This window comes from Oryx dammah, unplaced genomic scaffold (assembly GCF_014754425.2).
Source record: "Oryx dammah isolate SB20612 unplaced genomic scaffold, SCBI_Odam_1.1 HiC_scaffold_1, whole genome shotgun sequence".
NCBI classification, from domain to species: domain Eukaryota; kingdom Metazoa; phylum Chordata; class Mammalia; order Artiodactyla; family Bovidae; genus Oryx; species Oryx dammah.
In genome coordinates, this window is record NW_024070185.1 from 20,284,888 (window position 1) to 20,429,066 (window position 144,179).

At 40.4% G+C, this 144,179-nt stretch overlaps 1 protein-coding gene across 1 annotated transcript; it reads left to right on the top strand.

Annotated features, from left to right (window-relative positions):
• The first annotated feature begins 15,258 nt into the window (after positions 1-15,258).
• Positions 15,259-96,980, top strand: ELAVL2 (ELAV like RNA binding protein 2). Its single transcript, XM_040238216.1, has 7 exons — positions 15,259-15,827; positions 18,630-18,873; positions 55,697-55,800; positions 83,524-83,677; positions 86,878-87,103; positions 93,609-93,647; positions 94,206-96,980. The coding sequence occupies exons 1-7, from the start codon at positions 15,756-15,758 to the stop codon at positions 94,531-94,533; spliced, it is 1,167 nt and encodes a 388-aa protein (XP_040094150.1). The 5' UTR covers positions 15,259-15,755; the 3' UTR covers positions 94,534-96,980.
• The last annotated feature ends 47,199 nt before the right edge of the window (positions 96,981-144,179 follow it).

Here is a 144,179-nt window from a genome sequence, read left to right on the forward strand (position 1 = left end):
ATATACTTAGTTCTATATGGACAAGGTGGTTTTCAGTTAGTCCTAATCGGGGAGTATAACATGCCAAAATAAATCTCCTTTTAAGAGTGTTCTGAATGTAAGTGGCAGTCTTAATTAGGATGTATAAATACACAGAATTGGAGCCTTTTCTTGGGCCATGGCAATGTAGAATCTTAGTTCCCCAACCAGGGATCAAACATGCGCCCCATGCACTGGAATGCCAGTAAAGCTTCAGTCCTTTTTATGCTTAGTCCTTGGAATATTTCATAGATAATTAGGTCCAAGATTAAAAATGCTGAGTTTTGAGGAACACGATATATCAAAAGTAGTTAAGATGAATTCATTCCACTCTAGCCCATCCTTGGTGCATCTCTGTGCAGTACCTATGGTGACATTTTCGCATGTTTTATACTAGGGATATTCTTGTCATTTCTATTCTCCCACGCACTTGCCAATATTCTGGTCTTCTGAACCTCTCTGTCACCATAGTAGAAAAGCTGTGCACCCTTCAGTAAGTTTGACCTTTAGGCTGTGATGATCCAGCCTTTGGCAGCTCTTGCAGGGACCAGGACATGCAGGCCAAAGAGAAAAGCTGGTACTGGGAGAGAACAGTGGAGAACATGATCCATTTGAAGGGCAACCTGCTGACTCATAGCTCTGTGGGAATGTAGCCTTTGTTGCCAGTCTGTTTATTATTATTTTTTTTTAAAGAGAAGCCGGAAATCTATTAAATAAATGTGCAATTGTTAAAATGGTAAAGTTTTATACATTGAACACTACTAGTTAAAAAAGACATAAACCAAATAACATATATTTGCAGGTTAAGTCCACCTGCTGGTGTTCAACTGTGACTCTGACCTCAAGATCTTGAGCCTGACTGCTTGTTTCCGTCTATCTCTTGGCTTTCCTCGGAGAGGCATAAGCATGATTGTATGTGGTCATTATGAATATTTTTTTGGGTCCCTTTCCTTACAACGTTTAGATGTGATCCTGCTGCTGCTGCTAAGTCGCTTCGCTTCAGTTGTGTCTGACTCTGTGTGACCCCATAGAAGGCAGCCCACCAGGCTCCCCCATCCCTGGGATTCTCCAGGCAAGAGTACTGGAGTGGGTGGCCATTTCCTTCTCCAATCCATGAAAGTAGTGGAGTGGGGTGCCATTGCCTTCTCCCAGATGTGATCCTATAACCTGTCAATAACTTTGTGTATGAATTAAATGAAGTCCACAGTTGTCTTATATTTGTCATTTTGTTTACTATCATCTGACTCAGCCAGGTGAGAATTTGTGTAATACCTTAATTAGGAAAATTTTTGTCTGCCTACCCCAAGTTTTCTTCCTGTAAGTCACAAGCACTGTTAGTTACTGTTCGCCACGCCACTAGCGAAGGGGCTTCCCTGGTGGCTCAGAGGTTAAAGCGTCTGCCTCCAATGCAGGAGACCTGGGTTGGATCCCTGGGTCGGGAAGATCCCCTGGAGAAACAAATGGCAATCCACTCCAGTATTCTTGCCTGGAGAATCCCGTGGACGGAGAAGCCTAGTAGGTTACAGTCCACGAGGTCACAAAGAGTTGGACACAACTGAGTGACTTCACCTTCACGCCGCTAGTGTATGATGAACTGCAGACCACAAAGAACGCTAAAAGTGCCCTCCCCCCGGCTGTTGTCATTTGTTAGCCCTGTTGATTAGATCTTAGTTCATGTGTAGCCAGTTTTGACAGATAAACAAGAGGATTCATTTGTTTGCATTTTGGTCAGTTCCTAATGTAGGAGACCAGTCATTTTTAGTCGCAGCAAGTCAAGATATGGGTCATTTTCAGTCCGAACAAAGAGTACTACTGGTGAAATTGTATTGGTGAAATACTGCTGTGTCTTGGCCAGTGATGCATAGTAATTGTTCTTTCTTGATCTGATGGCAGTGAAACTCACTCTAATGAGTGTTCCAGCTCAGGGAAAGTTTTGTCCAGTCTTAATTTACTACTGCTGCTTCTACTTCATTGATTCCCTTCCTCTGTCCTTGCTCTTCTTGAAGAACAGAATGAAGAGTATCCTTTTTCCTCAACAGACTTCTAAGGCCTGCAGCCTCTGTTGTGAATCTTGGGCTTTAGCCTGAGACAAGATGGCTTTAAAAAGCATGCTTGAGTATAGAAAATCACATTTTGAAGCCATTCTACTTCCCTTATATTGATGATTCTCAACCAGAGATTGGCAATCAGAATCAAGTCAAGAAACTCTTTAAAATTTGTGTGAGAGTGTACTTGAGTAGATCTCCACTCTCTTTACAGAATGAGTGAAAATTTGGGTTTGGGGTTATAGTCTCAAGAATGGCTTGAGGATTTTGTTTGTTTGTTTTTAATCTATCTGTGAATAAAATAGTAGCTGATGGTAAAAATCTGTTTCCTTTTAGGCTGTTCTGAAATAGATTGCAATCATAATTGCTCTGGACTAGTATGTTACTTGTTACATAGTAGGTACTTTCTGAAAGTCTTGTATGAGGTAAAATACTGTGCCTTTACTGCCAAACAATTTAAGTGTTCAATCTGCTATAGTGAGAAAATTCTTGTAAAGAAACTTGTTCTTTATAGGGGATAAAAGTATGGCAGGAAGTGGGTACTGGGAAACTCTTAGTGGTCCTAAATCAGGAAAACTTTTCAACTTGTGCTTCTTTGTAACTTCATATTTTCCTAATGAGGCAGAAATCCAGTTTAATGTTTAATTGGGAAAGCTGTGTATAATCTCCTGTTATCCTTTAGCATTTTAAACACCGGGAAGCAAGATGCTTCATTTCTGCTCAAATATATGTCAGGCTCACATGTTTAAGTTAGCAGTGGTAGTTTCCATGGCAGCAGTGACTCTGCCCTTTTATCTTTTTCTTAGCACAATATTTAGCATAGGTTGTCCAGAGAGATTATTATTCCTGGCTGTGGGTTCTTAAAGACTTCTTGCGGAGCCTTTGACATTTCTGGGTGAAGATGTGGTCCAGAGAAGCTCCCCGAGGGGTGGAGCGTGAGCCTGTTTTGTGTACCCTTGCTTTCATAGCATCTTGCACAGTATACCTGTCACATCTGGTGAATAAGGGGCGTTCCTTTTCTGCCCTGGTGGTTTCTTCTGTACTCCCAGCTTCCTGAGACCTAGGCTAGGCTGGAAGAAAGATATTAACTCTCGATGTGGTTTTGGTTTTTTACTTTCATGGTGAAGCCTCCTTTTTTTAACTGTGGTGTGATGACAACGGACCACTCCTATAGTCCCCTCTTTTCCTTTCTGAGGCTTAACAACAAAGGCTTGTAGCTAGGAATTTTTTTTTTTTTTTTTTTTAAAGCTGATTCAACCTGATGCTTGAGCTCATAATAGAAGAATTAGTAGGTGTATATGGAAAGGGACGTGTGTGTTTGTTAGTGGTGGGGCATGACTACCTAGAATATGTCTGCCTTCCTTCCCCTTCATTGACAACCTGAGTTTGCTGCTCCAGATATATAGAGTTGCAATAGAAGGTTTCTTGCTTGGCAGGGAAAGTAAAAGCGCATGAAAAAAATCCCATAAATAAGTGGATTTTTTTTTTTTTTTTTTTTTTACTCATCACCTTGAATTGCACTTCCCTGCACTGATGTGCTTTCTTTTATGGGTCCTGTGCACTTTGATCGCAGAAGAGACTGAAGGTGAGTGTGGGCTAATACCTCAGAGGAGGAGTATCCGTCTCAGGTCTCAGCTTAGCTGCTCACAGAAGGCTTCCTGGAGGCATTGTGCCTCCTTTCATGTGCTGAGGATGTTTCTATTCCCAGGAGAGGAAAGGTAATGAGACTCTTGAGGGTGGAGAGAGGAGCATATCAGTGGGAAGCAGCCTGGATGTGGGAGGGACTGCTGGGAGATTGTCAGAACCTCGTATGTGACAGGGCATGGTGGGCATGGAGAGGTGGGCATGCTCCTGGAGAGGGAGGTGGGGACCAGCTCAAGTGCCGACGATGCCCCCTCTGCAGGCTGAGATGGTACTTTGTAGGCAATGTGGGGTCAGTGTGAAGGCCTGAGAAACAGAAATGGTCCTGGGATGCTGACTGTTTTTAGGTAGATCATAGTAGCAGTGGAATGGAGGATGAATTGGAGAAGAGACAAGCTCCGAAGCAGAGATCAGGTCGGAGGCTTCAGACACAGTCTCAGCACTGGTTACAAATCCTAGTTCTTCTATTTAATACCTGATTAGACTTACGAAATTCTGAAATCCATTTGTAAATAGAAGCTAATGTATACAGCTCATAGTGCACGAGATGACTAAGTGGGATTTTTGTCTGTAAAATATGTAGCTTCAAGCCTTTCCTAGACTAAGGAATAAATGCTACTTTTCCTTTCTTGCTTTTCCCTGTTTCAGTCATAGGATTCACTAAATTCTGCTTCAGGAGGTGGTCAGATCATTTTTCCTGTAGCAAAAGATCCCTAAATCCTTTGGAGGGTTTAAGAGGATGCCTTATTTATTTTTTATTTTAATTAAACATAAAGCCTAGTGTAGACTTGTATGTATGCTCAGTTGTTAAGTCGTGTCCAATTCTTTGAGACCTCGTGGACTGTAGCTCACTAGGCTCCTCTGTCCCTGGGATTCTCCAGGCAAGAATACTGCTTTGCCATTTCCTTCTCCAGGGGAGTCTTCCTGACCCAGGGATCAAACCCACGCCTTTCTGTCTTCTTGCATTAGCAGGCTTAGGAAATGTTTAAATTCAGGTCATTTTGAAAATCATAATAGGAGAAAGATGGTGGGAGGCCATGGTGTTGTGTGTGGAAGTGAATGGAACACTGATCTGTGAGTTGTAGAAACTGACAGCATGCAATACATCTCAGTGTGCAGATTGTCGATCTAGATTCTAGAGTACTGCTATGAATGAGATTCTGTTCCCATTCTGCCCTGTATTGTAAAAAACTCTGAATATGAGAAGATGCTTGTGTCATCCTTGGAATTCTTAGCTAAAGTGAGGTAGCACTTTCTAATCTTAAATAGTAAAATTCCAAGAGGCTGAGCAGCTGATGAGAAGACTAACTTAAGGAGAGTGGAGCCTGTATACTGCTTTGTGTGTGTGTATGGGCTGTACTCTTTAAGATAAAATAGACAAGGCTGTAATTCCGATGTGGAACGTTTAGGCTATTGGCACTGTATGTTCTGATGAACTGACAGTCATGACTGGGCAGTCTTCACACTGAGCTTTCTGTCCACCCGTGTTCCCTTTTCATGTTAAGAAGCTCCCAGTACAGCTCTGCACTCTGTTGCCCGTTTAAACATGAAAACAACTGCGCCATAACCTAAAAGACAGATAAGCGAGTTCTGTATGCCAACACTTGAAGATGCGTCTTCCTTTGCCCAGCAATCATGATAATAGCATTTGAAAATTTGTAACGTGCATGCACATATTATCTGTCTAAATTATATGCATATAATTAAGCTTTTATAGAAAACAAGCCCCTTTACTTCCTCTACCTCTTACCAGAGTAGAAATAATTCAAAAGCTAGATTAAAAAAATTTTTTTTCTTGTTAAAATATAGCATTTGATCGCATACGTGCCCCTCTTCCCCACTTCAAACCTATAGGAGATGCTTGTCTTCAACTTTGGAACTACATGTGTACATATGTAAACAGGTTCTGTAATTTATGCTCACACATTTGTTTCATTGTCCATTTATACAATAGGGGGACTTGCTCCAGTGCACTTTGAGATATCTTCAAGCGTTTATTTCAATGTGCTTAAACTTAGTGATAAGATAACTTGTGAAGTGGGAAGTCTGACAGCAGTTGAAGTTGACAGTCATTGGCAGGGAACCCAAGCACCTTAACTCCTTTTTGTGCTGGAGAGGTATCCAGGATCTGGGATTTTGTATTTGTGCCCACTGTGGATATAAGCAGGCAAGGGCTGAGGTTAAGAAAGACCTTACCTGACCTGTAATGTAGTGTATTAACTTTCTTTCTTTTCTTTTTTTAAACATTTGCGTTCGCTCTCTCTTTTTAATGAAAAGTATCACTTGAGTTAGGGCTTCCCTGGTGGCTCAGTGGTAAAGAATCCACCTGCCAGTGCAGGAGACATGGGTTCCTTGGGTCAGGAAAAATCCCTTGGAGAAGGAAATGGCAACCCCCTCCAGTATTTGTGTCTCGGAAGTCTCATTGATAGAGGAGCTTGGGCAGGATACATGGGGTTGCAAAAAGAGCTGGACACAACAAAGTGAATAAACGACGACAGTAGTCACTTAAGTTAGATTCATTTGTGAAGGTAATAGAAGTATGCACCACGGCCATGTGAAAAGAGCTTTGAGTCCTTTGTTCTCTGTGTCTGAAAGTGCACACTTTCCAGCATTTTAAATGTTGATCCCTGGAAAGGGCTGAATCCACCTGCTGAGAATTTTTTTTAAATTAATTTTTATTGGAATATAGTTGCTTTACAATGTTGTGTTTCTCCTGTACAGCAAAGTGAATCAGTTACAGGTATACATACATCCCCTCTTTTAGATTTCCTTCCTAAAGGTCACCACAGATCATTGAGTAGAATTCCCTGTGCAGGTTCTCATTAGTTATGTGTTTTGTACATAGTAGTGTTATATATAAACATTAACTCTTTTGTAGGCAGCAGATTCACCAGAAATTTACTTGTGACCCTCTCCTTTAGGCCCCCTCCCCCAATTGGAATGTCTAGAAGTGAAAATAACACTTCATCTGAATGCAGATTCTTGCCCCTTCCCAAAATGTAGTAAATAACCAGAAGCTTATGTACTTGTTTTTCCTAGCTGGGATGTAGCTTTTCAAGAACGCCATCTTTTGAGGAGGAGGGGAAGAGAAGATGGACCAAAGGAAATAAAGTATCTTTCTTAGTGTGAATCATGTCTTTTAAGATGCTCCAACTTTCTATGCTAAATAATTCATAGTGGTGTTGCTAAAACAAATGTAGCTATCTCTTGGGAGTCTCAGGACTTTTAACATCAACTGAAAAGAAAAATACATTGCATAGGTGAATACCAGTGAAGTGTTCTGCTTACCAAGAGAGGAAAGAAGCCGGCCCTCTGTGCTGACCAGGGTTTACGCTCCCACAAATTCTGCAGTGGACGGGGGAGAGCCCCTTGGTCTGTGCTCCGCAATGCATTAATGAATTACAAAATTTTATATGTCTAAAGGTAGTATCTCAAATTTTCAGTTTCTTTAAAGTTCAACAGAAATATTTGTAGCCTCCCAGCATTATGAAGAAAACATTCCTTGTTCTGTTGACATTTTATTTTGTTCACTTTAGTTTGGTATAAGCTACCAGGGGTTAAACACTTAACTATAGTTTTTGGTTTTCTGTGTGTACGTTCTGCCAGATGACACTTAAGAGTAAAATAACCTTAGTGGCCAGATGGAGTATTGTGGCCCTTTATAACACTTCTGAGCTAAACAACAATATTTGTGACTATAAACCTTCCTTGTCTTTTATATTCCCTTTAAGACTAGGCATACTTGCTCTTTTGGAGCTCGAATATGACAGTATTTTAGTGGCTGTATCCTACAGAGGAGCTATGTTTTTAACCTACCTAATGAAAACAGTCAACTACTGGGATTAATTTGAGGATTTCCAATCAGCCTTTCACAATTTGTACAACCCTGAGGGGGTTCCCCTTAGCTGTGACTTTTGCAGAAGAATGTGAATTTAATCCAATTTCTATGTTGATTACTATGTTAACTGTCTTAATTGAGCAATTCAAATTTATCTGCCTATACCAAACAAGAACCCTGCTACAAAACTGTGGGAGTAGTTGATTTTCTTCTTACTATGTTCAGTCCTATTTTAGGTTCTACAGCCAAATAATGGCGTAGAAATTAATAATGGCCACTGAGGTTGGAATGATTCATCACTAGATGGTAGTGTATTCTAGTCTGTAACCAAGATTAAACTAACCCCTGGCCTAACCTTGACTACTGTGGGGGGGGTGTGTGTGTGGGGTGTGTGTGTGTGTGTGTGTGTGTGTGTGTGTGTGTCCCTGTTGAAGAATATAGATTTTACAGATCAATTGCTGACATACTGAGAGTTGCATCTTTTGAGTTATTCTGGTTTTTATAAATTTTGCGTTTTTGCTCTTAAATGTTTCACTTGCAGAATTCTTTAAAGACTCCATAGATAAAGGAAATAACTCTTGATTTAATATTTTTAAACTCAGATTTTCAAATATTGGTTTTCTTTAAGGAGATCTCCTACTCCCAAAGTAAGATGCTGACTTTCTGTAGAAGCTAATCCTTTTCTTAATCATCATGTATTCTTAGTGGCCAGAAAGATGAATTGATTTGAATGTGAGCAGACGATGGCTCCCCACTCCAGTACTCTTGCCCGGAAAATGCCATGGACGGAGGAGCCTGGTGGGCTGCAGTCCATGGAGTCGCTAAGAGTTGGACATGATTGAGCATGTGGGCAAAGGGAAGGGATAAATATCTGCAGTAGTCCTTTTTAAGAATTTCATTCCAATACAAAAACATCTAATGTGTGCTTTCTTTTAATCAGTTTTTTCTCGGTGTTAGCCCTTTCACTTTTCACTTTCATGCATTGGAGAAGAAAATGGCAACCCACTCCAGTGTTCTTGCCTGGAGAATCCCAGGGACGGGGGAGCCTGGTGGGCTGCCATCTGTGGGGTCGCACAGAGTCGGACACGACTGAAGTGACTTACCAGTTAGAATCTAAAGCAGTTTCTTGATAATGGATTTAAATAGTTTGTTGTTGCTGTTCAGCCGCCTAGTCTCGTCCGACTGTTTGCGACTCCACGGACTGCAGTATGCCAGGCTTATCTGTCGCTCACCGTCTCCCGGAGTTTGCTCAGACTCCTGTCCATTGAATCGGTGATGCCATCCAGCCATCTCATTGTCTTTTTACTGATGTAATTAAATTAACACATTGATGACATGGTCCCTGCTGGGTTTTTCCACTTCTCCCCTGGCATCACCCTGATTGGAACCACTGTTGTCCTTCATCTTGGTCACTGCAGTTGTTTCTTGGTTGGTCTTCTTGTTTCCAGAGTTGCTGAGCTCTCCCACACAGACATACCCAGTTTATTTTCACAGTAGCCACCTTTTCTGCTCAAAACCTTTTCTATGGTTCACTTTCTTGTGGCAGCCTTTGATGAAGTTGAGGATGTACTGCCCCAAAGTATGTTACTTTGGCATATTAAATATCTTAAGCTGAAGGAGTTTGAGAAAATAGCAGAAGTAGAAAGGTCATTCTAACCTCCTCCCTCTCCTTTCTTCTCTGAAATAGGTGGTAAAATTCCCATGTGGAAAGAACCCTCCCTGTACTAAGAGGAAGGAAGACATTCTTAACATCAGTACAGTAACTTGGGGCCTGGAAATCTGAACAAGCATACTTTGTTAAACTAACCCTTATCTTGCTACTTTGGGCTTTCCTGGTAGCTTAGCTGGTAAAGAATCTGCCTGCAATGTAGGAGACCCCAGTTCAGTTACTGGGTCAGGAAGTCCCCCTGGAGAAAGGGATAAGCTACCCACTCCAGTATTCTTGGTCTTCTCTGGTGGCTCAGCCAGTAAAGAATCTGCCTGCAGTGTGGAGACCTGGCTTTAATACCTGGATGGGGAAGATCCCCTGGAGGAGGGCATGGTAACCACTCCAGTGTTCTTGCCTGGAGAATCTCCATGGACAGAGAGGAGCCTGGCGGGTCCCAGTCCATGGGGTCGCAAAGAGTCAGACGCAACTGAGCGACTAAGCACAGCACATCTTCCTAGTTTCATCCTTACCACTCACTACCCCCAACCCAAACCGCCTTGTCTGGTCAATTCTTTACACATCTATTGTTTCTTTATCTAAGAGAGGTATATAAACTTCTTGCTCAGATTACTTCTCTCTTGTGAAGGCTCCCATGTACATGTATAAATAAATTCAATAAAATTTGTATGCTCTTGTCCTATTAATTTGTCAGTCTAATTTGCAGACCCAGCCAGAACCCTAAGAGTGTTGAAGGAAACTTCTTCCTCCTCTACACCTCGAAGGTCCTATATGTCTGGCTTTCCACCTCTTAAACTCATCTCTCTCTAGCTTCCTTCTAGCTTCACCCTGGCTGGTCTCTGCCTGGTCTGTCTTCTAGATATCCCCATGGGGATATATATATTTGCTTATAAATCTGTAACAAACTAGCCATGAACTTGGTGCTTAAAACAACACGGATTTATTAGCTTGCAGTTCTGAAGGGCAGAATCCCGTGACGTGGGTCTCTTGGGCTACCATCAGGGTATTGGCAGGGCTGCATTCCATCTGGAGATGCTGGGGAGAATCTTTCCCCTTGCCTTTTTCAGCTTCTGGAGGCTGCCCACATTCCTTGGTTGATGGCTCCCTTCCATCTTCAAAGCCAGTGACTGTGGGTTGAGTCTTTTTCAGGTTGTATCACTCTGACACTAGCTCTCCAGCCTCCGTTTTCCATTCATGTGGACTCTTCTGATTACCCTGGGCCCAACTGATAATCCAGGATAATCTTCCCATCTCAGGGCCATCTGATGAGCAACCTTAATTCCATATGTATCTTAATTCCCTGTCATGTAACGTAGTCACATATTTCAGAGTTGAGGATGTGGGCATCTAAGGTGAGCTGATATTCTGCCCACCACAGGGTTGTTTACCTCTCTTCTAAATCTTACCTGAAGGCTCATCTCACTGAGACTTCCTGTCTAATACTGGAAACTGTCCATCCTTCATCTCCACACTCTCAGCCCTCTTACTCAGCTCTACATTTTCTTTTATTCCAAAGCACACTTATTTCCAGCTAATACATAGTTTTATACATGTGTGCACCTCCTATTGCAGATGTACACTCCAGGATATTTCTTCAGTGGAAGTTGTGAACTAATGTTTGTTGAATGAATGGGTGAATGAACAGAGGGTGAACCTTAAGCAAATCTTTTTCACAGGATCTTTGCTTTCGTGTTGCCCAGCATGGAAGCCTGATACGGACCTAGAATGAAGGGAGGAACTTGGGACCAACCCCTAAATTCATACTTTACTCTCTCACCTCAAAGCTTTTAATTCTGCCAGTTCTAGAACTACAAAACCTCAGAAATCAGAAAGACTGGCGTCAGAAGGACTCTGTGGGAGCCATAAAGGGCCAAGAGACAGAGAAATGTTCGCATTCGCTGCCAAAGAGCATTCCCCCTGTGAGGCCTGCAGCTGTCTGGGGCAGTGTCTCTGGCAGCTCTTGGACCCTTGTTGGCCCCAAGGCGAAAAATCTGAGCTCGACAAGGCCGAAGAATCCATGGAGCTGGAGGCAGCTAAAATGGTATGGGCGTGGGGCGGGGAGTTGACGGGGATTCCAGGATTGAGGATATCCCATGAAGTTTAAAGCTGCAAACCTTAATTCCTTTAGGAACCACATAGCAAAGTGAAGGGGTTTAGAGAAAACAAAGGAATGGCTTATTCTTGCCAACACGTCAGCACCATGATTTGAGTGCTTGGTTGACCCTTCTATTTTAATTCAGCAAAGCTGAAATGTATCCCCAAAATGCCATTTTAGTGATTTGAATGGGAAAGATAAAACATTCTGTAGGCATGGTGTTTGCTAGACAGATGACCCACCTTGCTGCCTACCCAGCTCTCATTTGTGAACTCTCATTATTCACTTCGCTGATTATTTCGAGAGCTTTAGCTCCTTGCCTTGAGTTCCTCAAAGGAACATGCCTTTTGGCTATGGCTGCTGCCTTTTTTTGTAGTGGGTTTTGCTCTTAAACTTTAGAGATACTGCTTCCATTCTCCTTGTGACTTGGCCTTTAGAGAGGTTTGATGTCCTCTGAGGAAAAGCTTTGTACTATCCACTCCAGTACTCTTGCCTGGAAAATCCCATGGATGGAGGAGCCTGGTAGGCTGCAGTCCATGGGGTTGCTAGAGTCGGACACGACTGAGCAACTTCACTTTCACTTTTCATTTTCATGCATTGGAGAAGGAAATGGCAACCCACTCCAGTATTCCTGCCTGGAGAATCCCAGGGACGGGGGAGCCTGGTGGGCTGCCGTCTGTGGGGTTGCACAGAGTCGGACACGACTGAAGTGACTTAGCAGCAGCAGCATACTGATGCTGCCCTGGTTCTGTGTTAGTTGAGAACCCTCTTCCTGTAAATGAGTATCCAAGGTCACTCCATCCAAGCCAGACCTTTTGAGTATGAGATACTTGTCCTTGTCCTTAGCTATGATTCTTTTTAGAGATCTTACCTTTTATGTTTGCTTGTTATGTTTTCTAGTCTCTATCAGTTAAAAAACCCTTTGAGATCTGCTTAATCCCGATGTATTTCTTAAGTACTTTTGAATTAAAAATTTTTTTTTTCACATCTACCTGTACTTCTGCTGGTCTTTTTGAAATTAGACCTGGGCTGCAGACGCCACAGCTTGGTGATGCTGTTGGCCAGGGACTCGGAGCACATTTGTACCATGTTTTTGGATTTGTCCTGATTTCTGGCTTTTTTGTAGTGGTCAGGTAGCCATAGCAGGCTCTTGAAATGACGGTATACAACTGATCACTCAAAAGATAGTTTCCTTTGTTGTGCCATTTAACAAGAATTTAGATTTTAATGGGTGAGGATGGCTAACGCAGTATGCCAAAAAAATGAAAATATGCTTTCATAATTATCTGTGGTTTTAGAGAGGTGATTGTCCTTTCATGCTCGAGTTTTTTTTTTTTTTTTTTTTCTAAAGGAACTGCTCTTGACCTTAAGTATATTTTTGATTGCTTAGTATGTACAAATCCCAGAGCTGGATATGGAATAGGTGTGACTTGGGGGCCTTCCTGGCAGATAGAACTGTACAGGCAAAGCCAGGAGAATGTATGGTCTTCAGTGTACCATGGCTGCATGGAGGACAAGGAGCAGTTCATATTTTTAGATGCTTGAACAAGTAGCCTGGTGAAAGCAGTTGTCAAGGATCTCAGATGTCCGTAGACTCTTAGTATTAGCAGTTTGCACTTTATTTGTTAGGCAGCGGAGAACTATTGAGAATTTAGGAAAGTCTGTTGGAAATGGTGTAATATGTGAATGAGGACAATGAGGGAAGTTTTGGGAGGCTGTAATTTGGTGGTCCAGATGAGAGATGAGGGCCCAGATCAGATGGTACATGTCTCAGTGGACTGGCTGGTGCAGATAGATAGTCCTCATGAGAATTGTGCAGTAGCCTTTTCTGTGACTTTAAACCACACAGATCTGATCCCTGAATCAAGTGGGTTCTAGGTCTTGGAAACCTTTTTTCCCCTAGCAGATGGTGTACTTAATGAGAATTCTCAGACTGTCTTGATTAGCTGTCTGTCTTGTTTGGTGGCTGTCTGAAGAAGGTTTGAAAATAGGAAAGAAGCTAATTAGTTTTCAGGAATTTTTTATTAGGAAGTTTGGAAAATAGGGACTTTGCTTTTTTTCTTCATATGACCAGGAAACTGTTAGTCCTAGCTGTGAGCAGTCAAACAGTAGCATCGGTTTCCCCAAATCCATTATTGTAAGAAACTTAAGATATTAAAGTATACAGAGGGCCATTTAAGTAAAAACCAGGGTGGGGGCAGGAATTCCATTTAAAAAGTCTTTTTGGAAATTTGGAAGTAAACTATTATGAATGAAAACATAAAGGCCACTTCTTCCCCTGCCCTCTACCCCACCCTTTAAAATCCATGTTCCCACCAAGTTGACACCTCATCATTATCTCTCAGAACCAGGGAAAGTTTAGAGTAGTCTAGATCGATCTATGCTCGTGTCTTTTCATAAATGATTTCATGAAGAATGACAGGAGAAACAGTAGTCTTAGTTGGCACAATTGATGTCAAAATTAAGAGGGGAACATACATTGAAACACTTTCTTTAAGCTTTAAAATTAATGGTTCTATGTTGCTGGAATATGGCCTTTTATTTTGCTTCCAAAGAGTTTCAGAGCCAGTAGAATCTATAAATAGTGCACAGCCTGGTTGTCTGTGGTAGACTGAGTAGAGCAGAATTGCCTGTCCTTAAGTGAAGGGGAAGTAGCTTTACATTTTTAGTAACTGAATTGTTGGCCAGCATAAAGGTAAGGGCCATGTGAGCAACTTATTTATAACTTCCCATAAAGGTATGTGTCTGCCTCAAGCAGAGAAACTGTCTGGGGTGCTTGAAATGTAAAAGTGCAGTAGAATCATTTTCCATACACAGCTTTCCTAGCTAGTTGGTGCAGTAAAGTGATTGTTCGCCTCCCTGGGGCTTTCAGAAAGAGGGGTGTCAATAGATTAGCTCATTAGTGTCCACTTCCTGTGGAATGGAAGGGATGAGGCCATTAAATTTGAATCTGTGGTTTTCTGTAGTGATGAATGTTTAGATATTAACTCCTCAGGGTATCGAGGACAGTACATTTAAGCTTGATTTAACCTGTTGGGTGTGGTCCTCCTAAATGGTCTACCCATGTAGTCTAACCACAATTAGATTCTTATCAAAATATCTGTACTTCATGGCTGTGAAAGCATCTTATTTTTTCACAGGTTCAGTTCAACTATAAGTAGTGCTTTTTGTTTTTGTAAAATAAAGAACATACAATCAGGCCCTGGTAACAGTGGGAGAAGGGAAGAAGAGTAAAACATTTTTATGGCATCCCGTAAAGAGTATGCTAAACCCTTTAGGTAGATGCCAGAAAATGGAATCCATCGTTACATGTTATAAATTTCATCACATATGTATCACGGGTAAATCATGTGCAGCCAGGTTTAACTTTAAGGATGAAATTTGTATAATCATAAATATGCAAGTAAAAGACCTTTTCAGCCCTCCTTTGTTGCTTATTTATTTTCATAGACTGAGTTTTTCTGACTATTATGTTGACCATTAAAGTAGCTGCATTTATGGCTAAAATGTAAACTTTGGTTTCTTTGCCAATTTTGTGACTCTGTTTAGTATTGGAGCAAGTTGTATTAAGTGGTAAATGGCCCATTAACCATATTGGAGTCCTCATAGCAGCACTCATTTCAAATTGTGCTGACTTTATAATTTACATATTAAAAAATGTTCACTTGATTTCGTTCAGGGACAAAGCTGACATCCTATATAAACAATACTCCAAACAATCCTGTTTATTGGTCCAATTATTTCAATTGAAAGATGCTGGTTTACTGCATCTTAGTATATGTGAAGGGAACTTCCCTGGTGGTTCAGATGGTAAAGCGTGAACAATTCTCAGCAAAACTGTTAGAGATCCTTTGACTGTAGTGGCAGAATAACCTCACAGGGTTTCAATTCACTTCTAATTTTAAGCTCCAGGATGAAGGATCATTTATAGTATAATGTAACAATGTGGGCAAATATAGCTTTTCTTAATGCCCTTCTGATATTTGGGGGGAAAGACTGTTTTTATGCAAGTCATTCACTAATGAATTACATGACTGCTTTTTCTCACTGTCAATATAATTTCATTCACATTTCCTCCCTTCTCCCACATCCTTAAGAGATAGGACAGCATGCAGTGTTTTGCTTCATTTTATTATGAAAAAAAATTTTTTTTAAGATGTGGTTTAAGGTAGTTCTTTAGGATAGATGCCAAGGTAACTAGTTAATACTGTTTTAAAATCAGGCTCTTAATTAAAAATGCTTAATTTGTGCAAGAAAACTACATGTTAAAATGAATTTGGAAAGATTAGATTGGAATTGCCTCAAATTCAATTAAGCCACACTGCATGGACGTGCTGGGAATATCAATACAATCACTGTAAATTTTGTACAAACTGATTTGTTGCATTATCTTGCTCATCTAACATACGGTACTTTTTGTGTCCATATTGCAGACGGCAACTCCAAACTAACATGGCAGTCAGACTGTGTGATGTGGCTTCTCTGCTTAGAAGTGGTTCGTGGGCAGCAGAGCCTTGGACCGGGGTCTGTGGGATTTTTCTTAAATTCTGTAGGCTACTTTTTTTTAGCATGTTGCAGGAGTGCTGAGGCCATACCAAACACTTGAACTTTTCATTTGGCGTACTAATTATTCTTACATTTAACCTATTGTGGTATGGCCATCATTAGGATGTAAAGCACATTGCAATTTTAGTGGTATATGTAGTATCAGAACCTGCTTTTGTATGTAACTTTTATTATCTTAATTAGGATTTAGTGCCGCCTCAAAAGAGTGACAAGCTTTTTTTAAAAACAAAAAACAAAAGTTTTGGTATGGTCTGAATACTAAGTTACCATAATTTTTTCATTCTGTTTACTATGTATTTTTTTGGTTACTAAATTTTGAAGTTATTTACAATTCCTGATGCTTAAAAAAATGTCAAAATTGTAAATCTGGCTGAAAATTATTTGCCCAGTAACTGTTGAAAGAGTTTGCATTCTGTGAACAGTTGTGTTGAGCCTATCAATGGAATATGCATTATTTGTAAAATATAGCACATTAGTATCATTTTATTCTGAGCAGATGGTCCTATAGCTGAGAGATGCTGTAATTTTCAGCGCACACAGCCTCCTGCAGCTGTTCACTTGAATGCTGGCTTAGGAGCTCATTCTTGCCACCTGAACATGGAAATAAATGTGCAGTTAAGTGAGGAGTGTTTGTTGTCCCTGCTCAATCCTGCTAATTTCAGTCAATGAACACTTTATATTTCACATGCCATCCCAGTGAGCTTTAGTCCGAATCTTGTATTTGGTTAGTCTCCACGTATGCCCTAAGTTTTTGATTAGTGATTTGTTTTAATTGGCCTTGACCACTCTCATCTTGCAGATCATTGTTTTCCTGACTGCTAGACAAAGGTTAATCTCACATACATTTTTCCTGTGGAAAGAGTGACCCTGGGCTAATATTCTATAAACTGGAACGGTTATGCTTTATTAGCAAATCTGAAACCTCCTTTCACAGTTTCAGATAAATTGGTTAATTATAATAAAATGCATATCTTGAATTGCTTCTGGTTTTTATTTTTTTTTCAGTACAGATTTCCAAGGTTTCCTTATTTCTCTTAACCTCCCTATTCTCTGAAAATACATACTTGAGAGAGGTAGTTTGTAGCTTGCAGAGTAAAGAACCCATTTCTTTTGAAAAGGAAATGAAGTTTTGGAAGGGGTTATAGTTGGTTTGACATTGCATAGACAGGCTGGATTTTTGTCTCCTGTTTTTTAACCCTGACAGCACGGCTCTTGTCCAGTCTGACCAGTCTCAATCTGTTCAGTTGACCAGTCTCAATCTACCCTGTGCTGCCTTCTTTTATAAACATCTCTTGGCAGTAGAGTTCTTCCTGTTTGCTTATCCATGGTTGTGCCCTTTTATTTTTCTTAGGCAATATGCTTTTTAAAAGACATTTTCCCCCTTTTTCTGGTAGCAGCCTTTGCCTCTACTTTGCTTTTTAAAAAAAAATTTTGAATTTTACCTCAAATTCTTTGCCTTTTATATGTTAAACCTTCCCTAAAACTAGCATCCTATCAATTCAGGATTGTCAGTTTTGTAGTTCTTTGTGGAACTGAAAGATGGATGGAATATGAAGGGTGATCCTTTCAGTGATGCTTGAATTTTTGGATTCCCCCACAATATTGGGTTCTAAAGTAGATTGTTTTTGGAAGACGGTTTTAGAGAATTTGGGGCTGTGGTTTGTAACTCTTGCTCAAAGAGCACAGAATTGGTTTCTAGGAAACTAGATCTAAATTTGCTTAGTAAGTGATTTTTAAAGTAGCTTGAACAATTTGAGGCCATTTTCCCCAACTCTACTGTTTATTCTGTATTTGGAGTTTATAGATTATAGATACCTTATCACTTGTGTTTTCAACAGGCTTAGGTGCTCAAATGACAATTCCTTGGGCTGGTCTGTTTGCAAAAATTGACATATTTGCATTGTTGTTTCGGTGCACTGCATAGGTTTTTTTGTTTTTGTTTTTACTTTAAAGTCAGAGTCAAGGCAAAATATCGCTTGGAATTGTTCGGGGGATTTTATTTTGATGCTGTAGATCAGCTGCCCTGTTGGTGATCTTTAGCTGCCAAGGTTGACAAGAATGGCTTGTTAGATTCACCAGGTACATTAAGTACTCAGTTTATTCCCCAAGTTACCCTGCAAACCCTAACATAAGACATTTGCTATTTTCTTGTTTCTTTCCAATGACAGAGGTATGAGATATTGTCAATTAAAAACATTTTCAATATGTAACCAAAACAGTACATGTTGACAAATTTATAATTTTTCAAAGTATTCTTGCTCCTTGATTTTAATTAATGGATGTCTGTCAGTTTCAGAATAAACTCCTAGGCTAACTAAATATCTCTGCAAAGTTAGGGTCCTTTTTTTTTTTTTTTTTTTAACTTTGTTTCTGGTAGCATGTTAAACACTTTTATTTTCTGGTATTTTTAGTCAGAATTTAATTCTATGCCCTTTGTTACTAAATTTCCCCCAACTCTGTGGACACAGCAGGTGAGTAAGGATTGTGAATAGACCCAGAATGGGGTTCTAGAGAATGTTAAAGGTGTAAATTGTGCTTTCGTGCATGTGTGGAATATGTATGTGAAAAGTACAGCTGTGATCTTAAATCGAATAGCTTAATGTGAAGTAAAAGTTAGCATAGGTGTTGTACTTTTTGAAGCTTTGTTGTAATTTCAGCAGGACGACTTATGTTTAGTGACAAGTGTTTAAATTTTTGGATGGAATCTCTAATAGTTTGTGAAATATGAATTCTGACATTTCTTGTTTTCTCTGTTTTTAGCAGGTAATTGCTGCCATGGAAACACAACTGTCTAATGGGCCAACTTGCAATAACACAGCCAACGGTCCAACCACCATAAACAACAACTGCTCGTCACCAGTTGACTCCGGGAACACAGAGGACAGCAAGACCAACTTAATAGTCAACTATCTTCCTCAGAACATGACACAGGAGGAGCTGAAGAGTCTGTTTGGGAGCATCGGTGAGATAGAGTCCTGTAAGCTTGTAAGAGACAAAATAACAGGTATGCAGTTTAGATAAGGTTCCTCACATGTAAATGATTATGTCTCAAGGTTCACTGCCTGTAAATCATTCAGTGCTAGAAGTTTACACATCTAGATTTTCTCTCTCTGTTTTCTGGCTACATCAGCAGTATGAAACTTTAAGTTTTAGATAGTTTTAAGTTTTCCTTTCAAAGCATACAATATTTTTTATGAGCAGTATATATTTAACTAGACTTTTATATAATCTGAACTATACAATAACATTTTTGAAAATGTTTCAAAGTTGTAGGTGTATCTGGAGCAGCAAGCATCATGTTAACCTTTAGTTTTGAGCTTGCATGGTTTAACATTTCAACAATGAAATAAGGGGAGAATTGTGTTTAGCAGAGGAAAATGACCTTAAAATGTCCTTTTCTTTAAGTCTCTGTAGTTCTGCTTATATATGACCAAGTAAATGGTAATACTGACATTGTCAGTGTATAAATATTTGTACAGATACAATTTGAGTATGGCAAGATCTTAGCTCCTATCTGTTAACAAGGAAAGGAAAAAGTGGTATATGAGTGCTCCTCTTAAAAGATAAGAATGAAAGGATGAGTAATTTGGCTTTTAATAATGACACATTTTGAATATTAGGTAGTAGAAAATCTCTTTAGTATTTTGGAGGATTTGACTATACTTTTAGAATAAAGCAAAACCTAAGTGTTCTTGGCCATAGATGGGTTGATAGAGGAGTTGTTTGCAGACACTGAAAACGGATGAAGTGCAGACAGACTCTGTAGTTTTTTTCATGTTAAATATGAGTGATGATGCATATCAAATGATTTATCACCAGAATATTAAACTAAATATTTGAAATAAGCAGTTTGAGAAGTTGGACCAAGAATTTGAATTGATCATGTGACCTTGGACATGTCAGCTGTTGGCCTCAGCTTCAGGTTTCCTTGGTAAAATGAACTAGAAGGCAGAGGAAGGGGTCCCTAGCTAATTTCTGGAGTCAACTGTGACTTTTTATGGGATGATACCTTTAGCTGTTCTTTTATCAAGAGAGAAGGGCTTATTGTCTCCAAAGTGACTTAGAGCTGTTAACCTGGGCTTGGCCTCGTGGTTGTATTTACCCGAGATGCAGACTGAGGTTCACAAAAAGAATTTATTCATTAAAATCAAGTAAAAACCAAGTAAGACTTATTTATCATCAGTCCATAATTATATTTTAACTAATTTTGCTCCTTGGATGTTCACCATTATAATCAGGAAGGTTTGTTTTTTGTTTTTGAATATTGATAATCAAATGGATAATATTTTTCCATCCGCCCAATCAGTGTGAGCAGTATACATAAAATGTTTTTTTTTTTTTTTAAAGTTATTGAAAAGTTGGGAAAGATAGAGAACAAAGACTTTTTGTTAACATGTGTCTGTCCTGATACTGAATTTTGTGTTTTTAGCAAAACAGCATCTTTTTATGTGTGCATTTTACACCCTCTTTGACATAAGTGTGATAAATGGCATTAAGGTTTTGATATAAATGATGAGATTTCTGGTTTGATTGCTTAGTTATCTTATTTAAAAAATGATGCTTGAATTAGTTGTAAAGGTCACGTTTTTTGTTATGACAGATGAAAGCAGTAAATAAATCATACATCTGGTCATTCAGTCAGGCACTGAATTAGGCATTTTCCCACAGGAAACATCTCACAGATTTTCATCTCTTACCTCTGGTCAGTCTTGAATTATCTTACTCTGTTAACCTTTTGCTAGATCTGTTATGTGGCAAAATTGGATAAATGTGATTTCTTTGTCTTCCTGCCCCTGGCTTCTCTGTCTTTATGTGGAGGATGGTGGTAATAGAACCACAGTGCATAGGTAATATGAAGTAGTACATGGTTAGATACTTAAGGGCTGCCAAAACTTGTTAATATTTGTTGTTCATTTCTTTCACTCCCGCACCCCTTGATCTTTTCATGGAGAGCTGGATAATGAAGGTTTCCATCCTAGTAAAATTTCTGTTTAAAGTCTCTCATAAGCAAACCGAGTACCCAAGAAAATGAATAGTAAGCACCAAACATCGAAAGTTGTTTTTGCTAAACTTAGTTCCATGAGATTTAGTCATAAATACTCCTCAAAACAAGTGTTCCACTAACAGACAAGTTTGAGAAAAACTGCACTCCATGGTGGACTACTTAAGAGCCATACTGTAGATCATTAACATATTAAAAATTATGTTAAAATCCTGCAGTAAAGAAACCAGCTTGATTTACAGTTCTACCCATCTTATTTAATCATAGCACCCCCTCCCCAGAGTTCTATCTCCATGACCCTACAATCCATTGAACGTGTTACTTTGGAAGTCATTTGCTAACTAGTTATCAGACCATCTGTAATTCTGCCATAAAACCTGTTCACATCAATAAAATATGAACATGTTTTATGAAATGAACATCCATGATAACGAACTATAAATTAATAAGTTGAGTAGACACATTAGAATATTAGGGACCTCTTCTATTAACCTTGTTTTGATTTGGACCGCTAACATCTTCTTCTTGGTATGGGTTAAATCAGCGTTCAGAAGGTTCTGACTCCTTTAGCTTCAAACATAGTTACTTTAGACTTTTTTGTTGTTGTATTACTCTGAGTTTCTTAGTTAATATTTGTATTGAACAAAATAGTACATAGATTTCTGAAACTGGGTTTAGAATTGTTACACTTGGCAAAGTGGGCATATCTTCTGAATAAGCTACTATTAACATATCTCTGAAAAGGTTTTGAAAGAATCTGTAGGGATTTGAACCCCACTCTGGTATTTAGCATTAGTCATCTTGAGCAGTTTTTCCATTTATGCTTTTACAGTCGGGGCAGAGTTTTTCAGTCACTCCAATTATCCAACTTACTCTATTTCCTGGGGAAGCTAGTGGGTCAGCTCCTGCTATCTGACTTTGTAGGAGCATTTAATTGATTGGGTTGTAAGAAAACTAGGATCACTCTGTGCGAAGAAAATTTAAATCCCCCTCCCTCCACTTTTCACTTGTGTTAAGTCTTTATTTAAATAATGCTAACATTAGGAATGAAACTAAGCCATGCCCATGGGGCCACCCAAGATGGGCGGGTCATGGTGGAGAGGTCTGACAGAATGTGGTCCACTGGAGAAGGGAATGGCAAACCACTTCAGTATTCTTGCCTTGAGGACCCCATGAACAGTATGAAAAGGCAAAATGATAGGATACTGAAAGAGGAACTCCCCAGGTCCGTAGGTGCCCAATATGCTACTGGAGATCGGTGGAGAAATAACTCCAGAAAGAATGAAGGGATGGAGCCAAAGCAAAAACAATACCCAGTTGTGGATGTGACTGGTGAGAGAAGCAAGGTCCAATGCTGTAAAGAGCAATATTGCATAGGAACCTGGGATGTCAGGTCCATGAATCAAGGCAAATTGGAAGTAGTCAAACAGGAAATGGCAAGAGTGAACGTCAACATTCTAGGAATCAGCAAACTAAAATGGACTGGAATGGGTGACTTTAACTCAGATGACCATTATATCTACTACTGTGGGCAGGAATCCCTTAGAACAAATGGAGTAGCGATAATGGTCAACAGAAGAGTCTGAAATGCAGTACTTGGATGCAGTCTTAAAAACGACAGAATGATCTCTGCAAACCATTCAATATCACAGTAATCCAAGTCTATGCCCCAACCAGTAACACTGAAGAAGCAGAAGTTGAACGGTTCTATGAAGACCTACAAGACCTTTTAGAACTAACACCCAAAAAAGATGTCCTTTTCATTATAGGGGACTGAAATGCAAAAGTAGGAAGTCAAGAAACACCTGGAGTAACAGGCAAATTTGGCCTTGGAATACAGAATGAAGCAGGGCAAAGGCTAATAGAGTTTTGCCAAGAGAATGCACACTGGTCATAGCAAACACCCTCTTCCAGCAACACAAGAGAAGACTCTACACATGGACATCACCAGGTGGTCAACACTGAAATCAGATTGCTTATATTCTCTGCAGCCAAAGATGGAGAAGCTCTATACAGTCAACAAAAACAAGACCAGGAGCTGACTGTGGCTCAGATCATGAACTCCTTATTGCCAAATTCAGACTTAAATTGAAGAAAGTAGGGAAAACCACTAGACCATTCAGGTATGACCTAAATGAAATCCCTTATGATTATACAGTGGAAGTGAGAAACAGATTTAAGGGCTTAGATCTGATAGATAGAGTGTCTGATGAACTATGGAATGAGGTTCATGACATTGTACAGGAGACAGGAATCAAGACCATCCCCATGGAAAAGAAATGTAAAAAAGCAAATTGGCTGTCTGGGAAGGCTGTACAAATAGCTGTGAAAAGAAGAGAAGCGAAAAGCAAAGGAGAAAAGGAAAGATACAAGCATCTGAATGCAGAGTTCCAGAGAATAGCAAGAAGAGATAAGAAAGCCTTCCTCAGCGATCAATGCAAAGAAATAGAGGAAAACAATAGAATGGGAAAGACTAGAGATCTCTTCAAGAAAATTAGAGACACCAAGGGAACATTACATGCAGAGATGTGCTCGAGAAAGGACAGAAATGGTATGGACCTAACAGAAGCAGAAGATATTAAGAAGAGGTGGCAAGAATATACAGAACTGTACAAAAAAGATTTTCACGACCCAGATAATCATGATGGTATGATCACTCACCTAGAGCCAGACATCCTGGAATGTGAAGTCAAGCGGGCCTTAGAAAGCATCACTACGAACAAAGCTAGTGGAGGTGATGGAATTCCAGTTGAGCTATTTCAGCTCCTGAAAGATGATGCTGTGAAAGTGTTGCACTCAATATGCCAGCAAATTTGGAAAACTCAGCAGTGGCCACAGGACTGGAAAAAGGTCAGTTTTCCTTCCAATCCCAAAGAAAGGCAATGCACTCATCTCACACGCTAGTAAAGTAATGCTCAAAATTCTCCAAGCCAGGCTTCAGCCATACGTGAACTGTGAACTTCCAGATGTTCAAGCTGGTTTTAGAAAAGGCAGAGGAACCAGAGATCAAATTGCCAACATCCACTGGATCATGGAAAAAGCAAGAGAGTTCCAGAAAAACATCTATTTCTGCTTTATTGACTATGCCAAAGCCTTTGACTGTGTGGATCACAATAAACTGTGGAAAATTCTGAAAGAGATGGGAATACCAGACCATCTGACCTGCCTCTTGAGAAATCTGTATGCAGGTCAGAAAGCAACAGTTCATGTAACAACAGACTGGTTGCAAATAGGAAAAGGAGTACGTCAAGGTTGTTTATTGTCACCCTGCTTATTTAACTTATATGCAGAGGACATCATGAGAAACGCTGGGCTGGAAGAAGCAAAAGCTGGAATCAAGATTGTGGGGAGAAATATCAATAACCTCAGATATGCAGACAACACCACCCTTATGGCAGAAAGTGAAGAGGAACTAAAAAGCCTCTTGATGAAAGTGAAAGAGGAGAGTATAAAAGTTGGCTTAAAGCTCAATATTCAGAAAACGAAGATCATGGCATCTGGTCCCATCACTCCATGGGAAATCTTGTCAGAATTTATTTTTTTGGGTTCCAAAATCACTGCAGATGGTGACTGCAGCCATGAAATTAAGACGCTTACTCCTTGGAAGAAAAGTTATCACCAACCTAGATAGCATATTGAAGAGCAGAGACATTACTTTACCAACAAAGGTCTGTCTAGTCAAGGCTATGGTTTTTCCAGTGGTCATATATGGATGTGAGAGTTGGACTGTGAAGAAAGCTGAGTGCCGAAGAATTGATGCTTTTGAATTGTGGTGTTGGAGAAGACTCTTGAGAGTCCCTTGGATTGCAAGGAGATCCAACCAATCCATTCTGAAGGAGATCAGCCCTGCGTGCTCTTTGGAAGGAATGATGCTAAAGCTGAAACTCCAGTACTTTGGCCACCTCATGAGAAGAGTTGACTCACTGGAAAAGACTCTGATGCTGGGAGGGATTGGGGGCAGAAGGGGAAGGGGACGACCCAGGATGAGATGGCTGGATGGCATCATGGACTCGATGGACCTGAGTCTGAGTGAACTCCAGGAGATGGTGATGGACAGGGAGGCCTGGTGTGCTGCGATTCATGGGGTCGCAAAGAGCCGGACACGACTGAGGAACTGAACTGAACTGAAAATTAGGAAACTCTATCTTAAGTACAAAATACCTAGTTAGGAAAGTGTGTGCCTCTTTCCTAAGTTCTAAAAGTGTATAATTTTTAGGTTGTGTCAGTGTTAGCAAATTAATCCACTGTTTTGAAAATATGAGGATTAGGGAACTACATTAAAAAACATCTTCAGTTTCGAGTACAGTAACGTTCTCACTCGTTGAGATTCTGTTTATCTTGTCGTTTGTCAGGCTCTTGCTCTGGGGTCATGCCAGCTCTATGCTTCATCCTGTTTCCTATCTATACGCATTAAATACGAGATGCTTCTGCTCTTTGTACAGCTTAGCTGACGTTGGTTGGTCCCTCTGAGTTCTCAAATGAACTTCAGAGTCCTTGACACCTGCTGATGCTGCATTCTAGAGGAGTGAAATGGATTTTATGATGCAAGGAATGAATAATAGAGCGTTGGAGTTGGAAACCCTCGAGGTGACCTTAGCCAACTCCCTCACTGACCAGACACGAGAGGCCTAGGTTTGCTGACATGTCGAGTTCAAGATTACACGTCCATTAAGTGGCAGATCAGGAACCCTAATTCTGGTTTTCTCATTCTTTCTGACAATGTCTCCTTGCCTTTTTGTTGGAGGGCCAGAACTCTTCAAAAACTAAGCACAGGGCCAGCAGTTGAATTTCTGTTGAAACATATAACTTCTCTAGGATCACACAGGGGCGTCATCTGGTGAGTGGTGAGTCTTCCACAAGAGGAGAATGGAAGATTTTTGAGGGTCAAGGACTGAGGGATACATAAAACTAACACGATCATCCATGCTTCTCTAGAAACGTTATAATCCCTGATTGTCAGTTTAGGTAGTCGAGCCCAGTGACTGCACGACCCAAGTCTGGCTGCACATCTTTACCTGAGGGAATTTTTAAAAATCAAGACTTTGGAAGTCTTGAAAATCTGTTGTCAGGAAGGCTCTCTCAGTGATTTGATGGGGCAGTCGATTCAGTATTTAAAGTCGGGTCAATAGAACACCTGCATTGGAATCAGTTGGGATGACTGTCAGAAGTGCAAATTCCAAGTGCCCTGTCCAGACCTGCTTAGGGAATCTGTCTACTCAGGGAGGGCTTGGAACGTGGGGATTATTTGGGAGTTACGGACTTCTTTTTCCTGAACATTTTGCAGGAGATGATAGAGCCAGGGATTTCCAGGTTTATCTTAATTCTGGCTGGAAGTGGGTAGGACAGGTGGGTGTAATTGCAATGCCCAACTGTATGGTAAACTTAAGTTTCAGATGCTGTTGCCTCTCCAACTTTTGAACTCTTGGGTTTCAGGACTAGAAACATTGAGTGTAGAAGTCACTGGGCTGTGTCTTTACTGAATACCCGACCTGTCCCTAGAAGAGTGAGTGAGTGAGTGAGTGAGTGAGTGAGTGAGTGAGTGTGTGTGTGTGTGTGTGTGTGTGTGTGTGTGTATGGATGTGTGCATGTGTGTTTCAGGACTAGAAACATTTGAGTGTAGAAGTCACTGGGCTGTGTCTTTACTGAATACCCGAGCTGTCCCTAGAAGAGAGAGAGAGAGAGAGAGAGAGAGAGAGAGAGAGAGAGAGTGTGTGTGTGTGCACGTGTGTGCACGTGTGTGCCTGTAAGTGTGTAATCGGTTTTTAAAACTCTAGGGTAGTTTGTTCTGTGGCTGTTAACTTCTCCTTCCAAAAGAGGAGATAAGAGAATTGTGTTGCTCTTTCACATCTTAATGTGATAGCATCACTCTTAACCTAGGAATTGTTGAGGTGGGTCCTGTGCTGGCCCCATAAGCTGCCAATTAGAAGCTTTCAGACAAAAAGAAAAAAGGCCAAAACAGACATAAAGAAATACAAATTACAGGGGCCCAGAAGAGGGGCTTTGCAGATGTAGATTATCTCTGGATAGGCAGTGCCTTGGATAGGAACACAGACCTCTTTTTTTTTTTCCCCGCTTCCTGAGATCCCATGTGGTGAAGTCTCATACAAAACATGAGGAATCTTAGCTAGGTTTAACTTATGCCTCTGTTGCTTCCTGAGAACTTGAAAGTTAGTTTTTAATGCTGGTTTATTTTATGAGGATTGTATGATTTTCAAACTTTATTTTGACAGCATGGTATTTTCCCCTCTTTTTAAAAGCAATCTTAGCTCCTCAGGATTGAAAAAGATAAGTGGTATTTTATTAGTCTGATGCATACCTTCAAATTTAATAGCTATTTTTTTAAACTGTAGTGAAGTCAGTCACCGTGAGCCCAAGGCTGTGACGAACATTAATTTGAGAAATGTGGTTTTGTGCATCAGTTGCAGTCTTTAGGTCAGCTGATAGTTGTAGGTATTCATAGTATCGCGAGGTTAAGAATCCTGATTCTTGCAGACAAGTGGTTGAAAAGAGCAGGGTGGTTGAGTGAGTTGGTGGGTGATGATAGTTTAGTAAATACCTCATTTTTGCGGACTCTGGGTGTATTTAGTTAGAAATTTGGCACAAAGGCTGGGCGTATGCCCAGGTGTTCAAAAAACAAGAAAACTTGGCAGCACAGGGTAAATGCGTTGCTGCCGAGTATATTAACTGTGGAATATAATACGTTTGAATATGTCCATCTTTAGATTTTAGTGGCTAAATTTGTATAAAATGAAATTCATATACGATAAGATGAAACTTATTTTTTCATGGTATCGAAACTGTCAATATGGTATTGAAGAAACTATCAGTATATCTTAAAATTACTTTTCTGTGTACCCTTGTTTCTTCCAAAGGTCATGACTAATCAGTCATTTCAAACATCTGATGTTACAAATTGAGCTTTTTATAAAGTTTCAGGGAAAAACTATAAAAGTTATTCTTTTAGTTTTCCTTTTTCCACTCAGACCTTTAACTTGGTGTTTTATAGAATAATTTTCAAAGTGTCAGTATTGATTATAGGATTTAAGAAACTAAATACATTGGTTTTTAAATTTTAATTTTTTAATTCATTGTCAGGGAGAAAAAACTTTTCCTGTACCCTCTTAATTTGCAAGCCCCCAATTAACGGAACCTAACAAAAGACAGGTTATACAGTGTTATATGTCCACTGTATCTCAATAAAATCAGGGAGAAAAGGGCTTACCAGAAGTGGCGATACTGTTTTTACTAATATTTCACATGCATTGGAAGTTCACAGAAAAGAAATGAAACAAAGAAGTAGCTAGTCTCTGGGGCTTGTATACCATTTTAATAAAGCGGAGGGGATTTGGGTTCTGAAGGTGGATAAACTGCAAGGAATGACCAAGAAAATATGTAGGGGGAAACTAATGGAAGATGAGAACGATTTTAGCAGGGTTATTTATGCAGCTTCATCTTGGTGCTGGTTCTCCGTCTCCATTGGTAAGAGGGGCTCTCCTTTTCCTGGTAGAGGAGAGGGGAACACTTTCACAAGGGAAGTTTATAACCTGTTTTTAGACAGAAAAGGTTAGGGGAGAGAAGAGTATCTGTTGATTCTTAATTGCCTTTAACTCAAAATAATCCTTGTGCCTATAAGTTTGGGGTGAGGGGACAGGGCATATTCTGACTCTTCACTGTGAAATAAGTTTAATTCTCAGTTAGCAAACTGGAACAGAAGTTTCTTCTGCTTGTCGTGTTGACTCTCTGCGACCCCGTGGCCTGCAGGACGCTAGGCTTCCCTGGCCTTCACTGTCTCCTGGACTTTGTTCAAACTCGTGTCCACTGAGTCGGTGATGCCATCCACCCGTCTCATCCTCTGTCACCCCCTTCTTCTCCTGCCTTCAGTCTTTCCCAGCATCAGGGTCTTTTCCAGTTTTGGCGTGTGGGGACAGGGCATGTTCTAACTCTCTTCATTATGAAATAAGACTAACTCTCAGTTAGCAAACTGAAACAGAAAAGTTTCTTCTTCTGATAGTCTGTGGTAATGAAGCCTTTAAATGACCAGTTTCTGAAAGGAAAAACATCTATTGTGAGGATAGGGACAAGTTTGAAAGAGAACCATTCTCAATTAATTGGTAAATTATCTGTATTTTTGTTTCTCTCTTTTCTTTTGATGGTGATCTTTGTATTGCTTTGTTTTATTCCATGAGGGGGGAAAAAAAAAATATGAAGTGTATTGTACCTCCCAAGAACAGGTTACCTAGTTTGAGGAGCTTCCCTGGTGGCTGAGATACAGTAAAGTCTGCCTGCAGGGTCAGAGACCTGGGTTCGATCTTTAGGTCAGGAAGATTCTCTGGAAATGGCAACCCACTCCAGTATTCTTTCCGGGAAAATCCCATGGACAGAGGAGCCTGGTGGGCTAACAGTCCATGGGGTCACAAAGAGTCAGACACAGTCGAGTGACGAACACTTTCACTTCCTTTCCCTTTACTGTGAACATGAGATTGAACCTGTTGGTTAAATAAAGTTGAGTTTTGACTTTATGCTTTTTTAGTCCTTGTTGCCCCTGAGACTTACCTGTTTTGCCAGTAGATTAGGAACATAGTGTTTTAGTGCCCTTGAGTTTTTCCCTTAATTAGTTTGATACAAAACACTAACTTTGTTAATGTATTCAGATTTAAGACTACAGTTGAAATTCTTATGTGAGCATTTTTTACATTAAATTATAGCAAGATGTGAACGCCCTTAGTGTTCTTCAGACTTTTCCATGGTGTTTCTTCTAGTTTTTGTCTACTTGTACTTTGGAAAAAGTATACATACACACATCTGTACATCAAGTGATGTAAAATGCAAACCATTTTCAGTTTTATTACTTAGTAGCTGTCATCATAATGATGGAAAATGTAGATGAGAAAAAAGATGGTGAACTAAATGGGAAAATATACAGAACAAATTCTGACCCAGGAATCCCTCCTCTTTTTTAATCTGTAGAATGTTAAAATCCTGTTTCTCAGGTATGCAGTTGATTTATCAATCTGTTTTTCCTTCGATGGTTTCTTTTCTGTTATACTACCTTATCTATTGCACCTGCCCTTGCTTTTTTAACTTTCTAAATTATGAGTACAGCAAAGTGTTTTTATTTTGCACCTGTTGAAGCATTTTAAGTATTTCTTGAACAGAATAGTTGATCATTGAAACTAAAGCTGTGCTTCAGAATATACCTCCTTCTTTTGCGCTTGTTTTAAGTTCTTGACTTTCACTTGAGTCCACCGCTGCTGCTGAATTTGAGAGCTGAGGAAAGCATGAGTGTCTTTTTACAACTAAAAGCACTAACTTTAAAAAATATTTTCTGACGTTTTACTTGTGATTATGTCTTTCGATCTGTCGGGCCTGTGCAGCGGCTCGGTTAGCATGTTTTACTTTAAAAAAAAAAAAAAAGTAGTAATTTTTTGGCTGTGCTGCAGGGCTTGTAGGATCTTAGTTCCCTGACCAGGGGTTGAACCTGGGCTGTGGAAGTGAAAGCCTCCCAACCACTGGACTGCCAGGGAATTCCTTAGCATGTTTTACTTATTAATGTATCTGGTTTTGCTTCTTAAAGTATCAGAATGTCAATATTTTGACATCATTGGATATCCCTTTATTGCTGATGGTATCTTCATACATTTTTTGAGGGACTTTAAGCTGCACTGGCAGCTCCTCCCAAGTATTATGAAGAGATGGAGTCTCATTTAAAACTACCTTTTTTTGTGATTTAACTACCCAGTAATCTCTTATCACCTTAGGTAATTGAAGGGACCTCTGCCCATCCCAGAGGGTCTTAGGCGCAGCCTCCCTTGCCCAGGGCAGTCCTGTGACTCAGCCTGGACCAGCCCTGAGCCAGAACACAGAGTAAGTCTGTTCAGCCAGAAGAACCGTTAGGGCTTTCCTGTCTTTCAGATCAGCTGTGATCCACTCCTAGCATGCTGTGCCCATGCTGACGAAGATGATTTCTTTGGAATCCAAACAGTAAATGTTGAATGTGGTTCCCTGAAGCCCAGAGCCCCTGGGGTAGGCTGAATGTGAAGAGGGTAGACAGCCATCTCAACCTCTTAGGGCTCAGGAGACTTCTTGGCCACTTCACAAGAAGAGGGGAGAAGGAAGGGGGGGTTTAGTTTAAACTCCGATGTTCCTTCGCATCTTTCCATGTAAAATGGACTTTGAATGCGGTGGTAACAGGATTTACCAAACCCCTATGTATACCAGCGTTGTTACTAGCTTAACTTGGGATCAAGTTGTTGGGATTAACAAAGAAATGAGACAAAATGCTATCTTCAACTCCCCTGCTAGGGAGATGGGCTAAGGAGCACAGGTTTTTGATGTTTTAGCCTAGAAAGAACATGTTGCATGTACGTTCAATTACAGGCCTAGCCATTTCCTTGTGGTGTTGTGTTGTTTGAATTATTTGACTCTGAACTTGTTTCTTCCAATAAAGTGCCTAGCACGTAAGGGCGCTCTCTCTCTCTCTCCCCAGTCCCTTATTCATTCAGTTAGAAGACAGTTGCAGATGTTTTTTTCCTCCGGGCAAACTGATTGGAAAAAAAAAAATCAAATAAATTAGTTGTCTTAGAATTCTTAGATTTTTCTCATGATGTGGAAAGTTTGCAAAACATTTTCTCTTCTTTGCTTTCTAGATGACTTGACCAACAGAATTGATTTTCTAGGGATGGGACAAAGTGGGCTAGGAAGTACCAGTTGGGACTTGGGAGCCCAGAAAGATGATTAATGATATTACACCAGCCTCTGTGAACTGGAGCACTGGAGTGTAGAGTTATTGCTCTGTGTGGTATTGTGTAACTGTTATTCAGAATGAATTAGCTTGACTTAAAATATGAAGGTACTCTCAGCCAAGCTTCCCCAGTGGACTGTTAACTGGCCTGGAAGGTCAGCAGGTTGTTAAATTGAGCCATGAGATATCAGATGGATGAAAACTGAGGCTTGTTTTCCCTGTTACTGATAGCTTCTTCCTTAAGATTAATACCCCTTTAATGTAAATCATAAATACCAGTACTATATATTCTGATTTTATCAAGTAAGATTTTGAAGAAGAGAAATGAAGAGATCTGTGTGTTTGGATGTTAAGAAGCCCAGTGTTCCTGTAGTGTTAGGAGATCAGAGGACTTAGGAAAAAAAAAATTGCTGTCCCTTGATTTTCTTTTGTTGAAATATTCATTGAAAATATTTAAAGCATTGCCTTATTGAGTCATCACAGACTCTACAGATTCCAGTTTGTGTAAACGGGGGGTGGTGATTTCCATGAGGGCATGGTTAACTTAGCAGATGCGATTTTACATCTTGTTTTCCTTTTTTTGTTCAATCCTTATGCATATTGTGAATTAGAGTTTATTTTTAGCTTTTAATGAGTTCTTTCCTCATCATTGTACTTTTTGTTGAATCTCTGTTTTCTACATAACGCTTTGATTTTGAAGGGGGAGTTTATATGGCTCACAAGTCCTGTATCTATCCCCAGTCTCCACTCCAGTTCAACTAGAATTTGTGTTTTTTCATTTGCAGTAATAGATCTGGTTATCTGTTACTTTGTAGAGTAAATGTGGAGAGGGCCTTGACTTTTCACCATCCCTTTGACCTTTGCGATTTATCCTGAGAGGCATAGCTGCTTGTAAACAGGTAAACCAGAATTATTTCATTGTATTCAAGGTCACTGGAGCCTGAGGGAGTAATTTTATTTCTTTATATTTTGATGCTTTACATTCAATCTTAAGGAGTCACTGGGTCATTAACACAGTAGCTTCCAAGATACTGTGTTCTGAATCCTTCTTCCTGATCCTGGTACTTGTCTCTGAGAGCTTTTTTCATACCACTAAAATGAGTTACAGTTTGCTTTCAGTCCACTTTAATAAAATGTACCTAAATAGGCTGGTTATGGTGTGTCAAATCAGTTGACTTCTCTCCTCCTGTAAAATAAAGGTGCTTTCCTAAATAATCTGAAGTCTTATCTAGCCCTGGGTTTCTGTGACCTTTCTCCTTTGTGAACAGAACGGCGAAGTTAACTCTTCAGCGTAGTGCCAAGGGATTCTGACATGTATGGTGTAGAATTGTTCTGCTTTTCAGGAAGAATGATTTGGGATCTAACATTTAAGCTCAAGATATTTAACTAGGTTTTGTTTTTTGTTTTTTTAAACTCTTAGTATTACTGGGCATTTATTTCAGAGGTGAATTCCCTTCTTTCATGTTATAATCAGGTTAAAATACAGAATTGTCAATATTGATTTGTTACTGTGTTTTTTGTTAATGTATTTCTTTTTGTAAGTGCTGGAAATTGGAAGTGGAAGTCTTTGCAGAAAGGCGTGATGGCGTATCATTGTTCAATGCATTAATGTCCCCCAGTTTCATATTTGGGGACATTAAAAACAGACCTAATGAGCTCTTAAAAATTGGAATATGAGATCTTCTGAGGTTAGGTTCCCTGGTCTTACTTGAGGTTTTAGTTTTCTGAGTGTTTACTGAAAACAACATACGTGGACATAGCCATTGGGGAAAGGAGGGCATCTCATATTCTTTCCTGGTTTCTAGGGCTGGACAGAGAGTTTTTAAGAGTCCCTTTCCCTTTCTGGTGGGGCAGTGGCAAGATACTGCCAATGAACTTAATTTAGTGTATACAGTTCTTAGGTAGTTTTGGTTAGGTGAAAACAAACATCTTAGAGGGAAAGTGAAAGGAAAGTGAAGTCGCTCAGTTGTGTCTGACTCTTTGTGACCCGGTGGACTGTAGCCCACCATGCTTCTCTGTCCATGGGATTTTCTAGGCAAGAGTACTGGAGTGGGTTGCCATTTCCTTCTCCAGAGGATCTTCCCGACCCAGGGATTGAACCCAGGTCTCCTGCATTGTAAGCGAGACGCTTTACTGTCTGAACCGGCTTATCTGCTTTTTAAGACCAAATTCTGCCATAGGTACAGGCATCAAGCTAGCTGACTCTAATTGACTGATAAATTATTTGCAAGCTTGATGGAAGTCCTGGTTCTCTGTTCTTTTTTGAGGTGCTTCCAACACACCTTTTATGAAATGTTCACTTGTGGCTGACAACATTCCAGGGGTGGACATCTGTGCCCTCTCTTTGCATCATGCAAAAAGAAATCCTTTTGAACAAAGGCTGAACCAGGACTATGTCATATTCAGGTTCTGTCCAGAAGGGTACAAGTGAAAGACCCCTTGGATTCTTGTGTCCTGTTGATACAAGACTAGATAGTGTCTCTAAACTAGTTTAACACATCTTGAATACCTTTAATCTTACTGATGAGACCGCCATTTCTAATGCTCAGTACACTAATTAACAAATAAGTAGCTTAGGGAACAAAAACGCTTTTTGACATTCACTATCGTAATTAGCAGAGAATTGGTTGTTGACTTAGATACAGATGGTAGATAGTCTTGTAACTAGGAACTTTTGGAGGTTTGTCCTTACTTTTGTTAGGACGAACGTATATAACATCACATTGATTCATGACAAATTAAAGAAAAATTTAACTGTGGTAAAATCTACATACCATAAAGTTGACCATGTTGGCCATTTTAAGTGTTTACCTCTGTGGCGTTAAATACATTCACAGTGTTGGGCAGCCATCAACACTGTTTCTAGAACGGGTTCATCATTCCGACCTGAAACTCTGTACCCATTAAACATAATCCCCACGCTATTTCCCTTAGCCCTTGGCAACCACTGTTGTACTTTTTATCCCTACGAATTTGTCTTTTCTGGGTAAAACAGTGAAATTGCTTGATATTTGTTATACAAAGGCTTCCCAGGTGGCGAAGTGGTAAAGAATCTGTCTACCAGTGCAGGAGACACAAGAGAGATGGGTTCGATCTCGGGGTTGGGAAGATCCCTTGGAGTAGGAAATGGCAACCCACTCCAGTATCCTTCCTGGAAAATCCCATGGGCAGAGGAGCCTGGCGGGCTATAGTGCGTGGGGGTCACAAAGAGTCAGACACAACCGAGCACACAAGCAGAACATTATACCAAAGTGTTTTGTTTTGTTTTTTTTTGGTCGTGTCATGCAGCATGTGGGATCTTACTTCCCTGACCAGGGATCAAACCCCTGCCCCTTGCATTGGAAGTGCAGTGTGTTGACCACTGAAACTCTTTAAGAAAGTCCCCCAAAGTGTTTTAAAAGTAAATTATAGCAATTGTTTTAAGAGATACTAAATTTTTGTCTTGGGCCATGGGCCTTTCTGCATTATTTTATTTCCTTTTATTTCAGTGTGCCTTCAGGCACCAACCCCTCCTTTTGAAATATTTTTTTTGTTTTCAAACTTGGTTCTTGCCACCTTCCCCGTAAAAGGAGTATCCAGGAAGAAAAGAGTGAATTTGTACACTATTTCAGCAGATTGCCTGCTACTTGAAGGGACTTTGCAGTGGTCCAGCCTGGTTCGGGCTTGTTTTCTTCTTTGGAAGTTGCCTCCAAGCCCCATGGCTTATCGGCAGGCCACCTGGAGGAAGGGGTGATGGCACACACAGAAGATTCAGGAAAGAGAACCAAAGCAGCTTTGCGCCCCAGCAGTCCTCCCTGCCTTCATACTCGTCTACTTCCCCTTCTGGAGAGGCATGCCATCCAGGGACAATCGCCTGCGCGAGGTCCTGGGACACAGGGCAGTGGCCTCAGACTTCTTTCTCTTGATCTTGCTTCATCCCCTCTTCTGCTGAGAACCTGAAGGCAGTCTTGGCAGAAAGCTGTTGCTCAATAGAAAGAGCCAAAGAGGAAAAGCAGAATTTCTCTCCTATAGTTCTAGCTTTATCTTCCATTTTTTCTTCTTCTCTAGCTCTCCTTTTGCCCATCCCATCCCACCTCCCCTAACACAAACAAAAAAACACACAGGCACCACCAAAAAAAAAAATCCAGCGAGGGAGATCCCTTTTTAGACCACTGGAAAAATTGTTGTAGTAAAGGAAGCCTTAAGCATCCTGCTGCACCTTTGGGAGACAGATGCTGATGTAGGTTGGATGTAGAGGCAGGTGGTCTGTGGCCTATTTCTGCCTTTACATTATTTCAAATTGTGTGTTGACTGAGTAGAGCAGTCTTCCTTTAAAATTTTAGGTCTCATTTCTTGGCCTCTTGCCTTCTCTTTTGGCATCTGCCAAATGCCTGCTTGGCTACAGGAACATCATTCCACACTTGGTGACTGTATTTATTTTCAAATGCTGGCTATTGACAAGAGCAATTCTACCAGTTGAGACTTAGCAGAAAGCTTCCCCTGTGGTGGAGGTGTTAATGATTTTTTAAAGATCATCCTTCTTATGGTTTAAGGGCTGAATTCCAGCTTCATACAGGCTTCTCCACACTGTGTCCTTTGTAGGAAGCTTCTGAAGGTCCCTCTTTGCCATGGGGAAGAGCGACTTCTGGAGCTGGAAGTTCTTGTCAGGTGTTGGTGGTGAAGGTGACTCAATGTTAGCAGCTTTTGTTAACTGAGAATATTGGCGCACAGGAGAACACCAGCCAGAGTTGAGTACTTGATTTCAAGGTGGTGGCTGTGTCTCTTAAGAGATCCTGCGTCACAACATACTCTGCTAATCTAACTTCTTACATTATTGGCACCTTATTTTTCAGGTGAGTTAGAGTTGGAGGGAACTGGTCATAGTTTGCAGAGGGGAATGAAGAATGCTCTGAACAGTAAATTGTTTTTGAGCTAGGGTTTAGAAGCAGTACTTCCTGGGTACTCCACATCAGGAGTGTGATTTGGAGAAGGTCTGGCTTACTAATGAGTTGTTGATTATTCCATTTGATGGTTGAATCTTTGAAGCAGTCTTTTATTTGAACAGAAATGAGAGAGATTTCTTTTCAGTTTGTATGGAGAAATCTATAACACTTCATGTATCCTAGAGGATTGTCTAACTTCATTATGATCGTTCCATATTGAGATATTCTCTACCTTCTCTCTGTCCCTATCTTAAGTATAGGCAAGGGGCCGGTGTGGGACCATAGCAAGATCAGTTGGGTATTTTCTCCCAGAACCTCAAGGAAGTGATGGAAGAATGAGATGGTGATGGTGGCCCTTCTCATTAGACACCCTGTGTCTGTCTTACCTCTGAGATGATGGCTCTTTTCACTGCTTAGCCCACTGGAGCCTGGTTCCTAGCTCCTCTTGATTCTAAAAATTTCTGTTACTCTTCCAATAAATTCCCTTTTGCTAGTTAGCTGAAGTCAGTTTATGTTACTTATAGAACTCTAGGGAAACAATTTTTGCTTAATTCTCATACTGTCTCTGTGTGTCAAAATTTTCTTTTCAATACACCCAAAAGTAAGCTTACCAATTTTTTGGAGGGGCGGAGCTGGTATCACTTTGACTCAGAAGAGTAACTTTTGTAATTGCTTAGAGGTCCTTGTTTTGAACTTGTCATCTTTCCACAGAGGGCTCTCAGAAAAGGTGCAGATTCTAGGCCTCACTTTCTAGGTAAAAACCTCATTTAGGCCAGAATGTTTTCCATTAGGAAGTTATTTGAATCAGAATGGGAGATTGAGCCCTTTTCTGGCTCAGGTCATAAGACATTTCCAGTTAGTTGGTTACCATTCACACCTGTATCATTCTAACCTGAACTTTCAGTTCTTTAACATAGCATGTGTGTTGAACTGGATTTTCTAAAGCATTTGTGATGTGAAAAATTAAACTGCTGTCTAGAGTCCTCAGATTGCTTCGTGGCGACAAAGCTGTTGTGATTTTTTATTTTGGTTTGTTTGGAACAGTTTTTACCTTTGAGTCTGAGGTTTGTTTAAGGACAATTTTTCACTTCCAAAAAAACCCAGTTACCCCTTTTTGTATAGTACTCTGCATTGGACTTCCCTGGTGGCTCAGACGGTAAAGCGTCTGTCTACAATGCAGGAGACCTGGGTTCCATCCCTGGGTCGGGAAGATCCGTTGGAGAAGGAAATGGCAATCCATTCCAGTACTATTGCCTGGAAAATCCCATGGAGAGAGGAGGCTGGTAGGCTACAGTCCATGGGGTCGCAAAGAGTTGGACACGACTGAACGACTTCACTTTCCTTTCCTTTCCTGCATTGCAAGTAATCCTCTAGGCTTTGCATCCTGACCGTTTTGCAGGGCAACAGTTTTCCCTCCTTTGAACCTGTTAAATTTGTCGTGTCTATAATAATTGAATGCCCAAGAGAACTGTTTACTCGCCCTGAGACTTTACTTTGAGGAAAACAAAGGCCATCGGTAAAGATGTTTGTCACTGTTTTGCGAGGTATGTATGAATGTGTATTTTATAAAGTCACTTGTCCCTGTCTTTCAAATAGTTGACTCGTATTGATCCACATTGTCGTTGTTGGAGGGAAACCAAAGTTCAAGTATAATTATGCAAAAGATCATAGGTGCAATGAAGCTAATTAATAATATTCCCTACTAAGTAACATCTTGTGCCTTCTCTCCCATTTCATTATGTTTTGTGGTCAGCCCTTTCCTCCTTGGGTATCGCCAAGAACTACCTGAAGAATGGCTGAGATGACCAGTAGTAATGGCATTCCTAGTGATGACTCAGTTGATCTTTCTGGGTGTTTCTTCTCTAGCTTTGAATCTTCAGAGGTCAGCGATGCTTGGTGGCTGCTGTTGTTTATAGCAGCTGATGAGAGTATAGACCTTATAGAAAAACCAGCTTACTTGTGAATGACCTCCATTTATTCCCTCTGCTTACTTAGTCATCATTTAGTTAAAACCCATTGGTGTCTAGTCTTGTGGGAATGTAGGTATGCTTAGAGGTGTTACATCTCTGTGTTCCGTGGTGTCAGTGGTATACATCGTCAGTATCAATTTGGTTTTTTTTTGAGCAGCTTTCAGTTCTCTTTGAAAAGATCAAACTCTAGTTTTTAATCTTTATTTTAGTATATTTCTAACTAATCATTGATGCAGAATCATAACTCTTGTTTGAAATAATATCCAATCAATTTTATGTCCTTACCTTGCAGCCTCTTAGGATATTTATGTAAGCTTAAAGAATTAGAATGGGATATCTGTTCAAGTAGCTTTAAGTGAAAACACAGCGTGAAGGTGAGAAGAAGGATGGTTTGGCCAGGATAGTACCAGGTTTTAGGAAATGATACAGAAAATCTTTGAATAACACCTTAATTAGGCTGTAGATTCTGTACTCTGAAAACAAAAATCCTGTGGGAATTATTAAAGTTTAACTTAGCTCCTGGTCCCTTGATTTGAATTTCCTTAGAAATTTTGCTTCACTTTTATTTTTTTTAATCCTAGATGAAAACGATAGAAAATTAAAATGAAAGAACACCTTAGCTTTGTAAAGAATGATGAAATCAAGGGCTGAGGCAGGAGTCAAGATTGGGGAGTAATTATATCTTATGGTAAGATTTAAAATTTGACCAAAGACAATTATTTGATGAATTTGATAACTAATATAGTTATCACTAGGATTAACTTTGTTTTTTTATTTCTGGATATTTCTTAACCAGGAGTCTTGAATTGCTAGGGAAGAGAAGAAATTATGGGTTAATTTCCATGTTGTAACAGTGGAAGGGCTATAATTAAGATAGCCAAGTAGCATAGAATAGTTAATTGAATTTTTAAATTATATGTTTAATGTAATCTTTCATATGCTGGAGGCTTATGAAAAATAATTTGCCTTGGTTTCTTGCTTCAAAAGAATGCTGTTTAGAACCAATCAATCTTTATCTGAATCTTAAGTAAATCTCAGAGGTATCTGAGGTTTTTACACATATGCAAGTCACAACTGTAAGATGATAAAGCTTTTTAAACCATAAAACAAGTTCCACTCCTTTAGTCTTGGATGTAGCGTTTTAGGGAGGAGCAGAGAATCAAGACCCCAAATAAAGTATAGAAGGCTTTTGGGTTAAGGAGATGTGTTGCAATTCAGAGTATATATGTGTGGTTTCTTGCTTGAAGATTGGTAATTTAGGTATATATGGACTATCTTAATAATGTTAGTAGTTATTAAGAGAACTAGAATAAGCATTATGTTATTTTTGGAAATAGGGCTTAACTAGTAAGTGATCTAGCAGCATACATAAAGTCTTTCCATTTTTCCCCCAAATAAGGGAGATTGGTTTGCAATATGTAATTATTTAGTGCGCTGCTCCTTTATAAATAGCAAGTAAGAAATTGTCAGCAACAAAACAGGAAAACACCTGGACACTGAGGGCTGTTGAATGCTGGAATAAGGTAAGGAATAGTGTTTGGTGAAACGTTCATTTAAGTTTTGTACTTGTCGTCGAATACCTAGTGTTTTGTATAACGTTCTCCCTCATAAGATGTTCCTTCAATGAAAGTGGCTTACTCTACTGCACAGGCCTGAAATTATTTGTGAAGCTTAACTTGACAAGAGCAAGGTAGATGGTAGAGTCATAGGGGTGAGCATTAGAGTGCGCTTTTAGTCTGGCTTTTGTCACTGCTCTTTCGTTTAGTGGATCTAGGTCTTAGATGTGGCAGGAGGACGTAAACTCCTCGGCCCCTTTTCTTTAGGGGGCGGTTCAGTTGCTCTGTTGTTTCCGATTCTGTGACCCACGGACTGCAGCATGCCAGGCCTCCCTGTCCATCACCAACTCCTGGAGTTTACTCAAATTTATGTCTATTGAGTCGGTGATGCCATCCAACCATCTCATCCTCTGTCGCCCCCCTTCTCCTCCTGCCTTCAGTCTTCCCGGGTGTCAAGGTTTTTTCAGGTGGCCAAAGTATTAGAGTTTCAGCTTCAGCATCAGTCCTTCCAATGAATATTCAGGACTGATTTCCTTTAGGATGGACTGGTTGGATCTCCTTGCAGTCCAAGGGACTCTCAAGAGTATTCTCCAACACCACAGTTCAAAAGCATCAATTCTTCGGTGCTCAGCTTTCTTTATAGTCCAGTTCTCACATCCATACATGACTACTGGAAAAACCATAGCTTTGACTAGACAGACCTTTGTTGGCAAAGTAATGTCTCTGCTTTTAATGTGCTGTCTAGGTTGGTCATAACTTTTCTTCCAAGGAGCAAGCATCTTAATTTCATGGCTGTAATCACCATCTGCAGTGACTTCAGAGCCCAAAAAGATAGAGTCTGTCACTGGGATCTTAGTTTTCTGAATGTTGAGTTTTAAGCAAACGTTTTCACTCTCCTCTTTCACTTTCATCAAGAGGCTTTTGAGTTCTTCTTCACTTTCTGCCGTAAGGGTGGTGTCATCTGCATATCTGAGGTTATTGATATTTCTCCTCATAGTCTTGATTCCAGCTTGTAGTTCATCCAGCCCATCATTTTGCATGATGTACTCTGCATACAAATTAAATAAGCAGGGTGACAATATACAGCCTTGATGTAGTCCTTTCCTGATTTGGAACCAGATCTGTGTCCAGATCTAACTGTTGCTTCTTGACCTGCATACAGATTCCTCAGGATGCAGGTCAGGGGGTCTGGTATTCCCATCTCTTTAAGAATTTTCCTCAGTTTGTTGTGATCCACACAGTCAAAGGCTTTGGCTTAGTCAATGAAGACCTACAAAGACCTTTAGGGGACACTTGGTGGCAAAAAGATGGATTCGTATGAATGAGAGCTCTTTTGTTAACTGTTTGCCTAGTTCTTGAAATGTGTTTGTAGAGTTGCTGTGAATTTTGTAATATGGCCCCCAATAACCTAGAAGCTCTGTTTATAGATGTTACTTCTGCATCAGATGGTCCTTTGTACTAATCTGTTGTCATGAAAATATAGCACCTTCCCCAGGAGTGAGCCTCATATGTGAGAATAAGCAAGTAGTTAAGGTTCCATGTGATATGAAGGTGGCAGCTGCAGGAGCTAACCCGTTTTGTATCTCTCTTTAGAAACCATCTGTTATTTGGGGGAGAGGTTGCGCTGGGGTCTCTGAGTGGTTTGCTGTAGCATACCTGTCTCTTAGCACAAAACACGATGGATATTTATTTCTGTCAGGGCACCTCTTTGACTTAATTATAGCCATGGCTCCCATCGGACCTGCAGCCTTTACAGCTTTTACCGTGTCCTGCTCAAGTTCCTCTATAGACTCTATTCCATTGGGATTCTTTCCTCTTTACTGCTTCAGAGAGGGCCCTTTTAAAGTCCTTGAAGCTGTATCTGCAGTATTTAAATAGGTTTCCTTTATAGTCAGCATTTATACCCTAACCTGCCTAAACACAATTGGTCTGTTTGGGGATTTCTCCTAAGTATAAAAATCAGTGCTTTCGTGTGACTATTTTAAGTTGAGGGGGAGGGGGGGAAAAAAAAAAAAACAACACCACACTCCTCATACTGTCTTGGAAATGTAACTGCCTTTCTTTATTAAATATAGACTAAACAAAATGTCCTGAACAAAAAGAAGAAAAATCATATGTTATTTATACCTAAATCTTTGTGCAGATTGGGGACAATGGATGTCCTTTGGAATTTTACTTCCTTTGTTGTTGCTAAAAATATCACTGATTTCATTCTGGTCTGTCTTTTTAAAATAAAATGAACTAAACTGGAGAACTGTCCCCAGAAGGAAGGCTTGTTACTTGTATGAAAGTGAAAGTGTTAGTTGCTCAGTCGTGTCTGACTCTCTACGACCCCATGGACTGTACCCCCGCAAGATTCCTCTGTCTGTGAGATTGTCTGGAGAAGAGTACTGGAGTGCGTTGCCATTCCCTTCTCCAAGGGAGCTTCCTGACCCAAGGATCAAACTCTTTCAGGGCTCTCGCACTGCATCCAGATTCTTGACCATCTGAGCCACCAGGGAAGTCCTGGTGTTACTTGTTACTTGTATAGAGGATGCTTTATCAGTGATGCAGATGAGAAGGTGCAGTGCTACCTGCCTTTACTTCATTTGAAACTTGTTGTTGTTGTTTGTCAGCCACGCCACGTGGCACATGAAATCTTAGTTCACTGACCAGGGGTTGAACCCATGCTGCCTAAATTGGGAACGCAGCATCTTAACCACTGTACCACCAGGGAGGTCCCGAACCTTTTTTTCACTTGATGATATGATGCTATGCAGTGTCTCCTCTAAAGGACACAGCCTTCTTCCTCCCTCTCTCTCTTTTTTGACTTGGTATCACCGTATTGTATGAAAAAGGACTTAGGTACATGTGTGAATTCAGAAGTCCTGTATCACTTTGTGATTGCTACACAGAGTGTTAAAATAAGGTTTGTTAACCCTTTGTGCCCACTTAGGGTAGTTATTAACACTTTCACTCATAGCAAGGAGATCCAACCAGTCCATTCTGAAGGAGATCAGCCCTGGGATTTCTTTGGAAGGAATGATGGTAAAGCTGAAACTCCAGTACTTTGGCCACTTCATGTGAAGAGTTGACTCATTGGAAAAGACCCTGATGCTGGGAGGGATTGGGGGCAGGAGGAGAAGGGGACGACCGAGGATGAGATGGCTGGATGGCATCACGGACTCGATGGACGTGAGTCTGAGTGAACTCCGGGAGATGGTGATGAACAGGGAGGCCTGGCGTGCTGCGATTCATGGGGTCGCAAAGAGTCGGACACGACTGAGCAACTGAACTGAACTGAACTGAATGGCTTAACTGGGTGTGGGAGAGGATTCAGATATGTGTTTTTTATAGCTTTGTAAAAGAGATCTCGGAAAATCATAAGCCTTCCTTAGGGCAGTCATCTTGAGTTTTGCTCTTTTTTGACTGGGGGTTATCCTGTTAGAGATACCTGTGTGTGTGTCTTCTGTCTTGACTCTGTGACCCAATGGACTGTAGCCCTCCAGGCTCCTCTGTCCACGAGATTATCCTGGCAAGAATACTGGAGCAGGTTGCCATTTCCTTCTCCAGGGCATCTTCCTGACCTGGGGGTCAAACCCACATCTCTTGCATTGGAAGGCAGGTTCTTTACCACTGAACCAGCTGGGATACATAGTGAATGGGTATTTGAGAAGTTGTTGTATGGGTGTTCTGCATTAATGTCAGAGTATTAACCTAAGCTTCTAAAGGTTCCTTGTGTCTTATTATGATGAAGGTGAGAAGTTACCACCACGGGGCTTGAGAGGGTTGCCTTTAATACCTGTCCTGGCCCTTGATCTGAAAGGCCCTCTGGAGGGAAAACAGTACTTGTTCTGAAAGTTCAATTTTGGGTAAAAGGACACTTGCATTGAATTAATTGTGCTCCTTTTCAGGTGAGAGTGTACTTGACAGAGGCTCAGTCAGTGGTAGCGTAAGCAAAAGTTTTTGTGGAATAGACAAATTAGGAATAGAAGACTTGGGCTGGAATTTGTCCAGATGAGAAGTGAGCCATTTAGGATTGAGGCGATTTGTAGGGACTTGTGAAAGATATTATGGGTGTTTAGCCTCTCATTTTTGCCTCTTTAGGGATCTGTGGAACCTTTTTGAAAGGAATTTGGGGTCCGATCCCCATTCTGGGCTGTCGGAGCTTCTTGCTCCGTGTTCTTCTTGCTCGTAGGTCTGCGTTTCCTCTTGATTGTCAAACCGCCAGGGTCAGCTTCCTTGGTTTGTCCTGTGTGTTTCGCGGTCACTCCCTGCTGGGTGCATCCTGCAGTCTGACCTCTACAGAGCTTCCCATGGGAAGGCCCCTGTTCCCAGTGCCTGCTTCTCAGCTCTGTACAGACCACTTGTGTTCAGTGTGTCTTTTGTCTAACCAACTCCTCTGTGCTTCTCTACCAGTTAGCTCTTCTCCATATGCCTGTTTCTACAGTTTCTCTGTCAAGAAACTTCTAAATTTCATCTCTTCTATTTCAAATGACTAAATAAAGACTTCTCTTCAGGTTCTTCCTGGTTAAGCATGAAATGCCAGTGATTAAATATAGGTGTTCTGTGTTTATTAAGTGCCATCTCTCTTGTTTCTTCTTTGCATCTCTCTTGTTTATCGTCTTGCTTTAAATTTTTGAGCTAAGATCTTAGAGGGCAGACCATGTGGTATTGATCCCACCTGCTTTTCTACAGCTAGAAAACCATGCTAGGCGTGTGAAAGCATTTTAATGCAATCTGCTGACGAGGGAAGCGTCATGTGTGGGAGACAAATTTGGCAGTAGCAACCATGTTTGGCTTTAGCCATAAGAATTGCTTTCTGAGTTTCTGGAAAAGAAGTATGTAAATTAAGTCCTGTTTTAAATGAATATTTTTATAATGTGGAGATCTCTAATCTGTTTTGTGGTGATGGATTTGTTTTGAAGGTTGAAGTGGTTTGTGCACCTGTGGGGGTGATGAACCTTTTCTTATTCTTTTTTTTTCTTGTATATCCAGTGTCTTGATGGATTGAGAAAGAATGGTAACATTCCAGTGAGTCAAAACATGACAGAGAACAAGCAAAACAATGCAGGTGTATTTAGAGACTGTAAATATCCTGGTTGAAAAGTTGTGTACTTTGGATACACAGGAGTCTGCCTCAAAATAATTCCTAAGCTTGGCCAAAGGCAGTGAAATGTATGCTGAAAAGACTGGGTTTGGATAAGTCAATACTAGTTTCAAGAAGTAGCTTCCATTTATCAGCTACCTCTGTGCCTTTGAGCAAGTTAGTTAATATACCAGGACCTCCATGTTTTTTTCTGTAAAATGGGTGCACATGTATCTATACAAGCTTTGTTTTGAGAATTAAGTATGACGGCTCTATGTTAATACAAGTCTCATAAGTTGCTTGTTCAGTTCAGTTGCTCAGTCGTGTCCGACTTTTTGCGACCCCACGAATCTAAGCACGCCAGGCCTCCCTGTCCATCACCAACTCCCAGAGTTTACACAAATTCATGTCCATTGAGTTGGTGATGCCATCTCATCCTCTGTCGTCCCTTTCTCTCCTGCCTTCAGTCTCTCCCAACATCAGGGTCTTTTCCAGTGAGTCAGCTTTTCGCAGGAGGTGGCCAGAATATTGGAGTTTCAGCTTCAACATCAGTTCTTCCAATGAACACCCAGGACTGGTCTCCTTTAGGATGGACTGGTTGGATCTCCTTGCAGTCCAAGGGACTCTCAAGAGTATTCTCCAATACCACAGTTCAAAAGCATCAATTCTTCAGCGCTCAGCTTTCTTTATAGTTCAACTCTCACATCCATACATGACTACTGGAAGAACAACAGCCTTGACTAGACGGACCTGTGTTGGCAAAATGATGTCTCTGCTTTTTAATATGCTGTGGAGGTTGGTCATAACTTTGCTTCCGAGGAGTAAGCAAGCGTCTTTTAATTTCGTGGCTTCAGTCACCATCTGCAGTGATTTTGAGCCCAAAAAGTTGCTTGATCGCAGTTGATAATTAGGTACTGTTTGCTTCCAGACACCTAGATAAAAGCACTTATGGGACAGTGGGAACAGACTTTGACCCCAGGCTTACCAGGCTTTCCCAATTGAAAGGTCTTGGCTGATGAACCTTGAACTTTTGGGTGAGTGAGAGATTTATTTATTTTAAATCATGTGGACCTGGTAGGATTTGCATGTTTCCCATTCTTCTGGACGAAACACCACAGAGCTCTCTATAGTGGTCTGCAAGACTCTCATACAGTTTCAGACAGGGTACTGGGCTAGTTATAGTGTTTAGGGCCTTAAAGTAGTTTTATTGTAATAACTGAATAAAACAAATGTCTTACAAAGAGAGAAACACATTAAGAAACTGTACTACTTTTCAACGGACACAGCTTACTGACCTCCGTGTGTGTACATAGATGGGCACCAGCTGGTAGTGCAGGCAACGGCAGATACCCTCTTTACTGCTGCAGTTGTTAACTGGTTTCTCGTTCCCCTCTTTACTGCAATAATATTTTGAGGAATATAATTCCCTGGCCCTCACCTCAAATCATATTTATTTGAAGAACTCCATTGCTTTTCAAGTAAGCACAAGATAAAGTGGATTACACAGCCCCTTTTTGTGTGTGTGTGGCAGGGGAGAGTTAATTATAATTAACAAAGAAATGAGACTATGGCAGCAGACTCAGATCTTAACTTACAAGTTGATTTTGTCTTAGCTCAGGGTATGTTAATATCCTAACTTTTTTTGAACTGTAGGGTCTGACTTTCTGGCCAACTAACAGTTTTTTGGCTTTTGTTCTCACCATGGGGATAGCTCCAGCATTTGAAGGTAGGCTTGCTGATTTTGCTTTAGGAGCTACTATGTAAATAAATCAGTGAGTAATGAGAACTGGGCTTTTTTTTTTTTTTGGACAATGGTCTTGAGATGCTGTAATATCTTAACTTTTTCTCAAGCTGGAGAACCTGGTCCAAGTTAAAATATTCCCCTAAAATGTGTGGACTAGAGGAACTAGTTTATTTTCCCACTTTAAATAAAGATCATATTTCCTAATCTTCCTGGCCTTGGAAGCAAGACATCTTAGTATCCATGTGTACTACTTGAGAATTTAGAGGATTTAATACGCTGTACTCAGAAGCCTAAGACTGGATTATGTAGGAGTTCTTAATGTTTCCTAAAATGGTGATATATTAAGAAACCCACAGTTTTGCCGACTTAAGCAAGGTCACACTGCATTGCCAGCAGATTCATAATTATTGGGACTGGAACTATAGGAAAATGGAGCTTTACCAGTTGTATAATCAGAGGACAGATATGGCCATTAAAATTAACTCAGTAGGAAAACACTGCTGCTGAGGCCATTAACTGCTCCCTCTCGAATTAGGAGTAGTATTTACCAAATGATTACTATTTACAACTTTGATTTCAGCAGAAAAGGTATGATTTAAATTCTTCTGTATTATCGCAGTATATCTATGAAGTCCTGAAAACCATTTTAAATTTGGGCACTTAAGTCTCAGGCCAGCTTTATTAGCATTTGAGTGGAAGATGAGTCTTCGAGTGAGCCATCTGTTTTCTGTATTATGTGAGTGTCTAGGTTGAATTCTCCATCCTGGTGATAATCCCTGTTAATGTCCTTTGGGAAACTGGTAAAAATGCTCCGAGCTTTCAAGGGAGTCTGGCTTGATCTGTAGTAACAGGATCACAGCAGTTCTCTGCCTCATAGGTTGATCTTTGCTGTTAGAGGGTGGTGAGAAGGACCTGTTCAATTTGACCTGAGTTAGTTGAATGTTTAAATGGAAGGACTTCCTACTTCTGGCATGCTGCATCTGAGGAGGCTTGGGCTAAGTCAGGAATTAAAATTTGGAGAGGATGACTAGAGAAGGTTGCATTCCTCTGTTCTCCAGGCTTCTCTCAAGGCTTTCCCCGGATGTGTGGTCCCCACATGGCCTTGTTCACAGGAGATCTGAGCTATTAAGACAGCGCCTTTGTCAAGTCTGGTGCCCCTTGTTTTGGTGCCAGAGTTGCGGTGCACAGCCTGTCTGAACAGACACACAAGACCAGTGCCCAAGAACAGAAAGTCCATCTGAAGCAACACAGCACATTTGCAACTTTACTGTGGGGTGGGGAGCAGGGAAGGATGATGTTATGGTGTTAGAATGAGGGAAAGGGGTTCGATCTGTCTTTAAAAATGAAAATTGTCCCCCTTGAAGTGAAAACTTGTATTCATAAATATCTTTTTTTTTTTTTTTTTTTGCTGTTTGTTAAGGGATTAAAGGATGCAGCTTTATATAGGGACCATGTTTAGAGACAGTGAATCTTCTCAATCTGCCTTTTTTTTTTTTTTTTTTTTAAGTGTTACATTATTAGACCTCAGCTTGCAAATAGTCTTGCTTGTCAGAGAGGACCATAGTGACCTGTTTCTGCTTCCTGGGGCATTTAGAAAAGAGTCATGCTGCTTTTGTCTTTTTTTATTTCATAAAACATTACTGCTGCTCTAAATAAAATAATAGATACACATCAATCAGCATAGTCACCTTTTATTGTTGATTCAACTACTAGGTTTTTACAGAATTCACTCTGCATTTTATTTGACTTGTACATGAATAGTCTCAGCAGACTTAATTATATTAGTGAAAAAGCACTTTCAACAAAATTATATGCTGACATCCCATAATTCATACTTACAGATTTGTGAAACAGATTTATGTAAATCTATCAAATTACTCTAGGTGACATTATTTTTTTTTAAATTGAGATTTCATTTAAATAGTATTTGTAGAAAATTTTCATATGAAAAGTTTTATATGAACTGTTTGAAAAGGAATGTATCTCACATCACTCCCTTAGAAAGACAGAATTCTGTCACATTTGAGCATCTTGTCTCCTTTTGTTCTGTAACCATCTGGTGCTATGTAGGGACGTGGATGGGGAGCATGTTTATAAGGGCATCTCTCTTCTCAACCATAAGTTCCTGGAAGGCAGACGGCTGTTTCTTCATTTGTTCATCCTCCCCCCACCCCCAACCCAATTAGCTTGGTCGTTCATTCATTGTTTCAGTGAGCATGTTAATAATCTGTGCTAGGGTCTTCTATATCAGGATCTATGCTCAGCTTGCCCTTGCTCAACAGTCTGTGCGATGGGATGTCCAAATTGACTCAGTACCCATATGTGGTAAGATAAAGATGGATAATACAAGGGCTGTGGAAGGACTAGGAAAGGGCACTGAACAGTGAGCACTGGGAGTGAAACAAATTACAACAGGAAAAGGTCTCAGAGAAAGCCTTTGAGCAGCGCTCCCCAACCTTTTTGGCACCAGGGACTGGTTTTGTGGAAGACAGTTCTTCCATGGACCTGGGTGAGGGGGCTAGTTTTAGGATAATTCAAGTACATTACATTTATTGTGCATTTTGGAGAGTTGGACCATAAAGAAAACTGGGGCCCGAAGAATTGATGCTTCTGAACTATGGTGTTGGGGAAGACTCTTGAGAGTCCCTTGGACTGCAAAGAGAGCCCCTTGGACTGCAAAGAGAGCAAACCAGTCAATCCTAAAGGAAATCAATCCTGAATATTCATTGGAAGGACTGATGCTGAAGCTGAAACTCTAATACTTTGGCCACCTGATGGGAAGAACTGACTCATTAGAAAAGACCCTGATGCTGGGAAATATTGAAGTCTGGAGGAGAAGGGGACAACAGAGGATGAGATGGTTGGATGGCATCACCAACTCAATGGACATGAGTTTGAGCAAGCTCCAGGAGTTGGTGATGGACAGGGAAGCCGGGCGTGCTGCAGTCTGTGGGGTCGCAAAGAGTTGGACACGACTTAGCGACCAAACTGAACTTAATTTCTATTATCATTACATGAACTCTACCTCAGATCGTCAGGCATTAGATCCCAGAGATTGGGGACCCCTGTCCTAGAGGAGTAGATGTGTATTCCAGGCACAGGGAACTGAATATGAGTTTCTGGGTATCCATACTTGTAGGAGTCCTAGAAGTAAGCAAGAAGCTGATGATGACCTTGGAAACCAGATTATGATTGGGATTTTCTTCTAGAAAGACTAGTTTTGGAATTAACAGGCATCTAGGGAAGGGATAATGGTTAGGATACTGTAGCAGTAATCCATGTTAGAATAATATGCGAGGACCTGTGTACTAATGCCTGGTGGGGCGGGAGGGTTGGAGGGGTGGGGCAGATTTACCTGGTAGAACAAATAGGATGTGATACCCCAGTGGCAGAGTGTGCACTGAAATGAATCTGCTTACAAAGCCTCTCTAATAAGACTATGAGCTACTTCCTTCAGGTCTTGGATCAAAAGTTACATTCAGGCTGGGGCCCACTCTCATCATTATATTTAGGTCAGAGGCCCTGATCCCATACCCCCAGCTCTCTGCTGCTTTTTTCCTCTTTAGCCCTTATTTTCTTACAGTATATACTGTAGAGCTTGTTCTTTTGTTGTCTCCTAACCAGAATATAAATTGTATAAAGAGGAATTTTGTGTCTCTGCTGTATTCTCCAGAATTAGCAAAAAGTAGCTTTTCTAAAATCATTGAACAAATGAATGGTGAATGTTGGTGAAAAATGTGTAAGATGGCTTTTAAATACAGAACTTTATTTTTCACAATTCCGTGTTGAGAATGATCTCACTTAATATTGGTTGGATAAAATTAAATTAATGTACCAGGTTTGTAATCAAGAATTATGGTGATCTATTGCCTTTGCCTTTAAACCTGAGGGGGTAATTTGATATTCGGAACATTGGTAGTAATTTGAAATAGAAAAGACTAAATAAAGTGACCTTTGAATTAAATGGGTTCAGAAGATTGTGTATTTTTAATTAAAATATGCAATTAAAATTTTAATTAAAGTGTGCTATGAAAAGCAATGTAGGTGGCAAGGGAACGGCTGCAGCTTTGAGTTATGCACAGTTTGGGATAAATTGGAGTTTACTGTGTTTCCCACTAGCACTTTGTCACTGAACAGATTCTCTTCCTGTTTTCCTCTTCCTGCTCTGACCTCCCTGCAGCTCAGTGTGCCTCAGTCGCATTCAGAGACCCTTGGAGTGTTTCAGCTCTCTGCTTTAGATCACTTGACCATGGTTCTAAGCAGCCTGTTTATAACTGTTCTCCTTATGCCAAGGAGCAGTTTGTAAGGGATTTTTCTGTCTTTTGTGAAGAAGCCATCCTTCTCTGTGGCATGTATTTAGATTAAAAAGAAGGGTGCGAAACAAAAGCCATTCACATTCACACACTATACAGAATACCATGTGCTGAAGTGCAGTATTGACCTGGAGTTTAAGGACCTACTTGAAGTCATAGGCCTATGACTGTTCAGAAAGCTTCCTCTGTAGTGACGTTCTAGAATCCCTGCCGTGGCTGTTAGGACCAAGGCTAAGATGAATGGTTTCAAAGTCTCTGAGGACCATGGGGCCACAGGTAGCTTCATAGGGCTAGTAAAGTTGACCTTATTCTTGATGTTCAGCTACCAGAGATTCTTTTTGACTTCTAAAGACAGGATTTATTGGTTTGAAGGCTTTTTTTGGGGGGTGAGCCTTGGCTTTGTTATTTTGTTCAGAATTTCTTTTGATCATGGGGGTTTCCGTAATTGTTATACTTGGAATTTAAATGTAGAGCTTTATAAGTTTTTTAAAGAAGTGATTTTTGGTTTTGAGATTGTCAATATGCACATTCTAAATTCAGAATGACTTGAAAAATAGATTTGGAGGATATGGATAAATGATGCTTGATTTTCAAGCCTTCCTTGGTAGTTTATGACTGTTACTAGCTGATGTATACAAAAGTGGGAGAAAGTGGTTCCAGGCTAAATATTTTTTCCTTGATGTTTGACTTCCTTCTGCTTTCTTTTTTAAAAAATCTGCATTCATAATAACCTGAAACAGGCACTATATAAACCAGGTGACTTTACACTGTCATAGGAATAACAGCGTAAAAATTCATATATACTGAAATTGATACTTGCACAAGAAGTACTGGAATTTAAGACAGTAGGCAGCTGTCTCAAAACTACTTTTTTTTTGGTAGAGCTCTGTTAGAAAATGCGTGGTTACATTATATTTCAAGCATACTGAAGATGGTCCAGGTTCATATATAAACTAGTCGTGAATTGAGAGAAGAACATAGTGTTTGAGATTCTTGGATTCAAGTTCTGATGACTACTTGCTGCTTGTTTTTTTTTTTTTTCTCTTTGGTTTGAGGATACTGATCGACCTTACCCAGCTTCAGATACCATTACTTCCTTACAGAAGAAGAATGAGTATCTCACAAGATCAGTGTGAGGCTAAAATTAAACACTAAAACACCACACAGCTGAAAAATGAGAATGGGGAGAGGCTTGCCTATCTTCATATCATTTGTAATGCCTTTATATATTTTAAGCATTCAGTACATGTTTGCTGACTTGATTAGCTCACTTGAAAATGAAAATCTGTGAAGTTACTAACTCCCTTATAGTTCCAGTGCCAACATGTTAGTGCGTCTACTGCAGTGGATTTAGGAATGAAGCCGTTTAGCAACAATTATCTCCCTTCATATTATTTTGCTTAGGGTGGTGATAACATTTTGCTTACCTTAAATACTAAATGTGAGTGTTGCTCTTCCTAATACCAGCACTAAACAACTTAGAAACTTTGTGTCAGAGAGCTTGTTTAGGGATAAATATTGTTAGAGTGTACTCAGTTTCCAATAGTTGAAATTTGGTTGACTCATCATTAAAACTAGCCATGGCTGCTTGAGGCGGTCAGATCAAAGACTCATTCAGTGGCTAGGTCATCTGATGGTGACATGGATGACATCAAAAAATGTTAGTCACTCAGTCGTGCCCAGCTCTTTGGGATCCCATGGACTGTCTGTCGCCTGCCAGGTTCCTCTGTCAGTGGAATTTCCCTGGCAAGAATACTGGAGTTGGTTGCCATTCCCTTCTCCAAGGGATCTTCCCAACCCAGGGATGGAACTCTGGTCTGCTGCATTGCAGGCATATTCTTTACTGTCTGAGCCACCAGGGAAGCCCATTGATGACATTGCCTTTGGGTAAATGAATAACAGCCACTGTGCTTCTCATTTGTGCATTTAGCAAACTTTTTGAGTGTCCCCAGCATGCTAGGAGGAAGAGCTTAGAGGAAGGGCAAGAGATGGCTAAGCAGACAGGATTTTGACTACCCAGCAACACAACTCGAGCAGGCCCCTGCTGCGCCAGAGAGTTGACTTCAGTAGGCAATAAACTGTTCCTCTGAAGTGATGAATAACTTGAAGAATTTAGAAGAAAGACATCTACTAATATTTCAAAAGTGCATCTGTCAAAAGGCAGGCAGTCTTTACTGCAGAGTCACTTCGTATCCAGACCATTAGCACCTGGCCCTTCTTAGGGCTCCCAGAATCCTTAGTTGCAGTCTCAGATTCTCTGTCGCTATTAAAACTGTGATTTTCAGCCTTGAGTACATGTGTTAGAGTCACTAGGATTTAAGAAACCTGGTTTGTAATAGACCAATTAAAAAAAAAAAAGTTGGGGGAAAGGGACTCAGACACCACTTTTTATTTTTTTTAAGTGCTGTGGATGATTCCGGTGTACCAAGATTCAGAAAGGACTTTGATTAGAAACTGGTAAAATGTAAGTGTTAGTGTGGTGCCAATAGATAGGAGAAATGGACTCAGTGCTCGTACAGCTGATATTTGGTTTACTTTGTTATAGAATAGCAATGTGGAAAACCACCCAGTGTTCACTTTGCGTTTCCTTCCCCTGTTATTTTGGTAGCATCTTGTCTGGTTTAATTTTAAGTGAATGTGTGTAAACTCCTTAACATGTAGTGGATATGTTATTTTTCCTTTATTTTTTCACTGGAGTGGTCTATCTCCATTGATAGTGAAAGTTCTCATCACTGACTCAGCAGTCTCATTGGGTAGGAATTATCCTCATTCTAGAAATAAGGAGGTTAATGACTCAGAGAGGTTAAGTTGTTTCTTCAAAGTCACACAGCTGGTAAACAGTGGAGCCAGGATTAGAACTTATGTGTGTTTATCTTCTAGCCCATATTCTTTCCATCATAAAGTGCTTCCTTGAGCAGCTTTTTTAATGTTCAGCCAGTTTGAATCCTGCTCAGTGATAACAGAACTGCAACACATTTCATGAGAGGCCACTATGGATGCAGTAGACACATGATAAATGTCAAATTAGAAAAAAAGCTGAATGCTTAAAACTTCAGTGATTCACATGCAACTTTAAGAAATCAGATCTTTGAGTAAAACACAATTTCTGTGAGTAGTGTGAGGAAAAAAATTAATGAACTGAGTTTTAGGTCTCCCCTCACCCCCTTTTATAAAAACAGGAAAAAATGTTTGGTTAAAGAGTATAAGTTAGCAGTGATTATCCCCTCAGAATGATAGTGGTCCTCAAAATATAATCACAAGTTTTCATGGTTATTAAGTATTATAGTTAGTCTTCTCTCTCCCTCTCTCTCTTTGTATACATGTGAGGAACCATGTTAGGGAGACCAGAGTGGCCTTTCTAAATACCTGTATTCACAAATAGTTAAACTTAAGGGTACCACTTAAAAGAAAAAATATTCTCTCACTTTGCTATGAAATTGATCCAAAAATGGTAGTTTATAGAAAGCATTTGGACCTTTACTGGGAATCTTCCAGGAAACCCTCAGTTGGTTTGGTTTGACTTTTAGTAGACTAAACCTTTTAATGACCATTTTTGTTACCACCTTTTTAGTATTTTTCATCTTGTCAAACTGAGAAACTTTCCTTTAGTTGAAAAATGGAGACCTTTAGGGTTGACTTCACTTGTCTGTGCATGCCATTGATTCCAATCTCTTGTTATTTCCTGCTCCCTGAGAGTTGGGACACATCAGTGAGCCAAAGACGAGAGGTCTCAGATGATGGATAAAAGCAACAACAGACTCATTTAGAAGCAACTCTTATTCCAAAATTTTTCTGTTACGTTATTTTTCTGTTTTTTTCTTTTCTTTTCCATATATTCTTACGGGTTTGTATATCTTCAGCCATGAATCTTTGTCTTCATATTTCCCTTTATTCCTTAGCTAGGCTTTCAGACCCCCTTAGTAAATTGGATTTAGTTTATTTGAATAAGCTCTCCTCTAAAATTAATGTACTTATGCGCACACACATATAGATTACATGTATACACACACACACTCGTGATTCTCCACTATTTTAGACTCTGAAATAATTGTACTTGGTAAAGGCTGTAAATTTATCAGGGTAATGTGTACAGAACACTGACAGATTCTTGGTTGATGCTTTTTACTTTCCAGTTTTATGTGTAAGGAAACTGAAGCTGAACAAGTCGTGCCCGTGAAGCCCACACAGCAGCTCCGTGGAGACTTGCACCCACAGTTGCCTTGCTGCTGGGTGCTGGGGCTTAGGCAGGGCATGTGTGATGGAACACTGGGGATGTGTGTTTTTTAAACAGCACAGCTTGCTGTGTTCTAACTGATGTTTAAACTTGAAGCTGTAATAGACAGGAGATGAAAAAGGCCACATGTGTATTTCTAGAATTAATGTAGACTTCTTTTTACTCTTGAGAAGATATGCTGGCGTTAATGACAAGACTTTATGCCAGAACGAACACGGATGTCTGTCATCAGCGGTGGAGAACTAATGTATGCCTTTCTCCCCTTCCCTTTCATTAGGGCAGAGCTTGGGATATGGCTTTGTGAACTACATTGACCCTAAGGATGCAGAGAAAGCTATCAACACCCTGAATGGATTGAGACTTCAAACCAAAACAATAAAAGTATGTTTACATTTTTTTTTATATCTACTCACAGAACAGAGGTTGAAAAAAATTAAGGTCTCTTTGTAGTTCTTCCCTTCATTCATTTTGTGCCCGTATAGACACGTCTCTGGGAGGCATAGCAGAATTTTTTGGTTTGTTGCCTGATGGGGGAAACTTTATTCATGAGTACTGCATGTATGTGCTTGTGCTTAGTCCCTCAGTCGTGTCGGACCATTTGTGACCTCATGAACGGTAGCCCACCCGACTCCTCTGTCCATGGGATTCTCCAGGCAAGAATACTGGAGTGGGTTCCAACTACGTGTATTGCATTGAGCAAAAAGTTCGTTTGAGTTTTTCCATTACAATTTACAGAAAATCCCCAGTGAACTTTTTGGCCAACCCAGTAATTACTTGTATATTAACAAAGGGACAGAGCAGCAACTTTCTTAGCTAAGTATGTTATGAAACTTACTGAATTAAACTTCCATCCTTTATAGTGAATTACTTGCCTATAACTTGAAAAAAACGAATCTGTTTCTTCTAGCACAGGGATCGGAGAAGGCAATGGCACCCCACTCTAGTACTCTTGCCTGGAAAATCCCATGGATGGTGGAGCCTGGTAGGCTGCAGTCCATGGGGTGGCTAAGAGTCGGACATGACTAAGAGACTTCACTTTCACTTTTCCGTTTCATGCATTGGAGAAGGAAATGGCGACTCACTCCAGTGTTCTTGCCTGGAGAATCCCAGGGACGGGGGAGCCTGGTGAGCTGCCGTCTATGGGGTCGCACGGAGTTGGACACAACTGGAGCGCCTTAGCAGCAGCGGCGCAGGGATTGACAGTTCTGTTCTGTAAAGGGCCGGGCAATAAATCTGTTAGCTTTCAGGCCGTTATCAAATGTAAAAATCATTTTTAGTTCTCAGGTCATAGAAAAGCAGGTCCTTGAGCTACTGTTGGACTCTAGTCTAGCAGATACAGCTTACTTTGGGGAGACCAACTAGGAGAGTGTATATGCCACACGGGTTATTTTTTTTCTGTTATAGTTTTCTTTCCGTGACAAATGGTAAATAACTTTATGGATGTTTTCCCTGCCTTTTGAATTTTTGAAATTCTGATGTAAATTCTCTCTGGATAAGAAGTTAATACAGTTGGCTGTGTAGATTTCTTTCCCTTTAGAAGATAAAAGGGACGTTGCCTCTAGCAAACGCTTAGTACACGTGCTATCAATTTTCCCTCTTCTGCCTAGTGCAGACATTCCCGATCAATCATGGCAGCCTTTCTCACTGAGTCTGGATGTGGCTTCCAAATATTTGTCAAAATAGTGTTCCAGACAACCTCTATCAATTGACTGAAGTTGGAACCTATTTTCCACCCTTGATTTAAGAAGTCAGCTCAGACCATAGCCTGGAGTGGTGAGGGGAAGTTAGTCAAGGCTGACTGTGGTATCCATCTTGCTTAGAGGCTTGTCTAGGAGATTTCTGCTCACTTTTTCAGGTATCTGGAAATGCAGTGTCATCTTTGTGTTTAAAAGTTGCTTCTCTCAGAGTTGTCAGTTAAGGTAATTCATTAGCCTGGGGTAGTTTTGACATCTCATTCTTTATATTTATTGGCTTGGAGGAAAGATACCTCCCACCTCTGTCTCATCTAAAGGAAACTGTATGCAGTGACCCCCAAATATACGTGAAGGTAAGATGTCTGAGATTCTACATGCTTCTTGGTCAAGAAAACGTCCCAAGTACGAAATGTCTAATTACTAGATCTCTAGTTTATTCTAAGATCACAGCGGACTTGTTTGTTTTGACCTTGGTTTTTCAATCTGGAATGTCTTTTCTAACTGTCTACTCTTCTTTGCCTACTCTTTGTGTTACAGAGATGAACCTTTTAATAGTATTTCTAAGTGTAATGCTCAAGTACCTTTAAAAAAGAAGACATCCAGTGTCCAGTTACCTTTTCCTACTGTTTTGCAAACACTGTCCTACTGCAGATTTTTGTGAGGCTCCTCAGTGTCAGTTGACTTCAGGATTGTTGCTCATGAATCGTGGTTAAGAAAATGGAATACTGATGGTTGGCTTGAAATGCCCTTTTCTCCATTCCAGAAATAAGCACCCTCGTTTCACTCCTAGTGGGTCGGTTCTTTTGCTCTGCATCAGTTCTTTTTGCAGTAAGGTCCACACGAAGGTAGAAATGTAAGAGAAATGGGTCTCCATAGAAGAAATGTCCATGGCCTGCAGAGAGACCTCTGGTGACAGCTGCCTCCTCTGTCTGTCACCGGGCCTTCTCTTCTGGGCCCAGCTGCTCAGGCAGAATACATGCAAGAAAGGACAGTCATGCCTTGTGGCTTTTATCCCTTGACATCTGCCGCTTCTCTTCAGATTTTCGGGGAAGGGGGTGGGTGTGGTAGGTAAGCAGCAGGCTTCTTCTTTCCCACCCCTCTCATTCGGTTCCGACAGGAATATCAAATTACAGCTGGTGGCCTCAATTTGGCCCCGATTTATCTGAGGCAAAGCAGACCATTTCCCAAAACTACATAGTACCGTTTTTGTCTGTCTGTTCTTTCTGATTTTTTCAATTAGATGTGTTGTGTGTTCTCATGCAACATCTGAGTGAGGTTTTCCCTAGCGTTCACTGCTTTCATAGTTTTTGGAAGCTGTATTTAAGCCTTTCTGTTTCCTATTCTGTGAATCAGTTTCTCTTTTTGCTTTCTGCAGTCCATCCTGGTGGAGGCTGTGAAGCTAATCTTAAAAAATGCACCACTTTCCTCATACTGCTTCTCACTCAAAATTCTCTTCTATTCCCCTACTGTTTTACCATATCATTTGGCTTAACTTTGGAGTGACCCAGCATTATCACTGATTACTGTTCTGCACAGTAGTCAGGCTGGCTCTTCCATGGCAAGCTCATCTTATTCACAGCCTCTGCACGTATGCTTTCATGGCTCCCCTGGCATATTCTTTCTCACTCAGTTTAATAGCAGCCATCCCATCTTTTGGAGTCCATCTGAAATTCTTCTTGCTGCTGCCTTTCTGGGTTTTGCTACCTCAGGTTGGGTCTCTCCCTTCTTTTGAAATAGTCCATGAGGGATCGCAGAAGTTTGGGGATTGAAGGGGACCCGTATATAGTTCAGACTTAAGCATTAACCTCTACCCGCAGTAAAAAAGTTGAGACCTAAGTGGTAGTCACAGAGTTTAGCTTAGACCAGGCAGTTTGAAGTCAGAGCTGTGACTCAAATCTTTGTCTTTTGATATCTACAGTAAGACTGTTGCCATGACACCATATTTTCCTTTAGAAAGCTGCAGTAGATTAATTAATACATGTGTCATTTATAAGTATACAAGTATTTGTGCACTCCTTGAGCTCAGGTTTCTCTCATGTCTTCTGAGCCACCCATGCATTTGGTAGAATTCCTATTTATTGGAATATTGAAACAGTGAATCAAGTGCTGTGAAAGGTGGTTTATTTAGCAGTTTTTCCTGGGGCTTCCTAGTAGCATTAGCCCAGTAGGGTTTTGTGTAATAGATGGATGGTATGTTGAATAGATGACAAATATTCACTGTTTTTGCAATGAGTGAAGCAAGAGTCCCACAGTCACTGAGAGGAGGACGAGTTAGAAATACAGATTCTGGGACCCACTTCAGATCTACTCATTCAGTGTCCAGAGGTAAGATGCAGGAATCTGTTTTTTTTTTTGTTTTGCAGGTAATTTGTGACAGTGAGTCTAAGACCTAACACTTAGGAACCGCCAAAATGTATATGGGTTCTCTAAATACTTGGTACTTTTGCATGCAGAGTTCCATTTGTTTTCATCTTTTACCTTGATAATCTTGATAAACTGCTCTTAACTAGAATATTAATCATGGTTTTACTTCAATGCCAATTCAGCAGTTGGAGTAAAAAGTTCATACTGTCTTCACTTTCTTTTCAAAAGGTGTGGCTTAGAAATTAGAAAAACTTAATAAGTTCACCTTATGTTAGAGATTTGTTATGTACAGTGGCATTTATAGGTTAAACGTTCAAGGTGGCGATTCTCTTAAGGTTCAGTTATTTTTCCTGGTTGAGTTTATGTCCCAGCAGCTTACATTGCTGGTGATAAGAGGCAATCATGATGAGTAAAGCCTGCCCATGTTATCCCTAATAATGAGCTGGTAAGTAAAGTGTGGATATTACAAGATGTTTTTAGCTTTGGCTACTGGGGAGGGCAGTAAAAAGGGAGTAAATGCACAATTTTTTCCACTCCTAAGGGAAAATGAATTCTTTTGCCTAGGTTAATGGTATCAGACCTAGATTCATGCTGAGCAGAGTAAAACACTCATTTCTGAAAATACAGACTTCCCCTCCAACATCAAGTGCTGCGAATAAGAGAATATCACATATACAGTAAAATCTATATCTTGACCCGCAGCTTCTCCCCCTTCTACAGCGGGCCTAGGAAGTTTTATTCCACCAAGTGGCTTTGCTTTATTTGAAAGTAGTAGGAGCTGTTGGGCTTCCCAGGTGGTTCAGTGGTAACGAATCTGCCTGCCAGTGCAGGAGTCTTAGGTTCCATCCTTGGGTTGGGGAGATCCCCTGGAGGAGGACATGGCAACCCACTCTAGTATTCTTGCCTGGGAAATCCCATGGACAGAGGAACCTGGTCGGCTACAGTCTGTAGGGTCGCAAAAGAGTCGACACAACTTAGTGACTAGACAGCAACAGCAAGGAGCTGTTATCTTAAGGAATAGAGAACTTTTCATCTTTATTGATAGGTTTCCTTGTGGCTCAGCTGGTAAAGAATCTGTCTGCAATGCAGGAGACCTGGGTTTGATCCCTGGGTTGGGAAGATCCCCTGAAGAAGGGAATGGCTACCCACTCCAGTATTCTGGCCTAGAGAACTCCATGGACTGTATAGTCCGTGGGGTTGCAAAGAGTACCTTTCACTTTCACCCCTAGAAATCCATGTCTCCTCTCTCAGAGCAGAAAAAAACCTGTCTGGAAATGCTACTAGCATAGAAAAACTGCCTAAATTTGATTTTGATTGACTCGATTTTTCTTAATCATCAGACATAAGTCAGATTAAACCTTACCTTTGCTTAAAAAATATTAATTGACATACATTAATGTGGAATTTCTCATTAAAATAATTAAACTGCCATTTCTGTCTATATGAAAAAACTTAACAATAGGAATATTAATTGGAAATAGTAATGTCTATTCTGTAAAGTGTTCAGTTTAATAGAGAGCAATTAAGTAGAGCTTAACACACCTTTTTTCTGAGCTACTGTATTGCTTTTAATTTTTGTTAAATTTATACCTTTTCTACCTGTAGCTTATCCTTTTCTCAATTAGTAAATGTCATGTTTGTCGACTGTTTTTCTGTTTGGCATGAACTGTATCCTTAATATAGGAGGAATCTATACATTTCTAGTTTTAGCCTCCCTGATACTGTTTAAGTGATTTAACTGCCTGTATAAGCTTGGATGGACTCCATCTTTTAACCATTTTAAGTTTTTATTTATATCCGTAAAGTCTTTTAAAATAATCAACTTATCACCGAGTCTGTTTATTATCCGGGTCTCTTAACTTTCCATAGTGCTCCAGATTCTTTTCTAGGAAAAGGTGTAACTGTTTTTAATGAGCTTATGGCTATCACATAGGATGGTTTGGTTGAGAATGCAATCAGAGTGAAGTGCAGCACCCTGTCCTGAGGCGGTAACAGTCCTTTTTACACTGTTGAATGCTTAGCAGCCACAGTAACATTTGTACTGGAAACCTTGTCTGTCTCAACCCTTGGTTCACGATTATCTGGGATGGGGGTTGGTTTTTGTCTGTCATTCTAAGTTGTCATTTTATAAAATTTAATTCTGAACCTGAGGAAATACCTTGTGGCTGCTGCATAAATCATCTCCCCACTCATTAGTGGAGGAAAGGGCATGGAAACAGGAATGGGAGTGAAGGTGGACTCTAGGCTTGCCTCTTGTTCGGTGCTCTGTTTCTGCAGCACTATTCTGGGGTATGGGTTTTATAACAGCAGGAAAGCTGAGAGTTCATACTTCTGCTGGGAAGTTTGGAAGCGGGTGTTAGGGAAATCACATATAACTAGCTAGAGGAGAAAGCAGGGTGAGGAGTGGTGTGGAAATGAGCCTGAGAGCTGGATCTGAAAAGGTACGTGTGCCAGGCTGAGTGAGGAGCCTTGGCTTTATACTGTAGGTAAAGGAGGACCAGAGTTTTCAGCAAATCAACGACAGGATTGGACTTGGGCGTTTCTTAGGAGGGCAAAATCTGCCTTGGATTTAAACTCCGCATCCCTCTGAGCATCTCAAGCCACCTCTAGCTCTTGTGGCTTATTTACGCAGTTGATATTTCTCATGAAGGTACAAAGTGTAAATGCTTATAGAAGAAGTGTGGGCTTCACAAATTTATAAGGCCTCTTCTGTACAGTTCAACAAGAGTATAGATCATCATTGACCTTTTATCTTGACCAGACTGGGAAATTTTGAAAGTAATAGTCTGAAGGACAGACCTAACAGTAACTGACAACTTTTGAGATGTTATCCTAAATTTATTATTTATCTGATCAGGTCTCTGTGGAGAGACAAATGGAAACTTTGAGTAAATGATTTCTATTCCTTTTTTAAGAAAATGAGATTGGGTGTATGTTTTTCTAATTTCATTTTTAATCCATGATCTGGAACTTTCTAGAGCCAAATTCTAAGTGTATTACTACATGTGATTATCAGAAATTCTTCAATGCATTTGAATAAACCTCACATCTATATTGAATCCAGTTTACATAGTCCTGATATGAAATGAAGAATAATAGAATTTTTTTTTGAGTAATATGTTTTTTGTGGAATGCTTTACTTTCAACTTTGAATTTTTTTTTTTTCCTTTAAAAATAAAAATCTCCAGAGGTTGTTATTATCTAGGGGGTCTGGCAGGGTCCAGAACCTGGTCCTGACTTCAGGCCTGTTGTGTTATTTCTGCTCCTTATAAGCTTTGTCCATAGTGGGAATTAGACATTGGAAAGTTCCCAGGGGGCAGTACCTTGGCATTCTCTGAACAGCTTTTCTGTAGAAGGTACTTCTCCACAGTTGCTGGAGCAAAGGCTAAGACTGTGCAGAGGGAGGGTTGAAGAGGAGGGTTCCTGGGGTCAATGTCCTAGCCCAAACTTCCTGTCCATCCCTGCTTGTGAATCACAGAGGGTGGCAGTGGGAGAGAGTCTTAGCAGCTGACCTAACCCATCTTCCTTGGGAGGGATTTTGTAGATCATTTTATTACGCAAGCGTGGCCCTACATTTCCTGCCTATTTCGTACATGTACACCAGCAAAGGTATTTCTAATGCAAGGCACTGTTAGCACTTCTCTGCTTAACTTTTCTAGTGCTCTTTAAGGGTAGGGTAGGGCTTGTTGTTGTTCATGTATAACCCAGGAGAACTAGAGAAGTTAACTAGGTGTGCCGCCTTCTAACAGAGCCTCAGTTCCTTGCTGTATCTGCTTTTGTGTAGTATTTTCATAGGACTTCTATTTGTCAATTTGTCTGGATTCATGCCAAAACAGCAATAGTTTCTTGTAGCCCTTTGGCCAATGAAATGAAGTGCAGGTTAAGGGGCCTGTTCACGTAATATAGCTAATAATAATACTGCTAGGACCAGGAATGGGCCATGGTTGCTGATGCTGGCACCTTTTATGGTTTTCTTTCTGTTTCACGTTACCGATATTCAGGTATCTGTACCACTATAAAAAATCGAATAGTGTCCTGAAGACCTAGATTTGGGGCTCTTAGTACCCTGAGATTTTCTGAACCAGTTTTATTAGGGTGGGTGCCTGGTGATGGAAAAACTCTGTTGTCTTTCAGGCTGAGCACTGGAGATAGCCAGACCTCCAGTTTGAGAAGAAAACTGCTCTCTGGAGATCCTGTTTAGCAGATAGGTGAATTAACATTTCAATGGTAATTGGGCAGTAAAAGAATTACTATAGTAACTTTCTCAACCTCTGTTTTGTAGGAGACCATTCATACTTGCAGAATGTTTTTCTGGCAGGATCCTTTGAGTCCTAGATGGTAGTTTAAAAATCACAGCAAAGCGGCATTTCTCTCTCTCTAAATTTGTGTGGACTTTAGAAAAGCATGTGTGGTCCATTTTCTTCTACTCCCACCTCTGCCAGGTTTTCCTTTCGCATCAGTTCTCAGCCACAAGTACTGCGTCAGAATTCCTGGTGGAATTTTTGCTTCAGAAAGTTTCTTGGCATGCTATTTATGAACAAGCAAGAGAGGCGGCTATGTTTTGAAAACAACACAGGAAATCTGTTCCTTACTGTGCCCCGCCCCCCTTCTTTGAGAGAAGCTCTTTTGAATGCAGCATTAGGACATAGGGCCCCAAGTCCCAGATTCGTGTTCTGCTCTTGTCTGTTGGTCTAGTTTCCTCAGGTATAAAATGGTAGAGATGGTACCAGGTTACTCAGCTCCTGTGAAACATTTGGCCTGAGAGCTAGAGGTAGAAAATACTTGTGTTGGCCTGTTATTTTCAGAAACAGAAGATCAAGAATATTTCTTTTTTTTTTTTAGTTTGCATTTTCTATATTAAAGTGATATTTTTAGAAGTCTAGTTGGGAGGAATTAAGAAGCTAGTTGTATTCTGAAGAAAGTAGTCACAGTGTTTAATTCTTTAATTTTGTTGGATATTTAAAAAATGGCTCTAGTTACTTGAGTTATAGAGAAGTGGATTGTGAACAAAAATAAATCATGCTAATAGGCTTTCTTCTGGGTCATTAGTACCAGGTTACCTCCTCCCAGGGGAGAGAGAACCTTAATCCTTCCTGCACAGGTTCTGGGCTTGCTAATGAGTCTTGAAATGACCCTCAGGTGAGCCGCAGGAAGGAAAAGCAGAGCACCTGCCTGGCCCCGGAAACTGATCATTCAGAAAATGCTTTAGTTTCCCCAGAGTGATTCTTTAGAAGTCTGGCCATTTCTGCTTGCTTCGCCCAAACAACCCTGTTCACATTCCTAGAAAGATTCTGGAGTCACATGGAATCAAGCACGGCAGCCTTTTCCAGAGACTGGCCATACTGGTGGGCTCCCCAACTCAGTTGAGCCATATATAGTGGGTCTACTTCTTGGAAATAACCTTTGGGTGGGTTTTATGGACTTTGTTTTACTTTTGCAGTTTTGTATTTGCTGGTGACTTATAGTCACATACACTTTCAAGATACCTGGGAATTTGTGTTATTCAGAAATTAATGCTGGTAGATGACGAAGAGGAGGGCTTGACATCTATAATTTTTATGAGCTCCTCAGGAAATCCAAAAATACACCCCAGAGTTTTGAGGATTACCTGTTTAAAATCCCTCGACATAAGGGACTGCTAAAACTTTAATGTTCGTCAGAATCGCTGTGGTGCAGTGGTTAATAAAATGCAGATTTTTGGACCCTAGTCAAGACTTACTGAATATGATGATCTACAGAGTGAGGCCAAGAAAGTTGTAGTTAAACAGCCACCAGAGGTGATTCTTAACAGGTGGTGGTCTAACCTGAGGACCATTGTTTAGTGGTTTACACTTGGACAGCTTTCTGGTGCTTGTTTTAAAACATGTAAGTAAGATTTTCATTTTGTGGTCTTGTGATTAATGGGTGTAATTTTAATGAATATAATGCCCTATCTACCCTCCCTCTTTCTCGCTCTCACACACATGTGCTCATGCACTCATTTCCAGAGCATTTGAATGTCATTAAATACTTCTAGCATTACAAGTACTTAAACATCACATAGTACTTGATTCTGAGAGCAGGGAATTTGCAGCATGGCTCTTCTGGGGCCTGTTCATTTAAAATGGCTAGTTCATAGTGTAGAGATTGGGAGTTGAATTTTGTGATCCCAGATGGTTGTGAATCCTTAGATTATGGAAGTTGCTTTTGTAGTACAATAAAAGTTGGTCTCGTTTTTGTAAGTGCCTAGCCACACTCCTGACCCACCCTCCCTGATATCTGGATATTTGAACTTTCCAGGCAGGGTCCGAATAAATGGAAATTTGTGCTCATAAAGGACTTTTCCACATAGTATGTTAAAAATATTTAAAGAAAAAACTTCACAGTATGCTACTTTAATTTATAAACGTTTTGACCTATAAACTGTATTTTGTCTCAAAGCTGTGGGAGAGCAGTGTATACATACTGTTGCCTAAAGGGTTAGTATGTGTCTGTTCTGCTCAAATTTGCAAAAAGGGTTAATAAGTACTTGTCACCAACTTGCAGAATTTTCCTTCGTGTTCTTTTTCATTAACCAGTGTTCTTGGGGGAATTGTGAAATATGCATTGTCTGCAAACTACTCTGAAGCACAAAGTCAAATGAACTGTGAAGGTGAGGGCTAAAAACACCCCTCTCACCTTTGTACTTTGTTCTTTGAGTATTAAAGAACATTGATCTGCCAAGTGGCAAAGGGGATACTATTTGGCGGTTTAATTACAGCCTGAATATTATTGATGCTATCAATCAGTGAGACCCAGGGAAAGGGCATGGTGCCAGACCATTCTGTGCTCCCAACAGTGTAATTAAATACCGAAGGACTAGATTCTCAAGGTAAAGGGAGGTGCTTCCGCACATCTGAAGGAGGAGTACACTTTGTCTTGCAGCAGGGGTAAAGGTGGCTAGCCCCTCCTTACGGCCACCTTTACATTTCTGGAGGAGTTCTGTGAATGGCAGTGGTATGTCTCTTCTTTGTGTACAGTTAAGGTTGTTGGTGTTTTCCTTAAAAATCCTCTCTCTTTTCAGATCTTCAGAACTGTTACTTAAAAGGCTCTAGGAATATAATAATTGCTTTCTGTTAAAAGCTGTTTTGGGGGGAATATATAGCCCAGGTGTCTAATAGGTATTTGGAGAATGAGAGATGGTCTTTGAATGAGACCATTAGTCCTGCAAATCAGTTCATTTAAAAAAGCTTTCCCCATGATTATTCTCTAATGTCTAATCATGTTGAGAGAAAAATATCTCGGTTGGTTTGAACTTAGAAAGCATTCAGTAATATTTCAGGGGTTATTCCTTTTAAATCATCTATTGAACATGTTTTTCATAGTTGTATAACTTAGGTCAGGTCTACAACATCTATGTAGGTGAAACTTTATTTGGCTGTAGGGAAGGCTTATAATAATGTTTCTGTTATCCTTTTATCATATTTCATACACACACACACACTGTGTCAGACACACAAATCTCCATCTAGGCCTATTTGAGAGAGAGGAAATGCCATAGCTAATCCAAAACGTTTTCTGTTACTGCCTTTTTTTTTTAAATTGATGTATAGCTTGTAATGACAGAGGGTTACCAAAGACAATCTACCCTTGAAAGAGATTGGATTTCTGATTTTTTTCCAAAGGATATATGCATACACATACACGCTAGATCCATGACAAATGAATCAAATCAGGCCCCAGAACAACAAGTCTCAGCTATTGTGTACTTGTAATACAGGATTGGGTTGTAGGTTGTTTATATTTCTCACAGATGTTTGAAGGGGTGTTGTTGAACTATCTTCCCCTTTGTTTAGATTAGGAAGATTGTTAGATACCTTTTTTTTCAGAAGTGTGAGGAATAATTTTTTAATACACATTAAAGGTTTACTGAAACTACCTCATTGCATCATATGGAGCCATAACAAGACCAGTGGTCAGCCTCCCAAGTTGGGAAGGTCATATGCTTTAAAAGTCTGTGTTCATCATACGTGTGCTTCTCCCCTCTTCTACCTTGCCACCAAGGGCAAAGGTATTATCGTAATGTTAAAATAATTGCAAAGTATTTTAAGAGTGTATAATCATGGTTTCACAGTCTTGGATAGGGGATATCTGTGAGTAATTAAATAATTCTGGGGGCATTTTCAGTGGCTAGTATGTCCAGGTCAGCTTTGCTAAATGTTGAAGCAGTGCTAAAATGTGACACGATACAGTCTTGTCCTTGACATCCGCGTGTAGTAGGGCAGACAGCACTTACTTTATGTGACCGTCATGTGGATGTGCGGTAAGTGAATGCAGAACGCAGTGGCAAAGGACATGTCACTGGCTGCTAAGAGGCCTCTGAAATGGTTTCAGAGGTGATAGGGTTCTACAAAATAGGATTATCGGGCAGAGAAAGAAGAATGGTATCACACATGAAGGGATGTCTGATCCGGAGGCACAGAGGCCATTGTGTGACACGGACCTTTCTGGAGGAAACTACATCTGAAAATGATAAAAGTGTGCTTATTCTATCAGAATGAGTCTACAAAAATGATTGGTAAAAAAGATTTAATCCGACCTAGCCCTGTATTTTACATTTATCCTTCATTTTTTTTTTTTAAGTGAAGACTTAATTTATAAGAGGAGCTATAGGAATGAATTTGGGCAGATTAATTATTCGTTTGTAGACACGTTATCTTCCTTGTTTTGAAAAGATCCACTGTGGCCCTTGAGACAAATGGTACTGAGAAGGAATTTCTCCTTGGCGTATTTAGTATCCACACAGAGATAGGATCATTATATTTTCATTACGGTGTGTATACATAGGCCAAAGAAGACTTAGATATCTGAGCTATAATTGTAGTGAATTAGTTTTTTCTTCTAGTTATAGAACAAAAGAAAACTTATTGCAGATGGTTTTCTTTTTTTATTGCCACACTAATTTTTGCCTGTTCTCCTCACCCAGCTTATTATCTCAATATTATATATGTGTGTGACATACATGTGTATTTCTGTAGCTCATTACTCCTTTTTTATAAAAGCTTGACTGTGACATTTAAGGCTGTAGAATTACTATTCCAGTGTTGTCATTATCCTATAGAAATTTTTATCCTTTCACGTCTGGCTTCTTCATCCTCCAAGATTCCAGTCTGATTCTTATTTCCTACCTTGAGTCATCCCTGCTATACTACTATATACCATTGTCATTATTTCCTAAGTTTTATTTGGCTAATAAAGCATTTATTTTTCACTGCATTTTATCTTTCTTTCCTATTTGGTGGTCTGCTCTCTGAGAGCAGGCAATCTTTGTCTTCAGAGCATCTCATGGAATACTTATGCTTTTGTTTATAATTTCTGAATGAGGACGTTTCTATCTGTTGACTCACAAGAAAGAGTGGAGACCTGCTCAGTATACTCAAAGATGGGAAAATTCATAATATAAGTGAAATTAAAAGTGAACCTGTCTCTTCCTGTTAGGTGTTCTGATTCAATGAGGATGTGGTAAAATGATTAAGGGACTTACCAACTCTTTCTCCTTTTCTACAATAAATGAAGATGTAACGGCTATTTTTCATGTGAGATTTTCTACATAATGTCCGTGACTCTGTGTCTTTGTCTGTCATCTGTGTCTCTTTCGTAGGTTCTTTTTTCCTCTCTCAAATCTTAGATGGAGTATGTGAAAGCCCTAGAATGTTTAACCTACTGAAATTGATGTGTTGAGAACCTTTTTCTTTTCCCACACTTTACCAACCAGTAAAAAACAGCTTAGTTTTTATTCTTAAACAGCTCCACTTTACTTATATCAGCTGTAGTGTGTAGTCTCTTCTTTAGGTTTAACTTTCTAACTCAGCTTTTTAATCCATCAACAATGCCTTAGACATACTAGATGCTCAGATACTACATAAATCATATTTAAAGTTTATTTTTGAAGGTAAAGTTGTGACAGGTATCCTGATAGTATGGTTTTTGTTGGAGATTGCATCTGATCACGTATCAGAATCTTGAAAGAACCCTTTAAGAAGCTTTTACTGCAGAATAACTTTCTAAGAATTGGAAGAGTACAGCTATTTTTCTATAAGCCAGTTTAACGTTTCCAGTGCAGTCCAAAATGCCAGATTGTTTGGACAAGCATCGTACCTTCTAGTCATCTTGCCTGAGAGGTACTTCAGAAATAACCCCTGCAGGAGGCCGTGGAATGGATTCACTCGGCAGATACTGGCATGCTTATGTGGTGGGTGGGTATCCATATATTCACACGTACAGTCAGCCCTGGGGTCACATCTGCAGATATGGAGGGCTGACCGTGTTTGTTGTACTACACTGTTTTGTATGAGGACTGTGCGCATCTGTGGATCTTGGCATCTATAGAGGCCCCATGGGTTCTAAGAGGACAGTACATATAAGTTTCAACCCTCTAGGAGCTTAATGCCTAATTCTAGGAAAGTTTTGTAAATGCATTACAGTACTCCCGGTCACGGGGGGGCAGCAAGTGGGGAGGCTATGAGACAGTCTTCTGCGCTGGCCCTGATGAAGAAGCCCATGCACATCTGAGTGTTGAGTCTTAATTACAGAGATTTTCCCTTCTCTAAATCTCCCCAGTGTCCTCATAGTATATTTAGTGAAAATGTCTAAAGTGAAAACTTGACATTATTACCTGCTTGTGTAGTGTTCTTGGTGTTTTTTCATGCTGTGGCTTCACATGGTGTCATTGGGCACTGTCATCGGGATGGCATTTGTAACCATCCCATATTCAGAAACAAACATGGAACCTATTCTAATCTGATGTTAGGCTGATTTCATGAAGTTCATTTATTGTGTCTGCTGTTGACTACCCCCAAAGAACCCCTTTTCTCATTTGGCATTTCACATTAAGCTCTCAGAGGCCTCTGAGAAGGGAGTGAGAAAGTGGGAGGATTTGATATATGGAACTTTCTTTGGAGAAATTAAATTGGCCTTTCTTATCAGCCCATTTAAAGGTGCTGGATGGGAATTCCCTGGTGGTGCAGAGGTTACGACTCACTCTTTCACTGCTGAGACCCCAAGTTTTATCTCCTTCCCACTGGTCTGGGAACTAAGATCCCACAAGCCTAGAGGTGTGTGCAGGGGAAAAAAAAGGATGCTCTGTGTTCTGCCTCGAGGTACAACAGTCGGATGGCCTTTCCATCAGGGTTGGTTTCAGCCAGGCTTCAGGCTTTCCAAACCTACTCATCTGTTGCTCTCTTGTAAAATATTTGTACCATTTTGTGATGCTGTCACTACAGATTTTATTGTAATGATATGAATTTTGATTGTTAACTGCAGTGGATTTGGAATAAGGCTTACTTGATCATTGAACAGTTTTTCTGTTAACTTAATCTTTGAACTGTTTTTCTGTTAAAGTACATCTGCTCTGTGCCGAAACTCTGTCATCTTCTCTGACCTCAGAGATAATGGTATTATTTGGGTTTCTTTCTTCCATAAATTGGGGCCTCTGATATTAATAGCCAATTAATACTCTTGTTATGAGAATCAACCAAACTAATAAGTGTAACATACCCAGAACAACGCTTGGCACATGGTAAGCACTTAATAAACACTAGGGAACTATCATCATCTATATTGTTACATGATTTTACACATAGGAAATCATTATATTATGAAAGGACTCTTGGGAGTCCCTTGGACTGGAAGGAGATCCAACCAGTCCGTTCTGAAGGAGATCAACCCTGGGATTTCTTTGGAAGGAATGATGCTAAAGCTGAAGCTCCAGTACTTTGGCCACCTCATGAGAAGAGTTGACTCATTGGAAAAGACTCTGATGCTGGGAGGGATTGGGGGCAGGAGGAGAAGGGGACAGCAGAGGATGAGATGGCTGGATGGCATCACCGACTCGATGGACGTGAGTCTGAGTGAACTCTGGGAGATGAACAGGGAGGCCTGGTGTGCTGCGATTCATGGGGTCGCAAAGAGTCGGACACGACTGAGCGACTGAACTGAAAGCATTATTATTGTTCTCTAGCTCTGTACTCTTAGTTTTATTACTTCATGTAATCTATGTAAGGTCACTGTTAGGTAAGGACTATCATTCACCTCAAATTACAAATAAAGACATAGAGGCTTCAGAGAACCTAAGGAAATATTCCCAAGTTATATAAATGGTAAGTGACAGAGCCAGGACCTGAACTTGGCTTGCGAGCACCCGTGCCTTATGTTTTACCCCTTCGTGGCTCTGGACAGTTAGTTCTGGCACATGCACCAGTTTCAGGGCACTGGCAGTTCAAAATATGCTCTCTTGTGGCCTGAGTTTCACCAGTAATAGTGTATTCTCTTTTGCCTTTGTAAGTTTTTTGACCAGGTACTAAATTAATTCATGTTTGTCTCAGTTACACCTTGTTCGTGTTACTTGACATTTCTAAAGATTTTGTGGCCAAATGAACACAGGCTCATTTCTCATTTTTAAAACTAAAAGGAATCTACTTTCTTAACGACTATTGAAGGTAGGAGTGGATTCTTTGGTGGTTACAGCTGAAACTTTCATCTTTTTTTTTTTTTTTTTTCCCCTGGTGGGCTTCCTGGTGGCTCAGAGGTTAAAGCGTCTGCCTGCGTCTGCCTGCAATGCGGGAGACCTGGGTTCGATTCCTGGGTCAGGAAGATCCCCAGGAGAAGGAAATGGCAATCCACTCCAGTATTCTTGCTTGGAGAATCCCATGGACAGAGGAGCCTGGTGGGCTGCAGTCCACAGGGTCACAAAGAGTCGGACACGACTGAGTGACTTGACTTGACTTCACTTCACTTAGTAAAATCACTTGCAAAAATTTTAATGGGCTCAGTGAAGGTATGGGGTTAGAAGTGGAATACGGAACATTTGGATTGACAGATTCCTGCTTAGCCCTTGGAATGACCGAGTCACCGCCGCTGCAGTAGCGGATATGGTCTAACCACACACTCCCATTCACACACCATATCTACTGCTGTTGCTCTGCTTGTGCTTTGTTTCTTGTTAAATGCTTCACATGCAAAGATCTTGAGGAATTTGAAAGGCATCTGTGGCCTCTCCAAGTTGCATTTCAAGAACATCTTTGCTACAGACTTCTGTTGGTCTTGATCAGGCTGAGAGTCCTTGCTGAACCAACTGTGTACTACAAGCCAAAACAGAAGAAATAAAAGAACAGATGCCTGCCAACTATAATAGTTTAATAAAGAAATATAAAGGTGTCTATGATGACCTCATTATGGACCTTCATTTAATCAGTACACATGGATGAAACTGTTTGGGTAACATTTAATAAACTCTGCTCAAAGTAATGTTTCAGAAGGTGTTTTAAGATGTGTGAAAGGGGAACTCTAATCTGTCAAGTCCTCTCTCTGTGATTAGTTACTTAATAACAAATTTTATAACTAGTATACTTTTGTTTTTCTGAGGCTCTTCAGTAGTTTTAGTGTTGTTTTTTAATAATACCATACATAATCACTTATTCTTACTTGTTGTTCAGTTGTGTCTAGCTCTTTGTGACCCCATAGACTGGAGCATGCCAGGCTTCCCTGGCCTTCACCATCTCCCAGAGTTTGCTCAAACTCCTGTTCATTGAGTCAATTTTACCATCCAACCATCTCATCCTCTGTTGTCCTATTCTCCTCCTGCCCTCAGTGATTCTTAGCTGATTCTTAATTGATTCTTCAGTTTAGTTCAGTTCAGTCACTCAGTCGTGTCTGACTCTTTGTGACCCGATAAATCACAGCACGCCAGGCCTCCCTGTCCATCACCAACTCCCGGAGTTCACTCAGACTCACGTCCACCGAGTCAGTGATGCCGTCCAGCCATCTCATCCTCTGTCGTCCCCTTCTCCTCCTGCCCCCAATCCCTCCCAGCATCAGAGTCTTTTCCAGTGAGTCAACTCTTCGCATGAGGTGGCCAAAGTACTGGAGTTTCAGCTTTAGTATCATTCCTTCCAAAGAAATCCCAGGGCTGATCTCCTTCAGAATGTGATTCTTAGCTACATCTTTAAGTTAGATACAGGAATTAGCTGGCTTGAATTTTATTTAGTGATGTTGCACTAAAACTTGGAAATAATGTGAAGCCGAGACAGTCTCTCTAGTGTAAAATAGCCAGTTGCTATGTTTACTTTATGTTAAATGGTGTGTGTGTGTGTGTGTGTGTGTGTGTGTGTGTGTATTTTAAAGGAGACAAAGCATTAGTCTCAGGTATTATAATTTAATTTTTTTCTCTCTTCAACTCCCCTCACCCATGTTAGATTTTTCTCAAATAGCTCCTAAATAATTTTCAGGCACTGCTAATAGAAGAAATATAGTAGTAACTGTCCTAAGAGAAAGACTCATTTGATATATTTCAGGTTTTCCTTATACATGTATAAGAAAAAATTTAGCAAAGTTAAGGTTCTTCTTGGATGTTTTGTCCAGTATCTCCATATTAAATGTCTGATCATTTCTGTAGAAATTTGCATGATTTCAGACTGTGTTACAGCCAGTGGCTTAATAGAAAACCCCTAGAAGAAGACTCAAAATTCCAGATTCTACATTCAGCTCTTTTGTTCTGTTTTTGGATATGTCATCCACTTTTATGAAATCTTTTTTTGCTAAATACAAAGATATTGGACCAAATAATGTCTATGTTTTTGCTCTAAAGATATCCTCATCTCTGCTACATAGTACTGTGCTTAAGAATTTACTGCTTCTAGGGATTTGAATCCTCAATATAAAAAATGAAACTTCATCTTTTTTTTTTTAATGTTTAATGGAGTCTATAGTCTAGTATGATGCTGTGAAAGTGCTGCACTCAGTATGCCAGCAAATTTGGAAAAACCAGCAGTGGCTACAGGACTGGAAAAGGTCAGTTTTCATTCCAGTGCCAAAGAATGCTTAAACTACCACACAATTGCACTCATCTCACACTCTAGTAAAGTAATGCTCAAAATTCTCCAAACCAGGATGCAATAGTATGTGAACCATGAACTTCCAGATGTTCAAGCTGGATTTAGAAAAGGCAGAGGAACCAGAGATCAATTTGCCAACATCTGTTGGCTCATCGAAAAAGCAAGAGAGTTCCAAAAAAATACCTACTTTGCTTTATTGACTATGCCAAAGCCTTTGACTGTGTAGGCCAGAACAAATTGTGGAAAATTCTGAAAGAGATGGGAATACCAGACCACGTGACCTGCCTCCTGAAAAATCTGTATACAGGTCAGGAAGCCACAGTTAGAACAGGATATGAAACAACAGACTGGTTCCAAATAGGAAAAGGAGTGCGTCAAGGCTGTTTACTGTCACCCTGCTTATTTAACTTCTATGCAGAGTACATCATGAGAAATGTTGGACTGGATAAAACACAAGCTGGAATCAAGATTGCCAGGAGAAATATCAATAACCTCAGATATGCAGATGACACACCCTTATGGCAGAAAGTGAAGAAGAACTAAAGAGCCTTTTGATGAAAGTGAAAGAGGAGAGTGAAAAAGTTGGCTTAAAACTCAACATTCAGAAAAATAAGATCATGGCATCTGGTCCCATCGCTTCATGGCAAATAGATGGGGAAATAGTGAGAGACTTTATTTTGGGGGGCTCTAAAACGACTGCAGATGGTGACTTCAGCCATGAAATTAAAAGATGCTTGCTCCTTGGATGAAAAGTTATGACCAACCTAGACAGCATATTAAAAAGCAGAGACATTACTTTGCCGACAAGGGTCCGTCTAGTCAAAGCTATGGTTTTTCCAGTGATCATGTGAGAGGTGGACTATAAAGAAGGCTGAGCACTGAAGAATTAATGCTTTTGAACTGTGGTGTTGGAGAAGGATCTTGAGAGTCCCTTGCACTGCAATGAGATTCCACCAGAGCATCATAAAGGACGTTGGTTCTGAATATTCATTGGAAGTGTTAGGTAGTTAGAATAGGAAACAGGAGTCCAGAATGGCTGTGGCTAAAAGATAAGGGAAAAGCCCACAAAAATAGGACAAAGGAAGGTGTGAGGACTGGAGTGAGGACCTCAGGTAGAACATACAGCACTCCTGGCTAGCGTAATTTACATAAGGCAGGCCCAGGGTGAGGAAAAAACATATAAAAAGAGGAGCCAGGGGCCTGGGGGTCTCTCTCTCTCTCTCACACGCGCCCGCAGGCTCTGTGTCTTTCTTTCTCTCTCTCCTCTTCATGCCTTTTGGGTCGCCATGCCCTCACGCCTTGAGGATGTATTTTCCAAATAAAGCTGATCTGTCCGACGCCAGTCCAAGAGCTGTGATACGCTGAGGGCTTTAATGTCCGTTGCTTCAAATCTTTGTTGTGACGAGACAGAACCGAGGAGACTACACTCCCCTAATGGATGAAGCTGAAACTTTAATATTTTAGCCACCTCATGCAAAGAATTGACTCATTGGAAAAGACCCTGATGCTGGGGAAGATTGAAGGCAGGAGGAGAAGGGGACGACAGAGGATGAGGTGGTTGGATGGCATCACCAACTCAATGGACATGAGTTTGAGTAAAGTCTGGGAGTTGGTGATGGACAGGGAGGCCTGGCATGCTACAGTCCAGGGGGTCACAAAGAGTCAGACGTGACTGAGCAACTGAACTAGAATAGTATATGCACAAAGTACCATAACATAGAATTTTTGTTATATTAGCAGATTATGGCCTTTTCTAACTTTCTAGACAAGATATCAAAAATTAAGCATCCGCAGTAAATTTGTGAAGATCATTCATCCTCATTACAGTGAATGTGTGGTACGTACTGGAGTGTACAGCGAAGGTAAAGACAAGGTGTCATATTTCAAGGAATTGAGCCAGTCACAAGACATGGTAACAGATGAGTACGTCTTGGTTTCCTCAGTATTTAGGAGAGCGAGGCATATAATACAGCGTGGGCACAGGTGAGGGGTAACCAGCTCATACTAGAGTGGAGAGGATGGCTGGAGGTGATTTTCAGGCCTAGGTGACGCCCATGCAGTGTCTGAAGTGATAAGTTAGATGAGTGGAAAGAGCAGTCTACCTTAACACAGGGACATGAGAGCAGGAAGCTTTGGGAAACTGTTGAAGGTTGTATGTGTTCATATAGAATAGGTAGTCAGTACCCTGAGCATGAAAGGTTGTTGTTGAGCCACAGAAGACGCCAGGATTCTTGTCCTCAGAAGGAGAAGAATTCAATCCAGGGCCAGTGATCAGAGCTTTTGTGTAATAAAGAAAGTGAAAGTGAAGTCTCTCAGTCCTGTCCAACTCTTTGTAACCCCATAGACTGTAGTCTACCAGGCTCCTCCGTCCATGGGATTGTCCAGGCTAGAATACTGGAGTGGGTTGCCCTTTCCTTCTCCAAGAGATTTTCCCAACCCAGGGATTGAACCCTGGTCTCCCGCATTATAGGCAGATGCTAAAGTTTTATTAAAGTATAAAAGAGATAGAGACAGCTTCTGACATAGACATCAGAAGAGGGCAGAGAGAGTGCCCCCCTGCTAATCTTTAGCCAGATGTTATATAGCTACCAGCAGTCTGCTAACTAGAGAAATGAAATGTCTCAAAACTCAGAGACTGGCATCAGGCCCCTCACCCACAACATGCATTTTGAGATAACATTGACACAAGGTGAGTTGTCCTGGGCTATAAAATGATTGACATGAATCTTGAAGAAAGACAGGTTTCCAAGTAAATACAGAGTTTCATTAACATAGATTAGGAGACCAATGTTACCAGTAAAACATACTGGTTTGTGAAGTGGGTTCTGAGTCTTAAAGTGGAACAGACTTGAAGAAGGTCTAGGGTAAATACATAGTTCATTAACATAGCTTAAGACAAAGATTTCCATAAGAAAAACGCATTGGTTAGCTCAAGGTTTGAGAAAAGTTCAGGTAGAACCAGGTGTAGTCATGGCAACACAGAATTTTAAAAGAAACCCCCTTTTAAATTTGTATAGAGAAGGAGAAACAATAATAACACTAGTAGTTTGTTTCCTCCTGCCGCTTAAGAGAGAGATTAAAAATGTCTGACACTTGCAGCCTATTTCCTCCATTTGGAGACCCCTGGCTTTCCTGCCTGTTAGCCACTCAAGCATAAACAACTAAGAAACTTGAAATTATTCTTAAAGCATTAGGGAATCCCTGAGAGGAGTAACCTGATGAGATATATTTTGCAGTATTTCTGAACGTCTCTTGAATGGAAACAATCTTACATAGACTAAAGCATTCAACCAACCCAGTGTTCAGTAAAATTTGAGGTTCTGTGTGTTGTCCACTGTTGCAATATTCCACATTCTCTGTCTTGGAATACCTTTTAGAGGCAACTTCTCTAATCCATAATACCTTTGCTAAGCCTTCCTGTTAGGTGTGATTATTCCTTTTAGCTCCAACTCCTTTGCTGGCGCTAATCTTTAATTTCTTATGAACTTAATTCTGTATGCTTTGTTCTCTCTCAAGTTTACTCATTTGCAGCCCTCTGTGAAACATGCTTGCTCTTACGCCAAACCTAATCTTGGACTGATATGTGTATGTCCTGGTGTGTGTTTGAGACCTGTTCCTCGTAGGGTTTTGCACTTAGAAGTAGATCAAAGGACACTGCTTGCTTTTTGGTGGATTTTGAGGTCTATGGCCTGACTTGTAGTTAGAACTTAATGTCTTTCTGTGTGGCTCTGAGTTCTCTTGGTGGGTCCAGTGTAGCCTCCTGCCTGTAATGCCTTGATGCTTTCACAAGAACTTTGCTACTGTCTGCCAGAGCTGGAGCTAATTTTTATTTAGCGATAGTGTCATTTTTCTTAGTCCCATCAAGGCTCCATTTTTTTTGATAGGAACAGCAATTAACTCTCAGTTTAAAATAGGCATAACTGTGACCTTGTCCACTCCTTTCAGCTGCAGAATGGAGCTTTCCAAAAAAAAAAAAAGAAGTCTGAGTGGCATGTACCTCATTTTTTTCAGGTTTAGTGTTTGTAGTCCTGGGTCAGTAATTGACAAGTGATAGAAGTTGTTTACTGGTGATCTTGCCAGTGGGAGATTTTTCAGATGTCCGGAGTTTAATAAAGAAGAGATTGCTTTGTTCATTTATAGTCCTTATCACTTTAATCTGTTGGTATTAATGTCCACTGTCACTGATCTTTCTGTTGGTGAAGTGGAGAGAATTGAGAGCAGTTGTACTTTTGGACAGAAGCATTTAGACATACTTCTGTTAAAGTGATGTACAGGGATTTTAAACTTTATTATGTACATGTAATAAAGTACCAGTTCTTGTCCGTATTTTCATTTCTTTTAGTTCTGTGTATTTTTATTAACTTGTATTTTGACAGCCCATTCATAGTATATGTGTTACTTATCCTTGAATGTTTAATGTGTAATTAGTTTTATTTGCTGATGAAGATGGCTCAGATGATAAAGAATCTGCTTGCAGTGTAGGAGACCTGGGTTCAGTTCCTGGGTTGGCAAGATCCCCTGGAGAAGGGAATGGCTACCCACCCCAGTATTGGCCTGGAAAATCCCATTGACAGGAGCCTGGCAGGCTGCAGTCCATGGGGTCCCAAAGAGTTTGACATGATTGAGTGACTGCATGCTGATGAAGAAATGAGTTTTTAATTACAAGGAATATGCTGTGTCTCAAACTATTCCATTTTCAGGACCTGATTACTTTGATAAATCTATTTTTATCTCTATTTTGTCCAGTCAGGTCTCTTTTGTGAAGAACAGCTTGAGAAGCCATTGACTAGAGCATTTATTCCCTGGTACTTCTGTCTCCCTTCTTTCCCTTCAAGTAATTTCAGCATTGCTTGTCTTTGTTTATAATATCACTCGTACACTTGTGAGGAATTCCAGAATAAACCTGAGATATAAAATGCTATCTTTGGAGTAGATTGGTGTTCAGTGTTGTACTTTCTGTATCATCTTTAAATATTTAAATTGCAGACTCTCTGGCTGCCTCTTAAATTAGATCCTTCACTTAGTAGTTTTGACATTTCATAACCTTGCTCCTCAGGCATTAAATATTCACCTGTTTAAATGGCAGTGAAATGTAAAACCCCAAACCTATCTCTTAATCCAGTGATTGCAGATTGGAGAACACCTTGCATTTGGTGAAGGAGGAAGCTGTTTTGACCCTCCTGGAACATATGCTGAAGGTTCATCCTATTGAAGTTTTTCTAATACAGAAATAGCCATAAAACAAAACCATCTCGTGGGTCTTCTCAGTGGAGTGTTATTTTAGTCTTGAAGAACCACAAAGACAGACTTAACAATTTGAAGTTTCAGATAGCCCCAGAGTCGTTCTCTAGGTAAAAATTAAAGCAGGGCACCAGTTTGAGCTCCAAATCTATAAAAAAATCAGAATGAAGAATTGCTGATTAAAAAAAAAAAGAATTGCTGATAATTGTTGGCTAGAAATTTGGTCTGGAAACTGATTTGAATCTGCAAAGTACAAGTCCTTATCTCATTCATTGCAAGTCTTCCTCAGTTCAGTCGTTCAGTCATGTCTGACTCTTTGTGACCTCATGGACTGCAGCACACCAGGCCTCCCCTGTCCATCACCAACTCCCGGAGTTCACTCAGACTCATGTCCATTGAGTCGATGATGCCATCCAGCCATCTCATCCTCGGTCGTCCCCTTCTCCTCCTGCCTTCAGTCTTTCCCAGCATCAGCGTCTTTTCCAATGAGTCAGTTCTTTACATCAGGTGGCCAAAGTATTGGAGTTTCAGCTTCAGCATCAGTTCTTCCAATGAATATTCGGGACTGATTTCCTTTAGGATTGACTCCTTGCTGTCCAAGGGACTCTCAAGAGTCTTGTTCAACACCACAGTTCAAAAGCATCATTTCTTTGGCTCTCAGCTTTCTTTATAGTTCAATTCTCACATCCATACATGACTACTGGAAAAACCATAGCTTTGACTAGATGGACCTTTGTTGGCAAAGTAATGTCTCCGCTTTTTAATATGCTGTCTAGGTTGGTCATACCTTTTCTTCCAAGGAGCAAACATCTTCTAATTTCATGGCTGCAGTCATCATGAAGAATGAAAAGATGAAAAGATAGGACAGTGAAAGATGAACTCCCAAGACAAGGTTTTAGAAGATCAGAATTTTAATCCAGAGTTCAACACCTGTGTATAACATTAGCAGTGCTTACCTACCTTTTCTGTATCTGTTTCCCCAGCTATAAGATACTGATATGTGCCCTCCCTACCTCACAGGGTTGTTGTGAAGCACAAAATACTGTATCTGAAAATGCTTTCCAAATGGTGAAGTCCCTTAAGCCCCTGAAGTGTAAGTTAAATGGAAATACTGTTGCCACCATGAGTTTCTGTACGATTGAGTCACCCGTGTCCTGCCTGTGGTGATAGGAACCAATTCTTTGGCAAAGTCAGTGCAAAACAGTGTTGAGATGGTTCTTTATTGAGAGTTGGAACCTTATTAGTGTAGCCGTGTCTGAAAATGCACCTGGGTAATCAGATAAGACATACATAAATGATTGTTATGAAGGGGGAAACTTATACTTTAAGATCTTCAGAAAGAGGAGGCACAGCATGCCATGCAGGGTCACCTGGGCAGGCCCCAGAGATGGCCAGGAGGCAGAGGGGAGTGGCCTGGGGCCTTTTGGGGGGTCCTGGTGGGAAGCTGAGGACACGGCAGGACAGGTAGACTGGGGGAGTTTAGCTTTGGAGAATTTGAATACTTCGCGACAGCTCTGGACTCTGGGGGTGGTAAGGCTTCCCTAGTGGCTCGGACGGTAGAGAATCCGGCCACAGTGCAGGAAAGCAGGGTTCAGTCCCTGCGTCGGGAAGATGCCCTGGAGAAGGGCATGGCCACCCACTCCAGAATTCTGGGACATCCCATGGACAGGGTGGCCTGGCAGGCTGCTGTCCACAGGGTTACAAAGAGTGGGACAGGACCGATCGACTAACACTTTCACTTTCTACTTGATTGTCTGGTACCTGGCCCTAGGCCGATTCAGAGTGGGAGGAATATTGGCTTGGTCTGAGGATTTGATAAAGGAGATGGGGTGTGGCCTCTGGTTTGCATGTTAAAGATAACTCCCAGGGGAGTTGTTTGCTCTCTAGAATTAACTATTCCTGGGAAGCTTGGCGGTCTCTCCTGGATCAAAGCCATAAATGCTAGAGCATTGAGAATTCAGAGGATAAGAAAATATAGCCAGTACAGGTTGGAATTAAAGAAGCAGTGTGAACTGAAGACCAGACACTGAAAGAAAAAAAAAATGTAGATAACATGACTGACCCAAGTATGTTTTCAAAGCTTTTACATAAGCACTAAATATAAACCCGTTTTCCTTAAATATATTTTAGGATAACTTTTAAAACACTCCACCCACACTCCTCTGAAATGCTCAAAGCAGTGAATGTCACTGCATGAGTAAATTATTATGGAGCACAGTAAGGGACTCAGGTTACTCTCAACTTTAATGGTCTAGGTCTTTACCTGTATTCTTAGATGTATTTAGAGGTGAATATTTATAGTATAGTCACCTTTAGGCTCTGTGCTAACAGAATTTTATATGGATTAGAGATTATTTCATTATTCACAGCATACTTCATTTGCCAGACCATTGACAGAAATGGTTGAATCCCTGAGTGACTAACAGTGATTCTTCCAAGGAATAATATAGATTACCTGTGGTGATCATTTACATATTGGGGCTTCCCTGGTGGCCAAGATGGTAAAGAAGTGTAATATATATGCTCAGTAGTGTCTGACTCTATGCGACCCCATGGACTGTAGCCTCCCAGACTCCTCTGTCCATGGAATTCTCCAGGCAAGAATACTGAAGTAGGTAGCCATTCCCTCGTTCCCTTCTCCAGGGGATCTTCCTGACCCAGGGACTGAACCCAAGTTTCCTGCATTGCAGGTGAATTTTTTTACCATCTAAGTCACTATGAAAGCCCAAAGATTGATACTGATGGTTATAATCAACCGGCAGAAGTTGACCTGTCATGGTACTCCGCCAAATGAAACCCAGAGCTTGGCCATTTTTGTCAGGCATCTGGCAAACAGGGTATGCTGTGAAGTTTCTGTCCTTGTAGTCAGTCTAGAAGAGCTTACTATTAAACTAAAGGAAATGGGGTCAAAATAGCACATGAGACTCAGAGCTGACTTAAAATTGGCAAAGAGACATTATAGGCAAAGAGGGGTATCGATCACAGTTTGGGCAAGATCTGAGTGACTTGAACTCTCCCTTGACTGCGGTGTGCTTTGTGAACTGTTGCGGATCCACAACAGATTGTGGGACCACTGGGATACTAGATTGGCTGTACTCAGCAGGTACTCTAGCACATACGATGTGCCAAGATGATGAGGATGCAGTGATGAGGGGCAGCTGTAACTCCTTCCCTCCTGGAGTGTATGTAAGGTGTGCTGATGATAAATACACATGGGCTTATTCTGTCTTCGTCTTGGTAGAAGTTTAGACACTCTATCTCAAAGGTGGGAAGCCTTTTGAAAGGGCATGTAAAGTCAATAAATCAATAGATGGACTTAAGACCTTTTTAATTAAGATTGAAGAGATCTGTGGACAGACATAGACAAAGGATGACAGGAGATACAGTCCATTCATACATCTGAGAAATTAAGGATGATAGCTATTTTTTTATCATGATAATCTGCTTCAGGATGTTTATTTACAATGTGTTTATTAAATAGTACAGGGTTTAATTGAAATTGCTAAATAATTTCAGAAAATGGCATATTTAAATTCTTTAGAAAGTTTGTACCATTCCCCACCCCTGCTGAAATGGGAGGCCCAAAAACAGGTCACACAGATGTGTCAGATGAATTTAGAATCCTTAAGCCTGACCATTCAATTGAGCCTAAATCCCTAGTTTAGGAGATTGGCCCCTTGGAGGACAACTTATTACCAGGAGTCTTACTCTGCTATGTGTACCGCTGGTCAGTTTTGAACACTTACACACCTGGGGTAGATATGTGCTTCTTTCCACCCAGGGGAATGGTGTTTCTCTTGTCAAGAGTTTCTCCAGAAAGCAGTGAAACAGTTCATGCTGGACATGCTTGAATGTTTTGTTGTATGCTCCTTATGGAAAAGCTAACTTGAGGCAGTTTCCGAATTTGGGAAGGAAGGTCACTGAGTGTGCATGCACATTTCGCTACTCTTTTCCAGGTTTCCTATGCGCGCCCAAGTTCAGCTTCCATCAGAGATGCTAATTTATACGTCAGTGGACTTCCAAAAACAATGACCCAGAAGGAGTTGGAGCAACTTTTTTCACAATATGGACGCATTATTACTTCTCGTATTCTTGTTGACCAGGTCACTGGTAAGTAGGCAGCCTCTGCTCGCTGACTGGCAGATGGTGAAATAGTCTGCCTTCTCATACAGAAATCTCGCCTCTAGAATACATCAAAGGTGTATCTATGGGCCAGAAAATGCAATTTTTTGCTAGGATTGTGCATAGATACTGTAGTGAGCAAGCTTGAGTCATTTCCTCCCCAAAGGTGCAGGTTTGGAGCCTGTTTTGTGGCTTATAATAAATTTATAATTATTGCATATAGGTTATTATAATTATTACAGATTAATAATCTTCATTTCTAAGCTGCTGCATGAAAAAAGCTCCCAACCTCCTTATGAAGCATTAAGTAACAGTCTTACTCTTTGTGAAAAACATAGTTTAATGCTGCTAATTCTCCAAGGGAGAATTACACTACATCTACACTAGTAATTGCTGTTAAGACTTTTTCAGGTCCATGCTGTGTTGTATAGGCATGCATAAGAGTTTGAAATTTTAAGTGTTAAAAATTAATTTTAATCTCATATTACTTTTAACCAAACCAAAATAAGACCAATATGTTTATTAAAAACTTTGTGTGGAAGGGAGCTCTTCTGCTAAAGCTTTCAGTTAAAGAAAAACTAGCAATACAGATTTGATTATGGATCTTAAAAGTAAAGTAAAGGCATATTTTTCTATTATAAAAGCAATATTCTTTTAAAAACATATTAAAATTAAGGAAGCATGCTAAGGAGGGGGGGAAAAATCAACTGTAGTGCCATATACTAAAGCAGTCACTTTAAGATTTTGTGAGTAGTCTTTTTTTTTTTTTTTTTAAGAAAATGGGTTTTTCTCTTTTCTGTGTGATTCTTCTTTCTGTCTTCCCTGCTTTACTATCCCTGTTGTCTTTCTCTCTTCTCTTGTCTCTCATAATTAGAGTACCAACGGAAATAGTTGTGCATTATAATGTGATTATATTTTTTAAGAAATGATGGACTACAGAATACAATTAGGCCAGTTTTTTTCATTCTTCAACTGATGATCAATTGAGTTGATCTGAACTTAATCAGAAGCATCCTTTGTTATGTTCCTCTGTGCTGTTCATTAGCTTCTTACAGAGTCTGAACACCATACTTCGGAGTTCTGAGAATGGTGGTATCTGCCATCATCCATATGCTTGGGAGAGGGGCCTGTAGATTTTATTGTATGGAGAGAATTAGTTCAGTGAGGGGATATAAAAATGTGGTCTTCTTAGCTATGTTTCATGATTTTCATACGTTCTATCACAGTGTATTGTGCACACAGATGGCAAATGAGGTTGAATAGAAGTCCAGGCCTAACAATCCAAATATATTTGTTTAGAGCAAAATAAAAAGGCCTTTTGTTTTGTTTGTATTCATGCTTTTTAATTCATTCACTCTTAAGTGAGGACCTGAATCAAAAATCAGATTCACCTGTGATGCAGAAAGCCATTTCTCAGCTGCAGGGCCATCCTGAGGGTGCAGGCTCACAGGTAGACAGACTACCTGGCCTGGCCACCTCCTGACTGAGTCAGTGTTTCTCAAGTGTGGTTCTGCACCTGCAGCAAAAGCACCCTCCTGGAACTTTGTTAGAAATGCAGGCTTGGGCCCCAAAACCTAGTGAATAAAACTGTTAGAGGGGGCATTTTACCAAGTCCTTTAGGCTGTTTTGATGCATGCTCAGGTTTGAGGACCATAGGTTTAGGTGACTCATCCTAAACAGGCTGTTTCGCTGCCCATCTAAGGCTTTCCTTATGGACTAATAAAGTTTTAGAGGTTATTCATGCTTAATAGATAATGGAAAGGATAGATTTGGTGTCATTTCACCATTTCATCTTTACACTTAAGACCTTTAGTATGAAATTGTCCACTTTACCTAAAATGAAAAAATCCTGCAGTTTTGTTATTCAGCCGTCAGGTGCGTGCAGCATGTGTGTGCATGTGCAATAATGTGCGTGCAGCAGCCGTAGCTTAAAAATAGAGAAGGTGAAGTTATAGGGGCTGAGATACATGCCTATGGGGAAAAAATCCCTTACCTACCTTAGAATTAAATTCTGAGCCATTCGACCAACACAGTATTGATTATAAAGCAAGCAGACCTTTATTCTTTTTTAAAGTTCCTATAAATCATAATAGTCTAATGCTTTTTCTTAGCTTATCTTTCTTAATTGCTTCTCACTCTTCCTCAGTGACATACTCTGAATCATCTAGGCTTTTCCTGCTGCAAGTCCCAAGTTAGTACTGCTACTACTGATTTGTTTTGCCAAGAAAGTCTTTCCCTACAACTGCTGATCCCATGATGGCCAGCTCTGGCCACCCCAAATAGTCTGTTAAGCTAATTAAATGGAATGAGTTGGATTTCTTGCTGCCATTTCTCAAAAGCTGGGCAGGTACTTGGCCATCCTTCTGCCTCCCTCTTTCTGGTCTCTCAAGGTGGGGTGAGCGTGAGCGGGGGAATAGCATTCTGTAGCCAGAAGTAATGCTGCCAAAGAAAGCGAGCTTTGAGGCTTTACTTCTGTCTTGTTTAATTTTACTCTTACCTCCTCTTTTCCCGCTTTTTCTCCATATAATATCATTTCTCTAATAAAGAAGAGTCAGTTAAAAGCAGTGGGGGAGCTTCAGGGAACCAGAAAAACCTCCTCAGGCATTTCTCTCAAAGGTTCGGTAGCCTGTATAATTAAGTAGAATTTTACTATTTAAAAGTGTAGCTGAAATATGTTTTTCTACCCCTGTGCATATATTTTTAGCATAGCTTTTTAGCATTTTTAGCAAATGCTTGGTTCTCTTCTCCTCGTTCCAAGAGAAAGAGCTCCTGTGCCCTTTTTTCTGAACTGTTTGTCCAGTAGCATAATTTGAAAAGTACAAGTCAGTCATACAGTTGACATCATTAAAGAATGCATGAGAGGGAGAGAAGAAGGTGGGGAAAAGAAACATGGACGTACTTGTGTGCTTTCTTCTTCTTCCTGGCTTATTGGTAGCATGTAGTAATGGACTTTAAAGTGCATTAATTTAATTAATGCGTTTCATCTATTTAAAAAATACAAAATTGTAATGCTAGACTGAATTGCTACTAAGCAAAGGTGAAGCTTTTCTCCTGGTGTGGTTTTTGTGGCAGATGTTACATGTGGGTGAAAACATGTTCTTGAGAAGGGAAAATTAATGTATCCTTTCTTCTCTCCCTCCTGTCTCCTTCTACTCCCTTTCCCAAATCCTTACCCACATCTACCTTAGGCATATCAAGGGGTGTAGGGTTTATTCGATTTGACAAGCGGATTGAGGCAGAAGAAGCTATCAAAGGCCTAAATGGCCAGAAACCTCCCGGTGCCACAGAGCCAATCACTGTAAAGTTTGCTAATAACCCAAGCCAAAAGACCAATCAGGCCATCCTTTCCCAGCTGTACCAGTCTCCAAACAGAAGGTATCCAGGACCACTAGCTCAGCAGGCACAGCGCTTTAGGTAAGTCCGGTCTACTTCTTACGCCCAGCTGCTCAAACCAGAAGTCTCAGGTTCGCTGTCCGGCACTTTTATTATAAGACAAGATCTCTGGTTTGCGATTATCATTGTTTTCTTTCTTTTTCTTATGGGCACAGGGAAAGCCTACTTGGGGTATAGTATCTTTTGCAGAGTATCCAAGGTGGGGGCGAAAGTTCAGTAACCTGTGGCAGGCAGTGGTTCTCAATCAGGAACGGTTTTGCTCCTCTGGGAGCGTTGGCAGGGTCTGGAGACATTGATGTCAGTATCAGTTGGGTGGGGATGACTGGCATCTCATGGGTGGAGGCCACGGGTGCTGCCTATCATCCTGCAGTGTACAGTAAAGCCCCCCAACACCAGGGGACTATCTGGTCCCAAACTTCACTGGTGCTGAGGCTGAGAAACCCTGACCTGCACAATACTGGGGGTCTTCCTAATTGTTTCCATTGCTTCTGATTTCTCTCTTTTAGTTTTTTACTTGAGAAGGTCTTTTCCTCGTGTTTTAATTTTTAGGTCAAGCTCTTTCAGTTACTTGGTTTTATAATTTGTGTACAACTAAGGATATATAACTTATATGGTTACATTATATTTTTATAAATAGATTCATCTTCCTGTTTTAAGTTTTTAATCTTTGCAGTTTAGAGGTTGGCAAACCCCTATGAAGACCCAGATAGTAAATATTTTAGGCTTTGTGGTCACAGTATCTGATGCATGTCTTTAAAAAAAAAAAAAAAAAAACTCTTTAAAAATGTAAAAACCATTCTTAGCTCTTGGGCTATAGAGAAACAGATGGCAGTCTGGATTTGGCCTGTGGGTGGTAGTTTTCTAACCTCTATAGTCCATGGAATGACCATGCATTTTTAGTACAAAGAAGACATTCTATCTCATTAGACAGGTTAAATATTCTAATTTTTCAAATTTTATTCTAATACTGGGGCACCAACCAAATCTAGTTGTTGTTTTTTTTTTTAATCCTTGATCTGCATGTGAGGAGAATGGTGACTTTTAGATGTTAAACAGAGCACAGATACATAAATAGTTTTTATTTTGTGGAACATTTTTAAGATCCTTTTTTGGCCATATGGTATACTGCAGCCATAATGCCATCTAACACCCGTGCTAGTATTTTTTTGTTTCTGTTCTTTATCACAAGTGCATTATTTGCATGCTGGGGCATAATAGTTAATCACCAAAAATATAATCACAAATTTAACTTAATAAACAAAGATTTATATGTTCTAGCTTATATCACGTGCATTTTTTTTTTGCTCGGGTATTTAGAATGCTGAAGAGAGTAAAGATAAAAATCAATCAAATGTCTTCTTTAAATCTCAGTTACCTCACCTGAGGTGTGAAAGAGAAGTTTTCTGTAAACTTCATGTTCAGTTCCTACTTGAGCTGGCTTTTGCCTTGGGAGAAAAAGTTGTACTGTCATGAGGCTTCATCTGGAACTGGATGACTTGGTACCCGGGTGACTGAGCCTGGCGATCACTTCACTCTGCTTCAGCTTTGCACAGTTAAAAGGCATTAGTAGAAAGGAAACACTGCCACTTTTGTCTGTGGTGGTTGGAAGTAGTGATTGAGCTGGAGGAAGAGATGGATGGAGCTGCCTTTGCGGAAAAAGAAATTTTACAGAGTAATTTCTTAGCTCTACTTGTAGGTTTCCTCTGTGGCATCTTAAGTGAGTAAACTTTTTCTTTTTAAATTTAGCACAGACGTGAATGAAGGAATTTTAGAGATTTTTCTTGGGCAGCCTATCCAGTTAAACCCAGAGCTTTTTGAGGCCCAGTAAAGAATTCTGATCTTAGGTACAGGAGAGTTCTTTGAAACTTACTGGTTGATTTTAACACTGAAAATACCACGTTTGATGTTAGAAGAAAGCTCTTTGAGTTTAAATTGTTATTTTTGGTGTTTCCTAATTTAAGCTCTGGTTTTTGTTTTATGGTAGTTATTGAGTAAAACTATGCTCTTAAAATCAAGAATTCTGAGAAAGGCTGGGCAAGAGGACTGAAATGATAGTATCTTCAGGAGAATGCCCGATTATTGAAATGGCAAGACTTGTAGGTGACTCAGATATTAGGTTGTCTAACTATTTTATCTGTTCTCAATTTGATCTACCCCCCTTCATACATGGTATGTGTGTTTGTTTGTTTTTTTTAATTAAAAAATGTTTTTTTTATTGGGTAAAGCTTTACAGGTTATTCTGATAGTCAGATTTAATATTTTAAAAAAATATTGCCATTCTGTGCTTTTATCATTTAGTTCCATCTGTAATTAATGTAGAGATTCTTCCTTTCCTTGTCTCCTATTAAAAACTAATTTTGAGAAAAAGGAATAAGAGTTGTCTGTAAATTTTAAGGGAAACTTGGTTTCAGAAAATGAGAAAGATGTTTATTGCCCTTTCAGATTCTTAATTCTTGTCTCTGTCACCTCACTTCCCATTCTTCCAATAATTCAACTTCAGATAATAAATTATGAACTAGTCTTTGAGCTCAGTGAAGGCGTTTGGTCTAGATTCAGTGTTAGAGGAAATTGAGAGCTTCTATTCCTAGGGTTCAAGTTTAGCCTGATGTGTGTTTGGCTGTTTTTCTTTAATATCTCTGAACCTGGTCTGTTATTACCTTGATTTTTTTTCCCCCTTTCTCTATTAAATTAAGGTTGAATCTTCTTTCATCTCACACTCTTGAATGAAGGACTGGCTTGCTTTGTTGGTATTTTGCTCTTCTATAGTTCGGGCCTAGTTCATTACTTAGAGCTTTTGTTCCTCATATCTGTGTTCTAATGCTCTTAGCCTTGAGTTTGTCACCTTCTTGCCGACACTTAGAAAATTTGCACTGTGTTTTTATATTATTATAGTATCTCAGTAATTGAGAGATACTGGAGAATACAAGTTATAAATATTAATAGTCAGGGATGTTTTTTAATATTTATGAAATGGACCGTATCTTTTAAGGTAAAAAAATTAAAATCTATGTAGTGAGGGTTAAGTTTAAAAGTTGACTTACAGTGTTTATGGCTCAGTCAACCTGTATGAATAATCAGAAAATTATTGTAACGTGAGCATTGCTGATCTAATATGCTTACCTGATTGACCGCAGTTTTCGGAATAAGACCAGCCTTATTTATTTGGATGGTTACTGTGAGTCCCTTAAGTATATTCCTGGGATATGGTATCTGAATTAAACTTTCAGCCAAAGTTTTTTTCATCTCTCTTCTTGTGGAGCAGCCTTAATTTTATTACATGTGATCTAGTCTCATGGCCTGTGTGCCTGCTTCTGGAAGGCTTTATGCATTTTTAAAGGAGCTTCTAAGTCAGCACTTGAGATTCATGTAAGGCATGTGCTGCTTGCACTGTCACAGCTTCTTTGGGAAAAAAACTGGTATCAGTCCTCCTGAATAATTTTTTTTTCTCTTTTGGAGGAATTAGATAAGGACGTGGATTGATGATCTTGTTGTGGATTAACTTCAAAGCAGTCTTAGTTGGTGATCTTTAGAGAGGTTTTGAGAACCATTATTTGTAGAGTTCAGAGTTTTATTTTCTTAACCCGTTTACAATCTGTTTAAATTTTTTTTGTTTCTGACTTGGACCGACATTTTCCTTTACCTGCATGTAGACTCTAGCATAGTCTGTCAGCTGAACTTCTTGGAAACTAGGCACATATCTTCTTTTTATTCTCTACTTATAAATATCTAGCTTCGAAATGGGAATATGTTTCTATTCAAAATATTGCCCATATATAGTCTGAAACGGGACAATAAAGATAAGGATGAAATAAACAATATATCAGTGTTTTGATAATTATCATGCTGACTCATTTTTCACATATGTAATCAGTAAATATTGAGTAATACACCTTTGAAGCAAGAGTCATAGAATTACGATCTTGATCATTTGACATTTCTTGACTGACTTCATGTGAGACCTGTTAGATTATTTTGTCTAACCTCAGTGTAGCTTATCCTAGGAGCAGCAAGAATAATCAGCTCTCCTTTTTCTTACTTACTCCAACTTTCCTTACAGGTGCCACCCTCACTCAGATTATGACGGTGATTGTGACATTGATGTTTATTTGCAGGAATCTCTTTTACTCTGCCTCTCCTTTGAGGGTTGTTGTAGTTACAGCATGGCTTCCCAGTCTAATCGTGTTATTTGTGAGTGGATTGTGTCCACGCTGAAGGACAGGTGCCTATGTGCCTGTCCCTTTGAGGACCGCCAAGCTGTCCCTCAGGAAAGTATGTGATGCCTGGGACTGATGAGGCTGTTGGATGCAGTGTGTTGATTCGGTAGGAATAAAGATTATTTTAAGATGAAGAGTATATTTTTAACGGACACTTTGATGTGTATTGGCCATGCTGCTGTACGTCATCAGGCACGTCCCCCTGGGTCATTCTGGAGGCCACTAACTTAGTCTCCCTTAAAAATTGGTTTCTGTCATTAAAAGAGCATATATACAAAAGGCGTCTGTCTCTGAACCTCTGGACAGACCCAGGAGAAATATATGATTCTGGAGATTGATAGTGGTCCTTGGGTCTCAGCTAACCACCTGGTTGACAGTTTTCCAGCTGCTGCAAGACTTGGGGTACATGTGGGCCCAGTGGAGCTCACACGGCCTTCTGCCAGCCCCCGTGGGGGTGCTGAGAGCAGGGAAAGCTACCAGGTCCAGCTGCATGCAGACAGGGCTTTTCAGTGTTGCTGGGGTTCTGATTCTTAGGTGTTGTATTTTTCCCAGCTCTCCTTGTTGATGGGAGAGAAGGAAGGGTCAAGAAGAGCAAGGAGGGGAGAGAGAGACCTAAGTAACTTGGCTTGAATTCCATAGGACTGATTTTTTCCTAAAATGGATATTGAGCAAAGATATCGGTGGTCAGGATCATGGTGTCATATAGGGTTTCACAAGTAGGGTAAATATGAGGCCCATTGAGAGAGTTCTCAGAGATCCTAGTATAGAAATCTTCTGCCTGGAGAATCCTGAGGTGGAGAGTGACAAATGAGATCTCTCCCTTTAACGCATGTAATTCACTGTTAGGGCAGTTCTGGTTTCTGCCCGGTCTTGAAAGTGCTGAAAACTCACTCGGGAGTTTCCTGTCTCTGGACTTTGGGCTGGTGACCTAGCTGGTGGTGGCAGAGCGTGCCTGTTAATGTGCAGAGATGACGCGACTCCGCTTCGATGTCTCTGCTTCAGGGTCATTGAGTGCTTTGGAAGGAGACTGCAGTAGGCTGCTCCATTCCACATTCACATGCCAAATGCACTCTGTATTGGTCATTCCAGCATTTTTATGAAGTTATCTGTATCATTACTTTATGGTTGGTGATTTTGTTTGCATCCCTATTTCTGGTATTTGTGGCCTTTATTTTGGAGTACAAAGGTGTGGCATCTTGGACCAAACAAAACCCTCCCACCCTCCAACCTCTTTTCCCACACAGGTGCCCGCTCCCTTGCATGTGCAGACAGGCCCCCCAGCCTGCCTTCCTAATAGTTCTTACTCTGGATTAAATAATTAAGGATGCTGTTAGTAGCCTCATTGCTTTTATTCAGTCAACAGATACTGAAGGTAAACCTGTTGTGACCCAGGCTTTGCTCCATGCTTAGTAATGAACTTGTCCCTGCTCCTGAGAGGGTAGGAAGGACAAGGTACACACACCACAAGGTACTCCTCTGTCACTGGGGTTTGTTCCTCTCTTTTATTAAAAAAATAGTTTGTATTACATCAGCTCCGATTCTTTTCCGTTTTACAAAACACTCAATTGTGCAGAAATAATTGGGAATAGGAACATATCTACCTGGTCTCTTATACCCTGAGTAGTAGCACTGTACTTCTTGTAGAACAATCAAAATAAACATCAGACTGGGATCTGATCCTTGCTTTATTGCTCAGTGAGTCTGCAGTCTTACGTTCTGTGGACTTAGTTGAGCATATTGAGAAATGGGAGGTTTGGCTGAGGTTGTGTATAAGGTTCCTTTTATCTGTACTAGTTACACTTTGATTTTTAAAACTGAAAGTCCTTTGTGTTTGGGAGGTGTAAGGGAAATTATGAAATTCTGTGTAAACTGCAGAATTTGAGTATCAGTACCACCGTTTTCTAAACCCTTTGGCCTTGGGCGAGTCCCTTAGTCTGATGATACTCAGGAACCAACAGCTGTGAAAACAGTAACAAAGACTGTGTAGATGTATGTGGAGTGCTTAAAACTTGCCTGCAAAGGTGAGAACCCAAATGCTGTTTCACAGCCCCCACATTTCCTCTCAGAAGGGTTTTCTGAGATGGCCACCAGTGATTTCCGTGCATTGCACTGACCTAGAGGTTGGAAGAGCCACTGTTATATGGCAGTGGTGCCCGTTGGCTCAGAAATGTGAGAAGACCCACTTTTTTGAGACTTCTCATACAGTTAACATGTAAATACCCCCCTTGGAAGATGGCAGTATCGAGCCCAGCTTTCTTGGACATCAGGGGGAAAAGTTAAAAACTGAAGTTTGCTGAATGTGTGTTTTGCAGGTTGGACAATCTGCTCAATATGGCTTATGGAGTAAAGAGGTAATGATAGAGGTTCATGATGCTCATAATCCCTTCCCATAATTGATTAGTTTCTTTGATTTGGGGAGTGACAGCCATCATAAGTTTGTGTTGGATTTTCTTTTGCATGTACAACCTAATGAAAAGCTGTTTCTTGAAGCACGGTTGACTCAAAGAATGTTTTTATGCCACTTGATGCCACGTGGTGTTTGAAAACCTCATTATTTGTTTCCTGTTGTGTTGCAGCGTTACAGCATGTTTATGTCTGTGTTGGTCCTTCCTGCTCCCAATCCGCTTACGTTGGTGAAACCAGCTCCAAATATATTTCTTTTTCTCTTGTGGATAGTATTATTCAATACAGCATATAATGGCCATTTCATGACTTAAACGAATATCATGATAGTATAGCATGCTGCTGCAAGCCACACCATGGACTTTTGGTTGAAACATCCAATAGTTATGTGTATCTGTTGAGGGGAGGGGAGTTGGGGAAAGAAATAAATCATCGCTGTAACCAACCTCTGTTTCTATTTTTTGTGTGTGTGTGTGTGTTTGTGTGTTTCCTATTTTGTTCGGTAGGTTTTCTCCAATGACCATTGATGGAATGACCAGTTTGGCTGGAATTAATATCCCTGGGCACCCAGGAACAGGGTGGTGTATTTTTGTGTACAACCTGGCTCCTGATGCAGATGAGAGTATCCTGTGGCAAATGTTTGGGCCTTTTGGAGCTGTCACCAACGTGAAGGTCATCCGTGACTTTAACACCAATAAATGCAAAGGTTTTGGATTTGTGACTATGACAAACTATGACGAGGCTGCCATGGCGATAGCTAGCCTCAATGGATACCGTCTGGGAGACAGAGTACTGCAGGTCTCCTTTAAGACAAACAAAACGCACAAAGCCTAATGAGCTCTTGTCCTCAGTCCATTTATATATGAAAACTATACAACAAAGGCAAGTTAAGAGAAACTTTATACATTAGTAAATGTCTTTGTAAGTCAGTGTTGAGATGGGGATAAAACGACTACTTAGCATCCTAAGAAATATGTGAGATTTTTTATTGCTAGTATTTGAATTAAAACTTCTTAAAATATCTTTTATGTTTGAATATGGACAAGAGGTACAGGGTTTTTACCTGTCACATTGCATTTTATTGCCTTCTTTGAAGAAGGTGGACCTTTTAAAGTGTTTCAGCTAAGGGAAGACATTTCTTTTCTTTTTACATAACTGCCTTGAACCTGTGAGTAAATATTGAGGCTTTGTGTTGTAATTCTTCAGTTGGTTGTGTCCTTCCCCCCCCCCCTTTTTTTCTTTTTCTGATTAGCTTTGTGTTTGGTTTACATTTAAAGCATTGCTGTTATGTCTAAGAAAAGTATTTTGAAGTTTACATTTTTATTTATGAAGTTAAAAACAGTATTTATTTTGTAATTACGATTTGGGTTGGGGAAGGGGGGGCTACATTATAAACGCTTATTGTAAGAATACTGGAGAACTTTTCGTAAAGCAGTACCTTGCCAAAGAGATAAGAGCCTCTTTGATGTGGGTTTAAAAAAAGCATCTATTTTTATAAAAAAGAAAATTTGGAGAAACTTTTTACTGGTCCTGGAACAAATATTTTGACTTGAATACTTTGAGAAATCTCTTCATATGACACCTAGTGAGCTTTTAAAATTTACCAGGAAATTTGCAGTGGTTGGAAAATTTAGAAAGATTTATGATGTAGAAAATACTTTTGAGATCTTTGTATGAAAGGAGTAGAATCAATGGGGAAACACTGCTGGTTTCGTTTTTGTAATCACCAGTGTAGCGTCTGATCATCCTGGTTATTACCTGATAGGTGGCTCACATTGATTTGTGATTTTGAAACAAATAAAAAAAATTTACAAAAGAATATATAAGAGCAGGCAAGAAATTTAAATTACCAAGAGATGGGGGAAAAAAAATCTGTTCTTCCTAAAGAAATCCCTTCAGATAGAGCTCATGGTGTTTAGTGATGTACTTGCAGTATTGTTTGAAGAATTGTTTTGTCTTAAGGAAAAAAAGATGTTGCACATGATTTGTACTGCAGCAAATCGGCAAAAGTGATCTGAGTTGGATATATTTGAAGGTATTTTGAAAGTTACGTTCAAGGCTAACACCTGAGCTTTGTGTAATGTAAATAAGACCTTGTGTTTATGAACCTTTCAGCTAATTTGATTTTTTTTTTTCCCTTACATGCCAAGTGATGTTCAGGTTTTAAATGTTTTTGTATCAGTTTTTTCCTTTGTAAATGGCATTAACATTGTTACTTGAGGTCTTGCTTAATCACTTTTGTTGTCCTGAGGACTTGAATTTACAGTGCATCAGATTTGTTGCTAATTTTGTCTGTAGATAGTCTAGCTTCTGCTGTTTATGGTGATGCTACATTTTCGTTTATAAATATGTTTGTGGTAAAAAAAAATGAGTATAACCATAGGTTTTGAACAAATTTCCTTACATTTTTCATACAAAAATCATAAATATCTGTATGCTATTGAAATTTAACTTTGTATGATGCTTAAACCACTATTTGGGGAAATAATAAAATAAGTCTTTACCATGTATGAAAGAAATTTTAAAAAATACAAAATATTTTCTGATTAGCATCTAGCTTATAATAAATTTTCAAAAAAGCTGAAGGTAAAAATGCCTTCATCAGGATGCACTGAGAACTATATAGTTACGTCCTGCTTTTTGTATAAACTGAGATGCTCACATGCTTCCCCTTAGAACAGGCAATGTGCTATGCATAACATAGTTGTACATTATCTTTGCGGTTGCGTTGTTTTATTTTTTATTATTTAAAATTGTAGTTATAAAATTTTTCAGTATAGTACAGTACATATACTGTGAGGCGCGTGCTAAAGTGAATAAGCGAGTTTTCATGCTGACCCACTCAATGCTATTCAGAAATCAATTGGCTTAGCACTTTCTCATATCCTTAGGTGCATTTAGATTGTCAGAGTTAACCTGCGTTTAAAAAAAAAAAAACTAAAAAACAAAATACATGTATATACTTAAAAAAAAATAAGGTTTCCCCTCACGGGAAAACAGCAGCTACATGCTTCTTTCCTATACTACTGTAGCAAACCAAGGCATTGATGAGAGGGCATGCAAATTGTGCTTCACTTCACAGTGTTTATCAGAGCACTTAATAAAATGTAAGGCTGGTATTTATTTGAAGTTGTACAGTATGACTTAATTCACATCTGTTGGAATAGAAAATATATTCTGTTGAGTATTTAAGAGGCTGTACATGTTTTCTTTTGTGTTTGGATTCTTTGTACTTTTTCATGTTCAGTACATCAATAAACAAAGTTGAAGGGAAAGAACAGTGTGGTGAGTAGGTCTTTATACATTTTTGGGGGCTCCTGTGCTCAGTCTAATAAACTTGCTCTCTCGAGCTAAAAGAGGTTACCTCAGAGCTCTCATTGAAAGCAGTGTTATTGAACAGATTCCAAAAAGCATGTTACGTGAAGTAGAACGTGCAAAAATTTTTCTTTCAATGACAGCTTCTTCTTATTTTTCAAATATTACTTGAGTCATTCGTATAAGGATATGTGCTTTCATTGGCTAGTTGTAAAGTAATTGGATGCTGACATCGTTCTATACCTCCGACTTAATAACTTTTTTTTTTTTTAAACAAATGGAAATTGTCCTCACACATTTACTTGAGCTAAAGAAAACCAAATAGAAGGAAGGTAACTTACTCTGGTGCCACTGACAAGATTTAATTCACCCATAGCATCAGCTGTTGTTGAGTGAAACTTACTTTTGTTGCTAGTGCCAGACTGTTTGACTCATCTGTAAAATCAGAGAAACTCCATTTCCATTAGGTTAGGTTGATGTATATAGTACATGTGTACATATCATGAACTCTGCCAGTGGTTTCACATATATATTCAATAGTGGTAACACATCCTGAAGAGATCTCTGGAGGAAGAAAAAAGGTGTCTTGCTCATCTTTTATATAAAGACTCTACTTCTGTAGAACTTAAGAAATATGATAATGAAGTACTTTTTTCTTTTTTTCTTTTTTTTAACCAAAGTGTACTAAATGGCTTCTTTTAATTTGATTGTATCTGTCAGCTTTTTTGGTAAAAAGCCAGTCTAAAAGTAATTGTCCTGAATTCACAACTTGGTAGTCAAGAGCTTAGCTGAGTGACAAGACAATTCCTTTTCTTCCAACATGCAATTAATCTCAAATCTCCATACTCCCTTTTTTATTATATGAATTTAATACTCTAATTTTGTTTTGTTAGAACAGCCTTCCCTCACCTCTCTCCTCTTGCATGGTTATCAGTATTTTGACTGGTTTGCATGTCAGCAGTTCTTTTATATTTGAACAGATAGGAGGAAAATTCTCAGTATTAAGTTTTGTGACTCTACTTGGTGTGCTTGAGGAAAAATATTTTTTTCTTAGAACCCCCTCTCACCTTTTGCTTTCAAATCATCTAGGGTGTCATAATCCAGTGTTAGAGTAGCTGATATAAATTTTTTATCTTAACATCATTTTACATTATTATAATGTGATTTGAGGAAATGTATTAGCAATTTAACCTTACTGTTTTTAAAAAAATACATTGCAAGTGTCCTAGCCTACTTTTTAAGCTGTTTAAAATGTAGTAACTTCTATTGAAAGGATTACCTAGAAATAAAATGCATACACATGAATAATATGTTGAAATTTTAATATAGTTCCAGAACAATATGTGATTCCCTTGTAGGTAGAAGATACAAAAAAAGAGAAAAAATTTTGATCCTATTTGCGTCTGTTACCATATAGGATCCTCAAACGGTAGAAGAAGAGAAAAATATTGCTAAAATCATAACAATTTATTATTGTTGTGAAGAGCATTTTTAGCCTCAGTTATTTCAGCAAGTGGTTCATTCTTTTTTCTTTACTGTTTTTTATATTCTTTCTCTGAAGACTTCCAAAACTGGTCTCCACTCCTTTCAAGTTGAAAGGATTAAAACATTTACACTATTAATATAGACAGCCTGTTGATGTGGGGTTGCTGAAATGAACCCTTCCAGTGTTCTGGTTCATAGAAGTAAACAGAAGTATTTTTTGGTTGCTCAGCACAGGTTTATTGATTATCTTCATACTTGTACTGTGTACTGGGTCTGTAAAAAGGTGCAATACATGGCTCTTAACCTTGGAAACTGTCACTTAGAAATGAGAATAGGTAAGCCACCCTATGAGGCTGCAGGGTTGTAAGAGCCATGGCAGCCAAGAGGCAGGCATCCAGCTAAGTTGCTGGAGTTGTTGCAAACCCCTTTACAACTCAGAAGAGTGGATCTGCTCTGTCCTTCTCAGAGGTCCTGCTTTTCCTTCTTTGGATTGATTAACTCACTTGTGTAATTTTCAGCCCAACATCAGTATCATTTAATTTACTAAATGAGATGTTCTCCTATCCATGAAATCGTCCATTTCTTTTCTGAAGCAAAATGAAAGTTATAATATACAATAAGGACACTGCCTATATGAATAGTTGGGTTGATAGAGGAATTGACTGGACCACCTTGCTCTCTCTAAACATATATATGGAGTGACAATTTGCACAGCATTCATATAGTAAAATACCTTGAATATTAAAAGTGTGCTGACTAGCATTATTCTACTTTGAATGAAGACATGTCACAGTCTTAGGGTCTCAAGCTCATTATTACTACTACTACTTTTAGTTTAAAAAAACTAAAGGTTTAGATTAAGAGGAAGTAGTTGATACTAACCCCCAGAAATACTCATGAATGTTAAATTTTCAAATACCATATAGGCATCAAGCGTGAACCCATTTGGAAGACTGGACTCTCCTTACACAGCCTGTCTTGTTCTCCTGAAGATTTGTCCACATCCACAAGTAACTACGCAGTACATAGACATTCAAGAATGCTGTGCACAGAGTACATTAAAAAGAAAAGGAGGACGGGTGTGACGTGTGTGTGTGTGTGTTTGCGCGCGCGTGTGTGTTGGGGGAGGATAGTGGGGTGGGAGTGGGCTGCCACACAGAAATGTGGTGCATCATTAAGTGGGATTTGGAAGAGAATGGGGAAGGGAATTCACCAAGAGAACACTGACCAAAGACATGTAGGTGAGCTTCTGTCCATGTGTGACATTTTCTCGGCTTCCCCGATAGCTCAGTTGGTAAAGAATCCACCTGCAATGCAGGAGACCCTGGTTCGACTCCTGGTTGGGGAGATCCATTGGAGAAGGGATAGGCTACCAACTCCAGTATTCTTGGGCTTCCCTTGTGGCTCAGCTGGTAAAAGAATCTGCCTGCAATGTGGGAGACCTGGGTTTGATCCCTGGGTTGGGAAGATCTGCTGGAGAAGGGAAAGGCTACCCACTCCAGTATTCTGGCCTGGAGAATTCCATGGACTGTACAGTCCATGGGGTCCCAAAGAAAGGACACTGCTGAGCGACTTTCACTTCACAAGTTATGTTTAATACAGACCTATGAGCTTATTAAACATTTTTGTGTCCACGACTAGTTAAATCTCAGATTAATCAGAAATTAGAGTCCATAGATGAAATACAAAGTATGTAAACATCGAAATTTTGTTCTCATTACTTTGCCCATTTCTACTGTAACATTGAAAGTATTTTCTATGATTATATATAATTTTTGGAGTTGCATAGAACTAGCTAGTTAAGGATATTGACTTCATTTAAAAGAAGGCATTTATATTTGGAGCATTTTGCTCAGTGTATGCAAAAAAGACCAAGAGAAGCTAAACATCCCCAGTATTAGAACTGGACCAATCTCTTTCTCTTAGTGTATTCTTATCAAACTAATTTAAGATGATAAAGTGATCTTTCTTTAGTATTTACGCTGTTTCTAATGCCATAGTACCTGGTTCACTCTAAAACTTTGGATTTGTAGTTATTACTTTTCTTATCTATCATATCACCTTTGTGGGAGGTGCTGCTGCTGCTGCTAAGTCGCTTCAGTCGTGAGGGGAAAATTATAAAATCCAAATGTTTCTCAGATGTTTCCAAGATGAGGTTTTAGTTTGACAACCTTTTACCTATTTGTTGTTGTTTTGATAGCTCAGTTAATACTCACACCTTGCATTTCAATGAAGAACTGAAGGAAAGGAAGGCAGCCCATTTAAATAGCCCTTCCGGAGAAGGGCTTTATTTGTCTGTTTGTCCTGAAGGGCCCTCGGATCCACGATTGTCTATAGTTTGGTGCTGTGTCTAACTCTGATTTTTATTGTGCACCCCTTCTGAGAATCCTTCTTGTCCAGATTTGAAAGCAACCGGCTCTGCTGTGGACCTTCTTGAAGAAGGGAAGAAACTGGCAGCGGTCTTCCGGGTGGCCCACCTGTGGCATAAGCACAGCAGGTGAGGTAGCTCGGTTCTCTGGATTGGGCTGGATTGTGACAGTGGGGCAGCAGCTGTGCTGAGAATGGGGGAGGGCGGCCTCCACCCATGAATGCAAGTGGTCAGACATCCTGGAGATGCACAGCTTTCATTTCAGACCCAGAGGTACCATGTTGAGCACCTTGTTGAAAGTGCCTGAGCTCCTTATGTTTATAGGCATGTACTAAGTCTTTTCCTTCCTCAGAATGTACCTTTTGTCAAGTTGCAAGGAGTAGTAATTATAAAAAATATGCAGATTTCCACACCAAAAAACCCCAGAAACCTTCTTATCAAAAAGGATAAGTAGCTATTGCTATAAATGTTGAAGCAGCAGTTGCAGTTGTTATTGTATTAAATATCTTCAGCAGAATTTCCTCTCTTGAGAATGGTTGCTGCTGTATTCTCCATCTGAACCCAAGTATATGGTGAGAGAACTTTCTGCTTTTCAGGAGTTACTCTTTGAGAAGTACCTGTTTCACACCCATACATCACGTAAGGAGAACCTCTTTGCTTCTTCACATCCATTGTTCCTTATGTTTTCTGTCCAAAGATTAAATGGCCTGAGTACCAGATGAATAGGCAGACTTTCTGTCTTTGCTAAATGCAGGGTGGTGAGAACTTCTTAGAAGTTTATCTGAAAGTTACCTTAATACTGGTGAGTTGGTTTTTTATGTGATGGTGGTGTTAAGTTGTGCTTCTCAAACTTTTTTCCATGTTCTGGGCTGTAGTCCTAAGAAGATCAATCTCTCTACATGCCCTTGATCCTTCTATGTTGCATACTGTGGACAGGTTGGGGAATTGTCTTTTTAAATACAGTGTTTTTTTTTAAACTTCCTTTCTTTCATTAAATGTACATTGAGCTTGTGCTCTGTACCAGTTGCCTTGCTGTTTCAGGACTGAAGATTTAATTTATGTTTATCTTCAGTCTGGTTTTGAGCTGGAGGACACCTCAGGCATCCTTAATTCTCACCTCCCCTTAATTCTTCAGATGTCAGTCAGACCCAGAGAAGGTAAGGTTCTCTAAAGTTCTTCTGCTGACATGAGATGTGGCACTTGAACTCAGTCCTCCTCTTGAAATCTGCCCTTTGCAGGTACTAAACTCACACTGCATTAACTTTCGTAATCTGTGTCCTTTTATGCGATCAGATTTCTTGATTCTTGCAGGATTTGGGTATTTAGAAATCGAATACGGGTAAGAGCATTTTTTATTTTATTATGGTGCAGTCAATATAATTTACATTCTTGTGGATAATTTTAACCACTAAAATATGGTCACTGTAGGAAATTTATAAAGTACAAAAAGTAACAAGTCAGAAATTACTCAGCTCTTTCCTGAAAAAGATCACCTTTTTTCCCCTCTGATACTTTTCTTCTTGAAGTTATGATTATATATCTCATCTTCATAAAGATTTTAAACATTCAGATTTTAAAAGTTTGGTTTTTTCTTGATAAAGCTGTTTTACTTTCTGGTTTTGTTCATGAACATTGGAAAAAAATTTTTAACAGACATAAAATAATCCATTTTGATTTTGGTTTAAGGCATGTGAAAGCTGTTATTTGGTTTTGATTGTATTGATTGTTACTGTCATGTCAGGGAGGTTTATAAAAATCAAGGATTCTGTACGGTTTCCCATTACAACTCCCATTACAACCTCGTTCTTCCAGGTTTTCATAGAGACTGAAGACCAACTGAAGGATAGAAACTGGGGCAATATCTCCAAGTCTCAGTGTGGGGAGGTGCCTAAATGCCTGCCTGCCACTGTTTAAGGTGCGCAGTTTGGTTGCAAACTTCAGCTAAGCAACAGAGGCCTGGATGGGGAGTGGGGAGACGTGTGAAGCTACTTTTTCTCCCTCTATACGGGAACACACAGATTCCCTAGCATACTGATAAGTCAGCTGCTTCTGTCCTTTCTTTCTTTAGAAGAAGGCAGTGCTCCCTTCCTGAATAGGGGCTTGGAAGAGAGGAGGAGGATGAACTCGGTTGTGGGTGAGTAATGTTTCCTCCTTCCGTGGGTCTCTGATTGCAGGGATCTTCTTTGCTGCAAGGGTCTGGGTCTATACCGACTCCTTATGCATGTGCTGGGAGAAATAGCTGGTAGAGGAAGAGCACTTGTTGAAGGATGGAGGCGGCTGAAAAACGCTTGCTGGAGTGCACCTGGATGCTGCCGTGACGTCAGAGGCGGACCCTAAATGGCTCTCCAGCAAGTACGACAGCCTTTTCTCACCCCTTTCTTAACAATGAGATGTAGATTGGGCTTGTTCTCTATTCAAGCATCCTTATGAGTAAATGTCTATTTTTATGGTAGAGCTGCACTTTAAAAATAGCCCCAATCAGTGCGACTCTTTTCCCCCATATGTTAAAAAGTTATATATGAGTTAAAATATCTCAGATTGCTTAAATTCTTCCAGACACAAGGCACTTTTCCTTTTTTCTTTTCTTGTGGGGAGAAGTGGAGGGTGACAGGGGAGGATGAAATACAAAGTAAGGACTTTCTTTCTGGGCCTCCTCAACCCTGTGTTTGTTCTTTGAGACTTTTTCAACTAGTCACAAGGCTTTTAAACCAAGATTTGAGATTTCTGACTGTTAAAAAATTCATTAATATTTGGCGGGTTACAGTCTTCTTCCTGGAGCGATTGTTTATTTTTGTTGCTGAGAGCAATTAACTAGAACAGTCACAGTTGCAGCTGTTAGATACTCCAGGCTCCAGCAGAGATCACAAAAAGCTTTCTGCACATTTAGAGTCTGTATTTGAATTGTTTTCAATGGATGATTCTTCTGGAGTATACTCTGCTACCAAATTCGATTGGGTGATCCTAAGCCAAGTCAAATTACAATGGGATCCTGAGCCTGCTGTGTTAATTAGAGTCACCTAGGCTTCTTGCTTTGTAGAAGCCTGAGTAACTGTGGCTGCTGTGTGTGACAGGAACCTGTCCCATTCCTGTCTCTCTGTATCTTTATCGTGCAAACCTTGGTATGGCTTTTCCCCAAATGCTGTGCCCGAAACACAGTGTTTTCTCAGGAATTTGTCCTGGGGTGTTTATTCCTTGTTTGTTGCTCTTAACTTGTTGAGGCTTTTGTGAGATAATCTGCCTGTGTGAATGTGAGAAGAAGAGTCATGGGTATAATCTGGTGCCCATTGGCATAACATCTTTAGGAAAGACTAGCTTCTTAGAAAATCTTGGCTCCAGTTAAATGCCTTACACTTCAGAAACAGCAACCCAAATGAAGGGATTGTTTCTCTATTTTTATGTCTGTACTTTTGCCTTTGCATATACTTTTGATGGAAAAGTCTTTATGTGTGTCCATATTTAATAGTCATACAGCTTTAAGGTTCACAATGTGTTTTTTTTAATATGAATGTCAGTAATGTGTGAGGCAGGGAATGCTGTGTTTCGTTACTTTATGGAAGAGTAGATAGTCTCACAGGTTGGTGGATAGCCAACAACCTGCTTGGTTTTCTGTACTGTGGCCATTTACTTTGTGTAAATAAAAAATATGTATTTTGCATATTTCACTGCTCATGTACTGAGCTAAAGCAGGTTGATGCACTTAGCTTTATTTGAAAGGCTGCTGGAGAATTGCTCTAATAAGTTCAGGGCTGGAGTGAGAACTCAGTAAAGTAGGGTAGAATCAGGATTATATTACTTCATCTTTATTTCTGGGAAATTATTTGGGAATCTTGGAGAGGCTTGATAATCGCATTACAAGTAGGAATCCAAAATGTGCAGTGAAAGTTTATTTCCTGCTAGCTAGCATAAATTAAATTAGCAGTCATTACATTTTGATGAGATTTAGTTACTTATATGAAGATATTTTTAAAACAGCCTTTCAAATGGCAGTTGATTGACCAGATGGCAGTTTGCTTGATTAGCTAGCTTGGATCTATTACGAAGTCAGGTAGGTTGTTTTTCTTTAATCATGCCCCCTTCCAATAAAAATTTTTATATACTTAGAGAGATATGAACACTCCTGAGATCTCTGTATGCAGTTCAAGAAGCAACAGTTAGAACTGGGCATGGAACAACAGACTGGTTCCAAATCGTGAAAGAAGTACGTCAAGGCTGTGTATTTTCACCCTGCTTATTTAACTTATATGCAGAGTACATGATGAGAAATGCTGGGCTGGATGAAGCACAAGCTGGAATCAACATTGCTGGTAAAAATAGCAATAATGTCAGATATGCAGATGACACCACCCTTATGGCAGAAAGCGAAGAACTAAGAGCCTCTTGATGAAAGTGAAAGAGGAGAGTGAAAAAGTTGGCTTAAAGCTCAACATTCAGAAATTAAGATCTTGGCGTCTGGTCTCATCACTTCATGGCAAATAGATGGGGAAACAATGGAATCAGTGACAGACTTTATTTTGGGGGGATCCAGAATCACTGCAGATGGTGACTGCAGCCATGAAATTAAAAGACGCTTGATCTTTGGAATAAAAGTTATGACCAACCTAGACAGCATATTAAAAAAGCAGAGACATTAATTTGCTAACAAAGGTCCGTCTAGTCATAGCTGTGGTTTTTCCAGTAGTCATGTACAGATGTGAGAGTTGGACTGTAAAGAAAGCTGAGTACCAAAGAATTGATGCTTTTGAACTGTGGTGTTGGAGAACACTCTTGAGAGTCCCTTGGACTGCAAGGAGATCCAACCAGTCCATCCTAAAGGAAATCAGTCCTAAATAGTCATTGGAACGACTGATGCTGAAGCTGAAACTCCAATACTTTGGCCACCTCATGCAAAGAACTGACTCATTGGAAAAGACCTGATGCTGGGGAAGATTGAAGATGGGAGGAGAAGGGGACGACAGAGGATGAGATGGTTGGATGGCATCACTGACTCAATGGACATGAGTTTGAGTAAGCTCCGGGAGTCGGTAATTGAAACAGAAGCCTGGCGTGCTGCAGTCCATGGGGTCGCAGAGAATCAGACACGACTGAGCGACTGAACACTGGTGAATAAAAGTTCAGTACTTTTAAAGAAATTTTTCTGTAAATATTTTATCTCTCTCACAGCTTAAATGATACTATGGTCTCCTGAAATATCATGATTTGAATTGAACACAAAAAAATTTCAAGCAGAATGCAAGACTCTCTTCTCTCTTCCCTTCCAGAGATTACATAATTGTAGTAATATGAATTACTGATGGTTTTCTTGCTTCTTCAAACTTTTAAGAATAACTCATGTTTTTAATGGGCTTTCCAGGTGGCTGAGTGGTTAAGAATCTTACCTGCTAATGCAGGAAATGCAGGTTCGATGAGGAAATGACAGCCCACTCCAGTATTCTTGCCTAGGAAATCCTATAGACAAAGGAACCTGGAGGGCTACAGTCCCTGTGGTCACAGAATCAGACAAGACTTAGCATGCATGCACGTGCAGAATGTTTTTAAATGTTGGAAACCTAGGCAGTATCTACTAGGACACCACAAACATTAGTGTTAACTCTTAAGTATGTTTGAAAGCAATGTGGCAACATCATCTTGGACAAATTAATTAAGGACTCAAGGGGGATGCAGATCGATGAGAAGGATGTGAAAATGCAAGGATAAATGGTTTGGCCAGAACATGTGAACGGAGCACAGAGGGCATCTCTGTGATGCTCTCATTTCCATCACGGTGAATGGAAGCCTGGGGTGAGGTCTCTGATAAATCATTGAGAACCCCGTTAGGAAGATTTCTGGACAGAACTTTGGACAGTGATCCTGAGATTTTGAAGACTGGAGGCTCTATTAGCCTCAAAGTATAAAGCATCAGAAACACAAAAATAGTTTGTGTTTCAGTTTCTTCTCAAGCTTAGCTATGCATGAAACTCCCCTTTGAAGCTTATTAATCCTGATGCTTGAGGCTCACCTCAGATACTGATTCAGGGGATCTAGAGCGAGCCCCAGATAAGCTTCAAAATAGAGGAGGGGCTTCAGCCAAGGTAAAGACGTTCTGGCCCAGCGTGTACTGGAATGAGCTATCGAGAGTATAGGAATTCCGAGTGTTCTACTCTGCCTAGTCTTCCTTCTGTGTTGCAGTCTCTTTGCTTTTCACCAGAAAACCGAATGAGATTTTGGGTCAAGCAACATGCTATGTGTAGAATATCAGTAACATCACAGGAGAGGTGTGCTAATGATCCCTGCTTTACAGAAGGATACAGTGGAACTTAAAGAGGTTGAGCACCTTGTCCAAGAGCCTCAGCTGGACAGTTGTTGAGCTGGAGCTGTGGTCTTAATGACATAGTCGCCTGCAGTGGTTGTCAGTGGGCAGCCGTGGTGGAAATACTTGATTTTACTCGAATATGAGCTAGTTTAGTTTTACTGCGACAAGTACATTCCCTCTTGGAAAAGAGTCTAGCTGTTTGTTGTTGTTGTGTGTGGAGTTTATAATGTAAAGATACGTTTGTTTTGTGTTTCAGCTCACTTTTTAGACTGGGAAATTCCTTAGGGGAGGATCTTTCTGTGATTCAGCTTGGTGTTTCATTTCCCATATGTCCACCACGGTGCCTTGTACTTGGATCGTGAGTGCTCAGAGGGTTGTGGAATACATAAAATGGAGAAATGAAGTTTGAGGAGCTGTTACCTACTCAGAATTAAGGCTGGTGTGAGACTTGGTGTATTCTTACATTTATTTTCTCCACTGGAAAATTAGTGCTGATACTATTCCATGTTTCTTGAACATTTCAGATGTGTTTTCTTGTTTTGCAGATGAATCAAGGTTGAAAATATACCAAATTGTAAAATGATGACCCCAGGAAAAGTATGGAAAAGGAATTACTGTGCTCTGGGAGAAAGTGCAAGTCTATACACCAGGAACTTTTGCTATACATTCTGGTTTCTATCCTCCTTGGGTAAAAAAGTCTTCTAGGTGAATGTGAGGAATATGATCAATTAATTTCTTTTGTCTTGGCCAGTGCTTAAGCTGGTCCCATGTCTGAATAGTGTATAAGACAGAAATATAAAGGAAAGTTGAAATGTCTTTGTTTCTGTTGCTCAGAAGTCTAAGGTGACCCAGTATTTTGTGTACATTTTAAGATAAAAGATGTCACAGCTCTTCATTTATTTATATATTTATTTTTGGCCATGCCACATGGCATATAGGATCTTACTTCCCTCACCCCCTGCATTGGAAGCTTGGAGTCTTAACCACTGGACCTCCAGGAAAGCTCCTCTTTCATTTTTTAAAGAGAGATATTATGATGTTAATAGGAAAAAAGTAACTATACTTTTTGGATTTACTCTGAGCGGTACAGTGTCCTCTGCTTAAAGTGTATAGCTTGACGAATGCCATCCCTTGACCAAATCCGAAACTTCCTTAGTGGAAGTCATATAAGAGTATCAGGATGTTAAGTATAGTGTATTAGTTCAGGCTGCTGTATCTGAATGCCATAGGCTGGAGGCTTATAAACAACAGAAATTTCCCATTGTTGTAGAGGCTGGATGTCTGCGATCAGGGGGTCAGTATGGCAAGGCTCTGGTGAGGGTCCTCCTCCAGGTTACAAACTGCCAGCTTGTCACTCTGACCTTGCAGGGACGGACTAGCGCGTCAGCTCTCTGGCCACTCCAGTATTCTTGGCTGGAGAATCCCATGGGTGGAGGAGCCTGGTAAGCTACAGTCCATAGGTTCACACAAAGTCAGACACGACTGAGGTGACTTAACACGCATAAAGTAATTTGCTTCTGCTAATCTTAAGCGATTAGATTTTAATATATGAATTTTGCTGGGGAGACATTCAGTACACAACTTTTACTGTGGAGTTCTAAGGTATATTTGGGCAGACATCTCTCTGATTCACCCTGAGACTCTCATCGTATAAAACTGTTCTTGTCGTGATGATTGTTTTCTATTGACCCAGTCATAAGGCTGGGCATGTCACATGAGTTAATTGTTAATTTTCACGATGCTGCTGAAAAGGTACATAATATTATTCCCATTTTACAGAGAGGAAACTCCGAGACTGAGAGAGACCTCTGATGGAATAAAAATGTTTCAGCTTCTTTCATCATTGCTAAGTAAAATGGAAAAGAGAGTTCTCCATTTCCAGGTAGGTTGATGATAAATGATCTATTTGGTAACTAAAGCATGGTCAGGGGAAACATTTGGGGACTAGAACTCAGGTTACTCTCTTTGTGTCTTGTACATGCACCTCTGAGAGATCAGAAGTTTTGCAGACTTTAGCGGAACCTAGTTCCTATTAAATCTTTATTTTTCTGACTTAAGAGACGAGAGAGCATTTGTTCTTTTGGAGGTAAGCTACTCATTTATTATGCTTTCTTATGTCAGTAAGAGTTGCGACCATTTCTGTTTTTACTGGTCGTGCATGTTACTGTCCCTGTAAGAAGTATGTAAGTCTGTGGATTAGTTGTTATAAGTGCCTTTATTTGGCAGGTGAGAAAGTTGGGTAAAGGAGAAGCAATTGACTTGATTAATGTACATTCTCTGTGTAATTAGAACTGCAAACCCTCAGGTACCAGGCTGTGGTTTAGAAACGGAGCTGTCATGTGAAGTGGTACCTGGAAACACATTTGGTGGTAGCACTCACTGTCTAGACTGACGTGCATACGAATGGAAGGTATGGGCTGTTCTAAAATAAAATGCACAATATTTCAGGGAGTGGTCCTCTTACCTCCCATTATTACCTCTTCTTGTTCAACATCATGCCGTCCTGGTTCCCTGACTAGGTGGCCAATATATTATCACAATACACAGAATAAGAATATTGGACTCTGTTCTCTAAGATCTTGCTCTTCTAGTGTTAATATATATGGTCATTGACAGCTCCTGGGAACTGGTTAGAATGCAGACTTGGTGTATCTTCAACCCCCAACCTGCTCAACTGTCATCTGTATTTTAGCAGAATTCCTGGGTTGATCCAAGTGCGTTTTAAAGTTTAAGATGCAGTGTTCTAAATCAGTTTCTCAAACCTGAACATGCTGAAGATTGACCTGAGAGCTTGTTAAAACACAGATTCCTGAGCCCACAGATTAACTTGGTAGGTTTGGGGTGCACACAATGAAAATCGTTCTGTCCTTGGACACTTGCAGCATTGCTTGGATGATTCCTGGTGCTAGCACGTTCCAGGTATTATTATCATTTGGGTGGTTGAACTCAGTGACTGTAAGATACTGCACAACCAATTATAGGAACTTTTACCAAGGGCTGAAGATGAAGTTCACACCAGTGCCACATTTATTTATTGAAAAATTACCCTGCAGAGGACTAAGGTTGATGGAAAACTGTTCTGTGGCCGCTAGGAGAAGGGAAAATCTATTTCTCTATATAAAGATAAATAGAACAAGAATATAACGTCCAAACAGTTTCCAGTAAACCATTTATTGGGTTGACCAGAAGCACTGCCCTCTTTGTCCATCAAAGAGGAAATCTTGCATTTCTCAGCTTTCCTAAGAATCCACTTCCTTCTAAGAATTCTGATTGATTCCCTTGCCAAGTATAGCAAACACAGACCAGATAGGAGTAGCTGACATGGCCATCCTACCTCCCCTTTTATATTGATCTAGGGAAGTTCTTGTGAAGCTAAGGGCTGGCCGTCTGCTACTTTGCTTTAAGGCATTTTTTATGTGTTTTTCCATTGGGAGAAAGGTACCTTTGAGGACTAAACAATTCTTGATCCAAGGAGTCAGAAAATACTGAACCCTATCCACCCTTGTATGTCGCCTAATCTTCGGGGAAGCAAGATACTGGTTCCATTTTTCTCTTTTTTACTGAAGTATGATTGATTTACAGTGTTGTGTTTCTGGTGTACAGCAAGAAGATTCAGTTATACACATGTATTTTGATATTTTTTTCAGATTCTTTTCCATTATTTTTATTGCAAGATAATGAAGTATTCTTAGAGCTTTAGTATACTCTGTGTCATGAAATTTTAAAACAGCAGATGCGCTGGAAAATTCACACACATCCCAAAAGTATCTTTTTCTTGAGAACTTTTTTCTCTGCAGTGTTTAAACTATTGTTTGTCTTCTGTAGTTGACATTAAGTATTTGATGTGTCTTCAAGAAAACAAAGTTGTTCCACTGCCCGTGGCAGGTGTGATATTCAGCAAAGTGCATAAGTTAGAAGGTAAAGCTTTGGGTATGTGAGGTTTTATTCATTTGCCCTTAGTTTGTGACTGCTTCCTTTAATTATAAGTTACTTATTCATAGATACATAAAGAAACTATTAAAGGGCAACATTCCTATATGACTGATGTCAGGATTTTAAAACCCTGTAAGTTTCTTTTGGTTCAACTTTCTTTGCTTTTGAAGCAGTAAGAGTTGAAAACATTGGATGGGTATTTTCTAGAAAATACATTCTAGGAATAAATGAGTTTAGCATTCATTTTGGACATGGCATGTATATTTACTTACTATATTACATCATATATATCATATATATATATGAGATACCTCATATATAAGATATATTTCTCATAAACATATATATATATATATGAAGTCTGTTAAGTCACTTTAGTCATGTCCGACTCTTTGTGACCCTATGGACTATAGCCCACCAGGCTCCTCTGTCCATGGGATTCTCCAAGCAACAGTACTGAAGTGGGTTGCCATTTCCTTCTTCAGGGGATATATATAATATATATACTATATATATGAGATACATCTCATATATACTGTTATGTTACACAAAGCTGATAAATAAGCATAGAAGTTTTATTTGAGACCTCAGGATTAGAAGGAGAAAACCAGTGTTTAATGGAGTAGCCACTGTCAGCCTAGCACTATGTAATGTACCTCACAGTTTTGGCAGGTGAGTTGTGTGTTCTTACAGCTGAGGAACCAGAGGCTTAAATCAGTTACCAGATTTATTTGCAGAGCTAAGATTTACATTTGATCTTAAATGTGAACTCTGGAGCCCATTCTCAACATGTGCCTTACTTTATTGAAAGCTGGGTGAAAGAGATTTGATTCCATGCAGTCATTATAAACAAATCTAATGTCTAAACTTAATGATTTCAAAGTTTCAAGTATGTGTTTTAATTTGATTCTCAGCGTGTTGTGATGTAGATGGGGCAGGTGCTGATTGCTCATTTACAGGTAGGAGGAGGGGGTGGATGGATAAGGATCTGAAACCCAGAGGTTGAAGGACTTGCTGAATTGAGCAAGGCTAGTGAATGGCAGAGCCTTTAATCAGACCCTCCTGTTGACTCAAGACCTTTCTTGAGTCACCTCATGTGCTTTCTCACTCCTGTCCTCCCTGTGTGCTGTAAGTGTATTTCAAAGAGGCTGGAGGAGTTGTTAAAAGCAGAGTGTCTCAGGATTGTAACATCTCATAAAAAGGCTTCTGAAACATCCCTTTCCTTCCATGCCCTCCCCATCCCAGCATCCTTTGTAAATTGATTCTATCAGGAAGCTGTGTGCTGCCAGGAACCAGCTGAATGAAATGCGTTAGTAGTTGGGATCTGTTATAATTGTATTTAATACTCATGTCACAAGAGCCTAATTTTCTTAGGAAAAAGTTTCTCAGTGTCCTAAAAAATCATCTGTCTAGTGATTGGTGACATATACCTTAAAAGTTTCTTGATCTTTTGGCTTCTGCTCCATTAGTTTTTGTTTGCAAGACAAGGAGGTCTTCCTCACTGCAGGAACACTTGTAGCCTCTCTGCTTCTTGGGAGACCTTTGGAGTTGAAGGCAGTGCCCAATGTGAACATTTGGGACTTTGGTTGGGAGTGTGGCAGGGGTGGATTTTAATTCCTGTGGGGTGACTTCCCTTTCACTCTCACCTATCAGGTCCGTGTGTCTGGCTCTATCTAGTCACGTGTTGGGGTCGCTCTTTCTGTCTGGTGAGCCCCAGCTTAGGAAGGGACTTGTCGACCCTGCCCCAGGAGCCTGCCTCAGAGGTTTGGCAGACCCTCCTGCTTTACTGTGAATCCCTCAGGCTTGTGCGGGACGACAGATGGTCAAGGGAAACTCAGAGCCACCCCTCTACGTAATAAGAAGGGACCAGCCTCCTGGTAAGTGGAAGTCAGAACCCCTGTACCTTTTAATTCTGGTAAACAGGACATTGAAACGACACAAAGGGAAGAGGGGAGGAAGACCTTTCCGAGGTTACCAGTTTGTCTTTGTCGGTACTTCTTGCACTTACTGATGGAAAATTCTTCATTTATGTATTGTTTTACCTGTATAATCAGTACACTGTAGTGACCATCTAGTGTACACTGTATAGTGCAGACATAGTACTCTCTATCTATATAGTAGTACACTATAGACTACTGAGACAGAGGAGCTATCTTTTTGTTCCCTTTTTGTATATAGATAATCATTGTAAATGCCAAAAATAGGAGGCAGGATCCAAATGAGGGTCCTGTCGGAGCAGCCATGGGGCTCGCTGTGCTCTTAGCCCCTCTCCTGTAACTCATGCTGAGGCCTCCGTAGCCCTCCGTAGCTGCTTCTGTACCTGGCCTCCCTAATCAGACCTCTGGCATGTGACTAAGGACACGGGCTGTGGGCTAGCTAGGGAGTGACTTGGGTTTCCCTACAGAATGGATACTTGTAAGTTGAAGGCAGGGAAGCAGGCTGGTAGGGTGGCTGAGTCCCCAGTCATAGTGGACTCAAGAGGGAAGACTCTTGAGCTTTTGCTGCCTAGTTGCTTTGGCTACAAAGCATGTCGTTGGACTCTTGCAGCATTTCTGTCTTCCTCATTACCAGCATATCCTTATGATGAGACTTCTTGATTTAAGCCAGCCTCTACATGAGGCCTGTCCACAGCTTGGCTTCAGTGCCATCTCTGCCCATTCCTAGCTGATGATTTCTTGGCTGCCTACCCTCTGTAAGCATCGGTTTTCTTCCCTGTACAGTGAGATAACAATACCTGCCTCAGAATATTGGAAGGATAAATGTGTAACGGATGTGCCCCGTAAGCTTCTGCCATCACGGTTATTGCTGTTTGTTGTCATAGTTATTGCTCAGAGGAGACGATATGCACATACTTCGTTTCCTAAGAGGATACAGAATCCCAAGGTTATCGTTGTCCGGTTCTGACCACTGGCGTGATTGATTGTGTTGGGGTGTCTTGGAACAGTGAAGGTGAATTATACAAGGCTTTCCTTTCCTTGCCGTAAGCCCCTTAGAACTCTTGTCAGCCTGATCTTTCTCCACAAACCTGAGGCTTTTTTTCTGTTGTTCTATTTGAGAGAGAAATATCTAGCATAAAAAGGGGGCCCCAAATGCCATGAGTCTCAGGCTTACTGAAGGGTTATCATGCCAGGATAAAATCATATGGTGTCTGTCTTAAGTATACATGCACTTTAAAGGTGTCTCTCCTGACCAGTTATAAAAACAAGGAATTTTAATAACATCCCTATATATGTCCCCAGACAACTGTTATTCACTGAAATACACAAACATGCCACAATCTTTTGACTAGGTCTCTCCTTCGATGACCAAGGCTCTCTAGGTTCTGATAGGCTGGTGGCTGGACTAGGAGAAGAAGGTAAGCACAGATAGTCTTTTATCTCTGAACTGTTCCCCTCTGGCTCAGTGCCCTACTGCTTGTATACAGGAAAGAGAAATAAAAAGTAATTATTAAAGAGAACTCCCCTACTGTCAGTGCTGTGACCTCCTTCTCTGGCAGTCAGCTTTTAAAACAAGCATCTTAATATTTCAGCAGATGGTGCTAAGGTTTGTTAAAGCAGCCTACAGTATTCCCAGTTCCTTGCCACATTTCTGGATTCTTTGTAATTAGCTCACGACATGGGTGAAAGTGAGCTCAGATGTAACCCAAACCCGTGGAGCTTGGAGAAAGAGAAGCATTTGGTGAGAGGAGCTGGATTTTTCCTTTGCTTTCAGGGAGTTGCCCAGAGGTGAGGTCTGTGAGATTAATGGCAGCTGGAAGTCATTGCAGCTGCTGAGTCTGTCCTGGCTACCTTCTTCCTTCCAGATATGATTCAGGTATTGATTTTCATGTATAGAAGCCCTTTGTCATTTTCATCTCCAGCCTGGTTTCTTGAAATGGACCCTTGCTCCTCTGTTTATTATTTATTCCTTGTCTCTGTTCCTGCATTTTGTCCATGTGTCTAGAGATCTCATGTAGAAGGTGTTAACAGTTTTAGAAAACACTGAGTTAGGTTTTGTAAACAAAGTGTGTTGTTAAGAAAATCTAGTTAGACTGAATTTAAGCGCTTTACTGCATGAGGATGGGTGATCATATTTCACTAATGTTACAGCAGTCTTAAATATTCATTGGAAGGACTGATGCTGAAGCTGAAATTCCAATCCTTTGGCCACCTGATGTGAAGAGCTGACTCATTTGAAAAGACCCTGATGCTGAGAAAGATAGAGGGCAGGAGGAGAAGGGGACAAAAGAGGATGAGATGGTTGGATGGCATCACTCCAGGAGTTAGTGATGGACAGGGAGGCCTGGCATGCTGCGGTTCATGGGGTCACAAAGAGTAGGACACGATTGAGTGGCTGAACTGAAACTGAACAGCTGCTTACACTCTCTTTGTCAAAGGAGCTCTGTATTTCACAACCCCCTCTGCCTAGATAATGCTGGGCAGGTAGCTGTTGACGAGTGTATGTGACATAGCGTCATCTGCAGGAGCTGCCAGTTACTGGAGACGGCATCTTTTTTCCCCCTTGATGTCACACCCTTGGGAGGTAATGTTGGAGCCCTGTGTCAGACTCACAAGTAGCCTCACAGAGGGTTTTTGAACCAAAGCACATGAAAGGTGGGAGTGCTTCGGCATTGCTTGTGATAAGAATAGCAAAAGTAGAATACCATCTTTTCTACTGAGAATTTGCCTTTGTGTCCCAAGTGTTTGGCTTAGAAGAAATTCAAGAAAGAAATCTTCCCCTCCTGACTTCTTCCCTAGCCCACTTGTGTTTCTGTTTGTAACAATCACTGTGCTCCTAGCAGGAACTTTGCCCAGTTATGATTCTTAAATAGATATTAAGGACTTAAGTACATATGAAGAACTTACTATGAAGCAGACACTGTTACTATTTATATGCATTTTCATTCAGTTCTTCTAGAGATAACTCCACAGGTAAATTGGTTACTATTTTGTTTCATAGACGAGGACCCTAAGCTTATTCAAATAATAAAGGGTAGAGTTGGGACTTGAACTTAAGTCCATCAGACTTCAAAAGCCTGTCAACTGAGACTGGCTGGAAAGAATTCATTTTGACTTTTTCTGTCCTTAATGTTCTTGTTTCTTCTTTGTCAGCTCTAAATTTTATCTTTTACTCACTTGGAGACAAAACAGACATAACGTATACACTACACTGTGGAGTAGAATTAGGAACAAAATGGGGGAAAACTTTGGTTTTCCTGGGATGATTAACGTAGCAAATATATGGTTTGTTACTCTTTAGAACAACAAGGTTAGTAGCAAAAATGAGCATTGAATGAAAGGAATGGCATTGCTCTGTCCAGGGGAGAGCAGCTCGTAGCAGATCTGACAGTAAATATTGCTGCTCCTGCTTTCTGCACATGGTACAAATATCTGGGTGTTATTTTCTTTCCCAGGGGATTATTTATTATAAGAGGAGTGAACAAATTCTTTGAAATGGGGCCTGTGAGTATTAGCTGTTCTTGTTGTCTTCATCCTTATCATCATCTTCTGCCCTTAAAATTTTTTGAGATATCTTGTCTCAAGGGCAGCGTTGTAATGCATTACTAACATTTTGACAGCAAATACCTGAGATTCTAGCCTTGGTACCTAGGGTTTCCCTCCTGAATGCTAAACCGATTCAAATAGCAAAGGTACTCCTGAGGAATCCTCTTTGGCCAGATGGATCAGGGATATATTTCCAAAATTAGTGCTGCATGGAGAATTCTCTCTCATGGACTAATTCTTCTCCCCTCTCTAAGGACCATCTGTCTCATGGGCAGAAGAAAAACAGGCATGTGTTCAGCTCTGCAGGGTTGCCACCTGGACCTGTTCCTATAGTGCTTCCAAGTGGAGGGTTGGGCTGTCTTTGGGCCAACCCAAAGCCTCAAGTTCTGGTTCTTCAGTGAGGAATTACAGAATGAGGACAAAATAATTTTGATCCAGAACCTATTTTTGTAGAGCAAGGATCAGTGGGTGACCCATCACTCTAGACCATAGGTGAGCAGATTTTTTCCATAAAGAGCAAGGTAATGTGGCTTTGCAGACCAACTCACTGGATATGAGTTTGAACAAACTCTGGGAGACACTGAAGGCCAGGGAAGCCTGGCATGCTGCAGTTGATGGGGTTGCAAAGAGGCAGACATGACTTAGCACCTAAACAACAACAACAATCTGTTGTCACAGCTATTTAACTTTGCCTTTATAGTGCAAAAGCAGCCACAGGTAATTCATAAGAGTAATCCTGGCTGCGTCCCAGTAAAACTTTACAAAAAGAAATGACCAGCCAGATTTGGCATGCAGACTGTAGTTTGTTGACCCTGTTGTAGGCTACAAGAATTCAGTATATAAGGGGAGATTTTCCCGTTGAAGGATCTGGATTCATGCAATGTAGTTGTGAAGGCTGATGTTGAGAAATGTAGACTTCTGGATTTGTAGTTTTTTTTAAAGACAGTTTTGCCTTCCACTTCCGCGGTGTTCAGTGTTTAGTCACAGTTCTGATTATTTGAAAGTAATTTCATCAGCAGCACAAGATGACACCAGGAGGATTCAGTGCAGATGTTGGACTCCCAGAACACCAGATGCTTTGGAATGTCAGTCTGAACACATCCACTTAGACATGCTGCTTTTAAACTGAGTGTGACCAGCTTGGTCCTGGATGTCGTGAGCTATACTGAATAAAGTCAATCATGTTGAATAGACTGTTCCTTTCCTTCTACATTTTGCTTCCATATGGGTTGGAGTTCTTTATCACGAAGCTGTAACTTCCTTCTAAAGATGCTGTGGGTGTGCAGCTCATCACAATTACGGTGATGGATTTGGGCCCAGTAACTATGTTCCCTTCCTCATTTTGGCTCTGAAAGGATACATTGAAGACAGAGAGCTGCAGATGTGAGCCACCAAAATAAATGCGCCTGTGACAAAGCCGATGCTTCCTGTTTCTTGGTTGGGCTTAAATTCTTTACATCCAGACTGATGGTTAGCTATCTAGGCAAGTGAATTAGAAATTGTTTACAAGCTAGAATGTGAATACCAGTCAAATATTCCCACGTTATTTGGTATCATTTCCTTTCTCTTCATTCTCCAAGGGGAGGGATGGTAATTGTGCCCATCTGAACGTTCTACTTTTACTGCCCAATTTAAAGAGATAAAGCCTTGTTCCACGTGCACAGTGTTTGCTTTTTTTTTATTTGTGATCAGGATTATGTAGTAGGGAGAGATACTAACCTCTTTACTAGATGATTGAAAGGCAGTGTATTTAAGCATTTGTTTTAAGACTTAATTTGCTTTGATTAGGTGAGTCAAACAACTGGGTAATGACATATCTCACATAAATTAAATATCTCGTTCTTGGAAACACATGGAAACCTCAAGTGCACATAGTAGACCGTATGTACCTGAGCTTGTTTTTAGAAGGAAAATTCCCTGTCAGAACAACAGAGAAGAATGAATGAGAAATGAAGAAAATAAGGAAGTGTAGTGAGACAGAGGGACAGAGACTGATGTGTATATTCTCCCGTCTTAGTCCAGTGGACTCCAAGCTTCTAGGCACCATTAACTCATGTTAATGGAGTTTATAGAGTAGAGGCATGTGAACATGTAGTTGGTTTTTTTGTTCTTCAGTATTTTCCTCAGACTTGGAGGAAGAGTTGTGAAAAATGAGTGAAGTAAATAATACACACATATCAGCAAATACAGTAGTATTAGCTTTACGTAGAAAATGGTTCACTTTTTCATGTGTGAGATTGCAGGGATTTAATGCGGATGTCCCAGCTGTTTAAGATAATGAGTGAGAAAGAAGGAAACACACAGGGCAGAATGTGAGGGTGCTGGAGAGGAGAGGAGAAGCTCCTCGCCGAGGCTTGCAGAGACAGATCGGTCTTCCTGGTAGAAGTACTGTACAAGCTGAGCCACTGAAAGGTGAGGGGAGTTAGCTGGGTACCAGGAGGAAGCAGGGAGATGCCTGCCTTGTGCAGAGCCTGGCCTGTTCAAAGGTAAGAAAATCTATATGTTAAAAAAAAAAAAGTCTATATGTGAGTTTAGGGACTTTCCAGTAGTTCATTTTAACTAGAGTATAGGGACAAGGGAGAGGAGAGTAGGTGAGAGGCAAGTCTTACAGGTAAAAACGGGGGCCTGCTCTTTTTTGGGGGTATTTTATTTATTTTGACCCGCATCAGGTTTTAGTTGTGGTCTGTGGGTTCTTCGCTGTTGCACTCCACCTTCTCTCTCATGGACAGGCTCAGTATAGTTGCAGAATGCCACACGTGGGCTGTTCATTCCCTGACCACAGATTGAACCCACCCTCTGTGTTGGAAGGCAGATTCTTAACCACTGGGCCATCACGGAAGTTCCAGGGGCCAGATCTTGATAAATTTTATAAGCCATGTTAAAAAGATGAGGGGTTTTTGTTTGTTTGTTTTTAACCCCTGCAGGGCAAGTGGGATACCTTGAAGAGTTTTAAGCAGGGAAGTGATTCAGTTATATTTGATCACTATGGAAAATATGGATGAAGCATTGGGAGGAAGATAAGATTGGAAGCAAGGTGATTGATTGAACCATTGCTATGAAGCAAATGAGAGATGGTGGTATACATTTCTGAAATCTCCAGGAATTAGTGGCTGTAGAATGCTTTGAAAAATAATATTCAAAATCAGAGTAAGGGAAAGGTAAGAGTTGTGATTGACAGTGAGATAGCTAACAATTTTGCTGTATTTTCAGTTGCTCATTTATTGAGATGGAAAGCAGGAGGATTCAAACAGGTTTGGGAAGGGAGCAGATGAGTTAATGATGTATTATCGAAGCCATTAACAGCTGCTTGGGAAGAGCCCTGAACTGAACAGATGCAAAAGAGCATCAAGAAATGGAGCAAGAAATGAGGCTTGGGACCAGGTTGGGCGCTGCAGTGGTCTGTGAATCCTCTGTGTGAAACCAGATTTCCAGGTAAGGAATTTGTTGTTGAATAACTAAGATGTGTCCAACTCTTTGCAGGCCCATGGACTGCAGCACGCCAGGCTTCTCTGTCTATCCCTCAGTGTCTCCTGGAGTTTGCTGAAACTCATGTCCATGGAGTTGGTGATGCCATCCAACCATCTCATCCTCTGTCATCCCCTTCTCGTCCTGCCTTCAGTCTTTCCCAGCTGCTGCTGCTGCTAAGTCACTTCAGTCGTGTCCAACTCTGTGCGACCCCATAGATGGCAGCCCACCAGATTCATCCGTCCCTGGGATTCTCTAGGCAAGAACACTGGAGTGGGTTGCCATTTCCTTCTCCAGTGCGTGAAAGTGAAGTCAGTCAGTCATGTCCGACTCTTAGCAACCCCATGGACTGCAGCCTACCAGGCTCCTCTGTCCATGGGATTTCCCAGGCAAGAGTACTGGAGTGGGGTGCCATTGCCTTCTCCATCTTTCCCAGCATCAGGGTCTTTTCCAGTGAGTCAGCTCTTCGCATCAGGTGACCAAAGTATTGTAGCTTCAGCTTCAACAGCAGTCCATCCAATGAATATTCAGGGTTGATTTCCTTTAGGATTAACTGATTTGATCTCCTTGCTGTCCAGGGAACCCTCAAGAGTCTTCTCTAGCACCACAGTTCAAAAGTATCAGTTCTTCAACACTCAGCCAACTCTCACATCCATACGTGACTACTGGAAAAATTATAACTTTGACTAGACAGACCTTTGTCTGCAAAGTAATGTCTCTGTTTTTTAATAATGCTGTTTAGGTTTGTCATAGCTTTTCTTCCAAGGAGCAAACATATTTTAATTTCATGGCTGCAGATAAGGAATAGTGACAGAATTTGACCTGTAATTGAACGAGAACTCAAGGGAGGTAGAAAAGAACTATGAGACTAAGTGGCCTTTGCTTTAGGCCAGGTAAGAGGAAGAGACAGTGTCTGTGGAAATGGAAGAAGAGGCTTGCAAGAAAGCACCAGGGTGGATGATGGAACATGGCCATGATACAGGGGATTTCAACACAACTCTGAAGCAGATCTCCTTTGTGCAACAGCCCAGTACTTTACCAGTCTCACCTTATACCTCCTTTCTTATCCTTATGTTCTTTTGCCAACCTGGATAGTTTGTAATTTCATGAATATTTGAGCTTCATTTTTTGTATTTTCTCCCTATATTTTTCCTTTACCTTAAGTGCCCTTGTCCCAGTTAATCAAATACCAATGAGCCTGGAAGAAAGTAAGAAAAGAGAACTTTTTTCTCTTCGTAAGCTTCATTTCAAAAGCCACCTTCCCACATCTCTGCCCTTAGCCTGAAATCTGTTATAAGGTATCTTTGTAGCTGATTCTCACTTCTGGCTCCACTAAGCTTTAACCTCACTGACAACATATGTCTTGATTTTCTCAGATCTGTTTTCCTTCTGTACCTGGTACTTTCTCAGTAAAGATTTACTCATGCTTACTAGAGTCCAACAGACTGGAATCAGATCTATACTGTAGCACTTACTGGTTCCGTTCCCTGGAGTAACTGTTTCATACTTTGAGTCTCAATGACTTCCTGTGTAAAACAGATGTGTTAATGAAGGGTAGGTTAGGTCACATGTATCCTGTCCTTAGTGTGACGTTTGGTACATGACAGCTGCCGTTACTGAGTGCTGCTGCTAATGGCCGTGTGGATATTGGTTTATAGGGGGCACGTCACGTAATGATATCTTGTAACTAAAAGAGGACACCTGTACTAATGGATGTCCCAAGATGTACGAATGAGGGTATGTATGTCCAAATGATGGATTCTGATCATTTTCCTGTATTTTTAGAAGAACTAGCAGATACCTGACATGTAACCAATGGAAGTCTTGTGGAAAATAAACCTGCAACATAAATAAATATGCATAAACCCATTTTGTTTTATTTTGGTTTAAAGCATATCCAAAATAGGCCCCCCAGACCCCCCCCCTTTTAATCTACTAAATTGTATCAATTTGATTCCCTATGACAAAGGGCCTGATGCCTCCCTCCCAATTTGGAATGTAAGGAATACTCAGGGAACTTTATGGCAGTGCTCTAGATAAGTAATATGCCTAAAAATTTGGTCAGTCTGATAGTGAAAGGGCTCATCTGAATTTAAGTAACGTTTAACAGCTATTTTTCACATTTATATGCAGCAATGCCAATTCTTAAAGGCTTTTTTTTTTTAAGATTTTATTTTACTTTATGTTTTCTTCATTGCATGAATTCTCTTTTGCTATACTTGAGTAACTAATAAATTGGCTGTTTTATGCTCTGAGTTACAAAATCCTGTTTTCCTCAGTTCAGGCAATAGACAACACAGATTCCTATGGGCTGTCTCTTGCCCATCCTCCCCATGGATTTTTCTGTTTGGCTCGGTGTCTGTAGATACTGTCCATATCCTGAAAGTTTTGTTTCCAACATAATTATCTTGAAGTGAAATCTGTTTGTGTTTTTCATCCATCTAGGCAGTTTCCCATTATAATACAGCTTTCACAGTTGAGTACTACTGATCTCTTGTGTTGTTGAAAATGGTTGGTGATTAAAATCACCCTTTTTTGCAAGCAGCTACCCACGGCTGCTCTCCACAGAGAATAATAAACTACTACACAGAAATATGAAGATACCACTTAAGAATACTAGGATTTTAACCACTTCATGTGGCTGAGGCACCAGAGCCTTTTCAGCCTCAAAATTGGTAATGGGCCCAGCTTAACTAGGTGCTCCCCCGGGGCCCAGCCCACCTCCTGCAGTGCCGTGAGAAACTTACCTGTAATTTGTTGTGACTGATCCCTAATGCAAGTGTTAACAGTGGCTACTTGCCATGAGTAGGGAAGTGAGAGTACGTGTTGTTTATCCAGACAAGAAGTGATACCAAAATGAGACTGGAGGTGTGATTCTAATTCGCACCTCCATTTCGTTTGCCTGGAGAAACTACATTTCTTTGTCATTATTTCTGAATATATATAGTGACAGGAGAAGGCTTACCAAATGCACTGCTGACAGATGTGGCAATCACCCCGTGCAGCCCTCCGTTTTGTTCATTCATACTTTCTTCAAACCATAGTGTGTTTTGGAGAAGGGGCCTGTACCAGCATTGCCCCAATATCTCAGCCAAGTGGGAAATATGAGTAATAATGCCAGGGAGCATTTTGGAGCACTTTCATCATCCTGTACTTTTCTGTATTGTGACACTATGTTTTAGATTGTTTGTGCAAAATATCCTCCTAGAAAATGGGAAATAGTGAAGAGTGTATATGTGTGATAGAAAAGATAGTAGAATATTCCTGACACTTTGACCAGTTTCAGAGATTGCAAAATTTTGTGCCATGGAACGCTAGCCCTGTAGAACATGACGCTGTATGAAGAAGGTTCAGTGGTAAAACATTGAAGATTCAGAACACCCGTCTAAATATTAACGAATCTGGGAAATTCGGCAGAGGAGCACCCCAGTTAACTTCTGTTTCACTCTGAATGTCTTGTACTTATTCTTGTACTTATTTGCTCAGAGAAAACTTGTTATGCCCCACTTAATAAATTATACTTTTGAAAAATGCCAGTCTGTTCTGTCAGGATAGATAGACATTTTTGTCACATGAACCAGCTTTTGTGACCCTGCGTTCTTTGACAGACTAGTAGTGAGTTGAGCAGTTGATGCAAAGTACAGCAATTTTTCAATAAGAATATTCATGACAGAAGAATATTCATGACATTGCCATTGTTGTTATTATTTTTACTGATGCAGTTGACTTTAAAGATCTCTATCCTAAAGAAAACCAAAGTGTAAGTTCAGGGAATAAAGTATAGTTGGAATCACGCTGTGAGACCGTTGGATTTCTCCCTCATGCAGTTGAGGAGAGAGGGACAAGTCCTTCAAGAAAGCTAATCTTAGCAGCTGTGGGAGGCTTCCTGAGTCGAATGCCGAGAAATGCTTTTACCCCGTAGCCATACTTATTAGAAAGTCATGTTGGAGGTTTTCAGGCAAATGGAGACATTCCTTCATTTCTAGCTCTTACCCGTGTTTTGTGGAAATAAAGCTTTAGGAGATGTAAGATCGATTAATGCCCTGCTTCCCTTTGTGACTTTCAGTAATAGCTCACAAATATGTACTTTGAGTCAAATAAAGAAGTATTGTATAAAAAGAACTTCAATACAAACTGAACCATATTGCCTTGTAAAAATGCAGGGCTGGAAAATGTCATTCTGTTGAATCTAAAGCAGCTCCAGCTTCACTGGCCAGCCCTTAATCATGTTAGACTGTGACCCACATAATTGGTTTACTTACTGTCATATGACAGACATAGCACCCCAACATTATATCAGAGAGCTGAAAAATAAACAGCCTGCATGACAGTGTCTGGAGCTAGGAAAATAATGCTTGCAATTTCGCCCTCATTGCTGTTTTGAAGTTGCACCTCAAGGTGCTGCTTTGTGAAGAAAATTAAAGTCAACGGGAAAGTGCCCAGGTCTAAGTTAGCCATTAGATCCAGGATCTTTTTCAAGAGATCTCAGGGAAGCATTGCCAGTGATGCTCCCGTTTGCCTATGTGAATAGAAAATTTGGGCAAGTATAAAAATAAATGCCTGTTTTTTTCCCAAACTTAGACTCTTTGTAGCATGAAATTCACACTGGAAAAGTGAAAGGATTAAGCCTCTTTCAGTACAGCAGGTAGAGGGATCTTCCTGCTTAGAAGGAAAATTGTTATACAGGAAATGGACACATTTCACAGTCCAATCCCATCCATATTCTCCATTAAAGAATGAGGTGAGCAGGATTCTATCCCAGGCACACACAGGCCTGAAGCTCTTTTAGGGTCTGAATTTCCCTCAATAGAAGCAGTTCTAGCAAAGGAAGATTTCCCAGGGCCCAGATCCCAGAGTTACACCGTTTCAGATAACTGTGTCAGGCCTTATTGGGGAACTCTCGGGTGGAGGGAGAGAAACTCACATAACTAGGGCTGACAGGTTATTTTAGCTTCAATTAAGTTGTAGCATGCCCTGAGATCAGATTGTTCTACTTAAATTAAAGATGTTCTTTCTCTTGCAGTTTGTGAAGCAGGAGAGAGGCTCAGGGGATGGGTGGGACCACAGCAGTTAGAAGCTTGTCAGCTTCATCACTAACCAACCCCAAACAAATCAGAATGTACACAACCTGCTTTAACTCTTCTGCTCACTATTTCAGTTTGAGCTCTCCTCACAGGCTGAGGTGAGGACTAGAAGCAAGCACTGACTGGTTGGAACCTGCCAAAAGTAGCTGTAAGTCATAGGGTGAAATGATTTTGCTAATAGAAGATGATGTAAAGCCAGTGGGTGCTCAAATTCTCCTTTTCAAGGGGAAGACTCTCTCCTCCTGAGCTGTGTGCACTGCTGAAGGTCTGGGTAGCTTGTTTCTTGTTCCCAGCTCCTGGCAGGTACATAAGAGATTTGCTGAATGAATCAACTCACCTATTTGATTTCCTCATTCTCTTGGTGGCTTCTGATCAGATTGGCAGGGGAGAAAATGAACGGGTATGAGTCTGGGACATGATTGTTGTCCTGCCCTTGGACTGGACTTTATATCTTCAAATGCCCCAGCCTTAACAATCCTGCCAGCCAATGTAGATTCTGTTTCTCTGGAGACCCCTGCCTAACACAGAGGGAACTCTGCTGTCCTCAGTCTGGTGATTTGAATGCTCATCTCATTCCCAAAACACCCTCACTGACATACCCAGGATGTTACTTGACCAGTTGTCTGGGTAGGGTACCCTGTGGCCCAGTTAAATTGGCACATAAAACTTGAACATCACACTGAGTCATAGACTAGGAGAGAGTACACATAAGTTTGGAGAGAGAGAGAGGCACGGGCTCATGCAGGGTTTATTCTGAAAGTACTGGGGGGAGTTTTTGAAGGTGCCTATTACATAGCGAGTATATATAATACACGCATCTCCTTTCCAAGCCCATCACTCACGTTTCAAGCTTGGGTGGAGGTCGCTTTGAAGGTATGAGGCAGGATGATGGGAGGTGGAGACATGTGGACTCAGTGGAGGAAGATTTGGAAGGGTTGAATTTGGGGAAGGTGTGAGCAAGCCTCTAGAGCAAGGCTCTGTGCTTTGCATTCTCCAGGGTAGGATGCTGAACATGACAGACGTCTCATTCCCAGACAGGTTTCAGCAAACTACACCCCATACCTTTTTGTATGACCTGCAAGTAAACAATGTCCTTTACATTTTTATATGGTTGAAAAAAAGACCAAAGAATACAGTTGACCCTTGAACAAACCAGAGGTGAGGAGTGCTGACCCTCTATGTCGTCAGAAATCCCCATATAGGCATGTATTTTGTGACCTGTTACAAATTACATGAAATTCAAATTTCAGTGCCCACAGATAGTCTTATGGGAACATTTGCATAGTGTCCTTAGATGCCTTTGCCCTAGAATGGCAGAGTTGAGTAGCTCCAGCCGAGGCCATGGCCTGCAAAACCTGAATTATATATGGTCGGGCCTCTTACAGAGTTTGCTGATCCCGTGCTAGCGGTCTCTGGAAAAACATGTTAGCATTCATCCGTCCATCTTACCTAACCCTGAGACACCTCTTGGCAGGAGCATTGTAAGAGGTGTCAATTTTTCTGTCTTTGTTGTCTGTGGACTGAAGAAAGCCAGCCTTAAAGGGAAGGGGCACTTTGTTCGCCAGCATTGGTGCATTGACCTACTCCAGCAGCCAATTAAGGCAGCTTCTGAAATTGAAGAGATTATAGAGGTGGTGTCCAAGGATCATAAGCACAGCTGCCTCTGTCCTGGAAGAGACTGGCTGGCCAGGGTTCCAGGAGAAACAAACTAGAGGGCACTGGCTGCCCTGATGGTGGAGGGACTAGGTGTCAGATGTGAGGGAGAAAAGGTGCCTGATGGTAGGTCAACCATAACCCTTTTCATTTTTAAATTCTGCAGAGATTATCTTCCAGTTCATTCAGCTGTTGGCCGCCTGAGAAATGAAGTTGTGTGTTAGGCATCCAGCTTTTGCCTTCATACAGGACTGGGTCCTCAGCAGGGATTTTGCAGAGCCCCTTGTCAAGACAAGAGCAGAACCTGCCCCACCTGCTTTTCAGATACAAAGGGCAGTATTCCTGAGTCCCTTGGGGGTAGGCACCGCACCTGTGTGGTACGTATCCTTTCACAGGAATGAGTTTGATATGAAGTTTTCTTCATTTGGGGGGAAATAACTGAACCTTTATGGTTGGGACACAGTTTCCTAAAACTAGCATGGCTCAGTTTTGACCTCATCAGAATATGTTTCTATAAATCTGAGTGTGACTTCGTGAATTGCCACCCAGAAGCACAGAATGGCTCTTTGGTTTGGGGGGAGGGGACCTTGCCCTAATTTTTTCTAAGGCTCCAGGGGTTTGAGGGGATTTGGCAAGGCTGTTTCCTTGTCTATGAAGAGGCCCAGCTCAGGGCCATAGGCCACTTCCTGAGGCCAGTGGCGGACCATCCACACTGCCTTTGTGCTCTGCACAGTCATCTGAGAAGCACTTTTCTGGGCTCCACGTGTGCAGGCTTTGCTGGTGACACGAGAGGGAGCGCCCTGCCCTCAGAGAAATGGCGTTACAGCTTTAAAAGGCTGAGACTGTCTAAACAGGACCCAGGCTTAACCCTGAAGCCAGAGAAGGGAGGCTTCCCTATACAGGTCTTGAGGCTGGTTGGGGCAGCCGAAAATTCTCAGACTTGGTGAAATTGACAACACAGTGCCACTTAAATGCCCCTCAGTAAGGAGTATTTAGTCTTCCTTTCTCATCTTCGTTTAACTTCCTGTTTCTATCTTCTTGACCTCATGTTCCATCTTGCCTTTGCTTATACTTCCTGGAGAAATCTGAAAAGAATACTGAACAGGAAGCATTCTTTAAAAAAAAATTATTCTGCTGTTCCAGCATTATTTTTTCATACTATGCTAATCATCTCTGAATACGTTGTACAGATGGTAGGTTGTATTTTTGCGGAGGGTTTTTTTTTCCAGCCAAGTTCATAGACATGATCTTGAATTTGTAATGCTGTATTCCTAAGTGTCTTTTTTGGCTGTCAAAATAGTGCTGTCTTTAAAAAGTACAATGTAGATACTCTGGGTAACGCCGATTATATCTGCTTGCTTTATTAAAAAAAAAGTCTTTTTCCCTTATTGTAAAAGAAACATTTATTATAGAAAATTGGGAAAAGGGGAGAAGTAAACAGAGGGATGATAAATTGGTTTAAGTATCACTCACCAAAAGAACCACTACCTTTTTCTTATCCTCCCACCCCCTTTTCTTTTTTTTTTTTTTTTTGGTCATATGATGAGCAACATAATATAGATTCATTCAGTTTTATCTTAACTATATGTGTCAGATATGCCTGGAACAAAATACCTGGCTTGGAAAACGGATTAATTGAACAAAACAGCTGGCTTGGAGAACAGATTAATTGTATGCAGTTTGGATGATAGAAATAATATGGGTTTTAGGGACATAGAGATCTGGATTTGAATTCAAGAATTGGAGTTAATGTGTTCTTGGGAAATGCTTGCATTTTAACTGTAAATTAGGCAAATGCTATTTTGAAGAGGGCTGCATGAAGAGCCTCAGCTATTGCCAGCCTCAGAACTGGGAGGTCCACCTAGTCTGTGTGATGGCCCTCACCTTCTGACTGCCTGGTGCGTGCAGACCAGGCTCGGGGCGAATTTGCATTCTAAAGGGTACATGAAAAAATACTTTAGGCTTGGAGGACTAAGGGCAAAATCAAGGATATAATGCAGACATTTATGTAATCATTTAAAATGTAGCCGTTAAAGAATATAAAAAGACAACATTCCTAGATCACAGTCCCATCCGGACAGGCAGTGGGCCTGTAAAGCCATCTTCACATATTGTGAAGTAGTCATACTTCTGGTAAATCCAGAACTGGGGGTAGGTGGTGGGCGCCAGTCTGCACGCCTCTTGTGCCTGAAGGTCAGTCACTGTAATCAGTGTAACCACCAGGACCACCTTGCCCTTAATCTGTCGGCTGCGCTCTGTGTCTCTCTTGGTTGCACACACCCGCTTCCTGTTCCTCTACCCTGCCCTCATTCTTGAACCTGCCAAGCGCTTGTCGTCCTCTGGACCTTTTCATCGCTGGTCTCAGTAGGGAATGCCCTGCCCCTGAGTGCCTGGCAGACTCCTAATCCCTCAGGTTTCAGTTCAGATGGTAACCTTATCTGGAGAATCCTGCTTAAAATACTTACCCTGCTGCCCCAGACATTCTGCCCCACCATCCTTTACCTTCACACTCTTTCCTTCCTCTTCACTCCCTAGCATTCATCACATTCTGTAATTGTGTTGTCTCTGCTTCCTGGATTGTCTGCTTCTGCCCAGTAGGACACGATCCCTTCCTCAAGGGAAAATCAGGACCAGTTTCTTTTCGCTGATAAATTCTCAGGGTCAGAACAGTGTTGAACAGAATAGGTGCTTAGTAAGTATTTGACAGATGCCTTTATTTGTCTCGATGTCTGTCCTTATTTTTTAGAAATCAGCTTACATTTTCAGTGTGGGCTTTCCTGATTCTAACTGCAGGTAGTGGGTCTCTTATGGTACCCAGTTCTTTCCCTTTGTGGCTACAAAAATCACCTATCATTTGATAAGCCCAGCATCAAAAAAGGATCCATTTCCTCTCCTGTGGAAGGAGGTGTGAGGTGTGAGTCTCATGAATCCACAACGGCCAGGATTCCTGCATGAGATAGAACCTCAGCCTCAGCAAGAAAAGGGAAATCACATAGGAAGAAACTTGATCTTATGTTTTTTTTTTTTTTTAATAATTGTATTGACTTATTTTGGCTGTGCTGGGTCTTCATTGCTTAGTGCAGGCTTATCTATCACGGAGAGCAGAGGCTGCTCTAGTTGGAATTCATGGGCTGCTTACTGCAGTGGCTTCTCTTCTTGTGGAACATGGCCTCTAGGGCTTACAGGCTCCAGTGGTAATTCCAGGACTCAGTAGTCGTGGTATGCGAGCCTAGTTGTTCCGCAGCATGTGGAATCCTCCCAGACCAGGGATCTAGCCCATGACTCCTGTGTTGGCAGGTGGATCCTTTACCACTGAGCCCCCAGGGAAGCCCCGGGAGAGACTTGTCTGACAGAGGCATCACTGGATTGCAGTTGTACCTGGAGCAGTAGATGGTGCTTCTCAAACTTCAGTGTGCTTAAGACACTTGGGATCTTAGGAAGGTTCTGATTGAAGTCGTTTGAGCTAGGACCATAGTTCTGAATTTCTGACTTGCTATTAGCTGCTGCTCAGAGCTGCTGGTCAACAGACCACTTATAGTAATATATAGTAATAAATACTTAGATCAGTAGAATAGCAAGGAGAGATAAGAAAGCCTTCCTTAGTGATCAATGCAAAGAAATAGAGGAAAACAATAGAATGGGAAAGACTAGAGATCTCTTCAAGGAAGTTAGAGATACCAAGGGAATATCTCATGCAAAGATGGGCTCAATAAAGGACAGAAATGGTGTGGACCTAACAGAAGCAGAAGATATTAAGAAGAGGTGGCAAAAACACAGAAGAACTGTACAAAAAAGATCTTCACAACTTGGATAATCACTACGGTTTGATCATTCACCTAGAGCCAGACATCCTGGAATGTGAAGTCAAGTGGGCCGTAGGAAGCATCATTATGAACAAAGCTAGTGGAGGTGATGGGATTCCAGTTGAGCTATTTCAAATCCTGAAAGATGATGGTGTGAAAGTGCTGCACTCAATAATGTCAAAAAATTTGGAAAACTCAGCAGGGGCCACAGGACTGGAAAAGGTCAGTTTTCATTCCAATCCCAAAGAAAGGCAATGCCAAAGAATGCTCAAACTACTGCACAATTACACTCATCTCACATGGTAGCAAAGTAATGCTCAAAATTCTCCAAGCCAGGCTTCAGCAATACATGAACTATGAACTTCCAGATGTTCAAGCTGGTTTTAGAAAAGGCAGAGGAACCAGAGATCAAATTGCCAACATCTGCTGGATCATGGAAAAAGCAAGAGAGTTCCAGAAAAACATCTACTTCTGCTTTATGGACTATGCCAAAGCCTTTGACTGTGTGGATCACAATAAACTGTGGAAAATTCTAAAAGAGGTGGTCGCACCAGACCATGTGACCTGCCTCTTGAGAAACCTATATGCAGGTCAGGAAGCAACAGTTAGAACTGAACATAGAACAACAGACTGGTTCCAAATAGGAAAAGGAGTACGTCAAGGCTGTATATTGTCACCCTGCTTATTTAACTTCTATGCAGAGTACATCATGAGAAACGCTGGACTGGATGAAACACAAGCTGAAATCAAGATTGCCAGGAGAAATATCAATAACCTCAGATATGCAGATAATACCACCCTTATGGCAGAAAGTGAAGAAGAACTAAAGAGCCTCTTTTTTTTTTTTTTTAATTTTTACTTTATTTTACTTTACAATACTATATTGGTTTTGCCATACATTGACATGAATCCATCACGGGTGTATACAAGCTCCCAATCCTGAATCCCCCTCCCACCTCCCACCCCATATCATCTCTCTGGATCATCCCCATGCACCAGCCCCAAGCATCCTGTATCCTGTATCGAACATAGACTGGCACTTCGTTTCTTACATGATAGTATACATGTTTCACTGCCATTCTCCCAAATCATCCCACCCTTTCCCTCTCCCTCAGAGTCCAAAAGTCCGTCCTATACATCTGTGTCTCTTTTGCTGTCTCACATACAGGGTCATCATTACCATCTTTCTAAATGCCATATATATGTATCAGTATACTGTATTGGTGTTTTTCTTTCTGGCTTACTTCACTCTGTATAATCGGCTCAAGTTTCATCCATCTCATTAGAACTGATTCGAATGTATTCTTTTTAATGGCTGAGTAATACTCCATTGTGTATATGTACCACAGCTCTCTTATCCATTCATCTGCTGATGGACATCTAGGTTGTTTCCATGTCCTGGCTATTATAAACAGTGCTGCGATGAACATTGGGGTACATGTGTCTCTTTCAATTCTGGTTTCCTTGGTGTGTATGCCCAGTAGTGGTCATAAGGCAGCTCTATTTGCAATTTTTTAAGGAATCTCCACACTGTTTTCCATAGTGGCTGTACTAGTTTGCATTCCCACCAACAGTGTAAGAGGGTTCCCTTTTCTCCACATCCTCTCCTAAAGAGCCTCTTGATGAAAGTGAAAGAGGAGAGTGAAAAAGTTGGCTTAAAACTCAGCATTCAGAAAACTTAAGATCATGACATATGGTCCCATCACTTCATGGGAAATAGATGGGGAAACAGTGGAGACAGTGGCAGAGTTTATTTTTGGGGTCTCCCAAATCACTGCAGATGGTGACTGCAGCCATGAAATTAAGAGATGCTTACTCCTTGGAAGGAAAGTTACGACCAACCCAGATAGTATATTCAAAAGCAGAGACATTACTCTGTCAACAAAAGTCTGTCTAGTCAAGGCCATGGTTTTTCCAGTAGTCATGTATGGATGTGAAAGTTGGACTATAAAGAAGGCTGAGCACCAAAGAATTGATGCTTTTGAACTGTGGTGTTGGAGAAGACTCTTGAGAGTCCCTTGGACTGTAAGAAAATCCAACCAGTCCATCCTAAAGGAGATCAGTCCTGGGTGTTCATTGGAAGGACTGATGTTGAAGCTGAAACTCCAATACTTTGGCTACCTGATGTGAAGAACTGACACATTTGAAAAGACCCTGATGCTGGCTGGGAAAGATTGAGGGCAGGAGGAGAAGGGGACAACAGAGGATGAGATGCCTGGATGGCATCACAGACTCAATGGACATGGTATGGGTGGACTCCGGGAGTTGGTGATGGACAGGGAGGCCTGGCGTGCTGCGGTTCATGGGTTCGCAAAGGGTTGGACACAACTGAGCGACTGAACTGAACTGAATTAAGTCAGGGTTTCTCATCCTTAGTGGTATTGATGTTTTGGACCACATTTGTTGTAGGAGGCTTTAATGTGCATCATAGAATGTCCAGCCCCTTCCCTGGCCTCTCCTGACTGGATGCTGCAGAAGTTCTGGAAATGTCTTCAGACATTGCTAAGTGCCTCAGGGGTAAGGGGTGGTACAAAATCCTTTCCGGGAGAACCGCTGGCCTAGATGGTTCTCTGCTCTTAGTTTGCTTTTCAGCTGCTTTAGATTCTCTGAGACAGTGAAGTTCCCTTTTGCTTAAGCTAGTTTAGTTATTTTTGAGCCTGTAATTGAATCCTGCTCCTTAGCTATACGTAAGTATGTAGTTCTCTGCGTGATTTTATATATAGTGCATGTGTATTCCCCTAGGCTCTGTAAATGTACATTTGGTGTCAGTTTTAATACCCAGTGTGGAGTCCAGTCTTAGGTAAATTGATAAATGCCAGCTGAACAAATTAAGTTCTATAACGGATGATGTATTTGTACTCTTTTTCTCCCTTTCAAGTGCAATGATAATTTTTAAAAAGTTTTTTGAAGTATTTTACATATATATATATATACACACACACACCCCTAAAAGTATGCACAAGTGTGTTGCTGTTTTTTAGTCGCCAAATTGTGTGTGACTCCATGGACTGTAGCCCACCAGTCTCCTCTGTGCGTGGGATTTCCCAGGCAGGAATACTGGAGTGGGTTGCCATTTCCTCCTCAAGGGAATCTTCCCGACCCAGGGCTTGAACCCAAGTCTTCTGCATTGCAGGTCCTGATTCTTTACTGCTGAGCCATCACAGAAGCCCACATGTAAGTATACGTAGCTTGATAAGTTTTCACATATTGAACATTTGTGTGTTAACGGCCTCCCAGGTCAGGAGCAGAGCATGCCCAGTATCTCAGAAGCTTCACCTGCTACTTCCTTCTCCTCGCTCTAGCATCTTTAAAATATTTCTTACTTTTCAATAATGAAAGGGATTTCATGTTCACTGCTCAAAATTTTAAAAGTGCAGATAATTAAAAGGAGAGAAACATGATACAGTTTTAATACATAATTTTTAACTCTTTGATGTATATCGTTCCAATTTTATGAATGCCATGAATGCATGTAGATGTGTGTTTTAAACCAAAATGGATTCAGTATATTTATCTTGTCCTCTGACTAGTTTTTCTCACTTAATACCACATTGTGTCCATATGAGGAAATGCACACCTAATTACTGTCATAATGATAGTGTGGAATTCCACTATATTGATACACCACAGTTTCTATAACTCATCTCTTCCTTTCTTGGAAAATTGGGTATTTAAGTGGCTTCCACCTTTCACTCTTATAAACACTGTTTCAACACTCTGATTTTCTTTACTTTACCATTACAGTTGCAGCATTAAATAAAATGGACTCCCCTCATAAAACCTCTAACCATACACATTTGGTTGCTAGAACTGTTTTTTTAATAAACTAATTAGAAAGTGTTTGTGCAGTGGCACTTTGTTCAGTGTTATGTGGCAGCCTGGATGGGAGGGGAGTTTGGGGGAGAATGGATACATGGATATCTGCAGCGGAATCCCTTTGCTCTTCACCTGAAACTATCACATCGTTAATTGGCTATACTCCAATACAAAATAAAAAGTTTTTTAAAAAAAATATGTGTGCCTGCATACAAGTATACATAGAAATTGAGTTTAGCACGTGCTTTTGCTAAAATAGTCAAAATGAACAGGAAGAAAGCAGAAGAGAGTAGCTGTTCCTTCCCAATCCTCCAGTCTTTCTCCGAGCAAGTGCTGTTACTGGTTTCTTCAGGGTACAGGGATGTTGACATGAGTGGCCAGGTAAGGCCTTTGATGTTGGAACTTTGGAACTGTGGTGCTGGAGAATACTCTTGAGAGGCCCTTGGACTGCAAAAAAGTGAAACTAGTCAACCCTAAAGGAAATCAGTCCTGAATATTCATTGGAAGGACTGAGGTTGAAGCGCCAATAGTTTGGCCACCTGATGCAAGGAACGGCCTCATTGGAAAAGACCCTGATGCTGGGAAAGGTTGAAGGCAGGAGGAGAAGGGGACAACAGAGGATGAGATGGTTAGATGGCATCACTGACTCGATGGACTTGAGTGTGAGCAAGCTCTGAGAGTTGGTGATGCACAGGGAAGCCTGGCGTGCTGCAGTCCATGGGGTTGCAAAGAGTTGAATATGACTGAGCAACTATACTGAACTGAGAGCCTTTTAAAATAAAGTCAGTGAAAAAATAAATAAAAATAAAGTCAATGGAACCGTTCTCTCAAGCTTGAAATTTCCCAAAGACATCAAAAGGACTTACCTGATGACTAAGTCTATACTCTTCATCAAAGGTCGGCAAACTTTTTCTTTGTAAAGGGCCAGATGGATAGTCAGTACTTTGTAGACTTTGCGAGCCATATGATCTCTCTCATGGCTACTGCCCAGGCTTTCAGCCTCCTTGCAGTGTGGGAGGAGTCACATGCTGCTCTGTTGGGTGGTAAGGTTTCTGCCTGAATGAGATTCAACTAAGAACTATTTCTTCATGGGGTACAGATACCCTGAAATCTCTGAATTATTACTGCCCTCTCTTTATCTGCCAAAACCAAGGGTTTCCCTTCTTGCTTCTTGAAAGGTCCATGTTTAATGTGTGACTACATCTACAGGAACATTTTTGGTGCTCATTTGATGAAGGATTCAGAGATCAAAGGAGCTTTCCTTCTCTCTGTCTTTTTTTAGCTGTGTTGTGTGGCATCTTAATTCCTCATCCAGGGATCAAGTCTGTGCTCTCTGTGGTAGTCACACATTAACCTGCGGACCACCAGAGAATTCCCCAAGGGTGATTTCCTTCATTAAAGTTGTGCAGAATTCTCCCAGCTAGGTGTTCTGTGCCTCAGCTGAAGGCTGTGCCCAATACTCTTCACTCAGGGGTCCAGGCTCAGTGAACTTCTCGGGCTTCTTCTCTGTCTTCTATTCTCTCCAGGTTGTAAGTGTGTAATTAGTTGCCCGTGCACCTTTGGATGAGTGTTGTTTCTCCTTTTTTTTTCCTGAACAGTTAAAAAAATCACTAAAACTACCTGACCTCAAGATGTACTGTAAAGCTACAGGAATTAAGGCCATGCAGTAGTGGTGAAAGTACAGACAGATAGATCACTGGTTGAGAACAGAGAGCTTGGAAATTGATCCAGGCAATTATAATCAACTGATCTTTGACTGTCGGAACAAAGGCCACCCAATGGAGAAAGGAGGTCTTTTCCACAAATGGAAACAGCTGGACATCCACATGTTAGAAAAATGAACCTAGACCCAGACCTTGCAGTTTTCACAAAAATTCACTCAAAATGGATCATAGACCTACATGTAAACTGTAAAAGTCCTAGAAGATAATCTCATAGAAAATCTAGGTGATCTGGGACTTGGTGTTGAGTTTTTAGAAACAACCCCAAAAGCATGAGCCATGAAAGAAAATAATTGACAGGTTGGATTCCATTAAAATGTAAAACTTTTGCCCTATAAAAGACTGTTAGAGAATGAAAAAAAGAAGCCCCAGACTGGCAGAAAATCTTTGCAAAACTTCATTTATTATAATGGTGGTGTGTCTAAAATATACCAGAAAAGCTCTCAAAATTCAATAGAGAACAACCCAATTTTAAAAATAGGTAAAATACCTTAAGAGACACTTCAGCAAAGAAGATCCACAGAAGGAAAATAAGCTTGGAAAAGATGTTCCAGGTCCTATGTCATTGCTCAGTTGTGTCCGACTCTTTGTGGCCCCATGGACTGTCGTTTGATAAGCTCCTCTGGCAAGAATACTGAAGTGGGTTGCCATTTCCCCCTCCAGGGGATCTTCTAAACCCATGGCTCCTGCATTGGCAGGAGATTTTACCACTGAGCCACTCGGGAAGCCCCCTTATGTGTCAGTAGGGATTACAAATTAAAACGAGGTATACTACTACAGATCAGTTAGAATGGCTAAAACCCTAAATACAGCACCAAATATAGAAGAGAACATGGAGCCACAGAAGCTGTCATTAACTGCCATTAGGAATGCAAAATTGTACAGCCACTTTGGAAGACACTATGGCAGTTTGTTATAAAGCTGAACATAGGCATACTGTATAGTCCAGCAATCATGCTCCTCGTTATTTAACCAAGTGAGATGAAAATTTATGTCCACAGAAAAACGTGAATGTTTACAGCAGCTTTATTCATAATTGCCCAAATTTGGAAGCAACTAACATATCCTTTAGCAGGTGAGAGGATAAGCAAGCTGGTGCATCTATACAGTGGAAATCTGTACAGTGACCGGAAGAGAAAGAGTTAACAAGCCACAAAAAGACATGGAAGAACCTTCAATGCGTAGTAGTAAGTGAGAGAAACCAATCTGAGAAGACCACAGTGATTTCAACTATATGACATTCTGGGAACAGCAAAACTATGGAGACAGTGAAAAGATCAGTGGTTGCCAGGGTTTCAGGAAGAGAGGAAAGGAGGGAAGAGCTGGCAGAGCCTGGAGGATTCTTAGAGCAGTGAAACTGTTCTATTTGATACTCTACCGGATACAGATCCATGATACTGTACATTTGTCAAAAACCACAGAACAGTACAACACAAAGAGAGAACCCTGAGCTAAGCTATGGACCTTGGTTAATGATGATGCATGTATAATGGTTCATTAGTTTTAGTAAATGTATCACATTAATGCAGGGTGTTAATAGTGGGAGAACTGATATGCATGGGTATGATACAGTGGGAGAAAAGGCATGTGGAACTCTCTTCACTTTCTGTACAGTTTTTTGGTAAACTTTAAAGTGCTTTTTAAAAAGCCTGTTAATTTAAAAAATCAGATGCTTGCCTTTTCCACACAATTGTTTCCGTGTGTGTGTGTGTGTGTGTGTGTGTGTGTGAAAGTTGCTTAGTCATGTGCAACTCTTTGGGACCCCATGGGCTATATATACAGTCCATGGAATTGTCCAGGCCAGTAATACTGGAGTGGGTAACCTTTTATTTCCATAGTTGTAACAAAATAAGACTCCAAAAGACATTCATAAGCAACTGAGCAACTAATACTAGGGTTTGACGGCATTGAAAAAAACACCAAGGCTGTGATTATCACTCCCCTGCCTATATGTGAAACCTCATCTTTTACTACTTTCTTCCTTTCCATTCTCTACAGGAGCCGCAATCTAGCCCCTTACCACTTCTTCACGTGTTTTTTCCTGTGATCGGAAAAGCTCCTGCCAGACTTGTGCTTCAGGATCGGGTTGGCAGGGGTGGAATACTTCCCTGGTGATCCAGTGGTTAAAACCTTGCCTTCTAGTGCCAGTTTGATCCCTGGTCGAGGAGCTGAGATCTCACGTGGCTTGTGACCAAACCAAAACATAAAACAGAAGCAATATTTTAATAAATTCAATAAAGACTTTTAAAAAATGGTTCACATTAAAAAAAAAAAGAATTTTTTAAAAATAAAAATGTCAACTTGGGAATCACGGCCCATGTTTCCCTAGCATCACTCTCCAGGTGCCACAAAAGCTTTCCAGAGCTCTGCACGTGTTTTATTCATCAAATTTAGGACTGTGCATCCTTGGATCTTTGTCTTCTTGAACTGTTTTCCCATGATTAGTGAGTTTTCTGGGTTGAGTGATTTGTTTCCTGATTTTATGGCATGTGTGGAATAGCCAGTATATTATTTTAACTGAATCGACATAGACGTTAACAAATCAAGCAAAACAATTGTATTAAGCTAATGTCAGCCACTTCAAGAAATGATGGCAGTAGTTTACTCCTCCAGGCTCCTTTCCTTCTGTGGCTCTGCCAGACTTCTTTCACAGATGTCCCCAAAGGCTGGTGCAGAAGGGTAAGGAGTGTGGACAGTTGTCTCTTTAGGGGTTTATGGGCCAGGCCTGGAAGCCATGCATATCACTAAACCTGAACTCAGTCCCATATTCAACCCTGTCTGCCACAGAGCCTCGGAAACCTGTCTAGCTAGACGTCCATGAGAAAGATGGGTATGGTTTGTGAATAGCTAACAAGCTTTCTGCCATGTTTATTTAGAATTAATCTTTGTTGAGATCTGAAGCCCCATTACTTTCCATTTAAGATAGCCACTTTTTTAGGTTTTTATTTCATATTGGACTATAACTGATTAAGAGTGTTGTCATAGTTTCAGATGGACAGCAAAGGGACTCAGTTGTACATGTGCCTGTACCCATTCTCCCCCAAACTCCCCTCCCATCTAGGCTGTCACATTCAGCAGAGTTCCATGTACTATACAGTAGGTCCTTGTTGATTATCCATTTTAAATATAGCAATGTGTACATGTCCATTCCAGTGTAATATGGAATGGATAGCAGGAAGGGGAGTTAAGTCCTTCTTAAAAGTAAGTAGATAGTTCTCTCTGCGTTCTAGTGGTTTTATATATATATATTTTTTTCTACCTTATTTAGGATATATTAGTTCTCTCTGCGTTCTAGTGGTTTTATATATATATATATTTCCTACCTTATTTAGGATATATTAAGGTATCAATGTTTTATCATTTTGCAAAGTCAGCTTTCCTAGAACATATGACACCATGCCTAATCACACTCCTTGTGCATAACACCACTGCTTTCATCACTCTGTGGCAGTGGCTCTGTCTCTTTCAATTAAATGTCATATGAATTACGTTATTTTCTGGAGGATGAAGGAGTTCCTGCAAGTGTGGTATGTGTTTGAAGGAAATGGCTTTCCGGAATTCAGCCTAGTAAGTGAATTAGAATTCAATCAGTGTGATAAATCATTGAACTTGCTGTTGAAGGGCCTAAATTTAAATTAAACCTTTAAAAGCAATAACCTCTTTTCAATTTTGGTACTACTAGGAGATAATGGAGCTCTTAAGTGGAATGAATTTGATTTACAAGAACAGCAATTTTGTCTTCAATTGCTGATGTTTTCCACAGTATATGTTTTATTCTTTCAAAGTTTAATCAATAACTAAGGTAAGTGAAATGTCTCTTTCTTACCTGTTTCCTATCTAAAACATTCTCTGGTTTCTAGATGTGTGAAGCTTTTGTTTGACATCAAGATTATAGGTATAAATATCCTGGCCAGAGAGATGATTTTAAACAGATACTAAAAATGTCAGGGAAAGATGTATTTAATGATAGATACACATTACCCCAGGTAGTTCTCACATGACTGGGGTCCTAGATTTAACTCACTTTAACAATGTGCCACTCAAAGGTGCTGTTGTCATTCGTGAACCAAGGCCAAGATGGGGATTGCCTTCAGGCACTGGTCAGCCAGAGTGAACTTTCTGTAGCCTGATGTAAATCGAGACCACTTTCCTAATTTTTTAATTATGTATGTCTATATTTTATTTATTTATTTTTGGCTATACTGCGTCTTTGTTGCAGGCTTTCTCTAGTTGCAGTGAGCAGGTTTACTCTCTAGTTGCCATGGATGAGCTTCTCATTGTGGTGGTTTCTCTTGTTGCCAAACGTGGACTCTAGAGCGTGTGGGCTTCAGCAGTTCCTGCACACAGCCTCAGTAGTTGTGGTGTGCAGGCTTAGTTGCCCTGAGACATGTGGAATCTTCCCAGATCAGGGATCGAACCCATGTCCCCTGCATTGGCAGGTGAATTCTTAACTACTAGGCCACCAGGGAAGTCCCATTTGCCTTCTTTGGACTGTGGCATTGCAAAAATTTGATTCCTGGGGCTGCTGTAACAAATCACCACAAAGTTGGTGTCTTAAAAAAAACTGAAATTTATTCTCGTGATGCTGGAGGCCAGAAGCCTTTCAGTTCCTTTGGGCTGAAATCAAGGCATTGGCAGAGCTGTGCTCCACGGAAGCTCTGAGGCATTCCGTACCTCCTTCGGCTGCTGGTGGCTCCTGGCATCCCTTGGCTTGTGGCCACATCACTCTCATGTCTCTCTGTGGCCACAGACCTTCTCCTCACCTGTCTTTATACATATCTGTCTCCCTCTCATGACAACACACGGGACTGAGTGTTTGTCATGAGAGGGCCCACGCAGGTGATCCAGGAGAATCTTCCATCTCAAGATTCTTAAATTGGTGACATTTGAAAAATTCTTTTTTGCCATCTAAGGAAAATTCACAGACTCTATAGAGATGAGGATGCTGATATCTTCTGGGGGGGAAGGTGCGTTATTCAGCCTACCATAGGCCTGTAAGCTATTCTGGAAGTGACTGTTTTGGAAGTGACTTCCCAACTATAATGCTGAACTTAAAAAATAAAAATAAAAAATTTGAATTCTTGGTAGACAGGAATGTCTCATCACAGTGTTACACTGTGTCTTTTGCAAAAGCTAAGGCTTTCCTTTCTAATGAAAGGTGGCCCCTGTACCTTGACAGAAAAAAACAAAGGCAGCTTTAGCACTTTGGGCTCATTTTTCATGCTTTCATTTTAATTTCTGAGCTAGGTTTTTTATATGCTACTGGGTATGAAGATGAAAATGATGACATTGTAAATAGTTCTGTTGTAAAAGCTCCCCTGAGAAGCAAATACATTAGACTACCTTTTAAAATGATATCTAACATTTATTTTCTGATTAGAAAAGGATAGCTCATTTTTGGAAATTTATAAAACCTAGAACAGCATGAAGAAGAGAAAAACCTGTGTAACTTAACAACTTAGAAATGATGACTATTGATATTCTGGCTTCTTTTATCCTATTACATTCGTTCTCTCCCTAGACTGTTTAGTAGTTGTTATGCCATTTGTCCACACTGGGTTGAAACATCATCATTATTATTGTCAGGAAGTGGGATTTTCTGAAATGCTGGAAAACTGAAAAAGCAGTACCATTAAGGTAGATTCTACTTTCTTCCTACAGTTGAAGAGTTGGCATTACTGACACTGAGTTTGAGTCAAGTTCGGAGAGGTCTGGATATTTGCAAGCTTATCCTTAAATGGAAGGCCATTGATTATTAGGGTAAGTTCTTCCTGAATGCATCTTTAAACTATTTATTCTAGCATGTTTTAGTAGAACCCCAATCCTGAGAGATGCTCTCAGGGAGAAACAAAATGCGCAAGTAAGTTTGGGAAACCATACACACACATGTGTGTGTTTTATTAGTCACAGTGCATATGAACATTTTACAAATCCAGAGACCTCGTAGAATAAAGAAAACTGTTTAACCTAGAGTTTCCCTCCAGCTGATTGATAGATTTTTTTCGAATGCCTGTTATAAGAACTATGTGGAGCATAATTTGTGAAGCACAGTATTAATGAATTTAGATAAGGGATATCCAGATGTTTTTGGTATGACACAATTTTGGTTGGTCAAAAAATATGTGTATGTGTGTGTGTGTAGCTCTATACAAATAGTATTGTTGTCATCCTTGTCAAAATCAGTTTTTAACAAGTGCCTTATTTGATTCTAGTATTAAAATCCTTTTTTAAAAAGAAAAAAACTAAAGATATCTTACATTATAATACATTAGATGCTTTTCTCTACCCTTTGGGGAATTAGGAATTAAAATCTAGGAATAGTATCAAGCAGAGTGAAAGTTCAAGGGAAGAGTGAAAGAAATGTGTATGTTTAAAAAAAATGTAGTGTGAAAGCTTCCCAACCTCTCCCACCAAGTGTCATTTTGGCCTGAAGCTGAATTAGTTCTCATCTGATTAAATCAGAACCAAATTCTGCTACTTCCTAACTGCTGTGAAGTGCAGATTTTTAAAATGTGTCAAAAAAGCAAGAATTTAATCCTGGTAGGAAACAGCTCTCTTAAAAGAGAATAATTAGCATTTCATTTATATCATCATTTTACAACTTTTCAACATACAAAATTATTCATCGTATTTGTGTAACATGTAATTATTAAGTGCCTGGTCAGAACACCAGCATTAATTTTGATATTCAGCTTTCTAAATTTAGATCTTTGAAGGCTTGAGAAATCTTAGGAGGGGGAATGGAAAGCCAAACCAACTTTGTTTTAGTTTCCATGTCTGTCAAATGAAAATGGTGATCTCTGAACCATAAATAAACTTTTGATTTTTATGCTTATGGAGTTAAGAAGGAAGTCGGGTAATGTAAACGATAATCTGAAAATTGCTTATTTGAAATTAGGAAGCAACCACAGATGTATACTTTTACACATATCCTTTCTACACAAACACATATCTAGACTGGTGGTTGGCCAAACAACTGGCATCACAGTCTAGCCAGTCTAGATGTTGCTGTGAAGGTATTTAAATTAGTAGATTTTGAATAAAGTGGATTACCCACCATAACAGGTGGGTCTGATCCAATCAATTGAAGACTTAAAGAGAAAAGATTGAGATCCCTAGAAGAGAGAGGGATTCTGTTTCAGACTGCCTTGATACTCAAGACTACAATATGGACTCCCGTTGGAATTTCTAGCTTGCTGACCTGCTCTGCAGACTTTACGCTTGCTGGGCCCACAATCATGTGATCCAGTTCCTTCAAATAAATCTGTATCTGGTAGAGTGCGTATGTTTTTATGTATGTGTGTGTGCACACACTCAGTCTGGAGTGGGTTGCCATTTCTTCCTTCAGGGGATCTTCCCAATCCCAGGATTGAACCTGCATCTCTTACATCTCCTGACTAGCAGGTAGATTCTTCACCAGCTGCACCACCTGGGAAGCCCGTATGTTTTTATATACATACACAGATCCAGCACACACCATATTGGTTCTGTTTCTCTGGAGAACCCTAATATACTTGAGTGTTGGTTAGAAATGCAAATTCTCAGGTCCCACCCCAGACCTGCTGAATCAGAAACAGCAGAGTTAGGACTCAGCAGTCTTTGTCTGCAAACCATTCAGCTGATGCTGATGACACCCTACCCCTAAAACTTGAGCACCACTGCAGAAAAATGGAAGCAGCCTCCTTTAACAGTTGAAAAAATTGAGATTCAGAAAGGTTAAGTAATGTACCCAAAGCTATCCAGGCCTGGGGTAGCCAAGATTTATTCTTGATCTTTCAAAAGTGTAAAATAATATTCACGGATAGCTTAGCAGTCTCTAAATTGGCTTTTAAAGTGCCTTTTGGGGATGTTTATTTTCTTGAAAAAGCATGCAGGGAACCAACTGTGTGTATATAGTATGCGCCAGCAGTGGTTCCAAGTCTTTGTACCCTCACATATCACTGTTATTACTTCATGAGATGGAAGATTTTGTTGTTTAAAGACACTGTATCTTAAAGTAATAGTTATTTTGCCATAACGGCTGTGCAGAGCCCCTGATTTGGCATGAGATCACCAGCACTGCTGC

Bases quoted from the DNA above. Each gene is read 5' to 3' on its own strand.
- ELAVL2 (XM_040238216.1), top strand. From the start codon at position 15,756: ATGGCAGTCAGACTGTGTGATGTGGCTTCTCTGCTTAGAAGTGGTTCG. The intron at 83,678-86,877 runs GTAAGTAGGCAG...CATCTACCTTAG, and splicing joins TCTTGTTGACCAGGTCACTG to GCATATCAAGGGGTGTAGGG. The intron at 87,104-93,608 runs GTAAGTCCGGTC...TGTGTTTTGCAG, and splicing joins CAGCAGGCACAGCGCTTTAG to GTTGGACAATCTGCTCAATA.